Raw genomic sequence first — 110,353 nt, 5'->3', positions numbered from 1 at the left:
CACAGGTCTGCTAACCCCCTGCTACATGTTCTGCTTTAATTAGCAAACGCTGGAGAATCACAAGAGCCGGCGCACATGCAAACGCGCTCACAAACTTAGAAATACACATATTACCGTCATCTTCTGCTAAAGAGATGAGCATCAATCTGCACGTCCTAAGCTGTCTAATGTGTGTGACTTAATTACTGCTGATTACCGTGGGTGATGAGAATCAGATGTGTATGTGCATGCGTGAGAGAGAAGAAGTCTTTGCCACAGTCTTGTGAGCTTCTGATCACTTTTCTCCCCTGACAGCAAAGCAGTGATGCTTTAAAGAGAGAGAAAGTGAGTGAGGGATGAGGACGTGTGTGTGCGTGGAAGGGGTGGTAAAGAGGCAGAGGATTGAGATGGGGGTTATTTTGAAGTTTGCTTGACATCGTGTTAACAAAGCTTGCCTAATCCCTACAGATGGAAGGCTGGGCAAGCGCTGTGCTGATGCAGTCGTGTGTGTTTGTGTGTTTGGGACACATGCTAAGGTCCTGTCTGCCTCGTAGCAGCAACACATCAACACAAATCTGCAGCTCCTCACCAACGTTCACATCCATAAATGTTTAGTATTCAGCATGGCAGCTCTGATGAAAGCATTGTATTTCTGATGAACGCTTTATGAATTTTTACCTAACTGACCCCGATGTCATATTTTTGCTAGTGTTGCTGGAAATCTGGGCACAAACTGAGAAGTTTCTGCACTCATGTCATATTTACCGAACTTATCACTTAGGTCCGATGTTAGCCTTGATTCTAAAATGCTGTCCTGTACCAAAACACACACACAAACCTGGTTATGATGAAAAGATTGTGGTTAAAAATTACAAAAAAATGCATCTGAGATTTCTCATCCATCTTTTTTGATTTCCACACCCTTACTTGATGATCTGTTACGTAAATCTGGGGTTTGGGATCCACATGAAGAGGATAAAAATGTTGGTTGCGTGATGACTGACATTGTTTCTCTGAAGTACTTTCAGACCTCAAAGAAATAGCCAGTGGAAAAAATATTGATCCTGAAGAAGATTAAAAGTCTTCTTCAGGTTTCTCATGTGATATCACGTGCATGTTGCATGAGAGTTGTTAGCCATATTGGATTTGATGTGTGGAAAACGTGTATTCCCCTGCTGATCGGCAGTGTTTCCTGGAAGTTTTTGCAGTTTGAAATGGGTTACAAAGGTCCTCCACCAAAAACCTACTTGTGATTGCTTTGGTTGCATGTTTGTCTGCAAATACTCGCCAACTAGTGTTGGTACAGCTTGATGAAACTGGAAATAGAGAAGGTTTGCCTTCAAAAAGGGCGCTACTTTTACTTTGAAGGTTTATCAAACTTTTAACAGTTTCACGACAGCTCGGAGAGTCGCTGGCCAGTGCTTGTAGAAAATGTTGTTACTTCCATTCAAATTATGACGACAACGATGTGCTGGCAACCGAACCAATCACAAGGAGGTTTTTGTTTACTGGCTGGGGAAAACACATTACCTATCAGCTAGTGATATTTCCCCAGCCACTGCAATCAACCTGCCAACTTAATGTCTAATGTGCGTGACTTTTCAACCACTCACAACTGGTTGGGGCATACTCAGTTTTACCTCACGACCAGTGGTTGTCTTGGACCTTAATCACGCGATCCTACTCTGTCACCATGATTGTCACATGTCCAAAATGGCGGACAATTTAACATCACATGGTTGCAAAACCTGTATGTGGGTCCAAGTCAGGTAGTTTCTTTCATAACAGGATGAAAGTAAGTCTTTGTGTGGACATTTGCTCTTTAAAACTGGGATCATACTTGGAAGCACTCACTAACAGCTGCGGACACCATAAACAAATTTTAAGGACTCATTCATTGTAGTGGCAGTATCTCGAAGAAGAGGGCTCCTTGCTGTCTTCACTGCCTTAAGGCAAGGGAAACCTATACAGTTTGTTTTTATTGTCTTTGTTGAGCACTTTGGGTTTGCGTTTGATGAATTGTGCTATATAAATAAAATTGCAATTACCTGGATGTATGACTAGACTAATTTATTGCAACCATGTGCACTTGTCCACATGAATACTCCTGGCTTCACATATAATCTCGAAGCAGACTGGAATAACAAGTAGTATGACACGAACTATTCATCAGTGGTGAAATCTTGGCCTTTATTTGCAATGAATGAATATGGATAAATATGGATCTTTGGTATATAGGGTTTCGTTCCATTTGCAAAAACAAATACATGGTAGTAAAGATGGTAAAGTTGCACACCAAAGTTGTTTTGCTGTGTAGTCAGACATTTCTCTCCGAGTGTTGTTGCACTGCGGGACTCTGGGCTCTTTGTTGTCTTCCCTCAGTGTTTTTAAAATCTAGAGGTGTAAATAGTGTAAACAGAAATCCTTATATTTTACGGATCTGCTCACACCATCTACATGTAACCTGCACGGTTAGCACAGCACACGTTTTGAATAGCATTTGCAGTTTCATGTTGTGTATTTACATACTTTGAGAGGCTGATATTAGAATTCGGTGCAGGTGGGCTGATGTAGAGCTTCCCTCAGGAGCAGAGTTACTTTGCTCTTTGTAACAAACTTCTGAATCCGCTGCACACATAGTAGGCTCAACTCCAAACAAAACCTGAGCATACCTTCTTTTCCCGCTGTCACGCTCTGCTTTTATTTTGTATATTCTTAGCTTTCCCAGCCCCGAACGCTTGGCACAAAGCTGCAGTGTGGCCTCATCATCATCCACTGTACTCAAAAATAGAGTGCTGCTTTCACTTCAGAGCTGGGCCAACTCCTGTTTGCTCTGAGTCCTGACAGCGGAGCAGCCTGGTTGGAAGGTGGCTCAGAGAGAAGACAGAGCAGACCAAATGTCTGCATGGGACTTTTTTTTTCCAGGTGCCTGCTGGAATGAATTTGATTAGTAACTGGGAGGGAGCACCGAGGCAATCAGTTTGGCATGAAACAATCTGGTTCATCTCTTCTTCTTCCTCCTCCTCCTCCTCTTGCTTCACCTTTTTGGTGCCACACGTCAAGGGGAGGCAGGAATGCAGAGAAGGGGAAGCAGCAACAGTGAATGTCCTTTTCCCTGGAGCTATCTGGCAGGGTTAGATTACAAACTGAACACACACGAATGTATGCACACACGCACTCAACTCTTTGTGGTGAATCTACCTCTTGTCTCACCTTTGCCCATTCTTGGTGGTTGAAATGTGAGACTACGCTGGCTCCAGGGCTTGGCTCAGGTTGGGGCTTGGCACGATTTCCACTTTTTAAGAAGAAAATCGACAAATCCTTAAGCCTTTTAGGAAGCCCTCTGCTTTTAGCTTTCTAAATTGTCAATCGAGGTCAAATTGATGTTTGTGAATCACAATCATCTGATCCGAGTACATAGTGAATGCAGAAAAAAAAAGAAAAGAAAAAACAGTAGGATTGATGGATTGAGAAGCCAGCCGGCTTGTTGATGAGTCGGCTAATCAGTCAGGCAGCTAGAACATTTATTCAGGCTGTCAGTTAAAAAGCCATTCAGCCAAGCCAGTAAATCACACACTGACTAGAAAACACAGAATTGAAAAGACAAGCAAAACTGGAGAGCGTTCGGTGGCGGCTCCTACTTTGAGATTCCAAAGGAAGCAGCACTGTCATCCAACACTTTAATTACCCGTGTGCTGTATGCCTGCATATCATGTCTGTGTATTTGAGTGTCTCTGTGTGTGTGTGTGTGCAGCAGTGTCAGACCTGTCTGACCAGATAGGATAACTGTCACCTCTCATATTCTCAAATTAGTCCCCCTCCCACTGCCACCGCCACCTCCTATTATGGGGCAGCCCATACAAGGTTTCAGCCACGCACTTTTCAACACGTTTCGGTGTTGCTTACACTGAGATCCTTGGCCCTCATTTTTCTCAGCAGAAATGTAAACATATCATCCTCTTTCTTCTTTTATCTTTTTTTCTGCAACTTGTTTTTCACCCTTTGAACCTGACAGTACATGCTGAGAGCCTGGAAGTGTGTGCTGTATGTCTGTCTGTATATATAATGCAGGAATTCACGTTTTAAAAGGAGTTAAATATTTTTCCATTGGATTTTAAATTCTTGTCTCGTGATTTGGCAGAAATCTCAATCGCATACTATAAAGGAAACTCTCACAGCCCAAAAAATAAAAAAGGGTCATACCAATATTATGTTTCTGAAGGTAATGCATTAACAACAGTGTTTGAGAAAAGATTAAACTCCAAAGAGGAACAGGTTAGAATTAGTGAAATTACTCACTATTTATTCATTAATTGCAGGACTCAGAGACAAAGGGATAAACTAGAAGAAGTAGCTTTATTGCTATTACTTAAAAACACAAAAAATACAAGAACCCAGGTGAGGCTAAAAACTAGAACTCACTAACAACATGAGAAAACACACTATGAGTGGACAACACAACAGAGAACAGATGGAGACGCAGACAATATAGATACAGGTCGCAATTGTGGTAGAGTGGACACACCTGTGGAACACAGCTGAACAGAATCTAAACACAAAACACAGCTAACAAACTAAACATGACATACATGAGACAAGGGACTGTCAAAATAAAACAGGAAGTGACACACACACACACAATACACACTAACACTAAGATACATTAACTTCAGAGACTGGGAATAAACAAACATGGAGGAGTAACAGACTGGGGAGACAAAAGGGTGAAACACAGAGAGAGCATGGGAACATGAAGAGAGAAAACACAGGGACAGGACTACAAATGTATTAGCTAGACAAGACAGGGGAACACAGACAGCCACGGAGACAGCCACAGAGTGATCAGACAGACTCGGGTATATGACTGGGGTGACTGAAAAGATAACAAAACAAGGACAGACTGGACACGAAGGGAACAAACATGAAAAAAATCAAGAACTATAAATAACAAACTCAGAGGCACTGGAAAGTAAAACACAGTCATAAACTAGAATATAGTTATCCTATACTTTAAAAGACGTAAGCAACAAGAAAACAAAACTCAAAAACTGTGTCGAAGACCCAGGACCATGACAGAGAGACAGAGAGAGTGCATTTTGAGTGTCGTCCAAATAGATAGTAGGAATCTATGCAGTTAGGTCCATAACATGTTGGACAAACACACACAGTGGATTTTAAATCAAGCAATCAAAATGTAATTAAAGTGCAGACCTTCAGCTTTAATTGCAGAAATTTTGCACAAACTGTCGCGGAAAAATGGCTATTTTTATACACTGCCTCCCATTTTCAGACTCTCAAAAGTTTATGTTTTTTTTAACTGAGAAGTTTGCTCATTTTCTGTCCTGAGAAACTCTTGGGTTGCTTTTGCAGGACGCTTTGCTTTTGGGGCATTACCTGTTGGCACTGTGAGGTGATGCACTGTTTCATCTGTTTAGCAGTATTTTACTGAATCTGAGCAGCTCATCCTGCTGCTTCTATCTGCTGTCACATCATTAATAAACACTAGTGAGACTAGTGGGATTACTTTTTCATGCAGGGTTAGATAGCTTGTTCCCTCAATAAATGAAATCAGGATTGAAAAAATACAGTTTGTATTTACTCGGGTTATCTTGTCTAAAATTAAAATTTGTTTGATAACCTGAAACTTTTAAGTGTGATTGATAATTTGCAAGAAACTGAGAAACCAGAATAACTAAGAAAATAAAAAAATAAATCAATGTCTGAAGATATGTTTTGATTTCCATCTTTTGCTCTGTTTCCAGATGAAACATTTGCACTCGTCTTGCTCGTCTCTGGTAGGAAGCCTTTAAAAAACCCCTCATCATTTCCTTTTTATGCCCTATTCTCTATTCTTTCAGATAGGTTTCTTACAATAGACCTGCAGAGAGAATTTGTTGACATTATTTAAGTTTTTGTAGTTTTGTGTAGTAAGTACCGTAACTACTTGGAAAGTTGGTGGTTCGGTCCCTGGCTCCCCCAGCTTGCATGTTATCTTCTTATGTTATAAATCTAAAGAGGCAAGGTTAAGGCACCAGTACTTAAAATTACCTACAGTATATTTATCTTTCCTGTAAAATGTAAAGGCAAATGTTACCCACTTATTATGTCCACTAGTAAAGATTTGTAGATAAATATACTTACATAATTACATAATTTATGGTAAAACAGACTGAAATTCCACTTACTGCTTGGTTAATCACACCCTTAATCACAGGCTGTATTATAAAGTTCTACCAAAAGAAGCTAATTATTGTTAAACAAACCTTCGAGTTTTCCTGATGTATGTTTTGGGGCTTATTTCTCAGTTTAACTTGGCTTGAAGTAGTTTAACAGTTGCTTTGCTTACAACCTTTGCCTCCATCTAAATCCTCACCTTTATTGTGTTTTGTTGTCACAGCGTCCCCCACGTCTTATCTCTTCTCCCCATCTCCAGCTGTTCCCTGAATACTTCTTTCCCATCAAGCCAAAGCTGCCCTCCTGACCCGTCACCTGCACATGCTGACTCAAGGTGTTCGCTTACCCTCCCTTCCCCTCCGCCAAGTACCACTGATATGCACAAACGTGCACCTGCAGCCAACAATAGAGGCTTTATGCAGGGTGGGCACACTGCTGATCCAGCCGGCCGTCTATCAAAGGCTAGGATCTGGACATGGGTGGATATCATATCGAGGCCACGGTGCTTCTGAGGCTTACTTAAAAAGTGCACCAGTCTGAGAGGCGCATGAGTTTTTACTCGTGTCTGTTTAACAGTCCTCATCAGCCTAAACAAGGGCATTATCCAGAGTGTCACAGCTTTGTCACGTTAAGAGTAGAAAAGCCGCTCTCCACCACACAGGGGGATAAAAAGCTCAACTGAGCAGTCTATGATATGACTGTCTGTCATTACATTTTGCAGGCTAAAGCCAGATTTGACCGCGTCTAAATCCTGTGTTTCTCCTCGCCGTTGATGCATGGCCTCAGACATAACACAACATCCCCATGGCAATGACATCACTGTCTAAATAACATGCTTGTTAGGAATCTCCCTTGATGTCTGCCTCTGCGCAGAGGGATAAAAGTGGGCGAATGAAAGAGAGGGTAAAAGCCATCAGACGCATCTTCAAGAGCAGCTTTGGGCTTCAAAGGCAAACCTCAGGAGCTGTGACAGAGAACAACGGCTGATGACGTCACGGAGGGCGCAGGACGTTTAACCGAACCTCCTTGCAGCCTCTGAGCCTTTTCTTGAGCACGAGCAGAAGAAGACAAAGATGCATGAGAGAGCTGAGGAAGAGAGGGAGAAGCAAGAGAGAGGGAGGGAAAGAGAAAGATCCAGAGAGAGCAAGGGGTTCACGGGGGTCGGTTTGTGCACACATCGGGCCAGCAGGCGAGATCACATCCACAGGGAGCGTTCCTGTGTTTGGGATAGGAGGGAAAGATAAATAAGTCGGTATGGCTGCACAAAGAGCGGCAAAGGAGGAAACGGGAATGTTGAGATTCCAAAAGGAAAATTCGTGCCTCCCGCTCTCCCTCTCACACATAAACACACACAAGCAGGTTCAGATGGAATGAAATGGTAAACAGACGTGTGTGTGTGTGTTTTGTAACCATGGAACACGAGTTTTAGAAGTTTGTTATGGATTTGTTTTCAAACTGACGGCCTTTCACAACAACTCCCTTCCACTGCTGCGTGCTAGCGGATGGCGTATGTTTTACATCATGGCTCTCGTCCTGATGCCTCGGAGTAAATAATATGCAAACAGCAAACTAGCTGGCTGCACACTGCATATCACTAGGTGCTCCTATTTTCATAGGACCGAACTTGAACTAACTGCTTTTCGAAATCTTAAAGAAAGTAGAGCATACACGTTTAACTGTTGTGCTATTTGGGTGTATTTTATGTGTTTTTATCTGCCTCACGCCCTCCTTTTGGTGACCTGTGGTACATTTTCCTCTGGCTGTCCACTGACTCGGCTTCTCAGTCCCAACTGAGGTTAAGGAAAGAAGGTTGCAGTTATTGATCTCTATTAGAAAACTGATCCTAAGTCCACCAGCATTGCTGTGCCAGGTGTCCAACTCCAGATGTGAGTGAGTGCTTTGGTCAAGGGTTAAGGGATTGTGAAGGGAGGGCTCTGGAGACACCAGAGCCCTCCCTTAACATGGGTTAGGATGGCGCTCGAGCCATTACTCTGCCAGTCGGCTCTTTCTGGATGATTTCCAGTGTGTTGATGAGGTAAACTGCTAGACACAGTGGGACTATTTTATCACAGATGTGTCAGAGCTGGACATTGGTGCTCTTGTTTTTTCACTTACACCACTCTGTCGTTAGTCGTTACTAATCTCTGTCTCTCTTCCAAAGTTCTATAATTATTCTTTTTATTTCATTAATTAGCCCTGCGACAGACTGGCGACCTGTCCAGGGTGTACCCCGCCTTTCGCCCTATGACAGCTGGGATAGGCTCCAGCGCCCCCCGCGACCCTGAAAAGGATAAGCGGAAGAGAATGGATGGATTTCATTAATTAATTAATAATAATAATAATAATTTTATTTATTTTTTTAAACAGATTGCTTCCTGTTAAAAGGGAGTTTTTCCTTCCCACTGTCACCAAGTCTTTGCTCATAGAGGGTTATTTGATTGCTGGAGTTTTCTCTGGATTATTTTACCTTGTAGCATAAAACACCTTGAAGGGATTGCTGTTGTGATTTGGCGCTATATAAATAAAATTGTTTTGAAATTTTTGACACACCAGCTTAGTGAGCAGAGTAGTACCTGTCAACAATATCCCGCATCCACACACATCTAAACCACACGTTTTCTTCCACACTTACAGCTAAGTGCATCCAGAAGCGTTTTTCCTTGAGCTTGGAGTGAGGGAGTAATGAGAGGACACTGGCACTGCACAATAGCCATAAAAATCCAAAGTATCCCAAACAAACTTCATCGTTCCCCTGCCGGCCTCCCCTCCCCTCCCCTCTGATCTCTCTCCTCTTTCATCCTCCTCTGGTAAGACACCCCCCCCCCCCCCCCCCCCCCCCCCCTCCGTTGTCCCCATTCTCGCTCCTTTTCATCTCCAGGCAACAAGGCAATGGCAAGGTTTGAGCTGAGAGGGAGGGAGGGAGAGAGAGGGAGAGCAGCAGACGGGGAGATAGCGAGCTGCTCTTGAAACTTTTGAGACAGCAATGTAAGGAATGCAGGTGCCTGCTGTGAAGACAACAAAGTGAGGGGGACCTCCATAGGAGCGCAGCGTGGCCGAGCAGCACGTCGGTGCGAGAGGAGCCAGCCCACATTTCAGCTCGGCTGAGCCGCCTCTCATGTAAAGCACTTGTTCCAAAGTTCACTTTCAAAGATATGCTTGTTGCCGCGCGAGGCTACGTGACGCCAAGTCTAAGAAGTCTAAGAACTTTGCGTTTATCATTGTTATCTGGCTTTCACAAAAACTCACCTGAAATATTTGTTTACCATGAAAATTCGTAGCGGTAGATAAACACATTTCATGCAAACACAAACTTGAACTGAGCATGACCTTCTCTGATATTTGGGGCACATTCTGTTCATCAGTGCTGTTCTGTGTGGTAATAAGAACAGAGAATAAAGACACTTTAACTCTCTTTTTATTGTCTGTTTTTCCCGTCATAGCCTACCCCCCCCCCCCCCCCCCCCCCTTCTCGAAACATCTGCATTTCTGTTAGTCTCTCACCTTCTCGCCCTCTTTCCTGGGCTGTGTTTTATTCAGCAAAAAACAGAGTTGCCACAACACAAGGATACCAGAAGGGATTGAAAAGGAGCACACGAGGGAAGAGAAGAGAAAAGAAGAAAAGTTAAAAACAGGAGAGAGCTGCAGAGAGCGCGTGTGATGTGGCTGAGTAAAAGGACACAGATGACAGAGAATATTTTAGACACAGATATAAAAGAACATTATTTAGTGGTGCTGTGTGTGTGTGTGTGTGTTGTTTGTGCCAGTGCTTGAAAGTGAGGTAGCGTGAGAGCGGCAGATTGACTTCTATGTAGGTTTTATGTGTGTCATATATGTATAAAATCTTGACTAGACACATGTATGTTCATAAAAAAACAATTTCTGCTGGTGTGCTTGGTAGTTTGTGTGTGTGTGTGTGTGTGTGTGTGTGTGTGTGTGTGTGTGTGTGTGTGTGTGTGTGTGTGTGTGTGTGTGTGTGTGTGTGAGCAGCTGCTCATCTGCCTGGTGGAGTTCGGGGGCCCCGCGGCCCTCACAGCCAGTGACTGATGTGATTTAGTGACGCAGGTCAAAGGTCAAGAGCCCCTAGTCTCCATCTGCGTCTGAAGAAAAGGCCATCAGGAAGGGATTAGGTTGGAGTCAATGGTCCTAGTGACATGTGTTCTCCTAGAAACACACGCGCACACACATACACTTACACACACATCGTGCTCTTGTGGATTAACCATCCATATCCATTAAGTATCGGTATTTACACTGGTGTAAAGCCTTTATTATCTCTTCCCCCCATCCTCTTGGTCCAAGTTAAATTGACTAGCTGGGAAATTTGTTTAAAACTGATCATTGGTTATTATAACTATTATTACTTTGCTGAATATAAGAGTCACTAGAAATGAAGGTTTCCCTTTTCAGTTATAAATATTGTGCTACAATAGTAGATGTTCATATTTAACATAGTTAAGGTTTGAAGTTATAAATGTGTGTGCACATTGTGCCTATGAGTCAAAATGATCAGGATTCAGTTAGCTGGAAATGCTCTGTTTCATTTTGTTTTCTTCTTTTGGATCTGCATGATGTCAGATGTGAGCAGGTTGTAACACCAATTACTTGGTGTGTACACAGTAAGCCCTGCCTGTACCTGTACACAAACCTTGTGTTTATGAGAGGCAGCCAATCAGAAGAAAGTTGGCTCAAAGACAGGATTGACAATGGATGATGTGTAGGGCTGCATTGAGGCTTGGTGTAAGATAAATAGGGGTTATTTTGAACTATAAATCATGCAAAGCTACTCTGGCGTAACATAGCATGGTTATTAGTAGTATATGACTGGCCTGTTAGTTCTGGTACACCAGAATCTGTATTGCCCACTTTGTCCTTGAAAGCCCAGAAAATTCAAGCTGCTTGTTTAGTAGCTGCATTTCTGTAGACGGCAGGAGAAACCCAGGGAAAGTGCGATTTATGATGAGACGTTTGACAGACAGGCAGGCCTGCGATGGCTGAAGACAAGTGTGTTTGATGAAACATGGCAGGAGCCAAATCCCAGTCAGCCCTCTTATTGAACCTACTGAAGGAGGACTGTGTTGTGGAAAACTTACCCAAAGTGGCTCAGAAAGAAGTGCACGCTCTTCTGCAGGTGAAGGGGGAAATGGCGAGCTGAGGGAATAATGTTTATGTATTACATTTCAAACACTTCCGTCTCGTGAGGAAACCCAGATGTAAAGGTATGTTCCTCTGCCTCGAGGATCTGACGGATTCCTTCTTCTTTTTTCTCTCTTATTTCCCGATATTTTCTTTCTCCCCGTGCCACGACAGAGCGACAGAGTTTGGCTCTCCATCATCACAACACACAGAGGATTTTTTTTGGAGTTAAATATGCATACAGGTTGGATGTTTTGCTTCTTTTTAAAATTTACCATGTGGGCAAAGTGTGTTTTTCCCGCAGTCTCACACACCTTTAAGTTTGTAAAGTGGAATTTGAAAAAATTAAAAAGCCTACCATTAAAAGGACTTATATCAGTTAAAGACTCTCCCTATAGACAAACCAATTTCTAGACCATTTATATTTCTTTCAGGAAAGTAGCCTGTCCTATGATGGCGACAGAACTTTTAATCTTCAAACAAACCATATCCAGCTCTAGTGGGTCCCCCCCCCTCACTGCTCTTATCTTCTTACAAGCGTCGTTGCTGGAGTGAATTTCTATATATTCTTACTTTCTTTGTCAGCACATATAAACAAACCCAAGGCCTTCACAAATACGTACCGCCCTGCTTTCAGAAGTGTGATAAAGTCTTTCTTTTTCTTTTTTCCCCCCACGCTACTCAGAGAGGAGAAAGCGGGTTGTTAGCTCTTTGAGCCGGCTATCAGAAAATCCGGGGGAAATTACGCTGAGCGCAGCAGTCGTACAGCAAAGGGTGATTACAAATTCAAATGGATGCTTTTTGCATCAATGGAAGGCTTTGAAGACCTCTTAATGAGCAGATAGCCGGAGTTAAACATTTGTGGAACTGCCATCTTCGAAAGAGAAGCAGAGAGGGGGAAGAGAGGGAGAGGGGAGGAGAGGCGAGAGGAGAGAAAGAGGGGTTTTGATCCTGGCAGATATCTGCAGGGCAGCGCTGAGCAACTGTCTATAACGGACCAGCGGTTGTCTTCTGAGAGGGAGAGAGAGCTGGTCGAGGCTCTGTTTGGATCCAGGGGTTGATGGGGCTCTTCAGAACAAACTTGCACCAGGACAGCATCCCTGCTGCTCCGCGCTGATCAATGTCTGTCAGATTTGAAAGACTGGCACATGTGATGAAAGCTGGATTGAGATACAAAGGGGGGTGGTGGGTGGAGGGGTGGGATAGGAGAACAAGAGGGCTGCGTAGAGCTGCACGCACCACTAAATCAAATATTGAAAAGGCAATAAGAGGAAGAGACAAGGCAAGAACAGGAGAGAAGGAAGCTAAGTTGAAAAGAAAGAGCGGATGCTAAATAAAGTAAAAAGGGGCTTTTGCTCAAAGAAGAAGGGGATGCAGAATAAAGGGAGGAAAGCAATGGAAAAAGAGAGTAAAGCAGGGAAAGAGAAGGTTGAAAGAGAGCAAAGCAAAAGATAAACAAACACAGGGAGGCAGAGGGAGACGAAAGAGTTGTTCCTCCATCTCAGCAAAGCAGCGGGAGTCTAGTGGAGCTTTGAACTTGGCCCCCATTAGAGGCCTGATGACGGTTTGAAGTGAACGGTTGAAACGAGCCGGAGCATTTTAGATGTTAATTTGTTTTTGGTGTGTGTGTGTGTGTGTGTGTGTGTGTGTGTGTGTGTGTGTGTGTGTGTGTGTGTGTGTGTGTGTGTGTGTGTGGGTGGGTGTATTTTCTCATCCTTTTCAGGGCTTCCGAATCGTTCATAGTCACACCCAATTTAACACTGCAGGATAAAATGCTTCCTTTAGCTTTGTTCTTTTCTTCTGTTTTCCTTTCGTCTCGTTTTCTCTTACCTCCTTGTTTTGTTTCCGGAAGGGAGACAAAGATTGTTACAGCACAACTTTAAGTTGAATTCAGCTTTTCTTTATTCAAAGGAGAAAACAAAAACGAATCTGTGGAGATGTTATCTTCATGTGAAACTGTCTTGATTTGAGATTTTGTTTTTGATCTTCCCGTCTTGTTTTCTCCGTTATCACTCGGAAGTGCATTGACAGGGAGATATGAATCTTTCAAGTGTGCAAATAGTTGGAATATTTTGGGATTATGACTCATTATTCTTGTATTCTTTTGTTAAAGTGTAGCCATTAGAGATTTTTCTCATTTTCTTTCAGATATAAACTGCTGTAACAGTGGATTCGCGTATTACACGTGCTCTGTGTAATTAGTCAGTTTTTGTGTTTGTATGATATCGTACAGCTTTCATATTCCTCATAAGGTCTGAAGCCCCAGTCAGCTGCTGTTTAAACCCTCTGTTTGTGAGGAACAGCCAATCAAAAGAAAGCTGGATTGAAGAAAGAGTCCAAGAATGCAAGTACAGAGTTAGAAATGAGTAGAATCAGTCCGCTGTCATCTTCTATTTCCAGTTGTTTCTTGCACTGAGAGTTGAAGATGATCATGAAGTTATTGCTTAGTTGTTTGTTGTTTTTTTTTGCATGTTTGAGGTCAGTAGCCCCTTCAGGACTTCAGCACAGTGAATTCACATTAAAACAGCTGTAATCACCATCCATCCATCAAGCTACAATCCAGAACACCTCAACCAGGGGTGCCCAGACATGTTCCCATAGCGAGCTTCAGTAGCTGGTGATCGGACTGGCAGGGCCCCTGTCCTTGACCACTGCTTAACATACATTTTACCAAATGACTTTGGTGCCTGCTGCAGGTGTTGGGACTCCTTTTTGGGCTGTGCCTGGCTGGGGCCATGGGCTAAGACCCAACCTCCCTCAAGCTCTCTCCCCATGTCTGGCTAAACCTATCCTGGGCAGGCTAAACTGGTGATTTCGTCTCATAGGAGTGCTCTTATTTTCATCTTGCTCATCATCACCTAGGACCAGTTTGCCTTGGGACATCCTATCAAGGGCAAAGCCCCAGACAGCATAGCTCCTGGGATCAATGTGACATACAAACCCCTCAACCATGATAGGGTGGCGATTCACAACAAGCTCCAGTCACAAGACATTAAATTCAAGTGTGTGCTGGGAGAAGTTGTCAAACAACCCAGGGAAGGTCAGCTGACTTTTTTATAGCCACTCTGACCTGTGACCACTGGTTGTATCTCACATTTGGTCAGCGGCAGCGTGATCAGATTAGAGAGCCAGTCTGGCACCATCACCACCACCAGGTTAACTCCCAGTCTTTGTCCCCAAGCCTCCTCAGTCTGGGTGACAAGTTTCTGTTGGGACTGGTGGAGGGGTCTCGTGGAGGGGGTTGTGTGTCTGGATTGGTCTAGTGTGTAAACACTGAGCGTCTGTGATCTGGTGACACATGAAAGGGATCTGCCTGTGGGGTTGCCGGCCCATCGTCTATATGTTGGCATCCCCCACCTACTCCTCCCCATACACGCACACACACACCCACACCCACACATTGACATCAGATTTATGTATTTATGCATTGCTGTGGCACAGCTCAAAGGGCTATAGCTGGAGGGAGGGGTGAAGGAGAGTGGAAGGGGAGCACGGCTGCTTGGTCTGCAGACAGAGACTGATGGGGTGCTGGAGGTTGGAGGGCAGCTCGTGGGTGACATGAGAGATTGAAACGCAGGAGGGTAAGGGGTGTGTGAGACATCTGGAGAGCGATGATGCTGATTTATAACTTACTGCTTTGGTCCTTCTACAAACTTGTGTGAGTGCATGATTTTCAAATAAAGCTGTTTTTTTTTTTTGCTCTTATGTTGAAATTATAAGTATGTTGAAGGTCCAACCTACGCATTATATCATCATAAAACCTTAGAATATCAAAATTAGACAATTTCACTGTTAATTTTAAGTAATCAGTCATGTTCCTGTGATTCAATACAGCAAGTGCAGTAGCAAAATCTCAACACTAGTGGGTATTCATGTCCGTGTATCACTGGATGCCTTCTGCTTAGAGCCATTTCTTGAAGATAGCAGCCTCGGCTGACAAGAGGTCATCAGGCCGTACCCACCGTTCATTGAATATTTTGACCCTTAACCACAAGACTCTCTGTTTAGCAGCGTCAGCCAAGTCCCACATCCAGACCTCCAGCTCAATTTGTCCCGTTTGTGTCAGAGCCAACATGAGGGTCTGTTACTGCTTTTCAGTCCCGCCTTAGCTGACCACACACACACACACCTCCCTCAGGTGACTCTCCACCGCCTGGGTGGCGAGGCATTAATGTTCCACTTACACTCTAAACAACCACGTTTTGTGAAATGTGTTCAAAGTCCTGCACCAGCTGTTGTTACCGCTCGGGTCTCTTCACAGCCCTGTCAGAATAATCTTTCCTTTGCTGACCAGATGACTTCATTTGACCCAAAGGTTGTGGAAAGTGCAGCTTCAGCTCTGCTTTCATCTCTCAGGTGCTGACTGAGTAAAGAATGTCTGGTTTTACTGTGATTTTCTCCCAATCTTGATGAAGCTGATTTGGGTTTACTGCCACTGGGTTTTCTTCCAGAATGCTGGCAAACAGACGTAATGCTCTTTTAGGATGACACCTGTATCTCTCCTGGGTTAGTGCTACTTTTCACACAGTCAATATGCTGTCATGTGCTTTGGGTTCTTATTAATTCCACTAAAAATATGTTTTATTCTCACTGGTAAAGCCTTTCCAATGCTGCTAGAAGTGCGGTGTTCATAGGCCACATTGGTTGTCTACAACGACCTTGATTTTTTTTCTTTGCAGACAAGAGTTTGAACTGATCACACCCTGATAGATCTAGTTGTGATCCCTCTTTCATGAATTTCTTGCGAGGCTCTCGAGATCATGGACAGCGTGCATTTGACAGCTTTGAACTCAACGGGGTGGATGGGACTCCGTAGCTGTGTAGCTCCTTAAATGATGTGAGCCTTCAAGGTATTTCTAAAATGCCAAATGGAGATTTTTTTTTTAATCTTAATATTTCCCCCTCTGCCAGAACGCATGAAAAGCCTCCTATTTTTACTGAATTCTAATAATGATAATAATAATAATATGAAAAGTACCTTCTAGTGTACCTATTTACAAGTAAATACAAATAAACAGTGACTGACCATACCAACCCTAAGGTCTGCTTTTGCAGATATCATGAAAAGGAAACACCTAATGAGTTCACACTAGGATGTGGTTTCTTGCTTTTGAAGAGCTGATGTGCCATACATGATTCCATTTGAATTGGAATAAAAACTTTGCTCCGATTAAAGTTTCAAATAAGTAAGTAAGTAAGTAAAATTTATTTATATAGCACATTTCACAGATAAAAATCACAAAGTGCTTCACAATAAGATCAGACATACAAGTTAAAATTAATTAAAAGCTCCTTTGTATAAAAATGTCTTCAGCTGATTTTTAAAGGAGTCAGTAGAGTCTAGACAGCGTAAAGACAACGGCAGAGAGTTCCACAGCCTCGGTGCCAGTGCCTGAAAAGCCCAATTGCCACGTGTTTTAAACCTAGTACGTGGGACCACCAGTAGCCTCTGACCTGAAGACCTAAGTGCTCGGGATGAAGCATGAGGTTTCAACAGGTCAGAGATATACTCGGGAGCTTCACCGTGCAGAGCTCTAAAAGTTATTTTAAAATGAACCCTAACATTTACTTTCAACCAATGAAGAGAAGCCAAAACTGGAGTAATGTGTGACCTCTTGTTTGTACCAGTTAAAAATCTTGCCGCTGCATTCTGTACAGACTGAAGGCGATCCAGAGCTGATTTGTGGAGACAAGTAAAAAGACCGTTACAATAATCCAAACGAGAAGAGATAAAAGCATGAACAATCATCTCAAGTTCTGCCTTTGACACCAGTAGTCTGAGTTTAGAAATGTTTCTTAAATGATAAATAGTTTCTGAGACTCGACTGAAATGAAGGGTCTAAAAAACTGATATGCTGCTTAATTTCTGAGAGCATGTGATCAGGTGCAATAATCAAGGTTTCTGATTTATCTGCATTTAACTGGAGGAAATTGTCATTTAACCATTGTTTGATTTCTGACAGACAATTATTTAAACAAGACAATTTATAAAACTCAGAAGCTTTGAAAGAACAGTACAACTGAATGTCATCAGCATAGAGATGAAAAGAAATATTATTGTAACGTCTGATAATTTGGCCTAGAGGGAGTATATACAGCAAAAAGAGAATAGGACCTAAAACAGATCCTTGAGGTACCCCAGAAGGCAGAACTGATGTTTCAGACAACACATGATTCATACAGACAGTAAAGGATCTCTCAGATAGATATAACATAAATCATTTTAAAACAACACCAGTAATCCCAAACAAGTCCTTCAGCCTATTTATCAGGATGCTGTGATCAACAGTATCAAAAGCAGAGCTGAGATCCAACATAACCAGAACGGTGTACTCTCCAGAGTCTGCTGCCATCAGAATGTCACTAGACACTTTAAGCAAAGCGGTTTCAGTGGAGTGGTTTTTATTTGAATAATTTAAAAAGATTACATAAAGATGATTTTTTAAAAATGAATTCCTGTTAAATTCAGCTGAAATAATTCAACCTAATCGGCTCGTGTTCTCAAAGCCATGGCCATTGTGGTTCAAACCAAATCAAAGCTTCTAACGGTCATATTATATTATGTTTGCTCAAAAATCACAGATCAAATTTTGTCGCAAAAATGAACACAGGAATCGTTTCAGCTCCCCGAACAGTCTTTTACTCTTTTCTTTCTTTGCAAACACCAAAGTCTTCAAGATTACAGAGAGAGAGAAGGACAGAAAAGGAAAGAAATAAAGGGGGATGTCTGGGTAACTTCAATAGCCTCTCTGTGTCCATCTAATATGGAAGGCTAGCATGCTGGGAGTTGGCCCTTTCCATTCAGACAGACCCCAAACTCATAAAGACCTCTTCTATGGCCCCCAACCTGAAACCCACCCACCAAAGCCCTCATTGGTATAGGCCTCTTCCATGGGAACTTGCAATCTGCAACGTAATCCCACTTTGGCCCCTGGAGAAGCCTTTCCAAACAAACCATGTGAGCCCTAATACCCAGGGCTTCACAAGTGGCTCCTGGCTAGGCCTGAGCTCCACCATCAACAACAACTTGGCCCTCCTTCTTCTTTTTCTCTCATTCTCTTGCTTTCCCTCTTTCCACAGATAGACGACAAAAGAAAGGGATCTCCTTCTAATTGCTTCGGAGATTGAAAAGCTGAGAGGGGTGGTGGGCGGCTACAGAGGGAAGTGAGACGTAGGCTCTAGAGGCAGCGGGGGACTGTCAGTCTGGCTTTGGCCTTCCCTGGGTGTGCGGTAGCTGGGATAAAGGAGCTGGCAGGACAGCCTCTGCTGCAGAGCTGAGCCGAGTGGATCAGAGTGGAGGCGGGCGACTCCCAGGGCCTGGCTTTACAACTCCGGCCAAACAGAGGACTATGAGAACGTTGAAGAGCTTCAGCGGCTCTGCTGGAGGCCTTCTTCACACATGGGAAAGAACGTCTGGTCCTCACAACTGTGATTCAGAAACCATAGGGCCGTGGAGAGCAGTGTGTCCAAGCCAAGAGGGAGTGTCCGACACTGAGAGGGCAGAAACACGGTGTATTGGTAGTCATCCAAACATTGTGCTCTGTACGAACAGTCGAGCCACTGTTGATCAGTGAGGTCGATGATGAAGTGTGTGAACACACAGCTGGGGTGGTCCGTGACCTTTGGATCTGTTGCCATGACATGCAGAGTTGCTAATAACACTCACACTCACTCACAGACACATACCTTGACCTCTGGAGCATGCATTGCCACAAATCCAAGCCTGTTTCGCTTGCTCTGCATCACCCAGCAGCAGCAGCTCTTTGAAGCCTGGCAGAGGAGTTTTGCTCAGCTGTCTGTTTGCGTGAAAGAAAGAAGCTTCTTTGGTGATGATGAAAATGAAGATAGCATTGCCTATTTCTTGCAATTCAGTAATAGGAGAATTGCAAATGCAAAGCAAAAATCAAATTTTAAGTTTTAGTGCAGCTAGATTAAGCTTCACGTAAAGTTTAAGTTCAAAGGTTGAATATGAAAGGGTCTGCTCTTCTGCATGTTTAGTGACATGGGATCCAAAAGGATTTTGGCCTTACTAGCTCCTGAAATTTCCTTTAGTCTCCCCTCCCTGACCTCCTTTCATCCCTCCGCCTTTCTTCTTTTTAATACAAATCAGCCACTCAATGCCATGCACATGTTTTAGTGTTATTTGAACTCTGGCAGCGAACTTCAAACAGCTTTTAAAGTGAACAGTTTTTTCCTCTCGCGCTCTCTATCTCTTTCTCTCTCTCTTTTTTTATTTGAAAGAACACAGCCTGCTTCCAAGTACACCTGATCAGAAGGTCGAGAGATGGGGATTATGATATGCAAATGAGGCTTTGTTATCAGCGCTGACATTCGTTATAAAGCTGAACAGCAGAGAGGTAACATGAAAAGGTGGCAACTCACTACCCCCCCTAACCCCTTTTTAGCATAACCTCTCCTCTCAAACACATTGGCCTACCTAAGCCCTCATTTTCCCCCCCTTTCAGTTTAAAAGGTTACACCAACAAAGAAAAGCCTGTGTGGTAAAAAGAAAGTTCCCCTATTCTACGTACTTCTATATAGTCAAGAGTATTGATTGGTCAGTCGGTCCTAAGGTGTGTGCACCATCTCTTACTACTTTTAATGCAAGACCTGATATCTAGAACCATCCGTGTGCCGATGAGGGTGTCGTCTCTTGTGCTGTTTAGGCAGCGCGCAGGACTTTGCAATTACCAAACACTGTAGAAAGGCTTTCATGTCTCTCCCCTGCTGTGACAGGATAAGTGTGAGGACACACACAAGTACACACTCTCACACGTACACCGAGAGATTTAGTCTTCCTCTTTTCAAATGCACACAGAAAGATGCATATGGTTGCCCCCCCTGTTCAATCTGCATACGGTTCAGTTCAAAGGAGTCCAGGCGAGGTGGCGGTCTGTGCTACTTTTCCAGCTATTAGCCTGGCCCACCATCTGCAGTGATCTAGCGAGGAGTGGGTTTTATGAAGTTCATAAAGGGATGGTTATTAGAGCGTCAGAGTAGAGATTGGCTGTCTGGCCTTTGAGTTTAACAGCAGGGGTCCCGGGTGCTTTGATGTGAATCATACTGTTAAATAACTTTGGAGAGGTAGAGGGAGCCACTGAAACCTTACAAAAAGGCCAAGCCCTTGTTATATAAGTGATAATTGACCCATTTTTGTTCCTCTTCCTCTTTTTTTTTTACTTCTTTGAGTGTGATGACAACCTCAATGAGATGCAAATGATGAGCCATTTGGTGTCCATCGGTTTCCAGAGTTAAAAACCATAGTGACCTTTGAAGTTCAACATAATATGGTGTCCAAGTACAGTGCAAGTTTTCACAGTGCTTTACTTATTCCACATTTTGTCATGTTACAGCCTTATTCCCAAATGGATTAAATGTATTCAAAATTCTACACATCATACCCGACAAAGTGACAAATGTTAGCTTGAAATTCTTGCAAGTTTTGTAAAAAAAAAAATTATATTTATATATAACATGAATATTGACAGCCTTTAATCAGTACTTTGCTGAAGCACCTTTGGCAGATATTACAGCCTCAGCTCTTTTTGAGTGTGATGCTCCCAGTTTGGTCCATGTATTTTTGGGCAGTTTCTCAATTTATTCTTTGGGGAACTTCTCAAGCTCCATCAGGTTGGATGGGGTTCAGTCAGTTTCAAGTACTGGCTCTGGCTGGGCCACTCAAAGACATTCACGGAGCCACTCCTTTGTTATCTTGACTGTGTGCTTAGGATTGTTGTCCTGTTGGAAGATGAACCTTCACCCCAGTTCGAGGTCCAGAGCACTCTGGAGCAGGTTATTGTTAATAATGCATTGTTATATACATTGCTGCATTCATCTTTCCCTCGACTCTGACTGGTCTCCCAGTTCCTGCTGCTGAAAAACATTCACACAGCACGATGCTGCCACCACCATGCTTCACATGGGATGTAATTGGCCAGGTGATGACCGGTGCCTGGTTTCCTCCAGACATGACGCTTGGCATTCCAGCCGAAGAGTTCAATATTTGCTTCATCAGTCTAGAAAATGTTGTTTCTTGTGATCTGAGAGTCATTCAGGTGGCAAACTCCAGGCTAGTTGTCATCTGCCTCTTAATGAGGAGTGACTTGCCCTTCTGGAAAGTTCTCCTCTCTCCACAGAGCAAGGCTGAAGCTCTGTCAGAATGACCATCAGGTTCTTGGTCACCTCCCCAGTTAAGGCCTTTCTACCCCGATTAGTCAGATTGGGCAGGTAGTCAGCTCTGGGAAGAGTCCTGGTAGCTCCAAATTTACGGCCACTGTTCTCATTTGGACCTTCAATGTTGGAGAAATTTTTCAGTACCTTTCCTCAGATCCGTGCCTTGACAATTCCTTGGACTTCATGACTTGGTTGGTGCTCTGACATGCGCTGTCAGCTATGGGACCTTACATTTTGTTTTTCATTTTTAACAAATTTGCAAGAATTTCAAGCACTTTGCCATTATGGAGTATTGTGTGAATTTAACCCCATTTTGGAAAAAGGCTATAATGACAAAATGTGGTGCGGGTGAAACGGTTTGATGCTGCCCAGTTTGATGTTTGGTGTTTAATTCCCTCCATTCGTGCTGTTGTGGGTGGACTCAAACAGAGGTGTTGTTTTGAACCATGACATCCTCCCTGTGGGAGGTGAAGAAAGGAATGTCGTCCTGGATTTCAGCCTTTTCACAATTTTCCATCACAGTTTTGGGGTTAAAATGATGGTTCAGACATGAAATATTAGATAAGATTCTTGAGCATCAGATGGGAATTAAGGCCTTTGTAACTTTCCATCATAATCATCAAACTGTATCTAACTACAAACTGAGAAAAACTATGACACAAACTTCTATACCCTTTGTCTTTAATAAACACTAGATAATAGAAGCTATTATACCAAATCCAGACCTGCTGCTACTTTCTTCTGGAAGATCCTCTTTTGTTAAACATTCCAAATAGGCTGCGACTAAGGGTCTAATTCCCCTGTAATTAAATGCAATTTCATCATATTTTGTTTGAAATTACAATATAATTACCTACAAATAGGGTCAACAAGTTCATTTTTTTACACTAAAGGAGACACCAAGTTTTTAAAGTTATTTAAATTAGGGGCCTATCCCAGCTACGAGAGGCAGGGTACACCCTGGACAGGTCACCATCATGTTGCAGGACTAACACAAAGAGCCAGACAACAAATCACAATTATTTACTCACTACTTAAATTTACTTACAGCATAATTATTTCTCTGTTTCCTGTTGAAACTGGACTTGATACCCCCTTTTTGTAGTGCACCTACCTTTTAGTAGGTAAATGTATGTAACTATAATTACATTGTGGTTTCAAATAAATCAAATTAAAATTGCCCTTTATAACAGGTAATTACACCCTTAGTCACAGGCCGAATTGGAGGTCAAAAATAAGCCCAAAGTTCCACACAGAGCTTAAAGAGCTGACAAATATTGTTTACCCAGTAAGACTTAGATATATACTTATCAACAAGTAAAATGACTGCGAACCTTCACAGACAACAAGTAAAATGTTTTTAAGAAGATTTGACAACTTTGTCGAGACAGATGGGAGGCAGTCTGCAAGACATCCACCTCATGCACCATGTGTCAGCTGCTGCTTTGTAACCTTGGTCCTTATGCACTCTTGCATGTGTCTTTTCAATTTAAAATATAGCAAAATATATACACATATAAAACACGGGTTACTCTTTGTTAGAACCTTTGTTTCTTCTCTTTTATATGCATTCAGCTTTAATATGTTACCTTGATGGATAGATAGACTGAAGTCTTTGTTAACAGCAGGGACACTGGAGCGAATCAGAAGACCATCCTGCTTACAGTCTAACCCATCAGAGGAGGATTAACACCATGAGCATTCAGATAGATATTAGTATCTCATCAGAAACATAAATGGCTCAGTTTGACATTGCTCTCACTCTAGCCTGAAGGTGAACAGGCTAATCCCCAAGTGCATCATTTAAACCTTATATTGGTAAATGGTAAATGGCCTGCATTTGTATAGCGCTTTTCTAGTCCATAGGACCCCAAAGCGCTTTACATATATTCAGTTCAAGGTAGGACAACCACAATATATCAAATGATGGAGCAGATTCACATATTTTTAGAAAAAAATACACGCTTAGTTTTTATTTTCATGCCGAAAGCATCTTTCAACAAAAAAGATAGGACAGTGGCATGTTTACCACCGTGTTGCATCATCTCTTCTTAAAAACAGAGAAAAATAAATAATAATAGTAATAAGAAAAACTCTGTAAGTGTTTGGGAAATGAGGAGACAACTGCTGTAGTTTTAAAAGCAAAATGTTTCACCTTTCATTTCTGATATGTTGTGGCTTTTTCCCCCATAATGCACCCAGGTTTTCAGTGGGTGACCTGTAACAGTACTCCTTCACTGTGGAGCCTTGCTGCTGTTGGAGGCACAGAATATGTTTTGAGGTGAAAAAAGCTTTCAGAGAAAAGCCAGCATGTTACTCCACATCTGTGTATACTGATACACAATTCTTATATTCTTAAACAATTTTTAGATTTAGTGAATCCCTCCTGAGCGTTATTTACTCTCTTGGATGCTCCTTTATTGGCCAGTTGTTTTAACAACATGTTGATTATTCACCATGAGCTTTGTACAATTTTTCCATCCTTTGTTATTCCACACCAATTCAAATTAAATGTTTTCTTACACTTTACTGCTTATTATACACATGCATTAATAGGTAAAATTTCAGTTTCAACATTCGATTTGTTGTTTAGGATTGTTGTTGTGCTGAAAACAAAAACAGCAGCTGGCAATCAAATGCTTTCCAGGTGGTATTGCATGGTGGATCAAAGTCTGGTGGTACATTTCTGCATTCGATATTCCATCAATTTTGACAAAATCTTCAACACCAATGGCTGAATTGCAGTTCCACTGTGTTTTACAGATACCGGTTGACTCTTACTGTGGTGAGAAATTTCAAATTTGGATTAATCAGTCCATAAGACCTGTTTCCACTGATTTTCAGTCTAGTTCTTGTCTAATTTGACATCCTTCAGCCTTTTCACCCTGTTTCCCTTCCTTAAGAATGGCTTCTTGATCTGTCCACTCAGACCTTTTCTGACAAGGCTTCAGTGAACAGTAGATGGATCAGCTGAAGGCCCAGATACACGTCTCAGGTATCTGAGTATCTAAATATCTGAAGGTCTTTGCTGACTTTCAGATGCTGTTCATCTGCTGTAGACAGTCTTTAAGTTTATTATTTTTAGCTCTGCCTTTTCTTTTATCTTTTATTTATAAAGATACAGTTTAAAGTTGCTTCATTGCTAAGTCTGTTATGTATATTTAAACACTAGTTTGTCTCAATTTAGGTGACTTTTTATCCTTGAATGCTTCATAGGTGGTAGTTGGCTTAACAAAATGGTCAGGTATAAGTACCGGACTGAAAATGATTTTTTTCTTTTTTTTTCTTTTTTCTTTAAAAAAAAAAAAAAAAAAAAGCTAATGTCCAAAGAGGGGGGGGAAAACCTTTCACTTTCAGATCGTTTGGAGAACCTTTGCTCAGAACCACTTTCAAAACCACAAAAAAGTCTGTAAAGAAAGCGGATGTGGCTCAAGACTTCTGCACAGTACTGTATGTGGTGTCTTCTGGAAAGCTGCTTCTCTAATGAAGGACTGGAACACATTTACAGCAACAAGAAACAACGCCACCATAACCACAAGTCATGAACTAAGAAGCTCCAACGGGGCATTCTTTTAAATTTTCTTACACTTACAAAGTGCTTTAAAATTTTTTTATCTAAACTACCTTAAGATGTCGTCCAGGTCCTCCCCCAGGGCCTCCACTTTAATCAGCAAACTGTGATAAGAGAGACTGGCTTTACAACACTGCATCGTTTATTTGGGATTTGAGTTGATTTATGGAATTTTGAACGCAATCAATGCTTTTCTGCGGCCCAGCGTTAGCATTGATGTCCACTAGATGGCCCCCTCCACCGACAGAAGGAAGGTTGCTGCTGGGACTCACTTCTGATCCAACCACAGATATATGCAACAAACTTACTGCAGTGTAACCGGAAGATCAGTCGATTTTAGTGTGCGGGTTATATCAGATGAAAGATGAACCGGCTGGGCAAAAATCCAAAAAAGGACGCACGTGGACGGTTTCTCTTGATATAATCACATCAATCCAGTAGGTGGCAGCCTATTCAAGCTAATATAATCAGATTAAAGGAACCCAAATTTAGACGGATCTCCTCAGTGCCAGAAATGCTGTACACGTAGTGGACTTGATCCAGGGGTAGGCTGAGCTCTCTGTTTTTTTTTTTTTTTTTTTTTGTTTCTTTGTTTCTTTGTTTGGTTTTTAACTTGCTGGTTAATGTAACAAACAAACAAAAAACAAAACAAAACATGGCGTCTATGAGGGGATAAAGCTGGGTTTTTTAACCGTTTTGGAGCCCTTGTGTTTTAATCATCTGATCAGGTTCTCAGCTGTAGGCAGCTCTTTATCAGAGAGACTTGATGCTGTTTGCGGAGGGAAATCCGCGTCTTGTGGGCATACTGCAACGCCGTGACGCAACTCGCACTCTCCTGCTGCATCACTATAAAATATGAATCACCAGTGTGCCGACGATCGGGTCCTGATTTGGGTGTAAATATCATGTAATTGGTGAGGAAGGAGGGGGGTGTGGCGCAAAGTATCGGCCATTCACTAAAATCAGTACAAGCCCGGAGCTGGTGCACTCGTGCACAGGGAGCCAGGTTTGATCGCTGTGGCGCTGTCTGTGTGCTCGGACTCCGGCTGGGTTCTCAGGCCAGCCAGCCTTCGGCAGCCATCCCCGCCGTGCCCCGTCCCTCCGCAGGCTCCGGGCTGCAGATAAAAGCGCTCCACGCAGGGACTCGCATCGCGTTACGCAGCTTCAAAGCCTGGATGCAGGGCGAGCCAGTGGCCTGGGGATGATGATGCGATGCCCACGGTGTGATTAAAGGTGCGTTTGGGGTTTGTCTTCTTGTCACTTCGCTCTCGGTATCACCTGTTCGGCCCATGGATGCGTTACAGTCAGACATAAACCAGCGCAGAGCTGAAGCCGAGACGTGCGGAGGACAAAAGGACGGATGGAGCTGTAGGTGCCGTACCTTATAAATATTCCTGGTATGTTAAAGGAGGAAAAAAAATGTTGATTTCTTTATAGAGCAGCCACACTTTCTACAGCTCTCAGGATGCTTCAGTTTTATCAGAGCACACTGAGAACTGTGGCGATGTCTCAGTGGTTGGACCATGTTGTAAGTCGCAGCTAGTAGATGAGACGGGTTTATAGGAAGTGGCTGTGTCTGCTGGCAGGTGACAGATGCATCAGCTGAGGCTCCTTATCCATGAAGCCTGCTGTGAGCTGCACAGGTCTGCATGGGTAGCTTCTCTCACTCTGGGCTCTGCTTTTAGATCAGGCCACAGCATCAGATCCACACACAGCAGTAGATCTCTCGTGTTTTGATCATTGTGTAACTTTAGGACAGCTTTATGTCAGGAATGGATCATAGCAGGTCTGTAATGACACTGCTTTTCTTTGTGGGGGGTGCGGTCTGTGTCCAGTGTCCACATCTGAACCAGTTCCTTATGAGCTGGAGGTTGACTTATTAAAAGTGTGTACAGTCTTCCAGGAAAGAGACCGATGAGGGACTGATGGACACATTTGAACCTGACAGTCCTTTTCCACTGTTTTCCCAGGTACGTCAGCATCGTGATCCATGGCTGTGCTGTGTGTGTCCGAGCAGATTGTGATCCGAGAGAAGATTGAATGCCTCTAAAATCTCAAGGTAAGACACCCCCTCCCTTCTTTGACCTTGTGTGTGTGTGTGTGTGTGTGTGTTTGTGTATATCTGTGAGTTAGTTGCGTTCAAATTGATCCATGGCCTTGAGCGCCGCTCCCTGCCTCACTTTTCTTCTCCTTAATTGTCTCCTTCATCTCGACTTCTATTACTCAGTACCAAACATCTATCTCATTAGCGTAAAAGCACATTTCCCTGTTTGAAAGCATACGTGGAATTTCACTTGTGTACATTTTATACATGCACACACTCTGTGTTTAGGACACAAACATCTGTGACGTGTTTTTCTGCATGACAGGGGTTAATAACTTTTCATAGGCTTAATTAGACAAATTGCTTTGGGGGTGGAAGCAAACAGGGGCAGCTGAACCATCTCAATAAGCTGTTGTTTTTTACTACAATATGAGCTAAAAACAGGTTTTCCCAGCTCTGTGAGGCCGAAGAATTGGATGCAATTGGACGGGTCTGCTGTGTTTCTATGTTTATGTTTGCTCGCTGCAGGCCGTGAACTTTCATGGTTCAGCTGCAGTTTACCTTTAGTTTAAACTTAAAATAAATTCAGCTCCAGGCCGTCTGACAAGCTGTCTCTGAGTCAGCAGTTGACCCCTCTGACGGGGGTCAGCATGCGTGATGTGTTAGTCCTGTTAACACTTATGGATGTATCCTGTACTGTTCAAAAGAACAGTCGTCTGCACGTTTATTGTGTTGTTGTACTTTCTGCGTCCTGGGGAAAGAGTACGATCAGTGAGAAATAAAGAAATATGAAAACAATGGAATATGCATGCTCTATGGGAATAATAAGAGGAAGGTTATAGACAAAGCCAGTGTGGTTTACTATGTATTTATGTTACAGTACCTATGAGAAGCAGTTTGTCTATTCAGGTATAATGTCAGTGCATTCTGGCAAGTTTTGGGAAGTAAAGTTGTCTTTGTTAGCCTTAACTTCCCACTTTGACCATTTTATAGCTGGTGTCATACTAATGTGCCTTATAGCTCTTTCACTTTCATCTCCCTGTTTTGTTTACCAAGCAGGTGCAGGCTGAAAGCATATACGATAATGGGCAGTGCAACTCTAACAAACGTTCCTGATGACGGTGTAAGAGACTCACAGGCATTAATTTGGTTTTAACTGCTCTTGATTGGCTGCTAGACTAAAAACATTCTTCATATAGCTTTGATCAGAGGCCTTTATGTTGTAGCATTTATTGATATTTTAGACCGTGGTGTGTTGTTAACTTTGTGGCAGCAGTTACTTTAATGACGAGAGAGGTTGTGTCCTACATGCTGTATTGTGATGGGGAAGCATTTATGCAGACCGTAAGGCTACAGTTATGGTTATTTTAAATACGATCTTTGAAATTAAGGTTTTGCTAAAAATAAAATATGCATTCAATTTTGTTAGGTGCACCATGCTACTACAAGGCTGAACCCTGTTTTGTCTTCTGACCTGGCATCATTCATCATGATGTAGATTCAAAAAGGTGCTGGAAACGTTCCTCTGAGATATTTTGGTCCATATTGACATGACAGCGTCACGCAGCTGCTGGTGAACAGGCTAGAAGCATGGCAAGAAAATATCCCCCACACCATTACACCACCACCACCTGAAGCATGGATACAAAGCACGGTCGATCAGAGTTTTAATGTAGTTTACACCGAGTGTTGCAGCAGTGTTTTCCACTCTTCTATTGACCAATTGGTGAGCCTGTGTGAATTGTAGCGTCTGTTTCCTGTTCTTAACTCACAGGTGTGGCAGTTGTGTTGGTGTAGCCCATCTGCTTCAAGGTTTAACGTGTAGTGTATTCAGAGATGCTCTTCTGCATACCTTGTTTGCTGTTGCCTTCCTTCAGCTCAAAGCATCACTCTCTGCAAACCCTTGAGATGGTTGTGTGGGAAAATCTCACCAGATCAGCCGTTTCTGAAATTCTCAGACCAGCCTGTTTGGCACAGAGAACCATGTGATATTCAAAGTCACTTAAATCACCGGTCTCCACGATCCTGATGCTCATTTGAACTTGGGGACACTCATATGGACCCTGCTACTCAAGGTAACCATATTGTTGCAGGCATTTAGTGATCTCAGAGAAAAGACTCCCATAAACTAGTATTCATTATTGGCTTCCTCTTTAATAACCTCTGTGTGTGTGCCTCCTGCAGCTTGGGCATGTAAAGTGTGTCTTCTAGAGCAAACATATGTATTTATAGATGTTCGTTTTAACAAAATGTCTGAATTGCTCCTCCCTGACACAATCCTTTTTTAATCTTTATGTCATTGTTCCTCTTTTGTTTCACCTAATGATAAACATTTACCATATTCGGGGAAGATATTAATGTTTCACAGTGAAGATCATGTAATGTTTGCAGGGAACAACAGTAAGCTATATGATTCTCACTCTGCAGTGTAAGCAGATGAGTGGTGGGGTTGGAAACGTCAGGTTATGTAAAAGTCATGCCTCTGCAAAGTGTTTGTATGTATAGTCATTTCTCAGCACCAACTGTTTACTGCAGTGTGAGCAGCGTTTTTAGCAGTATATGCAGTCAAATGGAAGTCACCGGCGGACTTTTAAGGATAGATCAGGAGCAGTGACAAACTATTTCTTCGCCCTCTTTGGCACCCCACCAGGTGGTGACACCTTAGGCAACTTTCATACATGGCATGAGCCAAAACTGTCCCCAGCACGACTTGATTGCAACCGAGTGCGATCAAATTCCTGCAGCCAGGTTCCAAAATAGTTCACAATTATTCTTCAAGTAATATTCAAATGTTAAATTTCCTCACTTCAAATGCACCTCTGTGGTTTGACGTGTGGAGAAGAAAATGCAAATTAGCAACTGATAAGTTCTACAGAAATTTGCGTTTCCTCTTGTGGACTAATTTAAAATTAAACTGTCATCAACTGACTGTAAAACTTTCTGTCTTCCTTCCTCTCTCTTTATTTATATAAATTACAATTTTATAAAAGCACTCACTGACAAAGCAACATACTGGGCTGCACAATGATTTACTGCAGCTGGAAAAATAATTCACTCTGGCGAAGATGCATGAATTTCTCTTTGCACTAAACAAGAGCGAGAGTAATGGATGGTGCTTTCGTCTTGTCGTAACTATCTTGACAAACAGGAAGTTCGATTTAGAGAGAAAGGAGGAAGTCTGTGTTGGTTCGATCACACAGAGAGATTTTACCACACGGAAAACACACTTGATATTGCCACACTGCGCTCGTCATGAAAGCCCTGTATATGTCCGGCCTGGAAATTGCAGTGCAGTTTTAAAGTGTAGGGTCTCACATATACACCTGGACTTTACCCGTAACTGTTAATTGTTCATGACCTGCTTGAAACATGAGTTTGTAACTTGTGTTTGACATGGCATGTCATGAGCTAAGGACCGTCCCGGTGATGTTCCATATTTTTTATATACACCATTCATTCATGGTTCAAAAACGAGGAGGCTGTAATCTGTTCCTTCATTACTGTGAACACAGGCATTGTAGTTTGCTTTGACTCAACCCCGCTTAACTTTAAATACTCACTTCACATCACCAAATGTGTATTAATCCAGGGCTGAAAATAATCCCCAACAAATACTGTCTAATGACAGTTTGCTAAAAGCACTTTGTCATTTCCGCATGAAGTTATGACATGATCGTATCTGCAGTGGTCTGGTTTTTCTTTCACGCAATCTTCGCAGAACATGGCTCAACTTATTACAGGTGGATTTTTGAGAGATTTCTCGTGTCAAGCCTGATTTTAAACTGCCTGTGACAGCACAATGTAATGGCTGAATTGTGGGTGTCCTACTTAAGAATGAGAAATGGAGCTTTTCAGCTGCTGACAACTCATGAGGGTATTGCAGGCTCTCATTACCGCCACTATTGTTGAGTGTGTGTCTGATCACACGCTCAACAAGCTAGATATAGGGGGGAAAAAATGGCACATTTCAACACGAAGAACCATTGTTTGAAAACCGCCCCCTGTTATTTTATGTCATTAATATGCTAATGAGCCCCTGTGTCGAAGCCTCTATTGTGCGCCACTTCACTGTCAAAAATGAGCCGCAAAGAAAGGAGATTAGATATTTCGAGCTGTTTATTGGGCTGGAATCGTTTAATGATGCTGGTTTTGCAGGCTGTGTTGATACTGTGGGTCTACTTGGTAAATATTGAATAAAAACATAGATGTGAATGTAATTTAAATAGTTCTTGACAATGACAATAACAATAAATAAATAAATACTAAAAATACTAAATACTAAATGCCCTGAAGGCTTGCAGCAACTTTAAGGAGCAATCCATGAATAGAAATTCAAAATCTAGGTTGCTTCCCTACATTTAGGCCTCTTTAATGCTGGCAGTTTGTCCTGTCCCCGTGAACAGAATATTACAGAAATATCTTAAAGGAACAATGGATTTGGGAGATCACGATCACAAGCCTTGCCAGGCTTCAAGCTATGCGCTTGTAGCTGAGCCAAGCTAGTTCTGACCAATAACAACCTTCCTACTGGCCAGCAAGATTACACAGCTATGGTCCTGCCTGCTTAAGGTTTTCCATTACATCATTTCAATAAGCTTTTGCCTCACCCTTTAAATCTGCCCAGGTTTAGATTAATTTTTCACCAAGATCTTGAGTTGATGATTGGAGACTCAGACTGCTGCCTATTCCTCTGCACATCCCCAAAGATTCATAATGGGATTGAGGTCTGTACTCTGTGGTGGCCAATTATGTGTCTGCAGGGAATGGAAAAAAATCCATTGATGGAAAAACTTGGTCATCCATTTGCAATGGAAGACTCATACCTGCTTGTTTAGTTAAATCCATGTGGTGCCATTTTTTTTTTTTTTTGCCAGGCTGAAGGCCTGTTAGGCCTGTGCATTGGCTAGTTTCTGTACTTTTAGACAAAAGCTGCAACCATTAAGTTTGCAAATGTTATTGCTTAAATTTGTTTTGCTGCTCAGCTAATAGCAAACGGCAAATGTCCACTAATCAAGGTAAGCTTAAGCAGGAATTACATTTCCCACGTCCACTAGGGTTCACTCAGATTTCATCATCAGATGGTTAGCGTAAGGATCCGTACAGACGTCCGTGTGCCTGCCTGTTTTTTGGGACCACGTAGACTAGTCCACAGAGAATTTACATTACAGTGCAACTATGCATGTGCCCCAGGCAGTGGACTTCAAGTGGAGGTAAAAAGAAAAATAACAGGATGAGCACTCAACAGTCAGGTTTCCAGCTGTCCATGTCCACAGTGGAGTATTATCTAAGCTTAAATCATTAATGGCTGTATAGTGAGTGAAGGTAAATGTGATGTGTGGTGCCCCTCCAATGATTCCCAGTCAGCAGATAGCATTAAGTGGGTGGATAGCTCTACATTAATTAGGTAAAATATTAGATTGAATGGATGTGTTTTCTGAATTCCTGCCTAGCATATCAAAAAGAGCATGCTCAACTTTCCATATTGGTCCTGGCACATCAAGTTAGGACAAGTAGTCACTTGGACTCAAGTGTCCACATAGGAAAAAATACACACTTATGTGGTAGCTAGAAACTGTAGAAAGTCAGTGACATTTGGGGATTTCAAGCAACAACCAGTGGGCAGGTCCCCAAATGAAACATTTCTTAACTTTAAGGTTAAGAGACAGGGTGGCCCACTAATTGCCAGCTGCACTTTCACTTGTCGCCCAATGTGGGACGTTCACACATGAAGCAATTCTCTTGTTTGCATTGCTTTATCGCCAATGGTCGGTTGTGAGCAGAAATTCCAGGAAACCTTTGCCTAGGTAACTTTTTAATCTATTTGCCATCTTATCACATGTCAATCATCTGTTTGCTTGTTGAAGTTGTCAAATGTTACTGACTCTCTGTGGTCTCTGGTAACCAAATCAGCACAAATCACCTCCCTTAACGCCCACTCGCATCCTGATTCTTCTGACCTGAGTGGGGCTTGGTTTCAAGCTCCTTAGACTCCGGTGTAGACGCAGCTCTTAATTTTTGTCAGCTTCAAGGTGACCAACTGAAGAGACTACCAATAAGAAAGATGAAGAGAGAAGCTGAACATGAATGGTTGTGCCTGTCCAGGATGTACCCTGCTTCTTGGCCTAAGACGCCGGGGATTGGCTTCAACTCCCCTGTGACCCTGAACTGAATAAGCAGTTAAGAAAATGGATGCACATTTTATACTGTGACATTTTAGCACTCAGGAACACATTTCACTTTTGATCTGATACTTTAGTAAGTTGGGAAGTGTTTGCTACCTACAATATATTATATAAGTCTGACAGACGATTCATACTGCAGTATGAATCGTTGGTGGAAGGTGTGCAACCTGAAGGCTGTAATATTAGTGTCTATTTCTGTCCTACTTTTTTTCAAATCTAATTTCCTTGTGTGATTTTCAGTTACTAAATGTGTGAAACCTAACAAAAACTGGCACTGTATCTACTGCTCTCAGCCACAAACAGCAGCACTACTGTTTAATGTTTCAGCAATATAGACGACTTATTTGTGACAGTCATCTTTATCCACAGAGACACACATTTTTCTGTCTTTTTTTTCTGCCCCTCACGTCTCCCCCTATTCCCTCCGTTTCTCTATTCATCGTGTAATTGGATGGATTATGACTAATGCCAAATCCTCCAGCTGTTTTCGGGTCATCAAGCAGCTTTTACATGGATTATAAATAACTTAATATGTTTGTATTGGATGCCTGCATGTTTGTGTGCGTTCAGTCAGGATTGCACGTTCGTTTGCCTTTTGATCTGTCAAATTGGGTAAGACGCTGCCAGATTTGGATATCTATCCCAAATCTGTTCTTTATCGAAGCGAAGCGTCAAACCAGCTATTTGAACAAATCAGCTGCTTGTAATGTTGGTAACAGGCACATGTTCATCTCAACACTCAAAGAGAACATTAAAGTTGGCTTAAGTTGTCAGGAGAAAGTTTATTGATGTTGACAACCATAATCAGAGTTTATTAATTGATCGGGGACATTCGCATCTTAGGCAACACAATCCCCAAAATGACCAATTGATGTGCATCACATTCTCTTTTTCACATATCTCAGAAGTTTTACATCTGAGATCTGGGTTTTGTCGTTTCTTTTTCTTGTTCTGTGGCTTTGTACCCACACATCCTACACACGCGCACACACACACTGAACACAGTTCGCTGACAGCTTTGTGCTAACAAACCCTCCACACCACACACTCCTCAGAGCGCACCATTACAGAGCGAGAAGAAGCTGCCCTCCCTAACAAAAGGATGCAGACACGAGTGCAGAGCAAGATGAAAGCTTCTCGGTTGGCATGGCAACCACCCGATCATCTGCCGCACGGCGAGGTTGGATGTTTGACGTGTCGATGGTGCATTCTGGGTTAGAGAGACAGAGGACGAGAGGGAGAGGTGAAGAAAACTGGTTTGATCCAGCTCAGTTGAGCGTGTGCTCTTTATCTGGCTTGGCTTTTATTTTATTGTTGTTTTACGTCTTTCTTTAAGAGAGAGCTGCATGATTCAGCTCACCATCAAACCGCTCCTCAGTGTTTCCTCTGAGCTCAACTGGAGCTCATCAAACTACCAGCTCGTGTACTGTCAGACCCTGGAGGTGGACTGTGTTAAGCTCTGTGTGCTTGTGTGTTTTATATGAGAATGTTACACAGCAAGTGTTGTTGTTGTGCAAACGTGCTGGTCTAACAGGCTGAGTGTGAGACAGGCAGTGGTGATCACTGCTGATGTGAATGCCCAAAAATAGTCAGTAAAACTGAATGTGACATGTCCGTTATGTCCATGTCCACACTCAGGTTTAACATTACAAAGGTGTGATGCAAAAGTGGGGGGTACAGTATCAAAAGGACGTTTCGCTTTTGCATTTGGGGGCTATTTAACTTGCATAACGTGTCTTATTTTAGACTTTTGCAAAGAAAATGTTCAAAAATGTCTTTATTTTAAAATACTGTCTTGTCTGTTGACATACATTTACCGTTACACTTTGCTAGTACTGGGCTGGACCCCCCTTTTTCCATAAATTCGTAGATTTTACAAGGTGCTAGAAACGTTCCTGTGAGATTTTGGTCCATTTTGACATGAGAACATCATATAGTTGCTGCAGATTTGTCGGCTGCACATCCACAATGTGACTCTACTGTTCTGGCCACATCCCAAACAGGGGTGCACATAAGTGGTCTGCAGGTGCGCATTCGCTGTCAAAATAAAAGACGCGCACCAGATAAGAAGTTGCAACGCGCGTTTGCGTCCATATAAAAAGCACTGTTTTTGTCCGCTAGAGTGGGATTTTCACGGCATATTCTGCACCACACCTCTGTGCGTTCATCATTTGTTTGAAGCCAGCTCACCTCCTGCAATCACTTTTCCGAGAATACGCACTTCTTTTGCGGTTCGGACTCCTTCTGACATTTCTTTGGAGGTGGAGGAAAACCAAAGTAATTGCTTAAAGGAGCTTCTTCTACATCTTTCTACATCTACATCGTTCTAAACAAATGTCTGTCCTCCTCCAGAAAATATTATGGACGCAAACGCGCGTTGCAACTTCTTATCTGGTGCGCGTCTTTTATTTTGACAGCGAATGCGCACCCGCGGACCACTTATGTGCACCCCTGATCCCAAAGGTTGTATTGAGATCTGGTGACTGCTTAAGTTTGAGCTTTGTAGAATCCGAGCTGCTGGAATCAGATCAGAAAATGGATACACTAGAGTCATAAAGGGATGGACATGGTCAGCAACAATACTCAGGGAGGCTTTTGTGTTGATATTTTCTGTGTACGCCATTACACCACCAGCACCCTAAACCATTGATACCAGGTAGAATGGACCAGTGCTTTCATATTATTTGCACCAAATTCTGACCTTGCCATCCAACTATTGCAGCAGAAATTGAGTTTCATCAGACCAGACAATATTTTTCCAATCGTCTTTTTCTCCAATTATGTTGAGCCTGTGTGAACTGCAGCCCTGTTTCCTGTTCTTAGTGGACAGGAGTTGTACCTTGTGTGGTCTTCTGCTGCTATCGCTCATCTGTTTCAAGGTTTAATGTGTGCATTCAGAGATGCCCATCTGCATACCTTGGTTGTAACAAGTGGCTGCTTGAGTTACAGTTTTTTTCCTATCAGACTGAAACCATCTGGTCATTCTCCTCTAAACTCTGACATGATCCACACAGAGAACAGCCACTCGCTGCATACTTTTCTGACCATTCTCTGTAAATCTCTTGGGAAATCCCAGCAGATCAGCTGTTGCTGAAATATTCCAGCCTATATGGCACCACCAATCATACCAGGTGACTTAAATAGCCTTTCTTCCCCATTCTGATGTTTGAACTAAAGCTAAAGGTCTAGACCATGTCTGTATTCTTAAATGTGTTGAGCTGCTGACATGTGGTGGGCTGATTACATATTTGCATCAGCAAACACTTTAACAGAGAGGCTGATGAATGCATATGCAAATAAGAGTTTGGTTAACACATATTTAAAGAATACATTTGAGAAAACTTGCAATGCAAAATACAAAATGTGAAAAACACATTAAAACCCATTTTCTCTCTTTTTTTCACACACCGAGCCCGAAATAAATTTGCCGTCATTTACTTTACAGATTTACCGAAAGGTTTGTTTGCATATCAAAAATGGATTTTTTTCCCGGCTGCTGACAATAATTTGGAATTTTTCTGAATAATAAATGCAGATATAATCCCCTCTCTAAAAAAAACTCTAATGTTGACAAATCGAAGCACGAATTCTGAATCTTGCTTCAGCCATTATTCAGATTTCTGTTTTAAAAACCTGTGAAATTAGCATACATTTAAAAGTCTAATTCCTTATTTGCATCCTTAAAAGAGCCATTCGAAACACTTCGAAAAAGAACAAAAAAAAAGTCATGTTCTTGGTAAGTAACCAGCTCACGATAAGCCAACACTGCAGGAACTACAAGACACGATCGCAGATCTTTACAGAGGTGATGTTGATTAATGCCCGCTCAATTGCCAACAAGTCTTATATTTTAAATGACTTGTTCTGTGCAGAGACGCTTGATTTTATGTTTATCTCTGAGACGTGGCAGCGTGAGAATGAAGTCTCACATCTTTTAGAGCTTTGTCCCGCAGACTGTTCGTTTCTCTGTGCACCTCGGATATCTCGACGAGGAGGTGGAACAGCTGTAATTTTTAAAAAAGACATTTTTATGCCAGATGATCTCTTCGAGCTGTTACAATTCTTTCGAGATGATCGTGATAAAAATTGGAAGAGATCAGCCCATGTACGGTATCTTAATTTATCGTCCACCTGGGTCTGCTGCATCTTTTCTGGCAGACTTGCAAGAACTTTTAATTTCCACTATTAAACTGGGCAAGGTCGTCATTGTTGGAGACTTCAACATTCATGCAGAAGACTCATCAAATAGTACCACTAAGGAGTTCCTGAGCATCATGGACTCTTTTAATTTTGTTCAGCATGTATCAGGCCCTACTCACACTGCTGGGCATACTCTGGACTTGGTCTTCACTTATGGCATTTCCCTTGACCACGTGAATTTAAATGACGTTGTTTTTAGCGACCATAAGTCAGTCTCTTTTAATGTGTCTGTCAACTCAGAGTCTCTTCCCCAAGGTTTTTTTAGGCGCAGGCGCTTTATTGATGACTCTGTTATTTCTAAATTTTCTTCCCTTTTCAGCCTTTCAGTCGGTGGCACCAAGGCTGTGGAACAGTCTACCACCACAACTACGTTTGGCTGACTCTGTGTAAAAAGCAGTTAAAAACTTTATTATTTAAACAGGCCTTCTGTTAATCAACACTTTTGAATTTGCATTATTTATATTGTCTATTTTATTACTTGATGTTTTCTTTATTTTAACCTTTGTGCACAGCGCTTTGTGACTGCCTGTCTACGAAAAAAAGTTCATGTCATTTAGTAGCGATTTTAAATCTTGTCTTTGTCTGTTGAATATACTATTATACTGCTTAAATCCTTTTTAGTCTCCCATCTGTGCGCTGTAAACGGCCAGTCTGGTGCTGGGGGACGACACCTCCACTGCCTCGCAGAGCTATTTTAAGAACTGCTTTTGTTGCTTCTTCACTGTGAGAGTCAAGTCAGGGACTCCTTGGCTGATAAAAGCGGGCGTAGTCCGGCTTTCGTGTTGGTCTATGATCGTGATGACCTCTCTTCATTTGCGTTCGACTCTTCTGATTTAGGTCACGGTGGGAAATGTTTGGATTCTTTCCCAGCTGACACGCTCTGACTCGCCCTCTGTGCAATATGCTGCATGTAAGCAAACAAAGTCCAGTACAGTTTGCGTAATAGGGCCAGGGTGCCCGTGATGACTGGGACCTGCGTTCTCCTAGGAGCGAGCAGCAGAGTATGAAACAAGGTGTGTCGTGTGTTTACCCGCTCTGAGCTTTTGTGTGACTCGTGTGCTCGGCGACAAAGCCTCCTCGACCCTTGTGTCTTTTTCTGTTTCTCTCCCTCCGCTCGCTTTAGCTGCTCAGACTATTCTCCCCTTTGTCTCGGTTTGCTTGCACCCTACTCATCCAGGCAACTGTGCGCATCACAAGTCCACAGAGTGTGAGTGTGCGTGCACTCGTTAGTGAGTGAGGCCTCTGTGTATCTCGGTTGTTAGTGACAATCAATTGCGCCATCATCCCCCTCCCCCGCCCTGCACCCTGCGTTCATCTCCGATCTCTCTGTCTCACTCGATTTATCTTCCCGCCGTCGCCCTCCCCTTTCAGTCCCTTCGCTGACTCGCTTCTTCTTTTGATGTCCTCTCTGTTCTTCTCTCGCAACCATTTTTCACCCAGTGGGCTCACGTCACTCCTGCACGCCTGCTTTTATTTCTTTTCTTTTCTGTTTGTTTATCTAAAGGTAAAATGTCTTTGCGGAAATGAACTTTGCAGACTTTAGGCGAGGTCACGCCGGGCTGTCCTGAACACCCGCCAGTCACCTTGTTATTTAATTACAGGGATGCACTTAATAGGTTGGGATTAACTAGGAAACAACAACAACTTGGTACTGGCCCTAAAAACCCAGTGTTGACTAAAATTCCCACCTTTCCTTTAGCAGCCCACTTCTCATGTTCCCTTTCTGTGTCTAATAATGGATAGCAGAGAATTTCTGTGGAGTAGATGCACTTTGAATTGAAGCAGGATGTTGGTATTGGACAAGGATGTTTTTGTGTATAATATTGATTAGCAGACTCTACATTACAAAAACATTGCTTTATGTAGAAGTCGTCATTGAACACCTTTTACACGGGCCGCTGTGCCCTGTGCTGACATGCTTGTTGCCCTGTAGCCTGTTCAGCCTCTTATGTCATTATGTTACCTTGCTGCTTTTAACCTCCCTCCCTTTCTCTGAAGTCTCCATAGGGCTGGCTTGAGCTGATTAGAGAGGCCATGCTTGCATTGATTAATTGGATGAGTCTCGTCTCCATGCCAGTCTCCTCTCGTCTCACAGTAGTGGCTAAAACAAACACACGCAAGGCGTTTAATGGCAGTGGAGCTTTGATGACAGGAAGTACCCGAAACTGTGGGTGTGTCAGCAAACACAGTGTTGGTGTGAACCTGAATAGCACTCATCTTAACAGCAAACCTTACGTCTACAGAGGAGAACAGTACCTTAAAAGGTGTAGGTGCGTGCAAGCGTGCTATGTTTTGCATTGATTCAGTGTGCGATTTTTATTTTTTTATTTTTTTGTCTTTTGGCTGCACCTTGCTAAAACCTGACTCTGAGAAAACTTGGAAACGTTGCTCCCTGCTCACCTTGTCAGCCTCCATAATGCTTTAATTCGTCCTTCAGGCTCTGATGACAACAACAACCTCTCCCATCTCCATGACTCTGTCTCCCCACTTAATTTGTCTCCTCTCCATGCTCTCCTCTCACTCTCATCCACTTCCCCTCATCTTTTTCGTCCTCCCTGTTTTCTCTCTCCTCCTGTCTTTAAGTAAATTCTGCTTCAAAAGCTTGTCTCTGAAAGGTCGTCTGCTGCTTCAGCAGACCCCCTGTGGCCTTTCATCTTTCTTCTTTATGTTGCTCTTTTTTTCCCTGTATCTGTCATTTTCTTTTGTTGTTTTTATTCGATCTGCTCTGCCCCTAGCACTTACCATGGCAGAACCAACAGCACACAAAACCTATTGTAGCTCAGCCAAGTGAATGGCTGGCTGGGAAAGTCAAACGCTCTGTTATTCCATCCCGGCAAATGCAATCTCTGGAGATACAGTGCCAACCAGAGAGCCCCTAAGGGGCACTGAGGCTTTCTCAGAAATGCAGACAATCACACAAGCTTACTGCTATGTTGTCCCTCTCCCATCCCTCCTTCTTCCATTACAGACCTTTTTTTTTTTATTTTTTTATATCAACCAGCTGAAAACCCCAACACCAAAGAGGCTGCATGGTGTTGTGTGCACAAACAGCATGTTTGCACATATGTGTGCTCTGACTGTTTGATCATGCTAACCAAGGATGAGGAAGAATAAACAAGCACAATAACTCAATAACGACGCGAGGCCTCATTCAGTGAAATCATTGCATGATGAACGACTGCGGTTCCACTGTGTCGACTACACAAAAGACGCCTTGTTTCTGTGATCGCTTCAGCTGAACGGCCACTTTGTGGTGTCATTATGACCCGTATATTGTTTTGGATTGGTGAGGGAAAGTGGGTTTTTTTTTTTTTTTTTCTTGTCATGTGAATGTTTGTCTTTTTTAAGGTCAAATAAGGTCAACCCTTTATAGAATCTCTTATCTTTAAAACTGGTCTTAAAATGCTGCTGCCTTTGTTTGTATTGGCAACATTCAGGAAGTCATACTGGTATATGTGGATTCTAAATATCACGTTTTAGTTTGCATCCAAATATCATGTCATGTTTGAACTTTGCTTACCTGTAATGCTTTAATTTTATTGTACTGCAAACTTCAATGTTTAAAAAGAAATCTCATGAAAAGCCGCCCAGAGAGTGAGCTGGCTCGGGGGAGGTTTGAGCTCTTGGAGTGCTCCTTCTTTTGATCCGTTCTCATTTTCACCTCTTTTCAGTATTTAACCCGCTGCATTCTTTCCCCCTTTGGAGGGTGGAGTTAAACACAGCTGAAATGTTGATGGCCCTTCTTCTTGAGACTTGTGAGCTCTGAAGTAACCCATTAATCATGTTGCCATAGTGGGATGAGTGACTGGGTGCTTGTAAGACAGAGCGGGAGAGAGATAGAGGCTTGGCCTGAGAGCAACTCGGTCTTCCGGCTACAACCTTACATAATGAGAGCTAATGGGTTGGGGAACATAGACATACCTGTCCAGTCCACTCACATTAGGGTGAACAGAAAGCTGCAAGGCTGTTCTTTTCTGTCTCAAGTACTGTATGTACAAGGAGTGCATTTAGAGCTCGTGGGGGTCTCTGCAGTTGTCACATGAACTCGAGAACTCTTTCATCAACAGCACCTCGTGCAGGAATGTGTTCAGTCAGTTTAACCGGGTAGACACTTCTTTAGCTTACCATTTATTAGTTGAGGGCAGTTAGCAACCAATAATTTCATGATGCATAGTAAAAATCTTGAAGTGTTTAGCCATTAATGTATTTTGTGCTGCTGGGTAACAAATTTAATAGTTTAATTTATACTTTTATCTACTTGGCTGTCATTCTCTATGGGTGTCAGTTTTCTACTGCTTATCGACTACTTCCAGTAGTTTTCCGCTCAGACCATTTTGTTCAGGCCTGCTCAATTCTGTAATTAAATTGCAATGTAATTTTTTTTCCCCCCATTGGTTGATCTCATCTTCCCACCTATCCCCTGGCTACTGCAGAAGTGGCCCTCAGGGTACTTATACGTCTGGTTTGAAATCGCTGATTAAATCGAATTGCCAATTTGTACTACAAACACTACAGCCTCCCTCCCCCCTGCACTGATGCACTATTGCTTCATTGTTTTTTATTAACCACGTGTTCCCACTGTCTCTGTGTTTTGTTTTGTTTTTCCCCCCCCCCAGGCCGTGAGCCCTGTGCAGGGTGATGATGAGCAGTCAGGGCGGCAGCAGCAGGGGAAGTGGCCAGCATGCTGCCACTCCGCCCCCTCGTCACACCCCTGGACCCAAGCTGCAGGTCCAGCGTTCCCACTCTCGTGACACCATCACCATACACTTCTCTGCTCTGGGGAAAGAGGAAGACGATGAGGAAGAGGAGCTCTTTGGGATACCCGCTGGATCTGTTAAAGACAAGTCTGTCCTCGATGGTACAGGGGGGCTTCAAGGTCCAGCTTCAGCAGCTGATGACCGGTGCGTTGCTACAGGCTTGGAAGCAAAAGAGGAACTGCTGTTTGAATCTGCTGGTGCAGACACCCCCTCGGGACCTGCTGTTCTCCCAGTTTTATCTACCACCTTATCTGTGCAGCCCTCAGACCCTCAGCCACACACACACTCTCCTGCCTTGACTATTAATCCCACATCCACCCTCTCCTCCAATCCTCCTGCCAGCTCCTCCTGGCCGTCTGAACGGCTCCCGGTCAATCCCTCCCCCGCAAGCTCCAGCTCCTCTTCACCATGCAAGTCTGCAGCACTGTCATCCTCCAAGCCTTTTCTTAGTCTGGTTAGGTCTTTGTCCAATGACGTTGAGTCTCGAGAAACTGTCCCTTCACTTTCCACCGTAGCACCAACCCACGCACGTCATCGACACTTAATGAAGTCTTTTGTTAAGTCTCTGTCCACGGACGCTTCCAAGGCTGACCATTCGGAAGGGCCTCTTCAGCATCAGCAAATACAGCCATCCCATCGGCCTCCACCTCGCAACATGCAACTCTTCAAACAGTTCTCCCAACCCCGTTTATCCTCCAGTCCCGTCATCGTCACTCAAGCAGGTGGAGACTCTAAAACAGCCCCCTCCTCCCCCATCATGTCTCCAGATGGTAGGTCCTTCTTCAAAGTCCAAGAGGTGGAGGCCAAGATAGAGGATACCAAGCGGCGGCTATCGGAAGTGATGTCAGACCCTCTGCAGCTTTTTAGTAAGATAATGGGGGATGAGTCTGGTACGGGGTCTGCTGGAAGTGCTGCTTATCGTGCCAAATCGCTGTCCTCCAGCGCGTCGGAGCTCAGCGGAGTAACAGCGGTAAATGGACACGGAGAAGGTGGCAACAACTACAGCATCAAAGAGGAGGAAGGGGCAGAAGGAGAAGACGAGGAAGAAACCCCCACAGCTAAGGGCCCAGAGTCAGGTTTTTTCTCTTTCCCATCACTCGCGCCAGCCCTCACCCAGGCCTCATCTTCTGCCCTCCACAAATCTCCCTCTCTCACTCTGGGCCGCTGTTCGATGTCAGCCCTGGTAGCTCGACAGGAAGACGAGGACTTCTGTGAGCTGTACAGCGAAGACTTTGAGTTATGTACTGACACAGAGACACCGGACGGTGATCGTTCTGGGTCCCGGCAACCCCATACTGGTAGCACTGGTTTGTGTAGTGAGCTCGATCCAGAGGACGAGAGAGCCGAAGAGGAGGCCGAGACCTTACCCGTGACTGGTCTCATTATTTTAACACAGTTGGTGTATTGGTATTTGGTGCTTCCTGTGCCACCCTGTGTGTGCTCAGTAGTGCACGGGATAATAGCGGGGTTCGCGTTGGCGTTGCTCGTGCTTTGGCTGTCATCCCCTCAGCCCTCCTCATCAGTGAGCAGAAAAAGGAGGCGAAGGATAGAGCAATGGAATGTGGCCCAGCTGGATATTAAGGAACCAGGGATATTCAAGGTAAAGGCAAAACATGTGACTTCAAAAGTAAACTTGTGATTAGTTTTCCCAAGTGTGGTGCCTATGTTCAGTTTGTCCTTACTCTGAAGAAGACTATATGTTTCTACTCTGTTATTTCAGTTGAATTGCCTTTGTTAACACAGTGCCCTTCGGGAACAAAAAGGTAGGAGTTTGGATGAGAATTCAATCTGTGCAGCCTGTTGGGGAATCACGAGGTTGTGTTGCACTTCTTCTCCAGTGATGGCTCCAGTTTTTCTTTAAGCGAAACATTTTAATGACAGCACCACCGTTTGCTCCTTATTCTCGAGTAACCTCAGAAAATCAGAAGAGAAATCTTTAGTAATTTGACAGAGTTATGCAAGCATGTGTATGTGTGTGTGCCTTAGTGGGTACTAAGCGATTGCACAGGATAGCCTGATGGCTAGAGGCCACAGCTGTTCCAAAAAGAGGAGCTCTGCAGAACATGATACAGGCAGATGAACGACAGCCCCTCGGGCACACAAGTGTGGGGAAGCGGTCCAACAAGCTTTGTCTTTTTCTTCATACTTGTCTTTCTTTGGGAATACACAAAGTCTCAGATGCCCCACTTTATCTTTTGCTGTGTTGCATAAATTTTAAGCAAGAATGTCTTTTTAAATCAATGGTATGTGATACATAGTGGAGATTCAATAAACTGTGTTTTTTGGCACTTTAATGATGGTTTCATTTTTTATCTCAGGAGGTTACTTAGTTAATTTGAGCAAATTAATTCTCTGGTTTTAAACTGAAAATCTGATGTGTGTATAAAAGACTGTGCAAAAGTCTTGAGAGGTGACTCGAGTTTTACTTCATTGTAGCTGAAAAGTCTTCTGCTTCTCTCTCGCAGGGCTGGATGAATGAGATCCACAGCTATGACCCGGAGACGTACCATGCCACCCTGACCCACTCCGTTTACGTCCGTCTAGAGGGCTCAGTCCTGCGTCTGTCCAAGCCCAACCGGAACATCTCCCGTCGTGCCACACACAATGAGCCTAAACCTGACGTCACTTACATCAGCCAGAAGATCTACGACCTGACTGACAGCAAGGTGCGGTGGCTTAAACAAACCTTTTGGTCATGGAAAGAGAGATTTTTGCTAACACCACTCAAAGACGAGGGGGAAATTAATGTGTTAAGTGTGTGTGCGCGTCTCCTCAGTGTATTACTGTGCTTGATGATAAGCTTAACATTTAGTGACATCGAGCACACGTCCCGTCACATTTGCCTTTGCCCGACTGCATGCTCGCTAATAGGTCATGCTCAGTGACAATCACAGCTTGTGACTCGTAGACTGTGTGTAAACGTAGAGTGAATATCACAGGTCACTGACCTTATATACACAGTTGTGTATCTTGTGTACTAGCGCACTGATTCAACAGTTTTGCATATCTCAAGGCACAGCTGACATTTCTCATGTCAGTGTATCACAGAGCAAAAGGTTTCATCATGTACCCTTAACCTACTCTTCTTCTCTGGTTTCCTAAAGTGCCCTTTCTCAGTTATTATTGTAGATACTTAGTGTGTAGTTTATTCAGACACTCGTACAGGAAAAGCATCCCTGAAGGTCCAATTTCTGCTCATGGTGTTATTGTTTTAATCTGAGATCCAATACCGCTCCAACCCATTACAACCACAGGGATGAATGAAGTGCTGCTGTATGTATTAGAGAATTGTTGGCCTATAGCAAGAACAAAAGCAGAAGTACATGAACCTTTCCAGCCCTGAATGGTGCCAAATCTTGGTTACTTATCAACAGAAAACAGGCATATTCTTACATTTATTGCCACCAGTTGTTTCCACTCATACCCTCAGGTATCAATCTGCCGCATAAAAATGTGAACACTTTTTCTCTTTATCTTCTTTTCTTTATAATCATTCTGTTGCCCTAGAAACACCAATAAAGAAATAAAGAAAGCACTCATGTTCATGAGATTGATTTAGTGAAGTCAGTCTTTATACCCCACAGATATACCTGATGCCTCAGAGCCTGGCTAGGAAGAGAGTTTGGAACAAGAAATACCCCATTTGCATTGAGCTGGCCAAGCAGGATGACTTCATGTCCAAGGCCCAGGGAGAGAGGCCTGAAGCTGGGGAAGAAAAATCGACAGTTCAGAGTGAGAAGGTGGAGAAAACGGACAAGGGTGAGAAGGCAGAAGGATCGGCGTCAGCAGAGGAACCCAAAAAACCAACCTTTGGAGGCGGGGATTTGACTATCTACCTTTTCGGGAGGACGGGTCGGGAAAAGGAAGAGTGGTTCCGTAGATTTCTTCTAGCATCCCGAATGAAATCAGAGGGAAGAGGTGGCAGTCTGCCTAGCATCTGCAAGAATGGTGAGCTTCACACTCTCCCAGATCAAGGTGCAAACACACACACACACGTAAAGCATTTGTTATCCATGTTCTTTCTTTCTTTCTTTTTTTTACACACCTGTATTTGCACAGACACGCGCCATTCCTCGATGTCAGAATAGCCGTTCTATTAAGTAGGCAACTGCGCAGCAATCAGATCTGTGCATAAGCCCCAGCTTAGGGACTGCCAATCCCCTCAACTAAGTGAACCGATGAGTGTGGTGGGTCAGCAGGATTACAAGCACAGAGCATCAGCGTATTATAGCATCACTTTCCACAGTGGGATGTAAGCCTGTGCGGAGGAGGCCTTATACAAAGAGAAATGCCAAAATTGTGTGGGTCAGGAGATAAAGGTAGTAAAGGTAGGGCTGGATTACTGGAAAGCAGTGTACAGCATGCTAATTCAGAGTGCTGCAGTCTACTGTGAGAAAGGAATACAAAAATAGCTGACAGCTATCTAAGGCTAATTAAATTTTGAGCATTTATTATTATTGTATACAAATCTGGAATCACTAAAAATGTTCCGTGTTCTAGCATAATTGTGTCAAAACACCCCCTTCACATCCCACATTTCCTTCCTTCCATTTGTAGCCTTCTTACCCTCCCACAGTCGCAGTAGCAGCTTTCAATCTGTCGGAGGCCTGGAGGCTGACAGCAGGAGCAGCAGCCGGGGAAGCCTGGAGGAGCTGTCTCAGTCTCAGTCTCGTCACAGAGAGACCACCGCCGCTCTCTCCTGTGGCTCTACTGCAGGCTTGAAGCAGAAGATGCTGTTGGACTATAATGTCTACATGGCCAAATACGTGAGTCCCCAGGTGCCGCCTAGAAGCCCGACTGCCACTGACAGCGCTAGGAACAGCCCGGATAGCAGCCCCCAGACTACCAAAAAGGTAGGAGACAGATGGATGCATGTCAGGCTGAATAGAAAAAGATTGTCATCCAAAGTGGGCATCTATCAAAAGCCCCCCCTGGGGTCTGCACGTCTAAACCACAATATCAACTAAATCAGTCTGTTGTCACCTGAAGTTACCCCAGAGAGCTCCGAACCACTGGCAACTCAGTGAATCTTACTGAAGGGTTGCTGGGAGCAAACTCAATATATCAAGCTCAAGCTTGATGCAGAAAATGATTATAGATATTCAAAACTGCCATTCATACATGTATGTGTGTCCTTTAGCTGCGTAGGAGTTCAGAGGAGACTGCGGAGCCTGAGGCCTGGGTAAATGCATTTCTGGGAAGGATATTCTGGGACTTCCTGGGAGAGAAATATTGGGCCAATGTAGTCTCCAAAAAGATCCAAATGAAGCTCAGTAAGATCAGGGTGAGTAGTAGTAGTAGCAGTAGCTACAGTTAGTAATATCCAAATGCAAGAAGATTTCCTCAAGAGATAGAGATTTGTCTTTGCGTTGGCTGTATTTGTATCTTTTTCCGTACATGTTGTCTTTTAGCTGCCATATGTTATGAATGAGCTGACTCTGACAGAGCTAGACATGGGCTTCTCCATTCCTAAGATCCTCCGTGCCTCCAAACCTTCAGTGGACCACCAAGGTAGGAAGAAAATTACATTAGGTGTGTTATTTTTTTTACATTTTTGTGGGTGCTTTCAAGATTTCTTATTTTTATCTTACTCGAGCCACTTATTAATTCTGTCTTTTCCCCAACCCGTCTTCTTCACCTTTCATACCATATCTCCATCTTATTCCTCTTCTCGCTAGATTAAGCCATAACCCCCTACCCTCCAACACTCTGTCCTTCTCTCCTCTGGAGTCTAGCCTTTCTGCATGTTTGCTCTATTAAGCCACAGTAATTAAACCTCATGTCTTGGCTCCCCCTCATCCATTACTGAAACACTGACTCACCCAGCCTGCTTTAAGCCTGAGCAAAGGGACTAGTTTGACACAGAAACAGAGCAGAGATGTGTATTAATTCCAGCTGGTTTAAGGCAAAAAAAGAGATTGTTAAAAGCTTCAGTCATTTGGGGTGGGGTTTTTTTTAGTTTTTTTTTTTTAAATTTGTCATTTCTTAAAATATGATGATTATACACTTGCTAGCCATTTTGTTAGGTATTGTTCAACTGGTCGAATGCGTCATTAGCCAATGACATGGCAGCAACTTAGTACATTTAAGCATGTAGACATGGTCAAGATGACCTGCTGAAGCTAAGGCTATAATTGACATGAGCTCACCGAAATTGGACAACAGAAGAAAAATGTCGAATGCTGAAGACTTCACTGGATTCAAATGGCCTCCACAGTCACCAGAGCTCAAGATCTCTGGAGCACCTTTGAAACCAAAATCTGTGAGAAATGTTTCCAGCACCTTTTCGAATCTGTCTCATGAAGAATTAAGACCCTTCTGAAGGCAAAAGGGGGTCCAACTAGTAAGGTGTACCTCATAAAGTGTCCAGTGAATGTAAATGTCATGAGGAGCCGCCGTGTTAAAATTTTTGTTTATCAATTCCAGATTAAGAACATTCAGTTTTTCTTGATCTTAGGTCTAAAGATTCTTGTTGTTCAGTTGTTGGAGCAGGGTGTCTGCAGAGCTCACAAATGTGTCTGAACCTATACATCCTCAGATATATACTAACAAAGCATCATTAGCCGATGATGAAATGTGCGCTTTCATCCTGCATGAACTGAACACGCTTGTGATTTCTTCTCTTGTGTGATGATGGTAAAATTGAGGGAAAGGCAGCTTCTCAATGCCTTATTTATGGGGAGACATGGCTTGATTGACAATGTTTACACTGTGCTTCGATAACCGCACAATACACACAAACTGATGTTTGTCAGTTGTGCAAAGATGTGAAAATGAGCTAGAGGCTTATAAGAAACAAGTGGGTATAACATTCTTAACGTTAGTGTATGCACAGAACCATTTTAACCATCTTAGCATGCAGACATTTCATAATTAGCTCAGAGGAGAGTCGGGCTGAAGCGTCACTTTTGCAATTGCTTGGTCATGCACATGCTGCACAAATGGAAATTATTAATGTGGAGGCAAATTCACCACACTATATGACAATGAGAGCGATTTAAAGGAATATCTAATGCACGATTGCTGTGATATGTTTCCCGGTTCTACATCTGTCTGTGGTAGAGATGTGTTGGCTCCTTCAAATTTAATGAGAAAATCCAGACGGTCTCTTCCTGCTGTTTGTCTCGTGCTAGACAATGAGACACTGTCTTCCATGATGTGTCTTGCTGCTGTCATGTAGCTTCTCTCTGGCACTGCTGTCACACAGACTGTACGAATCAATGAGCATTTACAGGGAGAGGGAAAGTGAAGAGAAGGGAGGGGGGCAGACAGAGGGGATAATAAACGTCAGTTACTGGCTGCAGACGTTCGCTGTGCAAACAGCAGGGGGATCGTAATCTGAATAATTCTCCTGCCGCCCGCTGAGGAGTGGGACGTGTAAACAGGAAGTAGCTTAATAAAGAACTGCTTCCTGATAGGTGACCTTTTTTTAGGTAGATGAGCACTACAGTTAACCTTGCAACAATTAAACACAAATCATTAGGTTGTTATTGATTTTCCTTATGCTATTGACGAGGATGTCAGCAGGCATGGGTTTGGTATAAAAAACATCATAAGTCTTTGTTTTCTTTCTCAGGTTTGTGGTTTGATCTGGAGGTCTCCTACACGGGCTCTTTCCTCATGACGCTGGAGACCAAGATGAACTTGGCCCGTTTGGGAAAGGAGGGCGAGGGCCTTGGAGAACATGGGAAAGATTGGTGAGGCTTTAAAAGTGCATTTCTTCTTTTATGCAGAATAATGAAGCTGAGTGAAGCTCGGTCTGATTTTATTTTGTTTTTAAGAAGGCTTCCAGATTTTAGAGTCGTCCTCCACAGCTTGTCCTGATTCCTCCGTGTTTGTTTTTCTTCTTATTGTCTCATTCTCAGTGACAGTGCCAAAATAAAATGTGTGAAGGATTCGATTTTCTGCTAAAGAAAACCAGCTCTGAGTCGGATGGTAATCGGGTGCATTTGCATTTTTAGAGCCATATTAGTTGTCACATGCGTTTTTCACAGTTCCTCCCCTTTTGTCGTGTTGCCTTTTCCCTCCTTCTCTTTATATACTAATCCTTCCCGTGGATGCTTACCGCTGTGGACATGTGTACAGTAAACTGGCGAGTTTGGGAATTGGATGCCTACAGTCGCTGTCCCTGAAACAATACATTTTGTTACCCATTTGGGTTATTGGATCTTTTTTTGAGTGAGATCGGTGGAGAAGTAGTTCCTGGGATACATTTAATGGGAATTAATAGTGATTGATAAGGGCTCTTTGCAAAGCCACTGGGGCCTGACTTTGCAACATGAGTGCTTGTTTATGTGTGCGTGACAGGTCAAGGCCACGGACATACTGTCTGGCAGACAGTGACGAGGAATCGTCTAGTGCCGGTTCATCGGACGAGGAGGATCCTCCAGAACTCCTCAGTGACAAACCTGTTCTGCCTGGAGCAGAGGGGTGAGCAAATGTCTCTTTCTAACAACATTAGTGCACCTCCGAATTGAAAATGAGCAGAATAACATTCGTACTGAGGTTCTGAAACAGAACATTTTTCCTTTTTCTATCCAACCAGCCACCCACTCAGACATACATATTTGAAAGCTCGCTGATGATTTAATGTAGCACCCGGTCACTTGCACACATAGCCCCTCGATAGTGGGTGCTGAGTAGCAAGAGATGCCGTTATGAATTAATTATGAACCTGACTCACTCCTTGTCTCCCCTCCTCCTCTGTTTCCATCATCGACTTGCGTAGTTATGTGGGAGGCCACAGACCCAGCAAGATCATGCGCTTTGTGGACAAGATAGCCAAGTCGAAGTACTTCCAGAAAGCCACAGAGACGGAGTTCATCAAGAAGAAGATGGAGGAAGTATCCAACACGCCCTTGTTGCTCACCGTAGAGGTGCAAGAGTGCCGCGGGACTCTGGCTGTCAACATCCCACCTCCCCCCACAGACAGGATATGGTATGTTTAGAAGGATGTGGAAAATTGCAGGATGGAGTTGGTATGTCACAATCTATGTGAATGGCTTGAGATTATAGCACTGCACCCTCTGCTGGGCAAAAACAACAACACAAGCAAGTGATGAGAGAATAAAAATGTTTAATCACATCTAAGAAATGAGGGCACAAAGGTGTGTTTTCCATTAAAGATGTGGAACATTGAAGCCTTAAATACACACTGATTTATGTTTGGCTTAATTAATACGAACTTCTTTATTTGCGCCACTAAATAGGTGCTAAGAAAAATATAATTAAAACAGCATATAGAAAAATCTGTTTCTGTTGCATGCTATATATGTTTTGCATGTTTTCCTCCATGTTTTTACCTTTTTTCTCCTTAAATACTGCTAATATGTATTTTTTTTTTTTTATTGAAATGAAGCAGTCATTTAAGGAAAAACCCATCAATCGACATCTGTTTCATGAAGCTGGTCTGAAAATTCAACACGATTATCACAAACTTCTCTTTTTGGCTGTCAGGTATGGTTTTCGGAGTCCGCCTCACCTGGAGCTCAAAGCACGGCCCAAACTCGGTGAAAGGGAGGTGACGCTGGTGCATGTAACAGAGTGGATTGAGAAGAAACTGGATCAGGAGTTCCAGGTATACACTGGGAGAAACAAGCACCGGTGAAATCTAATCTTAAGTCATAATAAAGTCTACTTATTGTCCATTTGCAAGTTCAATTGTTAAAAACGAGGAATTGCATGGTTTTAAATTTACACTCGCTGGTCACTTCATTTACTATACCCGCTGAACTGTTCATTATTGCAGATATCTAATCAGCCAATCACATGGCAAAACGCAAATACATTAAGACATGTAGGCATGGTTAAGACAACTTGATGAAGTTCAAACTGAGCATCAGAATGGGGAAGGAAGGTGACGTAAGTGACTTTGAATGTGGTATAGTAGTTGATGCCAGACGGGCTGGTCTGAATATTTCAGAAACTGCTGATCTACTGGGATTTCCCCACACAGCCGTCTCTATGGTTTACAGAGAATGGTCAGAAAAGAAAGAAAAATATTCAGTGAGCAGCAGTTGTGTGGATGAAAATGCCTTGCCAATGTAAAAGGTCAGAAGAGAATGGCTAGACTGTTTTAAGGGCAAGAGTACCTCAAATAAGCACTCATTACACCCAAGATATGCAGAAAGGCATCTCTACATACAGATGGACTACAGCAGCAGAAGACCACCCTGGGTGCCAGTGTGGTCAGATAAGAACAGCAAACTGAGGCTACAATTTGAAAGATTTGACAACAGAAGATTGGAAAATGTTACCTGGTCTGACGATTCTTGATATCTGTTGCAATGATCATTAGAATCAGAATTTGACATGGATCTGTCTTGTGTTGTATTAATGATTCAGGTTTGTGGACTTTGGGCTAGTTCTGGTTCTAGTTGCTGACCACATCCACCCCTTTGTTACCACAGTGGACCCATCTTCTGATGGCTGTTTCCACCATGTTAACGCACCATGCCACAAAGCTCAAATCATCTTAAAACTGTGTTCTTGAACACACAGTGACCATGTTCAAATGGCCTCCAGAGTCACCAGATCTCAGTTTAATAGGGAACCTTTTGGAAATGTTGGAATGGGAGATTCTCATCATTGATGTGCAGCCGATAAATCTGAAGCAACTGTGTGATGCTGTGATGTCCATATGGACCAAAGTCTCTGAGGAATGTTTCCAGCACCTTATTGATTCTGTGCCATGAATTAAGTTAGCTCTGAAGGTAAAAACCGGATCCAACTTAGTACTAGCACGGTGTAATGAAGTGGCTGGTGAGTGTTCAGTTTGAATTTGACACTCTGTTTGGAACTGAACAAGGGATTTTAAGTATTTAGCACATCCGAATACACCTTAAACCAGTGGTGTCCAAACCCAGGCCTCGAGGCTCGGTTTCCTGCAGGTTTTAGATGTGTCCTTGATCCATCACAGCTGATTTGAATGGATAAATGACCTCCTCAACATGTCTTGAGGTTCTCCAGAGGCCTGGTAATGAACTAATCATTTGATTCAAGTGTGTAGACCCAGGGTGAGATCTAAAACTTGCAGGACACCGGCCCTCGAGGCCTGGAGTTGGCCTTAAACCAATGTTCTTTATGTAAAATACCTTTGGCCTATTTAGAATTACCACCCATGTGTGCATAGGAGGAACATGTAGATCCAAACAGAAAGTTTTAACCAGTAGGTTTAAATCCAATATGTTGTTAATACATTGTGCTATTTTCAATTGAATATAGTTAAAAAAAAAAACTCCAAATCACTGGAATCTGTTTTTACGTTTAACACAGCACCCTAACCTTTTTTGTAAACATGGGTGCATTTAGTGCATGATGTCATATCCTGTGGTATTTATCAACTGATGTTTGAAAGTCTACCATTGGCATGGCCGAGAAGCTCAAAGTTTACTCACCAAGGACAAAGAGCACCTCTGCAAACTACCGCAGCAAATTGTCCCTGTCAGGTTTACCACACATCAACATTTATCTCTGCCTCCTCCTCAGGGGCTGTAATTACGTTTTGGCCCCCTCCACAATGCTTCTAGTAAAATATAGCGCTGCGGTGCACACTGTTGTCATTTGTGAGCAAGTGTTTACATCTGGCTTTCAACAAACGCTGGACTCAGGCTTTATTGGGTTTCAGACATAACAATACAGGGTTGCTTTGTTGCTTTCTTGTTAAAAGAGATAGTTTGAAACTTTATTTTTGTTTTCATTTTGTATGTTTTTGATGACAAAACTAGAATTTATAGGTTCTGTTCCTCTAATAGTCTCTCACAGTGGTTTTCGAGTAAACATGCTTCACTGTCCTCCACCATATTTATTGCTAATCCTTGTTTTTGTTTTTTTTTCATCATTTCACAGAAAATATTTGTGATGCCAAACATGGATGATGTGTGGCTACCCATAATGCACTCTGCCATGGATACGCGTTCAAATGCCAACTTGTTTACTGTGACAAATGATGCCTTGAAGGATCCAGAACCCGAATCTGATGTCTCTGACATGTGAAGGCACGCTGCTCGAGGTGTTCAATGACAAGCTTTTTATCGCCATGTCCCCGCCCCGTCTCAGAGATCACAGCTCCAGCAGTGGGCTCGGTCGGCTCCCTGGTATTTTTACCAGTACTCCAGTCCTGCTGTCGCACCGCTCCATGAAGGCTGTGCTTCAAAACGATCTGAAATCTACTCATATCTGGCTATTAAAAGCAAACAGAAGAGAACAGTGACTCACAGACTGCCGATCATTCACACAGTTTTAGTGTGACATCAAATATTATGATTCACTCTGATGAAATGACTTTTTTGGGGGACATGGTTAAAGTGTGTGTGTGTGTGTGTGTGTGTGTGTGTGTGTGTGTGTGTGTGTCATGGTGGATTGACAAATAGCCATCCGATCCAACCAGAGGAACCATAATACCTGTGATGTACAGCTGCCCCAAACGTGATAGTTGTACAGTGTAAACCTTTTATGTGACGTTTCTAATTGACTGGTTTATTGTTACTATAACTCTTTGAGAACTCCTGAGGCCACTAAACGAAGATTGTGTATATCTGAGCGAGCAAACACCTGACAGAATATTCCTTTAAATTCGCAGGCGATTTCGCCGAAAACCCCAGCATCTGTGATTACATGTTTCACAGGGATGTCGAGACACATTTATCAACCACTCACACTGCTGCCTGTGCCGGCTGCCTGGCACCTATATGCAAACCAATCAACGGCTCTGTGTCTATAAGACACCGGGCCTGTTTAGAATAAAGGACTGTCATTATGCTTTTTACCTGTGTCATAGGACTTACAGAGGAGTCGTGTGAATTGAAGTACATCTGCAAATGCAGCAGCAAAACATTGCCTAGGTCTATTGAATGTATACATAGGAATGCAGCTCTTTAGCTGTGCAATGGAATAGCTCATTCACTAAAAACGTGCTTCTAAGCAACATGTTTCAAGCGCTCTTTTCGTGTTATGTTCAGAGTCGACAAAAAGTAATAATTTTCTATTTTTTATTGCCAAAGCAATCTTTCAGTGTGGTTTAAAGAAAGAAACCAGAGGGTTGTGTATGAGGTAAACAGAAATTCAGAAGACGGAGAAAAATAATCTGCAGGGAGTGATTTTAATGAGCAGGAGACTGAAACACTTTTAGTTTAAATGGAAACACATAAACTCAGAAATGTGTAGTTTAAAGAGCTGGGACATCCACTCTTGCTGTTTTATTTTAAATCAATAACATACTGGATATTAGCCATATTATTTAATGCTCTCAGCAGACATCCAGCTAATGAATGCTCCGTTTCTGTTGAATTATTTATTGATTTCCTTTTTTTAAATGCTGTCTACTGTTGTACACATTAAAGAAAAACATGACATACACTAGAACTACAGGATCTTTGTAATCTGCCAAGACGCCCTGCTTTACAGGTGACTTTTACTTTATATGTCCAGACATGTGTGTTGACAAGTGTATGAGGCAGAAAGTGCCTTTAAAGTAAATTAAACATTCCTCCATAGTGAGCCGCCGTGTTTCTTGCATCAGTTGAGAATAGGAAAAGGGGAAAAAAAAGTCTTTGTGCCATTACTGTGTCTGTTAAGACATGCCCATTTTGGTTTTTCATGTCTCGGTGTTGTTTATTTGCACAAGTGATGACAATATCAAACATTGCTGTTGTGTTCAGTGATGTTGCAGAATGTTACGTTTCTGATCATTGTGGATCAATAAAATCTTTTTGCTCGGAAAGAATACGTATGGATTTGATGTTCTGACAGAAGAGATGAGGAATGAGAAGCCGGAGCCAGATTCTCATCAGAAGACATGCATTTATATGCTGTTTCGCTTCATAAGGTACGCCTGTTCAATCACAAGGCGCCAACTCAGTGAGTTGAGGCGTATCAAGATGAGATACACCAGAATGGAGAAGAAAGGTGTTTTAACTGACTTGGCATGGTTGTTGATGCCAGATGGGCTGGTATCTACTGGGATTTTCCTGCACAATCATCTATTAATGTAACAGGGAATGTTCCAAAGGAGAAACTATTCAGTGAAAAACGCTTTACTGATGTGAGAGGAGGGCGGGAAGAATGCTTTGAGCTGATTGGAAGGCAACAGTACTCAAATAACCACTTGTTATGACTAAAGTATGCAGAAGAGCACCCTCTAATTACACACCAAACAAACCTTGAAGCAGATGGGCTACTGCAGCAGAAGACCACACAGGGTGCCACTCATGTTAGCTAAGCACAATCCACAGGCTACAACCCACAAAATTAGACAATGCAAGGTCTCTGTGTTCCCACTCGTGACCTGGAAACTGATAGTTTGATCTGCTGAGAGTTGTCTCAACTCCCGAAACAAATCTGTGGGTAGAGACGTTGCACAGGTGTCATTTGTGGAAGTGTTTATACACGTGAAGTAGTGGTGGCACATCATTGGATGATATGAAGCCTGCTGAGAGTTGGACTTTAAGATATTCAACAAATGAACTTTATCATTTCCAATTATAAATATAGTGGCTATAACAGCCACTTATGAGATGATGCCGCTGTCCCATGTCATAAGTGGCATCTTATTTTTGTTAACCAGTTTTTCCTAGCCCCGTCTGCTCTCATCTGGGGGAAGAGGAATCAAGGACGTGAAGTATGAAAGACAACACTTCACAATCTAAAAATAGTATGTGTGTGGATGTACATTCACTTGACAAAAATATTCAGTATTTAACCGGCTGCATTTCTTCTTTTTAAACATCTGACTTGTGGTGTCAAATTAAGTGTTAATGCTAACAGATGTGCTGACACCACAGGCGGATGTTAAACTCCGTCACGTGGGCAGCTTCCACACTTTGAGAACACTATACCTGAACTTCATCTCGAGTCTGTGTCTTGCTTTAAAAGAGAGACTTGGTGAAATAAAAGCCAAGAAACCCCAGTTATGACAAGACATGACTTGATCTTGCACTGCTCTCCACCTTTGAGTGGCCACGGAAGAGGCCAGCCAGGTTCAGAGGAGTGCCCAGAAATAAGTTAAAATAACAAAAACGACGCTGTTGGTTTGTGGAAAAATGCTTTATTCTTTTTAAAGAGTCAAGATTCAAAGTGTTTATTGTCATGCGTCACAAGAGAAAAGGCATTTCTCTGTGCAATGAAATTCTTTCTTTGCTGTCCACCCGCAGATGTCGATTAATATATACAATAAAAATAGAACAAATACAAATAGTACAAATAAAATAAAAACAAAGATGGAAAACCCCCCCCCAAAAAAAACATGTTTATCTGAGACACTGCAACTTCAAGCCTGGGTCCACTTCTTGAGCATCACAGGCTGGTCCCTGAAGAAGAAAACAAATAAGCTCAGTTGTTAACAAGCTGTTTATAAAGATCTTTGAGGGGGGCAGATCAATAATGTCTTCAAATTTATCAGAAGACTTATCAGTTACAATCATTTTGGATTACACTCAAATTACTTACTGTGTCATTATCCTGAACATCCAGTCACACTGAAGGCCCCTGTGCAGAAAATGATAAAAAAAAAAAAAAAAAAAAGCTTAAGTGCATGTGATTGATTGATTACAAATCCTGACCTGTGTTAGTGACTCAACTCAGATTTCAATTCTGACTTCATTTTCAGATCAGAAGTCTAACGCACGAAAACTCATCATCCATGAACCAAAGGGAAAACACATTTTCTGTACTTCATATTTCTGACTTCATACCTCGCTGCTGGCCGTCCTCCACGAGACTGTATGACACCACCCTGTCCACGTGGTGAAGTGCAGAAAACATCCACTAGAGCAATCACCATCCTATTTCACAAAGAGACCAAAATACCTGGTTACAGATGGGAGCTCAAGCGGGTTGTATTTTTATTTAGTTTTTTTTTTTTTTTAAATAAGTTCTTACCTTCGTTTTCTTTGCTCATGCGGCCTAGTCAAGTCCCGCTGCTCAAACGCGCAGTCATTGCTTTCAGTGCTCTAACTTTACACCTCCCCATCATATATGCACTGGCAGTCAGCTGCAATAATAATAACTACAACATAAAATTTCATAGCCAAATTAAACACGACCATGCCGCAGTTCGCTTGCCCAACGCTGAAAGGGATGCCTCCCACACTCTTCGCAGACCGCTGTAGAAAATGTCCCCCGGATCTATTTTATACCACATCCGGTGTCCGTATCGCTTTTCTCATTGGCTCACAGACTCTCGACATTTCCCCTCCTCCACTCGTGTGGATATCTATCCCAAAGTCCAACCCCCACGGTTTTCATTTCAGGAAGAAGCACATTTAACGTCGCATCCAGTGCGGCTGGCTCGATGCCTTTAACGTATCAACATTTACAAAACTATTTATAACACCTGTCTGCGAACCAGAAAGCGGTTTCTATGTAGTCTGCGGCCGCTCGGACCTCCCCAGCTGTCTATCCCGGTTTGAGACCAGAGAATATGGACTGGACAGTGAGCAGTCGGGCCCTGGTGTGGTGCATTTTAGCCCTGCTTTGCTACGCTGGTCTCCCACAAAAGGTAAGAGAGCTAGCTGGTTAAGCTAGCTAAACTTGGAGGACACTAACAGCAAAATTACAGTTATAAACAAAACGTGGACAGATATTTTTCACTACACGGGTGTCACCGCAGGGAGCTAAAGTTGTGTCATTGAAGCCTCTGTTTGTGTGCTTCGTGTTGCCCCAACATTACAGAAGTGAGCTAATACAGATGTTAGCTACCTGGCTGAAAAGCTCTAAAATTGAACTTTACTGGCACCAATTTTACATTTTCAGCGCTTCAGACCCGCTTCGCAAGCGAAAGAAGCAAACATGTTTACATTAACATTTTTGTTAAACATCTGAGTTATTGCGGAAAACGAGAAATTTTGTATTTACATGTTTAGACGTCTTCGTTTGCTTGTTTCAAAAACAGGATTTTTAAGTGTTTTTGTGGCTTGGTGATAAGTTAATACGCAGTATCTTTTACAAGCGTCAGCACACATCCTGTCCCTTCACATCCACATCAGTAGCATCAGTAATCGCTGTAGGATATTTAAGCTGCAGAGGTGACAAACCAGACACCACAATGTGATGGCTTGAATAAACATTCTCCAAACGCTGGAGACATTGATGAGATATTACAATTGCAAGCTCAGTTCAAGGTAATGAGAGGTGGCTACAGAAAATGTGCTCCCTCTGTTGTTGGTTTTCTTAAGCTCGAAGGATAACATTGTGCATAAATTAAGCCATCATGCAGAAACACCTGCACTCAGTAACTGCACGCAAGAGATGGATTATGTATGAATTAGTACGTGTGCTAGTGATGTATTGGTATCAAATAACTTCTTCTTCTTTGCAAAAGAAATGGTTCTCACAAAAGCTTTGAAAAGCTGTAATTGGATCTGGGCGTTCTTTTAGTTCTGACCAAAACCCCTATGGCGACCCTCCCTATTATCCACAAACACCAATCCCATCCTCACCTATCCTGTATTGCTAACATCCTGTAAATGAGCCAGATCTCACAGTAAAAGGCTGGAGGCAGAGACCCTTCAGTACCCAGATACTAAACCACTTCAGCTAAACAGGAGATTAAACTAGATTTATAATTCCCTATCATGTCTCAGGTTACTCTCTTGGCCTGTTAAGATGGTCTGTTGGTGTAGCGGGGGTGACGGATGATAGGCTATCTATAGATTCTGACTAACATGTGTCTGAGTGGTAGATATAAATTGGATATTTTCAGAGAATATATCTCTTTCCTTGTCACTGTTTTTAAGGTCAGCTGATTTTTTTTTTTCCATTGAGGGAAGGATGTCTCTGACTAAAAGCTTGCTAACTGTTTCAGCAAAACATAATATTTGTTTATAGATGCACTTTTTGTTTTTTCTAATGCCTCACTTTACACTCTGCAGGCTGTGTATAACAACACTATATTTAATACTTTTGTCCTCAGCTGTAGTTTACCCATTGCTCACAAGAACAGCATTTTATTTTCATCCTTATTTTTTCAGTATGGAGACAAGATTAAGGTTTGTTTTTAAAAGAAAATGGATAAAAGGCTGCGAGCTTACTCTGTCTTATCACAGGAGTGGATTGACTCCACTTTGACTGAGCGTGCCTGATCGTGGGCCAACATGTGACATATTCCACTTTGCAGCAAACGCATGGGGAGCATAGGTCCTTCAAACCTTCTTAGACCTGTCTTTGTTACACAGCTCCAGAGGAGAACCTTTATGTCTAGAGATATTACCAGGCTGTCCTTAATCCTAAAATACTAACGTCTGATGTTTTGTCACCCATGCGACTGTAGTCGGGTGATTTTCATTGTAGAGCCTTTTTTGTCATTTTATCAGATGTAGTATGTTCTTTTCTTGGTTCCTGTGTTGTTGGTTTTTTTTTTTTTTTTTTTTTTTTTGCTTCCTGCACAAAAGCAAGCTGCAAACACAGCTTATTGCTGCAGACAAGCTAATCGGTAGGACTGGCAGAGGTAATTTAGCAAGAAGTTAATTACCACGCGGAGGTAGTTTTTGACTGGTGAACTCTTAATGCAATTCACAAATTTCATTATTCCTCTTCTATTATTATTTATTTTCTAAAATTTATATTCACAGAACCCTCATCCCTCTTATGTATGTGATCCAAAAGCCCATGCTTCACAGCACAGCTTCTCTCAGGGTTTTTACTTAAGGGGGAAAGAAGCGAAATAATTTTCTGTTATACTTCACTGTCTTTATCAACCCTGCTTTATAAAGTCTTTATTGTTCTTTGGCTCCTTAATGCGCTTCTCTGTAATCACATAATCGCCTGAGAGGTCAGATAATAAAGGAAAATACTTGTCTGTCGCAGTAGCCTGTACTCAGACAGCCAAACACATGACTACATCTGCACACATGTTTTTATAGTCTCTCCATGGTCTGCTGCTCTAAATTATGAGCATGATGACGCTAAAACGAACAGGCCATGCTTTCTCTTAATACGCCAGGTATTTGAGGTGTGTATCAACCCAAACAGAGAGGTGAAATAGTTATCAGTATAACCCAGTCTGTTCCTAACCTCTTGTTGTACTGTACTTTGGTTGGCAGAAAGAATATGAGAACAAAAACAAACTGTTTTAACCCCTGTCTGTTGGTTGGTGATGTACTCCAGCATCTTATCAGACATGGAGGGTTGTGATGCATGTAACATGCTATCAAAGTGCTTTGTTTACACTCAGCTGGAAAGCTGCCAGTTACAGCCAGTCCCGTGTTCAGGTTGGTCTGGCAAGCAACAGGCTGTGAAGCACCGTGACACTTCAGTGACTGCTAACAGGGATACCATAAGCATTGTAGTCTGTGTGCCTTTAAGCCATGCTGGGTCTCATTGCAGAAGGAAAAGAAGATCTTTAGAATAAGCCAATCGTTTTGGTTTCACCTCAGTCTTGTAGTATTATGTAACACTCTTGTGCAATAACTTCACATTTCTCTTTTAGAAAAAAGAATGAGGAAATGAGAGGGAGTGCACCAATATTTCACCATTAACTTATACAGCGCTTTATAACTCGCATGCTCAATCATGGCTAGCAGCCAGATGCTGTCTAGCAGATGTCCCTGAAGCTGAATACTGTATCCACCAGCTGATGAATATCAGTGTGCGTCCAAGACTAGGCGGCTAGCAGATGTTTGGAGAGTTATTTGTTTGCAAAACCAAGAGTGCTGGTAAAGGTTACAGGGGGCCTAAAACTGGATTAGTTATGATTTTTCTCATGAGTTCGGCCCCCAGTGGGAACTGTCACAGATGCACATTGTTGACACAAATGCTTGTATAGGATAGGTGAGACTACAGCAGGGGTTTTGTAGGCAAATGTAGAAGGACACAGTTTCTTTATGTAGATAGTGTGAAACTTTCAGGGTTTGTTTGGCCTTGGTTTCTGCACAGACTATTAAAGCATGCTAGTGTCTTCCCATTTTTTGAGCAGAATGACTCACAGGAAGAAAGAAGTGAGCGTTTTAACATGGTAAAATTTGGAGTTTAACTGTAATTTGGTGCTTTCCCACTAGTGTAGCCTGTATTACGTTTTCTATTCACTCTTAAAAGTGGGGAAATACACTCCTTTGTTTCTCCCCTTTCACTAGCGGTGCTTATCTGAGAGCCTCTTGTCTGTGCCAGATGGTAATCTTTGTGAAATGTAGAAGTAATTTAATTGAGTGCTGGTACACGAAGACAACACTTGAAACCTGGGTTGAAGAATATTTATGGTAGTCGTCATTAACAGAAAAGTGTTAAGACTCAAGGTTGATCTGGTGACCCCCTCTCAGCCTCGAGTCTGTCAGATCCTGTACTAATCCAAAGCAACCTGACATTCAACCACCCAGAAATTGCACTATGCATTGCTGTGTAATGACCTGCTATTGTATCTGACGGCCTTATAGTGCTGACACCACAGCCCGTAATCTGCCAGAGTAGCATCTGCTGTTTCCTCTGCATTTCCCAGCTTTGCCAGTCGTTTTACAGTATATAACAGTCAGTCCTTCTCTCATTTCTATGTTGCAATAATTTCAGTTAAAGTAAGTCTTGAGTAACATTGTTATTAGCTGTTTAACTGTATTAATAATATTTGAAGCACACGGAAAGCTGAAAACGGTGTCATAATCAAGTAGTGGTTTTAGAGATGTAATTACAGACCAATACAGAGGTGTTAACTGTTAAATAAACTGTTGGATACACTGCTGTTTATATATATTTATTTATCTATCTCATCAAATTATCACGGTAGAAGGACTGATCAGGTTGGGTTTGTGCATTTTTCTGTGGGGAGGCAAGCACGTCCACTGGAGTTTTTTCCTGCCAGAAACTGAAAGGTGCCCACGACTTGGTTATCAAGAGTGGAGTTTCTAGCATTCCTTAGTGGGTGACTGGAGCACTCTTCACCCACAGTGTTGTTAATTCTGGCATAAGCCAAGTCATGGGGCTGGATTGCTTTGCCACTGTTATGGGTTTTGTGGGTTCAGTTGTTTTCCCTGCGCAGTCTTTCATTTTACTTTCTCTTTATTTTCTCTTTGTATGTACTGGTTTATCTCCTCCTTGTATACTGGCTATTTCTTTCATGTGCTGAACCCATGTCTGTTCTTGTGCCACATATTTCTGAGTAGGAGAAAAAGTTTGTGAAAGGATTAGGTGCCCGTATGGCTCGTCAGCCTACTAGTCATCTGTGCAGCGGGATGTTGAAGCACTCTTCTGAGTTAATCCATTGCGAAATCTGTTTTCAAGTAGAGTGACCAAAAAAATCCCTGAAGTCAATTTACGATTCCCTTTGTGCTCTTGGAGGCTTGGCTTACCTCTAGCTTTCATTTTATCTGGGATTGTGGTATATAACGTTTATTTAGAAAAAAAAACTCAAAGAAAAGCTGAGCTGCTGCTGATAGAGGTTATACAGATTAAAAAAAAGCTGCATAGGTGGTGAGTTAACAGTTCGGTATGATATCAGGCAGCGATGACCCTCAATGCTGCTGCAGACTCTGACACATCATCAGTGTCAGTGTGACATGCAGCTCTCTCCAGCCACAGCTTTCTGAGTGCACACAGCCCGACCACTTACAGTCACCATCTTTCTCCGCCTCCTCAGCCAGTGGGCACTGACCTCTGGTACTGCATCCTGTAGTGTGCACAATACAGCACTGGGAGATCAGTTCGACAGAAAGACAGGAGTCTGTATGTTTGACATAGAGCTGGGCGATATAAGATTTTTTCATATCACGATATGTTTTTTTCATTTCAGGCGATAACGATATCTATCACGATATAAGCCAAATAACTATATTTGTAAGATTTAAATGTGCCGTTGCTCACAAGTAAAATGTGAAATAATCAGCAGCTTGTTTTTATTTAAATATTTATTTCCCATAATAAGTTCAACAGGGTAGATGTACTTAAGGAACATGAGACTTTTTCAGATAAATAAAGGCAAATATTGCAAACTACACAAAAGGCAGCCGCTAAAGCGTTTAAGTTTCAAAATAGAACAAACGAAACAGACTAAATTGTCAATTCCACTTAGAAACAAAATATTAATTCTAAAAATAAATCTTAGTTTGTTTTGCAGAAGAACAGACAAAACTGACTAACTTTTGTCAATATCAAATAAACTGAGCACTAAAAGGAAATTCTCAATCTCTCCTTGTTGTATAGCTTAGCTTTTCAAACAGTTTTAACAGTTACTTTAGTCTGACAAAAGCCGAATGACGAATTAGCGCTTCCAGTCAGAGACTGAGGCTACGTCCACACGTACACGGGTATTTTTGAAAACGGAGATTTTCCGTTTTCGTTTTAAAAAATAATCCCGTCCACACATAAAGGCAGAAATGAAGGAAAACGCTGCTATGAACATGCCAAAGCAGCAGGTGGCGCTAGATTCCTAACCGTGCAGAAATGTTGGCCAATCAGAAGTCTAGAAGCCTCGGTGGGAAAAAGTAAACAAAGCTGGGGCATAGAAGCAGAACCGAGTCGTATGTGTGGAGGGACAGTAACTGTGTGTATATGTAAGCATTTAAACACTGCAGAGAGTAGAATTAACAGTAACAGTATTGTAGAAATTCATTTCACCGAAACAATAACGTGGCGCACAGTGTGACGTCAAAAAATGCGCACACCTTTGACGCTGCGTTTTCTCCGTTTTTCTAGTCCACACGTAAATGCAAAAACTGAGTTTTCAAAAATCTTCGTTTTCATAGTTTAATTTTTCTATCGAGAAAAAGTTATATCGCGATACATATCGTTATCGTTCTATCGCCCAGCTCTAGTTTGACATCAGACATTTTGTGTTTTTAAATAGTACTATAAAGTAATATTCCACCCTAACTGACTCACCAACCCACACACAGCTCTGACTGATAAGTTCTGGCAGTTTTTGTCTGGCTGACGAGCACTTCAGCTTCCACAATCAGTAGACAAGTAGACAAGCTTCAAACCTCATCATTTCTAGACAAATGGTCCGTTTTCATTTCTCATGCAAAGCAGACAAAATGTAGTCTAAAGTCGAGTTGCATACTTCGTGGCAGCACGACAGTAGATTAACTCAGCCAAAGGCCCAGTTTGATAACCTTTTCACTAAGTAACTTTGGCTGTGGTGGTGAAGATTGAATGGCAAGAAAAATGGTTTTTATTTATTTGGTTTTTTTTGTTAAGATATTCTATCATTCTGTCCTTGATGAATTATGAAATCTGTGAATTGGTTCCAGAAAAGTGTTGCTGCCACTCTTAAAGACTTGATTGGGCATTAAGAGTAAGATTGCTGTACTGTGTTTGCATTCAAAAACTCATGGCGCATCCTGTGGTAGGCCCAATGCTGATTGGTTAAAAAGTTGGCCGGAACAGAAAAGCCAGCGGCCTTGGGGTTCGTCGTGAATAATGCTACGTTCCGGTTATCTCAGAACTTGGGAGTGACTGCACTCATGGGTTAGTGCATTCCAGACAGTGTGGGGAAAGCAAAAACATGATTTCTTGTAGGCTTTTTTTTTTTTATCAAGGCAAAGGTATTCAGGTATTGATCGCAATACAGTATAATCCTTGTCCTGTTGCGCTGAAACACCACTACAGCCTGGCCAGTGCTCTGTGTATGGCTTATTTAATGAGTCACAAATACAGAACAGTACTGATTTAAAGTTTTACAGTTTTAAGTTCAGGGTTGCCATGTTGGATTGTTAGCTCAGGGTTTCTGGGGGCTTCTTCGACTTTCCAAGCGGAAAATCAGTTCAGGGGGCTTTCTAGATTCAAACTTTGACTGGGAACTCGGAAATTCTGACTTCAGACTTTTTCTTGGAACGCACCACAACCATAAAAAAAATAATCAAAAACTGTATTAAAAACACAGGCATTGGGTGCAGAACAAACTTTCTATTATTTGTAACACCCGTTTTCTCTTTAGCTGTTTGTATGTTTTACCTTTGCGACTGGCTGAAGGACCAACAGCACAAACCGTTGTAGCCCACAGCCCACATGCTTGTGAAACTGGCTTGCAAAGCTTCCTTGGCTCCATGTGGGACCAATGTAAATGCATGAAAAAGCCATAAGGGCTTATCCAGTAACCTTCCCCCTGTCATCCACCCTGTCAGCTTCTTTCTTATTGCGTCTTCTGCTGTATTGATTTGAAGTTCATTGATTTTCATAAGGGTGGCAAACTCCCTGGGGCAAATGACTGCCATGCAAGTTCTAGCAAAGACTAGTTATTGCAGGGTGATGATGAAAGCATCTTTTTGAAGGTGTAACATTTTCTTCCGTCTGATGCCTTCGTCTTGCAGTGTAAACAATTTCAACATTTTCCTAACGTTTGCTTCAGCCGTCTGTGCAGATAACCAGTGTCTGACTGCAAATGAGATTGCAGTTCTTTCCTAGTGTCTGATTATGATTATTTTATTTTATTTTTTTTAACTTTGCAAATGTGATAATTTTTATTTGCATCAACCATACATAACTTGTTGTATTAAGAGCTGTTTGTGTTTGTGCTCTTTGTAGGGGCTTTGCAGTGGCAGCACAGTGTCGCTTCCTGAAAGCCTGCTCTTTGTGTCCACCCTGGATGGAAACCTGCATGCTGTTAGCAAGAAATCAGGCTCTATTAAATGGACTCTAAAAGAAGGTAAGAGGAGAGGACTGGAGTCAGGTTTAGGTCTTTGTTTGTATTTTTCTCTGTTCAGCCCCATTAAAGCCCTGGGTTTTTTTTTTTTTTTTCCAAGCAGCCACAGGAAAAACAATGTATCCTGCTGCTTTTGAAAAAGAATAAAGAAAGTGTCAGAGAGGTGCCTCAAGCTCATTTTATTTATGTCATGTAAGCTGTTTTAGAAAACAACAATAAGACGTAAACTTAATAAAATAATTTAAAAAGAATGAGCTACAGACAACTATTCTTGTCATTTTGTTTCAGTTTAATTTTATTTTATTTATATAGCGAATCAGAACAGCAGTCGCCTCAAGGCGCTTAAATATTGTAGGGTAAAAGACTGTAATATTGGAGAGCCAATCAAATGACCACCTTTTATGCCAACACTTGGCAACAGTGGGAAGGAAAAACCCCTTTTAGCAGGAAGAAACCACAGGGATAGGCAGCAATCTGCCAGGACTGCTTGAGGGTGGGGGGAGGAAGATGGGACAAAAAACACAATATCCATGAATTGCACACTTCATAGATAATACTTGGCTTCCTTGTTAAACTGGCCTGTTGATTTGCAGTACTCCTTATGTGTTTTCTTTCCTTCTTTTATGAATGCAAGGTTGTGCACTTTGTCAACATATTAACACTAGGATTTAATTGTAACATCACATTGAATATTAGGCAATATTTAAACCCAATTTATTAAAATGGTGTAATGCTGTCTAGGGCTTATTTATACTGGTAATGACTGGAACCATGTGAACAAACTAAAAGCAGTTAAAAGACATCTATACCTATGAATTATATTGTCAGAATAGTTATTGACAGGTGGTGTTTTCTAGGCTTGAATCCTATTTTCAGTCCCTACTTGAAGAGAGTCTTTTGAAAGGCTCCATTATGCATGAAAACTGGTTAATTATTAACTGAGAGAGGGGAAAATATAGCCTGTAATCAAGGTCGGAGTGGGCCGGGGTAAGCAACGTTGCCGTACTGCACATGCACCGTGTGCAGTGATTACCATGTTAATGTACGAACTGTATGTTTGGGAGTTGTAGTAGATAAGATACACGAAGGGATAATTGGAAAACATTCAAGAGACATAATACGTGAGAAAGTTTCCCTGTTTTCTACATACATTTCTGATACTTTTCTGACATTTTTAAGATTGGTAAAAGTAGAGATGTGGGCCTGTAAGTCCGTCAGCTACCCCAATCATTAATAATGAGAGGCAGAAGCTGCCTCCTCCGCATCATCTGTTTTTCTGGAACAACTACTGAATATAAATGTAACCAGTTTTGTTCCAGGCTTTGCACACACCTGTTGTTGTGCGTCTGTCAGGCAACTGTAATCCTGCATAACGAAAAGGAGGCAGGAGTCTTTTATCTACACCAAGGCAGTACAAGTCAAGCCACATGCTTGCACGTGCACATGTCCCCTTACTGTTTGCTTATTACTCCGTGTTGGCTTTGTAAACATATACTTGTATTAAAGCCGGTCAGGGGGTAACATCCTTGTATGTAGCACAGAAAAATAAATTGTTTTCTCCACACCCTCTGTAACCACATTGAATGAATGCTCGTACTGTTCTTTAGCACCTCCATATAATCTGTGCTTACACCCTGCTATTGTTGACCCCTTTGGGTGCTTCCACAGAGATCAACTCCACCTGTTCCACACCCTGTATGTTCACAGTGTAACGGAGGTGTGTGTTTAACCTGTTTAGATGGAGGCTTCACATTTTGACTGTTGTGTGTCAAGGAAGCACACTGGTATTTTAAAAGTCGTTGTAGTGGCTGGCCGTATTAGTGTTTTCTCTTTTTTTAAAAGGGATTTTCCCTTCTTTTAGGGAACTGCTTGTTTGTTTGTGTGACATGGAAGGAAAATAAGATGTGATGAGAAAGTGACTGAAATGATGACAGCAGTAATGTTTCTTTGAAAATGAACCATCAATTTGTGTTTTTGTCAGATTAAATGATACGAATGCTTCTGTTTCATGTCATGTTCATATGAAACTAATTTTCACCTCTACTAAACAGCTTTCCACCAGATAGTCCAAATGATTGCATTAGTAGTAATACAAAGAGCTTGAAATATTTACTAAACTGGCAGAATTTCAGGTGGGAAATGCCCTGAAAGCTTCTTAATGCCTGTTTCCTTAGCAGGGCAGGAGTAAAAAAAAAAAGATTCTGTTTGCAGGATGAGCTGAGGAAATTATCACAGTTGTAATTATTTCCAATAAAACAATCACATTTTGTGCCTTAGCAGTTGGTGTTTATTTGTCTGATTTATTCACTGAAAGCTGTTTGTTGACATGACTGTTTGCCTTTGATGTTTGCCACGGGGGAATCCATGTTCATTTGGACTGTGTGTCCTCTGCGATTTTAATGTCATCAGTGCTCATGTCATCCTCTTACTCAACCGCTCCTGGCAGTGCTTTTCATTGTTGGTTGATATTCTTGTCACTCCTGACTAGCATCTTCTGGTCTCGCTTCACAGATCCAGTTCTTCAGGTCCCCACGCATGTAGCAGAGTAAGTATCTTTGTGTTCACACGCATCCTTGTGTATTGTGTTTAACTGTCAAAAGATGGATGCAAATAATCGTGGCAATCTGTTGAGCTCATCTTGAGCCATGATCCTGATGCCGTTTTTCTTCTTTGCACCAGGCCGGCCTTTCTGCCTGACCCAAATGATGGCAGCCTGTACTCTCTAGGCGGGAAGAACAACGAAGGCCTCACAGTAAGAGGAAACAAACTTATCACACACTATAATCTTGCCCCCCCCTCTTTACTTCTCACTTCTCTGTTCAGGGGAAAAAGTATCTAAAAGTAATACTCTCTCATTTTAACTTGCAGTTGTGGGGATGCATAGATTCCATATATTATTTTAGGATTGCAGATTAATATTGTTTTCTAATGTTCGTTCATTTTCCTTAAACAGAAATTACCCTTCACCATCCCTGAGTTGGTCCAAGCTTCTCCCTGTCGCAGTTCTGATGGAGTCCTTTACATGGGTAAGGTGCATTCATAAATAAAATGATTAGGACACTTTTGATTAAGCTCAGTGTTTTATTCTCGTGGCTGTGTGCAGTCCATGTCCTGTGTATCACCTTGTCTAGCTGAGCTGGTGACGTTCTGGCCTCATATCACAGTGGTTTTCTTTTCCACTCAGCCTGCTGTCGTTGCCTCTGCTCTTTTGAATTTGCAACAGTTAGCACAGAAAAGGTAATCTGCTGTGGTTACTATGTGTCATTGTTAAAAGAGAAGCGGCTGCCATTTGCCTCCCTGTGGTCATTATCAGTGAAGTATTTGCTTTCATTTAACTGACACTGCAGCCAGAAAAAGCATATTGGAGCTGATGAGTGTTACAAATTCTCACTACTTAAATTTGTTCATGTATGAATTTTTTGCAAAGTAGATTTTGCAGTTATCAGGGCCAAACAACCGTCCCTCTTTGTCTGCTTTCTGTCAATCAATCAAGCCATTTTCTGTATTATGGCTTTTGTATTGATCTATAACTAGCAATGACTGGCATTGCTTCTACACCCTGCATTGACAAAGTAGGCGAGGCAAGGAGTCCGTAAGCTGCTTATTGAATTACAGAATGGGTAACACCCATTTCTGTCAATCTTTAAATCCATATTGTTTTCCTTGGACAGTTTTCTTTACATGAGGCAAATATACGTTAGATGTTTTGCACTCTCTCCTGCTACACCTTTGTTTCCGTGTGACAAAACGAAGAGTAGGAAGTAAAATTGGAAAAGCCTCATGAGAAGGTGCCCTCTTTGAGGACGGACACACACAGTGGTAGTAAAAGCAATAGTGAGAATTAAAGTGTCACGATTGGATACATAAAACCCCGCCTATGAATATGTAAATATGAAATGCAACAACAGGTTTGTAGGACGTGATTATGAAATCGCTTTTGCAAGGAGCTGTTTGAATGTTGAAATCTTGGTAAGTAATTGTGTTATGTGCTCTCACACAGGTAAAAAGCAGGACTTGTGGTATGTGGTGGATCTGTTGACTGGTGAGAAACAGCAAACCCTGACCTCATCCTTTGCTGAGATGTTCTGCCCCTCTTCATCTCTTCTCTATCTGGGACGCACAGGTAAAAGCAAAACCAACCCAGCAACACTGTTAACTGACACAACAATAGTCTCTGTGGTTCATCCTGTTCAGTTGTTGATTTTAATCAACTAAGTTTATTTGTCTTGCATACTCTGGTAAGCCCAGACGGTTTGCAAACCATTGTTTGCCTCTTACTCATCCAATCTCCAACCTCGCCTGAAAGAGTGCTATCCCGTGATCTGCCCTTACAGACTTTAATGTCTGGGTTAAACAGGATGTTATGGTCCAGCAGAGGTAGGCATTTTAGTGCTTGTCTGCCGACAGTGAGCTCTGTTGTGAGATGGGTGCAGTGCGCAAAACATGTAGTACAACCTGTCTGTGGGCCACTCTTTGCTTGTACTGTTGTTGGTCTGTGAGCCAGCAGGCTGAGAAGAGTAAAGTTACAACATAAAAAAAGCTGACGTGAAACGGTGTTAATAACAATGAAAAGTGTCACTGCAGTCACTGTCTATGCTTTTCATGCAGTTCTCCCATTCCTGGTGAGCTCTGCTGTTTCTCCCTGCTCTATTCCACCCCAATCCAAGCTGGAGGAGTGCAAATTAGTATGTCTGGGGGTGTGTGAAAACCCCCTCTCTCCCCTCCATCTGAATTTTATACACAGACGGGCACATTTGCAGGAGCATGAAAGGTTTAGCTCTAACTATAACTGCAGACATGGAACTAGAGTCCTGCAAATCTCATCCACCCATCCATCATCTCCTACTTATCTAGGACTTGGTTGTGGGGGTAGCAACCTAAGCAGAGAAGCCCACACCTCCCTCCCCCCAGTCACCACCTCTAGCTAAACCTGGAGAACATCTAGGCATCTCAGTGTGTGCGATTTTGATAACCGCCATTAATCCTGAACATGGTGTGAAGTCAAAACTTAATTTGTAAACACAGCATATAAGCTGACTTTTCTTTCTTTACATTCCCATTGTTGCAGAGGAAGTTGAACACCGCTTGACATCTTTCTTACCACCTGAAATTGGTTAAAAAAAGGCTTTTAGTAGGTTACTTAAGAAATCTGTAAAAATACTTTAAACTGCATCCCTGTCAAAAGTGGTCATCACAGCAGGCAGCTTAGCATATTTGATTTGTGAATATTTTCTTTTTGATTTGTATAAGCACAAAAATGTCTTCCTTTTGTGAACATATCCCTGCTGTTCATTTCTCCGTTAGAGTATACCATCACCATGTATGACACCAAGAGCAGAGAGCTGCGCTGGAATGCCACCTACTCCGACTACGCCTCCACCCTCCCTGACGATGACACCAAATACAGTAAGATCCTTGGAACTTCTGTGTGTTTTATAGCTTTAGTTTCCAACAGACTGACTATAACACGTCTGCTTTTTTCTTTTTTTGTCTTCCTCAGAGATGGCTCATTTTGTGTCCAATGGCGACGGCCTTGTGGTGACCGTGGACAGCGAATCTGGAGATGTCCAGTGGGTCCAGAACTATAACTCTCCGGTGGTGGCCATGTATATCTGGCAGCGCGAGGGCCTCCGCAAAGTGGCCCATACTAACGTGGCCGTGGAGACCCTACGTTACCTCACTTTCATGTCTGGAGAGGTCGGCCGCATCACGCAGTGGAAATACCCATTTCCTAAGGAGAAGAAGCCCAAGAACAAATTCATGTAAATTATGCTTTTGTATGCTTCACTGCTAAAGTGGATATTGCATGCTGCTTCCTGGAGGTCAGAATTGTTTCTTTCTGAATATTGTTAGAGCCAAACTGATTCATTCAGTTTCTGGAAAGAAGCATTGGCTAAGAGTTCTCTCAGGCATGTTTCAGCATTTTGTGTGAATCACACTAAGAGGGTGGAATCAAAATATACTTTTATTTATCCAGCCTTTGATTGCGTACTGTTTGAGTCGAGACATGCAATATCTAAGTGGCTGCCAGAAGGCCCGAGGCCTGTACTATGAAGCAATTTAAACATACCCAGAAGTGCAACTGTCCACTAATCAAAGAACTGGGTGTTGGATCTCCAGCTTGCCCTGATTTGTTACCAGCATGTAAATGTGCTTTGTAGTTAAAACGACTTTTATGGGGCTTTGTTAGACTAAAAGTGTTACGTAAATGCAGACCATTTACATCATCATTTACCAAAAGCAAAATGGCAATCACACAACGGTGGTTATCAACTCTGGAGGTCAACCCAGGTTTTCCAAATCTAGCTGCGAGCACGTCCACATAGTATCAGTGTTGGTCCCAGATAACCTGTTGCAACGGCTGAGCTGAACATTATTCACAAGAAAAACAAATCATCTGAAAAGTGAGCAGTTTACAAATAACTGCCGTATCAGTGTGACATCATTAAGACAAAAGTAGATCTAGATAGTTTCAGCCTCATTCTTTCTGCTGCAACCCTGCTATTGTTAAACTCATGTTAAACATTTAGGGGCAAGTAAAGTAGAAATACAAAAATATAATTCAAATAGTATGCAGGCTTGTTTACTGTCTCACTGTCTCAAGTACTTTGGTGCATTAACAGGTTGTGTAACGTCTTTACACTGACATAAAGGGGAGTTTCACTGACCCGGCTCACTTAAGATCAAAGTGTTCTGTATGTGGCCTTTGATGTAAAATGAGTTTGACATCCCTGGTTTAGACCATGATGTTCTATTTTCTACTTTTTTTTAAAAAAAGATAACTAATTGTTTGGCAATGATTTTACATGCACTGTTCTTTTAGCTTAAACACAACTTGCTCCAGAGCCGGTTAAATCTGCAGAGTAACTAACGTACCACAGAAACAAGTGACCCGCCTCCAAATCCCTGAAAACCCAGGGTTATACCAGAAGCCTCCTCGCTAACCTAAAGGCCAATTGTGTATTACAAGCCTCTAGTTTCAGCTCTTGTTTCGCACTCTTGTATATTTTTACGTCTTGCATCAACACCTGCTGATGAAAAACATTCAACGGGTTTCAGTACCTAGATCCTCTGTGAAAGTTTCGCCTGTATAGAGAGGTGATTTCAGGGAACTTGTTTTTTTTATTTTTTGGAAGTGGTTTTAAATTTTTCATGGTGTGTAGATTCTGTTGTTAGGTTGCTTTATTTTGACTCTGCTATTTGTTTTACAGGGCTACTTTGTATGTGGGCAAATACTCGACCAGTCTGTATGCTTCTCCCTCCTTGGTGCACGATGGAGTCACTGTGGTGGTGAGTGATGGCTGCATTTCTGTGTTCATTTCAGTAAAACATAAGTTGTGCATGACAGAGCAAAACATCAGTCAACCATCCTAAAAGGTGATCTCTCTGTGTCAGGGTTTTTTAATCTGTCTTCATTGTAGTGAGTGGTTTTTTGGAAGGAATGTTAAAAAGCTTGTGTGGGTACATCATGCCCATGTTTTGTCTTAGCTTGCCTCAGCTCAGGTCATTTTGACTCACAGGCCTTGACTCCGTAACATTACTGTACTCTTGGGCTTACACAAGAAGCCCATGAGGAATCTGCTTGATTACTCTGACTCGCTTAAATGTTTGTATTTGTGTTTGTGTATGTTTAGCCTCGTGGCAGCACATTCCCCATGCTGGAGGGCCCGGATAGCCAGGAGTCGGAAGAAGACAAGGAATGTGTCATCACACCCAGCACCAGCGTGAAGTTCAACGCTGCACTCCGTGAGCGGAACCAGGTCAACTTTATGAGGAACTACCTGCTTCTTATAGGTACTACGCCAGTATAGAAACCAGACAGTAATATTAGGTCTAACCTACTAGCTTGTTTTATTTTATTTTCTTGATGCAATCAGGAAGCGGGTATCACACCTTTTGTTTATGTGCTAAGGCGTGTAAGCTGGTGGGTTTTGCACACAGGTTTCACACAGTTCAGGACCTTAAATGATCCCGTGTTCTTTCAGTGAAGATTTTGAGCCGACACTGCCCTCTGCTGGATACATTGTGGACCCACTATAGGCTTTTCTTTGCATTGAAACACAGGCAGAAAATTATAACAGTTGAAACTGGTTTCTAGGTGAATGTTCATGAGTTTCCTAATGATAATGATGACAGTAGTGATATTTTAAAAATATTCTTTGTTTATCAGGTCATCATGAGACTCCTCCAGAAGCTCACACTAAGATTCTTGAAAAATTCCCCGACAGCTTCCCACGCCATCAAGCTAACGTCATCCCACCAACGACTGACAAGAAAGTAGAGGAGGTTTGTCAGTGTGTCACCCATTAGTTATTTTAAGGTTTTATGCAGAATTTTAATAAATGTACTCTTGCTTTTCTGCCTTTTTCCTAATTTTTGTGTCTCTTTGCCTTCATGTAGAAGGTTAATGACAGCGGTATGGATGATGGGCCCCCTTCAGCTGTCCCTGAGACGTCTATCCAAGAACCTGGGACTGGTGGCCGCGCTGTGCGCCCAGAGGCCCCGGTGGATTCGATGCTTAAAGACATGGCTACCATCATCTTCTCCACATTCCTCCTGGCTGGCTGGGTTGCCTTTGTGATTACATACCCCAAAGTAAGTCAGTTACAGCCTTCCATTGAGCTGTTGATCATTTAAGATTAACTGTGAGGTTTAAAAAAACTATTATGAAAGAAGTAGGAAGAAAAACCTAAAGTGTTTCAAATTGATTAGCGATAAAGCATTGTATTAGTTTTTAATAAATTATGGTAATACATAATTAATATTTCCCATTTCTAACTAGTTCAAGTGGAGCTACTGTTAACGATTTTATATAAAATGAGGTTATAGAATAGAGGAAATGGAGCCTGATCAGTTTGTTTTTTGGTTATGATCACACTTTTAAAGATTTAATTTTAGCTTTTGCATCTCTCAGAACTTCTAAAATTGTGCACTGGCTTTTCAAACATTAATTTCTGAGAAATATTATAGATGATTTTAGAGAATTTGTTAATCTCCAGATTGCTACTAAATTGCTTTTCACCATTGGTTCAAAACCAGAATGAACAGTTATTGTCACCTAAAATAGTTGCTAGGTGACAACACACATTTACACTTAACTGCTGTGTTCACATCACTCACAGCTACCAATCAGTTGACATAGAGCGTTAACACATTATTTGTCTTCTAACAGAGTATGCACAAGCAGCAGCAGCTGCAGCACCAGGAGTTCCAGAGACAGATGGAGGAGAGGTTGGAGATGCTGCAGAGGCAGCAGCCTTTTCCACCTGCAGAAGTAGGCATGGGTTTGACTCTAGAGAGCGACTACCTGGAGGTGGCACGCACTCGCTCCGAATGCTCAGACCACAGCAGCCCCAATGTCACCCCTCGTGCCTCCAACCACTCCAACTTGTCTGTGTCTGAGCTGGGGAGCTCAGCCAATGAGCACGAAGATGGAGGTAACGACTGGAAAAATTGCAGCCACACTCTTTAGGCTTGTTCAGCACTTTAATGGTTTAATCTAGCTTTCACTGACCAACATTTGTATTATCAGAGGCAGACTCCAGTGTTGTCAGAGTGGGGAACATAACTTTCCATCCCAAAGAGGTCCTGGGACATGGTGCTGAGGGGACTATTGTGTACAAGTAAGTTAACCAGCTAGTGGTTATTCACAGTGGTGGTTTTTTAAACTGTAAAATGCTGATGACCAATGTTGTATTTTTACCATTTCTCCACTAGGGGTCAGTTTGACAACCGTCCAGTTGCAGTGAAGAGGATTCTCCCAGAGTGCTTCAGCTTTGCAGACCGAGAAGTTCAGCTGCTGAGGGAGTCTGATGAGCATCCAAACGTCATCCGCTACTTCTGCACGGAGAGGGACCGTCAGTTCCAGTACATCGCCATTGAGCTGTGCGCTGCCTCCCTTCAGGAGGTAATCGCTGGCTTTTTTGGGAGTATGGAGAAGCTGATTTTAGGTTTCCTTAAAAGTGCCTTATTCCTGTGTCATTTGCATGTAGTTGTCTGAATTTAAGACTAGCACAAAAAAATTTCGCAAAAAGTGTCAACTTTTCACAAAACTCTTATAAGTTTCTGATTGTGCTAATGGTTGTCCTTCATCTCTCTAGTATGTGGAACGAAAGGATTTCAATCGTCATGGACTTGAGCCTGTTATGCTTCTCCAGCAGACCATGTCTGGACTGGCCCATCTGCACTCCCTCAACATTGGTATCCATCACTGAATACAAAATAGTGTTCCTGTTTTCATTGTCATTAAGTTTTTTGTGTGCCTAAACAACTCTTTCTGTCTTTTTCTTTTTGTCCTCGTATTTTTTCTTCAGTCCACAGAGACCTGAAACCTCACAATATTCTAGTGTCCATGCCCAATGCACACGGTCGGGTCCGCGCCATGATTTCAGACTTCGGCCTGTGTAAGAAGCTCGCAGTGGGCCGCCACAGTTTCAGTAGGAGGTCTGGGGTGCCCGGCACTGAAGGCTGGATCGCTCCAGAGGTCCTCAGCGAGGACTGCAAAGACAACCCGGTGAGTTGGTGGTAGTTCTGCAGCTCTGTAATTATTACTGCAAGGTCAACTCTTACTGTTTCTATTGGGGAAATAAAACTTCCAACCAATGCAAGTTTAGCTAATACTTGATATTTGAAGTGGATGCTTTTGAGAGTAAGGTGAAAATTTTTTCAAAGGATTGCAGAGCCCAATCCAGGATTAATAACAATAATACTAATATATATGTTGCAACAATGCTTTTAAATTGGTGTTAGCCTACATGCTGGATAATTTGTGTAAACAGAAGAAACCTTGTTGATGATGATGTTGGTGGTTATGGTTCTGTTTCATTATATACACAGCTGTGACCTCCTCTTTTCTTCCTCTCTGTCCCTTGTAGACCTGCGCAGTTGATATTTTCTCTGCTGGTTGTGTCTTCTACTACGTTGTGTCCCAGGGAAGCCATCCTTTTGGCAAATCACTGCAGAGGCAAGCAAACATCCTACTGGGCTCGTACAGCCTGGACCATCTGCAGAATGACAAACATGGTGAGGATTCAGCTTCTGGTTTTGGTAAAAGTAATGCAGGTTAAGTCAGATGATTGTGTTGTTTGAGGACTTTGGGGTTTCTCATTTTAAGGCAAATTAATTTAAACCTTTGAAGATTTTCCCAGTGTGTCCACATAGTCCTCTCAGTCATGGAAAGGTTTCTTTAAACAGCACATCCTGATGGACTTCAGACCTGCAGACAAGAACTGGTTCATTCGGACGAGAAAAAACAAACAGATACAAACTTGACAACATAGCCGAAACATATCACTGAAAGTAAAAAGAAATACACGTTTAAGGAGATTCATATTCAAATTTTGGACAAAACAGAAAGTTAGAAAGAGGAGCAAAAGATGCAATATTTAAGCCACAGAAGTGTCTTTGAAAAGAGTTGTTGTTGTTGTTGTTGTTTTGTTTTTTGTGTGTGTGTCTTTGTAATTGTATGTGTTAAGAGGTGTGGCACATTGTCAGAACTGCTATGTTTATGTCTTGCCAGGTGACATTGTAGCCAGAGATCTAATAGAGCAGATGCTGAGCATGGATCCCCACCGGAGGCCTTCGGCTGAAAGCGTTCTTAAGCACCCTTTCTTCTGGAGCCTGGAGAAGGAGCTGCAGTTCTTTCAGGTTACTCTTGTTTTTACCCTACCTGGTAAATTTCACTGCATGTTGTAAAAACGACTCCTCTGACACTGTTCCTGATGTGGTGTAAACCTTGCCAGTATACAGTGGTACTGCAGACTAGTCTGTGTATAGACCCTGAACTTCCTTAAAATGTTCTAAATGGTGTAGAGCACATGTGTCAAACTCAAGGCCCGCGGGCCACATCTGGCCTGGCGGACATTTATATCCGGCCCGTGAGATCATTTTATATAGATTTATTATTATTGTTATGCATGGCCCGGCGATATAAGGCGCTAATAACACCCAAACTACAGATCCCATAATGCAGCGCTGCAGCCTCCTTGTTGAACGCTAGGCTAGCTGGGAACATTCTCGCGTCAATCAAGTCAAACTTCTGTTATTGTGAAGCTAGCCGCTCACAATGGTGGAGAGAAAAGTTGATTCTGAAAACGGAGCCTTTCAGCACCGGTGGGAGGCTGAATATATGTTTACAGACATTGCCGGTAAATCCGTGTGTCTTATTAGTGGAGCTAATGTGGCTGTAATTAAGGAATTTAATTTAAGACGGCACTACGAGACAAAACATCAGGATGAGCTGAAAAACCTAAATGCAGAAACTACAGAAAGTAGAAGAGCTAAAGAAGAATCTGACATTTCAGCAGACGTTTGTCACCAGAGCAAAATCACAAAGTGAAGCTGTTGTGAAAGCAAGTTTTATTGTAGCAGAGGAAAAAGCCAAATCAGCGCGGTACCACTCTGAAGAGCTGCATGATGAAGGTGTGCGACGTCTTGTGTCCAGACAAAACGCAGATTTTGGCAAATGTGAGCCTGAGCAGAGACTTATGTCAGAGTGTAACCGACATGAAACTGCCCTGAGACAAACTTGTTGGACTTACAAAAGATGGAGCGCCGGTGTTGTGCGGTGAAAAAAGCGGACTAGTCAGCAGGATGCAGTACAGATGCAGGAGAACTGTACCGGCGAGTTAACAGCATATCACTGCATCAGACACCAGGAAAGGCTGTGTGGTAAAGTCCTAAAATGGAGCATGTAATGATCACCGTGATGCAAACCGTAAATTTGATCCAATCTAAAGGTTTAAATCACCGTCAATTTCAGTCTTTTATGTTTAGATTCAGAGTTTGCCGACATTCCTTATCATACAGAGGTCCGTTGGCTGAGTTGGGGAAAAATTCTCAATAGTTTTGGAGCTCAGCAAGGAAATCTCAGTTCATGGACATGGCATGTATGATGCGGTGAAGCTGTCACAAATGCACCAGTGCAACTTGCCTCACTTTCCCTGTTGCCAAGTAATGTTGAACCAAGTCAGTGCAACAGTGTTCCCAAATGCGCACTTTGCTGATAAACTGAGCGCACGGCGCTTTGGTGACTTTGAAGCACAAAAAGAGAATTTACAGTTGAAACTGCACCTGTGCAGATTCAGATGGAGCTACATTCTAATGGGACACTCGAGGGAAAGTACGACCCGCCGGGTTTATTAGTTCCATTCCTGAAGCAATGCTCAGCTCAGTCTACATGCGGCTCGAACCTTGTGTATGTTTTCATTTGTTTTTTCTGGTTTTGGCAGCATGTTCATATTTCTAGCTTGCATAATTTTGACAGGATATATTTTTATAAAAATATTTAAAGTTAAAGTTTATTTTTTTAAGTTTATTCTGGAATTGTATACCTGTCTGTTTTTATTCATATTTATGTTTAAAAAACACTGTTTTAGTGTGTTCAATAAATGTTTATCTTGTCTGGCGACCTAAAGTGTGCCTTGAGGTTTGGCCCCCTGTGCAATTGAGTTTGACACCCCTGGTGTAGAGTATGTTCAGCTTCCCTTTTTAATAATAAGCTTCTGTATAAATTTAAAAACAAGTGCTTTTGATTACTGTGATATTAACTTCTACAATACATTTTTTTATTTAAATAATGCAATAATATTGTCATTGAGAACAACACTCCAGACTGCCTGCCATATTATATTCACCGGGTGTTTTTTGTTTTTGGTTGTTTTCAGGATGTGAGTGACAGGATAGAAAAGGAACCGCTGGACGGACCAATTGTGAGACAGCTGGAGAGAGGGGGGAGGACTGTTGTCAAGGGTGACTGGAGAGAGCACATCACAGTGCCACTGCAGACCGGTATGAAACTGACTGTGCACAAACTCCTGGAGCCTCTTTTTGTAAAACGTTCTTCTTGTTTGTTGTGTGAAATTAGACTTGACAGTATTACACGTTACACAGTGACACTTGTACCAGTTCATCTTACAACTTGTTTAAGTGCCTCACTGTATGTTCAGTTGCATGCAGCATCCTGCTGCCAGAAAACATTTGAGCATGTGGTTAATTAAGCATGCTACTTCCTGTCAACAGCGCCATTTGACCCAGTATCACAACAACAGATTCTCCATGGACTCTGCGCTCATTTTTATTGACTTATAAAAGATTTGGAACAGATATTAATGATTAATCCAGAGATGATGTAGATAACAAAGGATTCACATTTAATAAAGATGAAATGGTACACATACCTTTCTACATGTTTTTAAATACAAGAGACACTTGGAACCATGCTCAGTTCAAGCTACAGCTTCACTAGTTTCAGGACTTCCTTTGTACTGATTCTGTGTTTAGAATTCATTTTTATGATCAATGCCTGAGCTCTGAGTTTTCCTTGTGTGGCAGATCTGAGGAAGTTTCGCTCCTATAAGGGCGGGTCAGTCAGAGACCTGCTGCGTGCAATGAGAAACAAGGTAAGAGTTTTTCCTTTATAACAAACAGCTTTGTGCTAAAGTGAGCCTGTTTTGCCACCGTCACATTCATGGCTGACCTTACTTCAACAGAAACACCATTATCGAGAGTTACCCACTGAGGTCCAGGAGACTCTGGGCTCCATCCCCGATGACTTTGTCTCCTATTTCACCTCCCGCTTTCCCCACCTACTGATGCACACCTACTTGGCCATGCGGACCTGCGCGCCTGAGAGACCATTCCTGCCTTACTACTGCTCTGCAGAACAGCTTGCTAAGACACAGGCCCAGTTAGCTCACCATGGGCCGCAAAGACATAATGAGCCATGCACTCAACACCTGCCAACACACACATCCACAGCTTCCTCACCACCCCAGGAGTCTACACATTTGTCACTGCCGGAGCAGGTGTGTCACACAGCAGCTGCTGAATCAGTGCCCTCATCAGCACCGGAGCCCATATTGTCACATATCCCGGTTCAGACAGTGCAGCCGGCAGAGCCAGCACCGTCCACACAGACTGACTCACACAGTCAGACCTCAGAATCAACTCTCAGGCAAAGAGAATCCAATCAGCCTGAGGTGACCCCACTGACAAATCCTCCTATACTGGACAACAAACCAGTGTGAACTAGACTAGAGCCAGGTGGATCCAGCTCAGATGGGAGCATTGCCTTAAAGTGTGAGGGAGACAAAGGAAAGGTTGGACTCCTGGTTGTGGCTGTGCTGTGAGTCGGTGAGGACCAGGCCTGCAGCGCCTGGGATTCACCGCCAGACGCGGCCGCTGCATCCTGCATTAAGTGCCTTCTGCTAACCTGCATTAAAATGATCCCCAGCACGAGACTGTCCACGAGCCACCCTGAGAAATCCAGCAGGTGTTGGATGTTCTATTGTATTGAAGAAAGCTTTTAATTTTATTACGGCATGTCCAAAAAGGTGTATCTGGTCTCCAGTGTGGGGAAACGGGTCCAGATGTTGTTGAACACTTGGGTAGTTTTATTGTGCAATGTTGTGTACGTCTTGGTGAGCCTGTTCTCTGCACAGATACTGTATGTATATTTTTGTACAGACCAGTTCAGAATTTGGATCATTGATGATAAATCACTTGATGTGGCCGTTGTGCCTTTTTTTCCCCCTTTTTCCCCTTTTTAATATCACTGTGCTGTATGTGTACAGATGTTTTAAAATTGACTATGCTAAATGTGCTTGATTCCAGTTAATGCTGCTGCTAGACTGCTTCTCTTTTGTCAATCAAGACTATTGAGCTGACTCATTAAGAGTGGGCTCCTCCAAAGGGTGTTCAGAGTGACGTCTGGATACAGTGGGGTTTTTGTAATCCTCCTCTTTATAGAGTCAAATTAGGAGTTTGGAAGTCAGGCTGCAAAATGCTTGTGTAATAACTTTTTCAGGGGTGTCAAAGTGAAGTTAATGACTTGCACATTAAATTCTATTGTTTTTATACTGATATTTTGTGTGTTTTGAGTGTGCTGCATGCCACAGTTTTGTAAGGTCTGTCATATTTGTCTACAAACTGTAAGTTTAACAGTTTCACCTGCTGTTGCTTCAGGCAGCTGGTGTTGTCTGACTTAGCAACAGAAACTATTAACTCTGAACCTCCTTTGGCATTATTATCAGCACAAAAACTGTGCGCCAGGAACTTAATGGCATGAGTTTCCATGACTAGCAATAACATGTAGGTGCCCCACGACCTTTGTCCATAGTGTATCTCAAAGGTTGGAAACAAAAGCCAGAAGTACCTGATGTTACCTTTCTAAGATGCTTCATGTAGTGTTCAGGGTATGAATGATTTGATGGCCTTAAAGTACAGAAGATGTAAATATTATTTTGGGTTGCTGTGCTTATACTACTACCACTGGAAAGGTTCACCTGATTTTGCCTAATTTCTGAATTAACCATCAGAAATAACACAAGACAAACCTGCAGGTATGACAAAGATGTGGGGCCTGCACTACTTTTATGATCCTTTAATGTGTAATCATAGACATAGAATCTACCATCAACAAAGGTACAAAGAATTAACTCAAATAGTGAGCTGTCAGTAATTTTCATTAATAGCAAATGGTTGATTTTACCTAATTCAGTGAATCCTGAGTTTAAAAAAAAAAAAACAAAAACAGTAAAAACATCAAATCATGTACACCTTTTAGCTTTCTGAGCTTTCAGTGTCAGCATTGTACTCATAAAGACCTTCAACATCAACATAATTCAAAATGATCAATTTCCAGTAATGGAATACAATCCCTCTCACAATGTCTAATAAAAATAAAATTTGTTTCCTGGAGCCTGGAGGTTTTTCGAGACCCAAGTAGTTCAACTGCTTCCTTTGGCAGGTCCAAATCTAATTTTGGATCAAGTCATTAAATTCTGGCTGAGTGAATAACTGGGGAGCAGATGAGCTACTGGATTTGGATGTGTAGTGAAGTATCCACAGTCGAAGGAAATTTATATCTGGATCATGTTTGCAATTGCCACTTCTGGAAAAAAAAAAGTGATATAATGGAGCAAAACGTATAAAATATTTTTTGAAGCCACCAACACAAAATTAGTAAAGACAAGGTGTTGGATTTCATGCTGTAAATATGATGCAGGGCAGTGTTATTTATAGCAGCTGCCCTGTAAACACATTCTTGCACATATGCAGTGGATATTCACCCTGGTTACTTATGAAAACAACTTGGTCTCTTTGCAAAGCATAAAATACACAAATCCTGTTTATCGTAATGATGTGGATATTATTACTAGGCTTTAGTAATAACTCAGTTTTTTGTTTGTTTTTTTAACACGTTTAAGGTAATTTGCTAGTGTATAGTTTTTAATGTTTAACTGACATGAGCTGTTTTGGTTACTTTTCTCAGGCTGCTGGTGACAGACAGCCTCTCCTTGGTTGAAGCTAAGGTGTGGCTCGAATAGTTTACTTATTATGGTGACATTATTTGTACTGCTCAGGTCAAATCAATCCAATGTCACTTCTTTTAGCTTTTTGTGTTCTAAGTTTTAATGTTGACAGTGGTTTGGCCACAACTTACGGCTGGGCTAAAGCAATAAAACAAGAAGCATATTTGTCATTGAAAGAGGAAATGTTAATTTATCACACATCCATAACCTTACATATGATTAAGGTGATCAGAGTTCATAACAAATATTGGTAAGTTTGAATTTTCCTTTTCTTAAAAGTTTCAAAAGCTGTTTTGTGCTCAGGGCCCTGTTTCAGGAAGCCGGTTTGGAAAACTCAGAGTGAAAAACGACACTCACGGTTGAGTAACTGTCCAACTCGGAATATTCGGTTTCAGAAAGGCTGATAACAATTAGTTCAGTCAACGCGGAGTTGCTTTAACCCCAAGTGAAGCGCGCGGACGAGGATACATAAAGCCCTGATAAGCGGAGCACAGATTAAGCGAGTCACCATGGAGACGGAGGGAAAGAAGGCGCGGTCAATGTATTTCACAGCGCTTGAGGCCGAAATTCTGATGGCAGCATATGCCGATAACATGCAAATTCCGCGGAAAAAAGTAACACAGCCACAGCTGCAAAAGAAAGGGAGCATGCATGGCAAAACATAGCCGACAGAGTCAATGCGTGAGTGTTAATATAAACATTGATCGAGGGATTTCCACCCATTTAACACGTTATTTTATCATATGTTATTTTATTTGTTATTTTATACATTTTATTTTGTGATGTGATGTGAGCGCAGGTGCAACCCAACAGGCCCCAAACGTGCCTGGCAGCAAGTAAAAATGAAATAGAAAAATATAGTCCAAACAGGTAAGGTGTAATTGTATTATGAGCCATAGTGCTTGGTCTGTTTGTCCGATGTAAATCAATTGCAGTTAGAGGCTACATTAATTTTCTGTCTGTAAGCACTTATTGAAATTATCTGAGCACATTACAAGTACATATTTGCTTACTCTGTATGCTCAAATGTGACCCGTTATAGCCAACAGAAAAAAAGCGGAGGCCCGAAAAACAGGTGGGGGTCCTCCACCACCACCACTCACAGAGGCTGAGCAGTTGGCCCTCAGCCAAAACAGTGGGCGCCCTGTGGCCGAAGGCATCTCTGCGGGGACATCCTCTGAGTCAATAACCCCGCAAGACACAAGTGCCTACATAAGAGGTAAATTCAAAATAATACATGATGTGCATACATCCTTTCTTCACAGTCACCTTTGCAGTGCTACTCATTCATTTGATAAACTCTTTACCATAATGAATTATTTTGTAGTGAAGTTATTTTCCTACTGATTTTGCCTTCCCTCAGTCTTGGTTGTCTTTGAGAGCATAATGACAATGAAGTGTAAGGTGATTGGTATGTTTGTTAATTGCCATTTGGTCCCTTGTAAGTTATAAGTGACCTGTATGAACCTCATATTCTATCAGTTGATGGTGGTGGTGTACTGCATCTGGTGCAGCCTCCTGTTGAGCCAGACCAACATGCAGTTGTGAGTAATACTCCACAGATTATATGAGTTTACAGTAGAACAGCAATGTTGTTTATTTCTTTACTACAGGAAAATAATGAAGAAACATTGACAGCTGTTACAGAGGAGGAAGCAACAGAGACACTTTATGAGGTTTACATCTTTTAATACTTTGTGTACAGGAAATACAGGCGACCAATAAAGCCAGTTGAACAAAAAAATCTGTTTATTCCTCTTTCAACATGTTGAGGTGATGGGTCAAAGGAAATGATTGTGACATATGGTGTCTCTGACTGCTCTTCCATCTTGTATGTCCGTGGGAGGGTCAGGATGTTCATGGTTTGGATCACTGCTGATGTTTGGTTCAGAAGGACAGTGTTCTCCTCTAATTGTGGCAATGTTGTGAAGAATCACACATGCCACAATAATGTCACATGCCCTTTCTGGGGTGACCCTGAGTCTTTGCAGGCACTGGAACCGGGCCTTAAGCATTCCGATAGTCATTTCAATTCTGGCTCTTGTCCTGCAATTAGCCAGATTATATCGCTGCTGTGGGCCCGGTTCAGGGTCAGGGTAAGGGGTAAGCAAATAGGGTAAACATGGATACCCCCTATCACCAAGCAAGTAGCCAGTGAACTCTCCTAAGACAGAAGGATACACTTCAGTTCAAATGTCCCTGAAGCAATTGGTCTTTATATATTTTAAAGTATTCTCAACTCACCATGTCCAAATTTTGTGCTCAGTGTACATTCATGGAATATTTGTGAGTCATGGACAGAGCCTGGCCACTTGGCTTCCACATTTGTGATAATGTTGGCAGCATCACATATGATCTTCACAGTGCAGAGAACACAAATTAGCATCCATTACTATAATGAAATAATTTGTTAGTTTGACATGCTACAGGGAACTATGTACCTGTACATTAATGCTGTGGAAAGACTTCCTGTTCACATAGTCTCCTTCATTTACTGAAGGAGCAATGATTGGAATGTGAGTGCCATCTGTACAGCCAATCACGCCTGGGAACCCTGAAAATAAATGTGCAATTTAAGTAGTAGTCCAAGTATCACCACATCATACATTAAGTTTTGGTCATCCTGATACCTGCAATTTTGTGGCATCCCTCTTTGATAAATCTTGTGGGTCTATGACCGGGGAACACCACAAACGAGTACGGGAGACGTTTCAGTGCAACTGTAACATTCCTGACTGCCCGACAGACGGTAGCCTTGGAAACGTGCTCAGCGTCACCAATATTATACAGAAAGCTCCCGTTTGCAAGAAACCGAAGTGCAATACAAATAATATGCAATGAACTGAGAGCATGTCCGCGATGTGTCACATGCGTAATATATGGCCTGAGGATGTTATCCAAATAAATTATAGATTGTGCTGAGAAACGGTAACGTTCGCACAGAAAATCATCAGGAAATGATAAAATGTCCAAACGCGCTCTGATCACTCTCTCCCGGCGGAGAGCTCTGCAGAGAATTTGGGCTTCACGATCTACTGGCTCTTCAAGGAAGTGGCACGCCATGTCCGACACTTCCTACAGTCAGGTTTCCGACAAAGGGGCGGAGACAGTCAGGGTTAGTTGTAGTAAACCTGCTAGGGGGCAGGTTAGCTTCACGGAGTGTGTCGTCAAAGTGACTCACTCAGGCTGCAGCTGAACTCGCTTTGTGAAACCGAAAACCCAGAGTTTTCGTTAACTCAGGGTATACTTACTCAGTTTTTCCACTAAACCGGCTTCCTGAAACAGGGCCCAGATGCTCACTCATCCCGGTTTTTACAGCATAGTACAAAGACGGGACACAAAAACATACCATACTGTTTCCAATATGGTAGGCTTCAACACTACTTAGATCTATCCTATTAAACAATGTTAACACATTTTGGTACTTATTTTGTCTGAATCTTTAAACAGCCTTTTCAAAATACCTTTATTTCAAAAATTAAAACGCAAACAGCTTTTTTCTTTTTAACAATCACGTGACGCTCATTATGCTGTGGGCTTTCCGGTGCAGGGGTGCAGCTCTGCGGGCTTGTTTCTCCAAAAACGAAACTTGAAACTGATCGAGGATACCGTGTGCAGCATAGCAGGAAACGACACATAACATATCGGGCTTGAAACACAGGCGGCACTTTTCTTTGTATGCCTGCAGGGACTGTTTTCCGTCGGTATTTCTCCAAGGTAAGATAACTGCCTTGCCATATCTTATAGATCTAATAGTTTTTTTTGTCTCACTTGTAGGTTGAAATCACGGCTTCTTATAAAAGTTTTTAGTGATTCTTATTGTAAGAGTTAGCCTACGTGTTTGAGTCACAGATTAGAAGCACATGAAAAATATTTGCTTTATTAGGTGTTGTCTCAGACACTTTACAGTTAACAGCAGCTGTCGAGAAAAACGGTGACAGAATGTTTTTTTCACATGACTCCTGAAAAATGCCGTATTACAAACACGAGCGCTGTTTCTCAACATTAATCAAACGAAATAAATGAATAACGCTACACCATTCATTCAAAGTGTAAGAAATGTGGCAGCTATATTGAAACGCTTGCTGGCCCTTATTTGGACAGTTATAACAAAATTACCTTTAATTTTACTTTTCACCATAAAAAGTGCATTTGTACAGTTAGCAGTCAAATCTGAAACCGCTTCTGAGTTTCCCCCAAAATCAGGTTTATACCCCCGCCACCCACTACTTTTTTCTTTATATGCTGGGCGTTATACTTCTATAATCAACCTTGTCCTTGAGTGATTTAGATTTAAGTGTGCCTCTGGAAATACATTGCCTCGACATGCCTGACATGTGATTTCAAAGGGGCCGGGCTATATAGTGATGGGATTTCCGGCTCTTTTTAGAGAATCGGCTCTTTCGGTTCGACTCACTAAAAAGAGCCGGCTGTTTCGGCTCCGAACCGGCTCTTCAGGTTGTTTTGTTGCTTTAATTTATTTATTATTAACAATAATATAAAATTATGCACAAAAGGAATTACTAACGTAAAAAAACAGTGGTTTTATTTACATATGTTTATATATAAATATATGCGGTGGCCCCTAGAGACAAAACACGTACAAACTCCAAAACATATTTCTAGCATGAACTGAACTTCCAAAGCAGAGCTACTAGATCACTTAAATTACACAATTGAAAGCATGTGTGTATTGTTTGTGTATTTATACACAGATACTCATGTATATTCAAATAATTTTTAAAAAAAAAAAGTTAATTTACCTGTTACTACCACACACCAAATCCGGTCATTGGTACTTGCTGGATTGTGTAGCCACTAGGTAACAAAAGCTTAACACTGCGCCCAGCATCCTGGAGCACTTCTGTTGTCTTTTGTACGTGTTTTGAGTTTGTACGTGTTTTTACGTGCTTCGGAGTTTCTATGTGCTTTGTCTCTAGGCGCCACCGTAAATATACTTTTATTTATTCACTCCACATAAAATGTAATAAATAAATCATATAATACAAAAATCAACTATTCACATGTCAAATTTTAACTATTTAAATTTTCAGCCTTTTCCTTTTACAAAATTAAAGTGAAACAACACAAAACACTGCAAACCACAACACAATTAAATATAAATTAAAATATGAAAACAAAAAGAACATGCATATTCTCTGTCATATAGGCCCGCATGAATAAACTTTCTGAATCCTTTATCATCTGCAACTGAAAAATAGTTGTGGATGATTACTATCCGGTTGTTCAGTGATGACGCGACGAATCCTACTTCCGGGTCTAAAGTAGTCTGCGTTTAATATGGCTTTTATGTTGTTAACATGTTTAATGCTATGTATTTTCTTCTATTTGATCTCAAAAAGCTCCTAAAACAGTCAGTGATCCCTGTTGACCTCCCTCGGCTTTTATTACCGCTAATCATTTATTTAAGCTCAGTTTTTAAAACCTTAGGATGTAACTACAGCCCAGCCCATGCAGCAGTATATGAATGACTAACTTTGTATTGTAGATGAATTATCTCAGTTGTTCTCCTGGCTGAAGTTTGGTCCTTTTACAGCATCCTGCCATGCGATTACATTTGTTTCTGACCACCGAGAAAACTCACGTTAACTTTTATCGAGTGGAAAAAAAGTTAGCTTGTTTATATTATGCTAACATAGCTATGTCGCTAGCGGTCACGTAGCACATCATTATATACCAGCTAGCCAAACTTCAGTAACCCTACAAATGTCACTGCTGTTTAGTTTTCTGTCTTCATTTATGCTGGAAGTGATAAGAAAGCTGTATGTTTTAATTTGTTTCCAAAACCCCGCAGTCAGGACATGCTATATTGTATTTAGATAGAAGCTAGCGAGCTAACGCCCTGCTAACTTCTAACTCCGTTAAATGTCATAAATTCCGTTTTCATGGATGCCTGGATGTTAAACTCAATTGTTACACCTGGTAGAGCAGAACGCTGATCATTTTATTAAAGATGAAAGACTTTAGACAGTTTTTCAACTCTCAGTAATGCCACAGTGATCGTTTGATATATGGACCTGCAGCAGAGTTTAGACCCAGACACGGCTAGTGACGTCAGACTGAACAACCGGATACCTTTCTAATGTGACGTTGTTGTCCCTGGCTCTCTTTCTCTCTCTCTCCCTCTGGCTCTGTTCCTGTGCTACTGAGTGTAACTACCGCCCCTCCCCCCTCTGCCCAGCGTAAAGCACAAGGCTCACATGCAGAGTGAAGTGAAAAAAGTGCGAGAGAGGCTGAGAGAAAGAGAAAAAAAAAAAATCACGTGACGGCTCGCGATAAGGAGCCGGCTTGCGTCGTTCACGTCAAAGAGCCGGCTCTAAGAGCCATTTCGTTCGCGAACGACCCATCACTAGGGCTATAGAAGGGGGTCCAATTACAATAGCGAAGATTGGACTTTAAAGTGATTTCTAGCATTTGTTACACTACTGTCAGTAAAATATATAACAAAAGAAGTGCCATGCCTGAGGTGATATCTAAAAGTATCAGCTAAACATCCAGGAAGCAAATCTCCTTTTCCACCACATCGCACAGGTGCTCTGTGGATTGAGGTCTCTGGATTGAGCTCTCGTGACTGGAAGCCATTTGTGTACAATGAACTCACTGTCATGTTCAAGAAACCAATTCAATTCAATTTTATTAAATTTTATTTATATAGTGCCAAATCACAACAACAGTCGCCTCAAGGCGCTTTATATTTCACAGTAGATTGTACAATAATACATACAGACAAAAACCCAGCAATCATATGACCCCCTATGAGCAAGCACTTTTGTGACAGTGGGAAGGAAAAACTCCCTTTTAACAGGAAGAAACCTCCAGCAGAACCAGGCTCAGGGAGGGGCGGCCATCTGCTGCGACCGGTTGGGACGAGGGAAGGAAAACAGGATGAAGGACATGCTGTCGATTTTTGGGATTATTTGAGCTTTGTGATAGTACGAGCCCACTGGACTGTTGTGATTTCATATAAACTTTCTTTTGTAACCAGAAGAGGTTTGGTTAAAACAGTGATTCTGGGACAATATACGTTTTAGTTTTGTTTTAAACGCTCTTGCATCAAAAATATTTGCTTTAATAATGCTACATTTGCCAAATGGCAAAATCAAAATGTGCCCAAAGACTTGGTATTAAATCCAGTTCTTTTGGATTCTTTACGGCTAAAAAAGACACAAGGCTCAAAGTGGTCTTTTAGTCAAAAAAAATATCTTTTCATACCCGGGATATGGAGACCTGAATACAAAACACACAACCCCAGGTCTGAAGCACAAACAGAAGCCTAGGTATTTATATACTTGCTCTCTACGTCACACCACTATAAGTTTCGATCAAAGACTCTGCTTAGTTTCACTTTCTGGCTGCAAAAGCATGCAGTTTCCCGTCAGTACTTTTTGGCACAGACTGTACTCAGAGTTAGGCCTCTCTTATATTAAAACAATATAATCAGCAAATACACATTCAGATTATATATTCAAACCCCAACATTGGCTATTTTTTTTTTTTTTTTTGGCATTAAAATCTTATAAAATAGTGTTCACAGTGAGGGATGAACTGTGAGACAGCAAGTGTTACAGCCGCTCGGCAGAACGGATTTACATCATTTTGTTATTAAGAGCAAAGCAATAACTACAAAATCAGACTGGGCAAGGAACTTGTGGTGGTTGATCTTCAATTGGTGAAGTTCGGGGCTACAAGAAACTTTCTTTAATGAGCAGCTGTCTAATTAGGCAAAGCCTGCACCCCACTTCCACCGGGCGCACCTTGATCTTCCAGCCTCTGTCCTCTGCCTCAGCTGCCAAGTTGGCATACCGCAGTTTCTTATGCTCAAACGTAAGAAGCTGCTAGTTTTATTACAGACATGGCAGGACCCCCCAAAATCCCGAAAGGTTGTGTCTTATCAGTCCACAAAATATTTTTCCAAAAGTCTCTGGGATCATCAAGATATTTTTAAACAAATGTGGTTTTCTCCTTGGAGCTCTCCCATTGCCATTTTTACAAATTCTTTCTTATTGTTGAATTGTTGAGTTGTCAGCTTTTTCCGTAGATTGTGGCATGATATGTTGCTTTTTGAGATCTTTTAACCTACTTCACTTGAAATTATTTAGGACTTCATGTCATTGTGTGATTTATTTGCAGATAAAAGGTGATAAGTAAAACGCAGTGCTAATAATGTGACAAAAGGAGGAAGAAAATCATGGGTAAGTAAATTTTGTTTCTATGAAATGCCTTTTTTTTTTTTTTGCGCATTTATGGAACCTTCAAGTATCTGTAGCCTACTTGCAATTTAATGTTTTCTTCTCCGATTCCAAAGTGTTAAGCATTCCATCTTAATCCGGTCGTTAAGTGATGACGTGACGAATCCTACTTCCGGGCCTAAAGTAGTCTGCGTTTAATATGGCTTTTGTGTTGTTAACATGTTTAATGCTTTGTATTTTCTTCTATTTAATCTCAAAAAGCTCCTAAAACAGTCAGTGATCACTGTTGACCTCCCTCGGCTTTTATTACCGCTAATTATTTATTTAAGCTCAGTTTTTAAAACCTTAGGATGTAACTACAGCCCAGCTCATGCAGCAGTATATGAATGACTAACCTCGTATTGTGGATGGATTATCTCAGTTGTTCTACTGGCTGAAGTTTGGTCCTTTTACAGCATCCTGCCATGCGATTACATTTATTCCTGACCACCGATAACACTCACGTTAACTTTTATCGAGTGGGAAAAAAGTTAGCTTGTTTATATTATGCTAACATAGCTGTGTCGCTAGCGGTCACGTAGCACATAATTATATACCAGCTAGCCAAACTTCAGTAACCCTACAAACGTCACTGCTGTTTAGTTTTCTGTCTTCATTTATGTTGGAAGTGATAACAGAGCTGTACGTTTTAATTTGTTTCCAAAACCCCGCAGTCAGGACATGCTATATTGTATTTAGATAGAAGATAGAGAGCTAACTTCCTGCTAACTTCTAACTCCGTTAAATGTCATAAATTCCGTTTTCATGGATGCCTGGATGTTAAACTCAATTGTTACACCTGGTAGAGCAGAACGCTGATCATTTTATTAAAGATGAAAGACTTTAGACAGTTTTTCAACTCTCAGTAATGCCATAGTGATCGTTTGATATATGGACCTGCAGCGGAGTTTAGGCCCAGACACGGCTAGTGACGTCAGACTTAACGACCGGATAGACTTTATCAACAGAACAAAAAAAGATATGTACACACAGATAAAAAAAACCCAATAAGTCATATTTAGTAGTTAAACTTTCACAGGTTTCGTAGGTGAACCATCAGTAGCATCCTTTAGTATATTTTTTGATTATACAGACCATAATGCTACTGTTTTGGTTTATCCTTGCTGTTCTTTTCCCTGTTATCTCCTTGCTGCAGGCTGCTGTTTGCAGGTGTATGTATAACTTGTACATGTCTTTCTTGTGTAAATGTAAATTTGTCTGTGATTGTGTAAATACTTATGCTATTGTGTGCTTCACACATGGAGAAAAGACAAACTGCCTTTCATTGTTCTTGTAACAGTGACAATAAAAGCTATTCTATTCTATTGTTTTGACCAAAAAAAAAAAAAAAAAAAAAAAAAAAAAAGCTTCAATAAGTTTAAAATTAAGAAGCAAACTATTATATTGTCAGTATTTCGCTTAAAGATGGAATTTCTGTCAATTGTCACACATCTCATATTTTTTTAACTAATTTTATTAATGCATAATCAAATACATGCTTTTTTGTGCTCTCACAGCTAAAATACCTCAACAGTTACCAAGTGCTTCTGGGTGGACTGAATCTGAAGTAAGCACCTGGCTAAGATCAATTCGAATAAAGGAACATTACATAGAAAAACTCTATGAAGAAGAAGTAGATGGACAAATCCTACTTGCACTGGATGAGGACTTTCTAAAAACAAAAATCTGCATGAGGTCAGGGCCTGCTCATTTGATTATTCAGAAAAGAGATGAGCTTATCAACTCCCAGCAAAAATGTCAAGAAAAGAAAAAAACTACTGGTTCCAAAAGAACTGAGTTTGAGGAAAAGAAAAGTAAGAAATCAGTTCAGTGTCTTCAAACAGTAAGTGATGGTTCTCCAGCACAAACTACACTGAGCGATCAGGAGAAAGAAACTGCTCAGGAACAATGTGTGTTGATTTCAAAGGAAGACTGCCAACCACGGCCATTCGATCAAGAAGGGACTAATTTCTTATATGTAAAACACAGCATCCTGCAACCTGAATCAGGTGCTTTTAATCTGATATCGCCATGCCACGAATTTAAGTCTTTTGCTGTAGCTGCTACATTGGATCGCACAAGACTCCAAGCTAAGTTTGCCAAAGAGATTCTTAAATTTGCAACTGGTTGTATGAACATCAGATCAAATGGTACAATACACTTTGGTGTGATGGACAGCAAGGAGGATGGAGGATATGTGCATGGCGAGATAACTGGTATCCCTGTAACAGAGAAGGATATTTATGTCGATGCTTTGGACTACATTGAAAAGAGTTTCTCCTCTGACACAGAACACATACGCCAGTGTGTGCGACCGCCAAGGTTCATTGAGGTTATGGATCGACAAAGTACAGAAAAGCGATATGTGGTAGAGGTTGACATTGTGCCATTAATAAGTATTGTCAAGAACAAAGTGTATGCAGTCCGTCTGCCAAATTTCAAAGAATTGGCAAACAAAGTAGAGTATGAGAAAGAGATGATTTTGCGAAGAGTGGGTTCAAAAACTGAGCCAGTGAGTGACAAGAACCTAAGTGACTTTTACCAAAGAGTCAAAGATCGCGATGCTCAAAGAGAAGAAGCAGAAAAAAATCATTTCCTTATTGCTCCAGAAATGTGTCAAGACCTTGGAAGGAAACTCACCATGCTGATGACCAGTGGTAAGAAATTCATTGAAAAGGAAAAATGGTTCATACTCGTAACAAACAAATTCAAACCTGATGACCTTTGTAACATTGACTGGCTGATTAACATGAATATTTTCTGCGTGTTCGACTTTGACCCAGACTCAAAGATATCAGGTCTTTGCAGTAGATACCTTAACGACCGTGTTGCAAATATGCATTCTCTCCAGAGCTACAAGGTGTCCGCTGGCACAAACATCAAAGAATTAACAAGTAAGATGGTTTTGTTCGATCAAGTTAGTTGGATCTTTTGCTATGGCCGTACTGACTTCAAAGGAAATGAAGCTCCATGTGATGAAATGACTTGGATCAAGACAAAAATGATTCAACTTAAAAAATCTGTGTCTTTGATCTGTAATCAGATTTTGTCAAAAGGTACATTCCAGGTCATATTCCTATTAACGTCACCAGTTGAGAAACCACTCTTGTACACCTTCTATGAGTTTTTCACAGACATGGAAGGTCATGAAGACATCATCTGCATCTGTGAATCAGAGGAAAACTTCCATAAGTGGCAAAGCTTTGCAGAGGATCCATGTGGGAAAGAAGCTGTAAACAATTCCAGTGTTGTTGGGATGAAAATGAGCCACATTAATGCAACTCTGCAACATATACAACCTGTGAAAACGCATGCCAGTAAACACTTGCCAGTCTTTGTGGGAGGAACATGTGTTCTTAAAACACAAGTAGAGGAACAGATGTACTCACTGGAGATTCTAACGGTCAATCATTGTGATGAAACATGCAAAGAATTCATCAATGAGGAAAAAGAAAACACGGAAGGCCAGTTCTACCATGGTGGGAGAGTGACTTGGTTGCATTTCTGGCTTGCTGAGAACAAATATGCTGGAGAGGTCATTGAAAGAGATGCTTATCACGATACTTCCAAACTTCTCAACAATGCCTTGAAATATAATGCAGACCAGACTCCAGTGAATATCATAAACATCTACCATCACCCAGGAAGTGGTGGAAGCACTGTGGCAAGACAAGTGCTGTGGAACAACAGAAAAAGTCTAAGGTGTGCGGTTGTGAAGCCCTCATATCCAGTTTCTGTTGTTGCACAACATGCAGTTGAACTAAGAGAATATGAAGAAAAGGATCCACAGAGATGTCTTTCTGTGCTGCTCCTCACTGAAGACTCAGACAAAGAATATCTAGATGATCTCAGGAATGAACTAGAGGGTGCCATAAACGAAAGACAAATCCAGTATGGTACTCTATGTTTCATTTTGTTGAGCTGCAGACGCTCCCATGATCCAGAGAAAAAATGCAAGGAGTCTCCTTTACAGAATGTGTCTGTCACTCATAAACTGTCTGATCAAGAGAAGAGAAAGTTTTCTGAAAAACAAAAGGCACTTAACAAAAAATATGACTTTAACTTCATTCTGACATTTGTTCTAATGAGCAAAGGATTCAGTGAAAATTATGTTCAAAAGTTTGTGAAACATCTGCTCCAAGACATTAACCGTCACTCTGTTGAATGTCGTCTCATTCGTTATGTAGCATTGCTGAACACATATGTTCAAAACTCTTTCATCTCTCAGTCTCACTGTGAAGCTTTGCTTGCCTTAAAGTTTGTCTCAGAGAGGTTTCGTCGACATGAGTTTGAGAGATCCCTCAGTGATCAGGCTAAGCTAGTCTTCTTGCACCTTCGAGATGACAAGACGCACATTGAATCAATCAGAATCATCCACCCACTTGTTGCAAAAGAAATTCTTCAACAACTTCTGGAACCCCAACAAACTCAAAGCAGTTTGGCGATGGATTTGCTCCACGAGGATGTGCTCTTTGAGCATAGTTTAGAAACAGATGAGTATCTCACATTTTTGAGACTGCTTTTTATTCGAAGATCCAGAATAACTGAAGAAGACAAATACTTTTTGAGTTTGTTCTCTCCTTTCATTGAGCATGTGCGTGGAACTGAAGAAAGCCCAAATAAAGCGATCGAGTTGCTCAAGGAAGCATTCGAGCGTTTCCATAATGATCCATTCTTTGCACAGCAACTTGCTCGTCTTCATTATACTTATGAAAAATTTGAAGAGGCCAAAAACTGGGCAGAGACAGCAGTGAAACAGCTGCCTGACAACTCCTATATACTCGACACAAAGGGGCAAGTATATAAGAAATGGTTCCAAGCAAAATGTAAAGCAATTGAAAATGTACCAAAGACGGCGCAAAACACAACAGATGCTGTGGAAACTGCACTGAAAGCACTTGAGTGTTTTCAAGAATGTCAGAGAGCAGCTGATGCTGAGATGCAACATGTCAACACTTCAGGGTTTTATGCTGAAGTTGAGGTTGGGCTGGGCCTTCTCAAACTGATCTTTTCATTGCAAGTATTTGCAAACAGATCCAATGGTCATTCAGAGTGTATGAAGTACCTAACATCAGATTACATCCCAGTGGAAGTTAAAGATGCTTGGGAACCATTTCATGACCATTTGAAAAAACTGTGCCAGACAATGGAAGACACTTTGGAAAGGATCTCAGAGGACCTGAGTTATTTCCAGACAGACATTGATGCAGATGAAGAAGAGACGCCTGAAGGCCCTGAGGGGAAGATACGTCATCCATTGAAATGGTTGGCAATAAAATCCTCTGAGTATGGCAAGTACTTCAGTGAAGCTTTTTCTGCTGCAGTCCTACAGCATCGGAAATCAATCCCAGCCAACCTCACTCCTTTCCAAAAACGAATGATGATCTATCATCTTGGTGGTGGCAACATAACATCCATTCTCTATAAGATAACTGATCAGAAGAACGCAGTAAAACTTCTAGAGCTCATCCTTTCTCTCTACCCCAGTAATCCATTAAAAGCTAAATTTGATCAAATGGATATTGTTAATTACATAGCGGCCCATATTTCTCTGAACTGTCTGTCACCACAAAATCAAAAAGTAGCTCCTCTGAAAGTTCTACAAGCACTTCGTCACCAGTTTCCATATGATAAAATGAAATGTTTGCCAAATGCCCTGTTCTTGCTTACATTGCTATTCTGGCCAGAGGATGACGACACAGAGCATGAGAGAGAAAAAAAATATCAAATTGTGCAAACAGCTGTTGAGCACCTGGAAAAAGGCCACAGGACCAAGATGAAAGACATTCCTCCATGGAAGAGAAGGATTTACACTCATTTTTTTCTAGGCAATGGGAGTGGGTTGGACAAGTTCGTCCACAAGAATAAGTTTGAAAAAATCAGAGAGTTGTCTTCAATCACAAAGTTGTATGAAAAACGCATGAAGTGGTTTAGTGGTGAGGCATTCAAGACTCCAGAGATTGCCGCAATGCTAAAACATGTATCTGGGTGGACTAAAGATGGATTGGTGTATCTTGAAGGTCCCAAGGAAAAAAAGTTCAATATCAGGCCTGTTAATGCACCTTCAGTGCCTCAAAGTAATGAAAACATCACCTTCTACCTGGGGTTCAATTTCAGAGGCCCTGTTGCTTACAACATAGTTGTGACAAAATAGTCAACAACCGCTGCCTGTCAGTGTCAATCCAAGTTACTTTTACTTTTTAGTATTATGGATGTTAAAAAACTATGGATGGTTTTTAAAAAACACACGAGCCTCAGTTTGTGAAAAAAAGAATAAAGCTAAACAGTTGTAGCATGTAATGATTATGTATGCAATTTTAGTGTCACTCAAAAAACATTGCTCAAGTGTCATAAAAATAATTAACCACTGTTTTGTTTAGTTGTAAATGTATTTAATCTGGCCAAGTTATTTATCCAACTACTTTGTATTGTGATTATGTGGGTGTCACATTTTGTTATGCTTCATTAGTCTCATTTTAGGTTGTACTTCTATTAGTGTATATTTGCATTGTTAGTCTATTAATCTCAACTACACTTTGGGGCCAACTTTTTCTTATGGTATGTGCTATTAGAAGGACGGCATAAATTACTCTGAATCTAAAAATTATTAGGAATAACAATGTAAATATAATTATTGTCATGGCTGGGTATATCCTCTCCGGCTAATATGCCTGTGTGTTTGTTACTTGTCTGTATTCCTTGTGTTCTCTTGACCAACTGTACTTGGATTTTATGAGCTGGTTCATATTCAGTGTTGATGCACTACACCGAAAAACAAAATCTACCAGCTACGCTAAAAGTGAAGCATGTATTGCTTGACTACAGTGTGAGCCTTCTTTCAGTTTTAATGCAGCTTTCCATTGATGTTCCATGACAGGAAAGTTGTTTCCAAGTATGAGCCCTTTATGTGTACTTTTCTAGTATATTATTGTGTATTTTCCAGGATAAATAAGGAAGCAGTATAATTAAATGTGAACTATTTAATTTTCTTGCCTATTTGCTTTTTAAATAGATTGGGAACTGATGTAAAAAAGTTTTTTGCAGTCAGAAGAATGACACTGTTGCATAGATGTTAACTTTACTTACAACACGATTCTTTAGGTAAAAGTGCAAAACAGTAATTTAATGTGCATCTTTTTTTTCTTTGAAGATTTTGCATTTTATTCATATACATGACTAAGTAAACATAAGTGTCCTTAAAATATGTATAAAATAAATGAATAAATAAGGTTAATGACATTTCTGGTGTTGTTTCTTTGTCAAATTGAAATCTCCAGTTCTGCTCAAACTAAAAGAATGGTGACATATGCTTTTTATAGGCAAATGTTTTCAGCTGGGGAAAGGTCTGAGGCTTGTACTGCAAAGCAGGATTTGGTCATATCCAAGTAACTTTAGGTTTAACTCAGGGTTTTCTGTACTGCAAAAGTAGTTCACTTCTTACTAGGGTATATTGCCATGGTAACTTATGATGTGAACTGATTAGAGATCAACAACAAAACTCACTGCTTATCGGCCAATGTGTTCTCCAGAAAATAGTGTCACCATTCTTTGAAAATCCCTTAATTGGATTGCTGTGTGCAGGAACTAGGAATGTGTAAATTCTTTCTTTCCTTGATCATCTGTAACATCAATGGAACTTTATTCCTTGATTTTTTTTCTCCCTGTTGACTGCAAACAATTTTACCGTAATTTTATGGTTCCCTAATTATTAATGATCCTAAAACAGGACAGCTACAATGTACTTGCTGACTTATCAGCAAGTACAGTAAAACATGAGCATAAGCCTAAAATAAACATTAATTAAAATTTCAAATTATGCAACACAGACTTTTAGCTAGTCTTAGCATTTGATAGCACAGCTAGATGCCATTTTCGTTTGGATCAATGACTGTAGAAAACATGGACGGTGCAACAGCACCTCCTCCCATTGTGCAAAAATGAAACCAAAATATCCCGCTTTTGGAGGCTGCCATCTTGCATTTTTGGAGCTAGAGTCTGCGCAGTAGTGACTTGAGGTCACACTCCCGCCCACACACCCGCTGGACATGACCGCAAACACTCCCCCTTACACTTTTTACTTAACCCGGCTGCTCCATTTTTTTGTTGATGGGTTTACCATGACTGACAACTCGTTAAAGGTAAATACAACCACGTCACTGTTATGAAAAAGACACAGCTTATCTTATAGTTCTACACCATCTAAAAATCACTTTGTTAATTCGTTTGCTAGATTAGCCGCTAGCATACGCAATGTGTTGGGGGCTTGTTGCTAGCTAGTTAGCAATGCTACACACTTGTTACTCTAATCCGGTTGTTCAGTCTGACGTCACTAGCCGTGTCTGGGTCTAAACTCCGCTGCAGGTCCATATATCAAACGATCACTATGGGATTACTGAGAGTTGAAAAACTGTCTAAAGTCTTTCATCTTTAATAAAATGATCAGCGTTCTGCTCTACCAGGTGTAACAATTGAGTTTAACATCCAGGCATCCATGAAAACGGAATTTATGACATTTAACGGAGTTAGAAGTTAGCAGGGAGTTAGCTCGCTAGCTTCTATCTAAATACAATATAGCATGTCCTGACTGCGGGGTTTTGGAAACAAATTAAAACGTACAGCTCTGCTATCACTTCCAGCATAAATGAAGACAGAAAACTAAACAGCAGTGACGTTTGTAGGGTTACTGAAGTTGGGCTAGCTGGTATATAATGATGTGCTACGTGACCGCTAGCGACACAGCTATGTTAGCATAATATAAACAAGCTAACTTTTTTTCCACTCGATAAAAGTTAATGTGAGTGTTCTCGGTGGTCAGGAACAAATGTAATCGCATGGCAGGATGCTGTAAAAGGACCAAACTTCAGCCAGGAGAACAACTGAGATAATCCATCCACAATACGAGGTTAGTCATTCATATACTGCTGCATGGGCTGGGCTGTAGTTACATCGTAAGGTTTTAAAAACTGAGCTTAAATAAATGATTAGCGGTAATAAAAGCCGAGGGAGGTCAACAGTGGTCGCTGACTGTTTTAGCTTTTTGAGATCAAATAGAAGAAAATACATAACATTAAACATGTTAACAACACAAAAGCTATATTAAACGCAGACTACTTTAGACCCGGAAGTAGGATTCGTCGCGTCATCACTGAACAACCGGATAGAGTGTGTTATTGAAGGATTCCTTGAAAGAGAAAATGACCTTTTAAGAAGTTGACTCTATTTCTTCTAATTCTACCATACCATCTTTATTTATAAAGCACTTTAACATAAAACCAGAGCTCAAAGTGCTGTACATGCAAATAGCATAAGCAAAGTAAAAATAAAATAACAAGATAAAAATAAATAACTAAAATAAAACAAAACATGTTAAAACAAATTGAGTCAACCCCCTTAAACAGTGCCAAAGGCTTCAGCGAATAAGTATACTTTAAGAAGACGTGGCCTGTCTAACGTGCAAGGGCAGATCATTCCACAACTTTGGAGCAGCCAGATTTAAAAAAAAAAAAAAAAAAAACAACAATAAGAGAATTTTTAAAATGACCTTTAAATGTACATGTAGCTAATGGAGTGAAATTAAAATGGGGGTAATGTGCTCAGACTTTGTTCCAGTTAAAAGACGTGCTGAAACATTTTGGACAATTTTCTCTATTTTACTTTGTTTATGCTATTTGTATATTAGGGGTGCAACGATACACAAAATTCACGGTTCGGTTCGATACTTTGGTGTCACGGTTCGATATTTTTTCGATACAAAAAAAATGTTCATGCCTTTTTAATTTGTCATTTATTAAAATTATAAATATATATTTTAACTCAAAAGTACAGTTTTTAAATTTAACCCTAACCCTTGTGCGTGTTTTTTATTTTGACAGCGAATGTGCACCTGCGGACCACTTATGTGCAGCCCTGGTTATTTAGCTCGTCATATTGCAGCCACAGAAATTCTTTTGTCCATGAAACCATACAGCTGCACTTTCTTTTTGCCTTATAGTCTGATTTGTCATAACTTCTCCGTTTTGTGGTAAGCTTTTCTTTGGCTGTCACTTCTTCACCCTGACCTGTCTTATTTGGCTCAGCAGAACTAAAATATATATCTGTCTGTGAAGGTTCTCAGTCATCCAGGTCATTGTAGTCAAATATATATCCTGCTGCTTTTACACACGCACTCACATAAGCTCAGCGATTCTCTGCGCGATCAACCTCTCATGTTTAAGCTTGCTGCGGGAGATTTCACTTGTCATGTTTGCATAGTAAGCTAACAATTAATAAGACGATGTCAGAGGAATTGGTGCACAAATTATCATCACTCACAGATCAGTGCTGTCGCTCTCTATACACAGTTCACGCGATTGCAAAGTGAAAGCAAAAAAACAAGCGCAAATTCAAACGCGATTGCAATATGTCACATATTGACAGTGGCTCACCGATGCCAATGACATAATTACCCAGCTACATTTCTGAAAGAATGCAAAAGCATTGACATATATATTTTCCTTCCTACAATAGCCCGACGGGCAGGGCAGAGATAGATTTTGGTAAACCGACTGAAAAAAAAAAAAAAAAATCGCTAGCCCCGGGACTTCGGGCTAGCGATATTGCGAGCCCTGTATCTGATTGAGGAATCACTCATCTTTGTAAAAGAGAGTTTATTACAGAGAAATGTCTCTTTCCAAAATAAAAGCTATACTATCCGCTTCTTCTGGGCTATATTCTCAGCAGCATATTAAACATATCAGGTCCCCATAAGGAGAATCATGTGCTAACAGCTGTCTAAATCACTCGGCTAAAGTTAGTAGCATGCTTGTTTTTTTTCTGCTTCCACTTGTCTTTGCACTAGGATGATGTCGGCGTAAATGTGGAGTCATATTCGTCGTGTTCCCACTAGTGCTTTCAGGTTAATCTCGTTGAAATGACCTTAACGACACAAATCTCCGTTAACGAGCTACCGCCGATCGCCCCGTGCATGGGGCTAGACGGCCAACACGTTAACGAGCTAACTGCGCTAACACACTAGTTCCCACCCATGTAATTGAGCATTGCGTGGCACATCCAACATACTGTTTTACTTTAGTCCATGACTCGCTTACCTTCAGGGTCATACGTCACATGAAAACCAAAATGATTCCAAACGCCAGATCTGAATGAGGTCCATGTTACAAGGAGAGCTTAACTTCTGTCTCGCTAGCTTGCCCTGTGCTCTTCCTTCTGACGATGCTGTCTGTGTTGAGCGCTCAGTGAATCTGCGTTCGACTACTCCGCCTAGGCTGCACTGTCGAGCCTAGGCGGAGTAGTCGAACGCAGATTCACTGAGCGCTCACAGACAGCATCGTCAGAAGGAAAGTTGATAAAATAAATTACAAATGTTGTATTGTTCGATACATATGCGTACCGAACCGAAAGCACTGTATCGAACGGTTCAATATCGATACGAATATCGTTGCACCCCTATTGTATATGTACTTTTTTTTAAAGTGCTTTATAAATAAAGGTGTTATGGTATTGTCAGCAACTGTCAGTTTACTTTCTTTTGTGCTTTATTGGCTATAGTTGAAAACTGACATCCAGATTGAGAAGCCTAACATTGACCTGAACATGAGAAAAGAACAAAGAAAAAAAAGACAATATTTTTAAAAGTTCCAATATGCTTACTGTACTAATAGACAAAAAACAATAATTGTATAGTCTACGAGCATGCTAGACTTGTACAGCGACAATGGTATATATCAGGACATTGTTATAATGAGCTTCAAAATATAAGTCAGTTTAACAGCTGAATTTGTGTACAGTGGGGCAAAAAAGTATTTATTCAGCCAACAATTGTGAAAGTTCTCCAATTTAAAAAAAATAAATAAAAATGAGGCCTGTCATAGGTATACCTCAACTATGAGAGACAAAATTAGGAAAAAACTAAACAGAATCACTTTGTCTGACTTTTAAAGAATTTATTTGCAAATTATGGTGGAAAATAAGTATTGGGTGACCTACAAATAAGCAAGATTTCTGGCTATCTCAGACCTGTAACAACTTCTGTAAGAGCCGCAACATGAAAAAAGACGAATACCAGAGTGTAGGTGAAACGAGGTTTTACCTTAAAATGGACTCAGGTTGGCTAAAATGGCTAGTACCACCAAGGCAAAGACTAGTGAGCTCCCGGGAAGCTTGCCTCAGGTATGCTTTTATCCACACCTGACTAGGTGTGGCCAATTAGCACCAGCTGAAAACATTGAGATGATTAGGGGCTGCAGAGGGACGTAACACCTCCCTCGAAGGGTTCCTCTAGGACCCTTAAATTTATTAAAAGCCCCTCTGAAGCCTTCAGGTCCTTGACCCACAAACCTGGAATAAAAGTTAAAGCTAACAGAAGCAGTGTTCACATTATAGTTGGCATCTCTAAGCATGGATGGGCATGAGGATTTGAAGTTGCCACACTGAACACAAAATGTAACATGTGACCAACACAAAGGAGCACAACAGTCAAACCCAAAATGATTACCTGATCTGCTACAACACAAAACCAAAAGTAGCAACAAATAATCACAACTAAGTGATCTGTTGTCTCCACCACAGTCACATACAAGTGGCCCTATACCACAACAAGTTACTTTGATCCAAAAAGTTCAGTAAATCAACCACAAAACTGAGAGTTATGGCCACACAATGATCACATCAAGGGTGGCTCAGCACCCCACAGTGTTATTGCCATCACCTGGCCAACAACACTCACAAGTGATTCAACAAAATAGCCATATTCCCCACAACACTAAAGGTCACAGCACAAAACACTCACCTCACAAGGATCTCATTAGCATCCATCAACACTGACATATGCACACACATGGTGTACACACAATGGCAACTTAAAAACAGCCTACCTGCCTCAACTACAGACCATAATCATGAATGGTCTCAAACCTCCTACCAAGTTTGGTGCCACTGATTTACTATGTGCAACTCCCAGCCTAAAACACTAAAAACAAAACCCTTACTTTTCCTACCCTAGTCTTCAGTGGTGTACCAGGCTCGAGGCAACTTTAAATGCGAACTCGAGAGCAGGCAGCAGACCAGAGATATAGTCTCCTACCAAACTCTGAAGCATACCCCCACCCAGGATAGCCACCAAACACAATAAACTAAAACAATAAAGCAAAACAACAAACAAGTGCTTCGATGGAAGGGCAGCACAGCCACCCAGCTGAAACACTTACTAAAGGGAGTTTGCTCAATTACAGTGAACACCATCACTCACCCACTTAAAAGCAAAACAAACTGACATTCAGTCTCCACTAAAATGTCCAAATATCCTGGACGAGCCCCCACTTATGTTACGACCTGGCTCAAAAGCCGCAACATAAAAAAAGGAGACGAATACCAGAGTATAGGTGAAACGAGGTTTTACCTTAAAATAGACTATCAGGTTGGCTAAAATGCTTGTGCCACCAATGCAACGACTAGTGCACTCCCCAGGAAGCTTGCCTCAGGTATGCTTTTATCCACACCTGACTAGGTGTGGCCAATTAGCACCAGCTGAAAACATTGAGATGATTAGGGGCTGCAGAGGGACGTAACAGCTCCTCTGTCCACTCGTTACCTGTATTAATGGCACCTGTTTGAACTTGTTATCAGTATAAAAGACACCTGCCCACAACCTCAAACAGTCACACTCCAAACACCACTATGGCCAAGCCCAAATAGCTGTCAAAGGATACCAGAAACATAATTGTAGACTTGCACCAGGCTGGGAAGACTGAATCTGCAATAGGTAAACAGCTTGGTGTGAAGAAATCAACTGTGGGAGCAATTATTTATTAGAAAATGAAAGACATACAAGACCATTGATAATCTCCCTCAATCTGGGGCTCCACGCAAGATCTCACCCCGTGGGGTCAAAATGACCACAAGAACAGTGAGCAAGAATCTAGAATGTCATATGAAACCAAAATAGAAATTTTTGGTTAAAAACTCTACTTGTCGTGTTTGGAGAAGGGGGGGGGGCCCTAATGATTTGAGGCTGTTTTTCTGCAAAAGGGACCAGGACGACTGATCCGTGTAAAGGAAAGAATGAATGGGGCCATGTATTGTCAGATTTTGAGTCAAAACCTCCTTCCATCAGCAAGGGCATTGAAGATGAAACATGGCTGGATCTTTCAGCATGACAATGATCCCAAACAAGCCGCCCGGGTAAAGAAGGAGCGACTTCATAAAAAGCATTCCAAGGTTCTGGAGTGGCCTAGCCAGTCTCCAGATCTCAACCCCATAGAAAATCTTTGGAGGGAGTTGAAAGTCTGTGTTGCCCAGCAACAGCCACTAAACATCACTGCTCTAGAGGAGACCTGCATGGAGGAATGGGCCAAAATATCAGAAACGGTGTGTGAAAACCTTGTGAAGACTTACAGAAAATGTTTGACCTCTGTCATTGCCAACAAAGGGTATATAATAAAGTACTGAGATGAACTTTTGTTATTGGCCAAATACTATTTTCCATGATAATTTGCAAATTCTTTAAAAATCAGACAATGTGATTTTTCTGGATTTTTTTTCCATCTCATATTGTCTCTCATAGCTAAGTTATACCTATGATGAAAATTACAGGCCTCTCATCTTTTTAAGCCACTAAGAGTAATAGTATTAAACTCTCACTAAGTTGTATATTTTTCATCTCTGTTCACAAGTTTCTGGATTTTCTTTTCTTTTTCCTTTCTTTTTTTTTAAGACTAAGACTGCCAAACATGGGAAAAATAAAGTTCAATGTTCACATTCTGTTTAAATTGTTGCTTTTTTGAAAAGGTGGTGAAGACTAATGAAGCAGCCTAGTGACAAAGGTTACAAATAGTTGTTTGGTATGAGAGTTGTTTGGTTTTAAAACAAATTACTGAAGGATTTATTGTGAATGTGTTTATCTAAATAAAGTTGCAGCTAGGCATTTCTGTCATTGTTTTGTTTAGATGGGAAGTGAAAATATTTCTTCCTGCCATGTGGGGAACGAGAACCACTGGGTTAACAGCTGAATTTGTGTGTGCAGTAACGTAGGTATGGTTTACGGGCACAATGGTACATATCTGGTCATTCTCATGAGTTTCAGAGCATAAGTCTGCTGTCACGTCTAGTTATGATGTGTGTTACACAAAAGGACCCGACACATATCGTTGCAAGCTGGTGAATGTTTAAGCGTTTTCTTGTAGCTTTTTGTTTGCGCAGCTTTCCTACTGCATTCTCCTGATCAGCGCACATTCAGGAGAGGCATGATTAGATGATAAAGATCACCTGGGGTGGTCAGTCTTCCCTGACACCACACCCTGAACCCACTACTCCACCCCTCCCCTGCAGCCGGCTAACAAAATACATTCCACCACCTAGCCCCCCACCCCCGCACACAGTTCTTTTAGTGTGTGAGATATAAACGAGGAGCCCTGGTCAGTCAGGGCAATGGTTTTTCATAATTTCTGCTCAATCTCTTTATCTTTCCAGGTCACTGAAATGGGAAATGATAGCGAAGGTAGAGTAGGCCCCTGCTAGCTGTCCCCCAGCAGATTGTCCCAAGCAGCCAGGGAAACAAGAAGGCTGGGTGACGGTGAGGAGGAAGCATGGTCTTAACTCATTCACTGCCAGCCATTTTCAAATCAGGTAACTCCCCACTGCCATTGACGTCTATAGACCCGGTTATACCCCCCCACACACAAGGCCAAGGCAGTCTCTCCTATCTGAAACTGGTGTGTAAGCCTGTAGCAATTGATAGATGATCTGATATCCTCGTGTTGGTATTGTTCCCACATCATCATAATAAATGTTGTTCCAGGTTCAACATTGCAAGGGACCAATCACATTGTTGTGACATCATACTTTTGCAAGCCAAGTGATTCATTCATTTATGAAATTCCAATGTTGCAAGGACATTATGTATAGTGCTTACCGTTTATTAAAGAACAGTATCCGGAAATGCAACGAATTGCTGGATTGGCGGACAGAGGCGGTTTCTTGCACGTTTAGTGATGTGTCGGTCGCGAACGAAACGGCTCTTAGAGCCGCCTCTTTGAAGTGAACGACAAGAGCCGGCTCCTTATTGGGAGCCTTGTTTTTTTTTTTTTTCTTTCTCTCACCCTCTCTCTCGCCCTTTTTTCCGCTTCACTCCGCACGCGAGCCTTGTGTTTTGCGCTGGGAAGAGGAGGGAGGGGCGGTAGTTGCACTCGCAGTAGCACAGGAACAGAGCAGGAGGGAAAGAGAGAGAAAGAGAGCCAGGGACAACAACGTCACATTAGAAAGGTATAATAATCATCCACAACTATTTTCAGTTGCGGATGATAAAGGATTCAGAAAGTTTATTCCTGCAGGCCCATATGACAGAGAATGTGCATCTTCTTTTTGTCTTCATATATTAATTTATATTTAATTGTGTTGTGGTTTGCAGTGTTTTGTGTTGTTTCACTTTAAATTTGTTTAAAAGGAAAAAGCTGAAAATTTAAATAGTTAAAAGTTTAAAATGTAAATAGTTGGGTTTTGTATCATATGATTTATTTATTACATTTTATGTGGAGTGAATAAATAAAAGTATATTTACGGTGGCCCCTACAGACAAAGCACATACAAACTCCAAAACACTTACAAACTCCAATATATATTTATATATAAACACATATAAATAAAAACAGAGTTGTTTTTTACATTAGGAATTCATTTTGTGCACAATTTTATATTGTTGTTAATAATAAATTAATTAAAGCAACAAAACAACTTGAAGAGCCCGTTGGGAGCCAAAAGAGCCGGCTCTTTTTAGTGAGTCGAGCCGAAAGAGCCGGTTCTCTAAAAAGAGCCGGAAATCCCATCACTACGCACGTTAAGTAGATTCTTTTTTTTTTGTTTTTTTTTTTTAAGGCGTTTTTTTCCAAAGTCGCAAAAGTATGACGTCACAACAATGTGATTGGTCACTTGCAATGTTGAAACTTGACACAACATTTATTATGATGATGTGGGAACAACACCGACACGAGGATATCAGAGGATATCAGATGGTGCGTAGCAATTTACCTTCAACACTCCACTCTCTGTGCCTCTTAGTTAACCATTGTTGGTGTGATTTTGATGCTATTTCAATAGAATAGAATTAAAATGAACTGAAAATTTCTAGGCGCAGACAGGAAGTAGAGGTTGGAGAGATTAGTGGTCACAGTGTCACCTGAGTGTGAAGTGTTTGTGAACAGAATCGACAGCCCCAAATCTGCAGCCATTGCTCTTAGTTGGGAAAAGGGCGAAGTGTGCGTTGCGAATGAGTTGCTGCCCCAAGCAGAGTTTCTTAAGGTCTTGTTTACCAGTGAGGGGAGGCTGAGAGGAGAGCTGGGTAACTGGCAGACAGACTAGTGCAGCATCAGTAGCAACACTGTACTGGTTTGCGGTGGTGAAGTGCGAGCGGGAAACAGTCGATTTACAGTCCATCTACATTCCTACCCTTACCAATGATCATGAGTTGTGGATAGTGATTGAAAGAATGAGACTGCAGACAAAAGCGACAGCAGTTAGCTTAGAGATAGGACGAGGAGCTTGGTCATTCGGGAAAGGCTCAGAGTATAGCTGCTGCTCCTCTTTATTGGAAAGAGCCAGTTGAAGGGGTTCGGACGTCCGATCAGACGTCCGAACCCCTTCCGTCTGTCAGGAATGTTCCACTGTGAGAAGGCCTCGGGGTAGACCCAGCACACTGGATAGATTTTGACTCTGGGCTGCCTGGTTGTGTTTTTATTTCAGTTATTTTATATTGGAGTCTAAATGACCCAGATTAGTTCATCATTAAAATGCAAATGAAAACTAGTACAGATTTTTGGTTGACAAAATATGTAAAGAAACAAAAAGTAGCAAAAATAATAATAATCTATGTTTTCTTAGACGACATTAATTACCTTTGGTAGTCCATGAATGCAAAATATGTTCATCAGATGAAGGTTAACATGCACCTTATACTATACATTAGTGTCTAATAATAAATTACACAACACTGCGTGAGTTTTTTTTCTCTAGTATTCTGCCTTAAAGATCCT

General features: G+C 41.7%; 3 protein-coding genes and 1 long non-coding RNA gene across 11 annotated transcripts; 3 read left to right on the top strand and 1 right to left on the bottom strand.

Annotated features, from left to right (window-relative positions):
- The first annotated feature begins 25,336 nt into the window (after positions 1-25,336).
- Positions 25,337-57,159, top strand: tex2 (testis expressed 2). Of its 7 annotated transcripts, none has more exons than XM_085403814.1 (13): positions 25,337-25,467; positions 27,001-27,089; positions 42,073-43,813; positions 44,679-44,879; positions 45,798-46,161; positions 46,771-47,066; positions 47,354-47,497; positions 47,625-47,724; positions 49,790-49,910; positions 50,521-50,643; positions 50,942-51,151; positions 51,670-51,790; positions 54,061-57,159. In XM_085403814.1, the coding sequence occupies exons 3-13, from the start codon at positions 42,095-42,097 to the stop codon at positions 54,205-54,207; spliced, it is 3,546 nt and encodes a 1,181-aa protein (XP_085259940.1). In that variant the 5' UTR covers positions 25,337-25,467; positions 27,001-27,089; positions 42,073-42,094; the 3' UTR covers positions 54,208-57,159. The 7 variants fall into 7 exon arrangements, with proteins under 7 accessions (XP_085259940.1, XP_085259942.1, XP_085259939.1 ...); XM_085403816.1 differs by lacking the exon at positions 25,337-25,467 and adding an exon at positions 25,527-25,575; XM_085403813.1 differs by lacking the exon at positions 25,337-25,467 and adding an exon at positions 25,608-26,263.
- Positions 57,160-57,240: 81 nt separating this feature from the next.
- Positions 57,241-58,336, bottom strand: LOC146671566 (uncharacterized). Its single transcript, XR_014911472.1, has 4 exons — positions 58,090-58,336; positions 57,903-57,992; positions 57,658-57,696; positions 57,241-57,518 (listed from the first exon to the last, which is right to left on the bottom strand). It is a non-coding gene; the product is annotated as an uncharacterized LOC146671566 (long non-coding RNA).
- Positions 58,337-58,444: 108 nt separating this feature from the next.
- ern1 (endoplasmic reticulum to nucleus signaling 1) lies at positions 58,445-83,705 on the top strand. Of its 2 annotated transcripts, none has more exons than XM_085403821.1 (22): positions 58,445-58,708; positions 66,655-66,775; positions 69,284-69,317; positions 69,452-69,524; positions 69,726-69,798; positions 70,773-70,895; positions 72,077-72,178; positions 72,273-72,534; positions 73,984-74,062; positions 74,407-74,566; positions 74,943-75,058; positions 75,173-75,367; positions 75,945-76,209; positions 76,305-76,395; positions 76,490-76,679; positions 76,873-76,972; positions 77,086-77,285; positions 77,647-77,794; positions 78,291-78,418; positions 80,437-80,560; positions 81,104-81,171; positions 81,262-83,705. In XM_085403821.1, the coding sequence occupies exons 1-22, from the start codon at positions 58,631-58,633 to the stop codon at positions 81,796-81,798; spliced, it is 3,267 nt and encodes a 1,088-aa protein (XP_085259947.1). In that variant the 5' UTR covers positions 58,445-58,630; the 3' UTR covers positions 81,799-83,705. The 2 variants fall into 2 exon arrangements, with proteins under 2 accessions (XP_085259947.1, XP_085259948.1); XM_085403822.1 differs by having other exon boundaries at positions 69,261-69,317.
- Positions 83,706-87,649: 3,944 nt separating this feature from the next.
- On the top strand, positions 87,650-99,586 carry LOC146671564 (sterile alpha motif domain-containing protein 9-like). The gene is made up of 3 exons (XM_085403812.1): positions 87,650-87,801; positions 92,236-92,297; positions 93,851-99,586. The coding sequence occupies exons 2-3, from the start codon at positions 92,294-92,296 to the stop codon at positions 98,485-98,487; spliced, it is 4,641 nt and encodes a 1,546-aa protein (XP_085259938.1). The 5' UTR covers positions 87,650-87,801; positions 92,236-92,293; the 3' UTR covers positions 98,488-99,586.
- The last annotated feature ends 10,767 nt before the right edge of the window (positions 99,587-110,353 follow it).

The sequence above is a fragment of the Rhamphochromis longiceps genome, linkage group LG4 (assembly GCF_057381845.1).
Source record: "Rhamphochromis longiceps isolate RC_006_pf linkage group LG4, R_longiceps_female_GT1.1, whole genome shotgun sequence".
NCBI lineage: Eukaryota > Metazoa > Chordata > Actinopteri > Cichliformes > Cichlidae > Rhamphochromis > Rhamphochromis longiceps.
This window is presented reverse-complemented; position numbering and strand designations above follow the sequence as displayed.

Coding starts and splice junctions, on each gene's coding strand:
- ern1 (XM_085403821.1), top strand. CDS start 58,631: ATGGACTGGACAGTGAGCAGTCGGGCCCTGGTGTGGTGCATTTTAGCC. Junction 77,795..78,290: donor TCTGCAGAATGACAAACATG/GTGAGGATTCAG, acceptor ATGTCTTGCCAG/GTGACATTGTAGCCAGAGAT. Junction 81,172..81,261: donor TGCGTGCAATGAGAAACAAG/GTAAGAGTTTTT, acceptor TTACTTCAACAG/AAACACCATTATCGAGAGTT.
- tex2 (XM_085403814.1), top strand. CDS start 42,095: ATGATGAGCAGTCAGGGCGGCAGCAGCAGGGGAAGTGGCCAGCATGCT. Junction 46,162..46,770: donor GCCTAGCATCTGCAAGAATG/GTGAGCTTCACA, acceptor TTCCATTTGTAG/CCTTCTTACCCTCCCACAGT. Junction 47,725..49,789: donor ACCTTCAGTGGACCACCAAG/GTAGGAAGAAAA, acceptor TTTCTTTCTCAG/GTTTGTGGTTTGATCTGGAG.